Genomic DNA, 144,179 nt, shown 5'->3' with positions numbered 1-144,179 from the left:
TGTTATATGAGATAGGATTGAAGTTATAATCAGAGGTTTACTTGATTCTATGATCAGTATGCATTTTCTACTTGATCCCAATAATAAGACATTATCTGTTTCTTGAAACTGGAGGAAAAGAGCAGGGCCTGTCTCCAAAACTCTGGAAGTCTGCTTGGTGATGCTCTTACTGAGGCTTTACAATGGCTATATTTAACATTCTATTTGTCAAGGACACATAAATTACATTTGAATCTGTTTCATCATGAGAGAAAAACTGTGGAATAGCTTTCTTAGCAGCCGGAAATTGCTGCAGAGCCTTCTCTTGCCCTGAGCTCTGCTCAAAGTGGCAACTTTATGGTTTGCTCATTAATGAGCCATAGAAACACATTCAGATATGATTATGACCTCTAAAAATTTTTAAAAAGTATCCATTAAGAGTTTTTCCTCTTTTTTAGTCACGATCACTGCAATATGTAAAAACTGTCTTTCATTTGGAGGGTCTATCCTGCACAAATATTTCACCAAGCTCATGGATTAATGAATATAAATGGATTTGTCTCCCATTAACTGACATTCATGTGTTATACCAATGCATGGCATAGTCTTGCTTTTTTAAATAATTAGGTCCAATCAGCATGATATCATGAATTTAATTAACCATTGTGATTGTTCGGCAGTTACAATTAAGATCCGGTGAACTTATCAATGGTACTCAAAGTAAGGTCTGTGGTCTAATACTGATTTGGAAACTGTTACTGGCCCACAATGAGATGAATACACACATTGAAAATAAACTTTTACATATCATTACAGACTGACATAATTCACAGGTCATACATCAAAATGGCACTGGAGAGATTGTGAATAAAAATAGGCAAGTTGGCATGGGCCTGAGGCAAGACCATGAAATATTACTGTCATCCCAGCCAGGTGATACCAAACAACTTATGGTGATGCATGCAAATTGGTATAGAGAAGAAATATTTGCCAGGTCAATAGATGCAAACCAAGTGCCGGGTATAATTTGTTCCAGGTGAGATAACATTTGGAACAGTGTTTGCAATTGAACCTACCATCCATCTTTTGCATAAGAAATAGAGCCAAGTTAAATGGAAATGTGATAAGAATTTTCATCTCTGCATCTTCCAAGTATTTAACTGTGGTACTAATTTGTGCATTTCCCTAATATATATGCTATTAATTTCATTCATTATCCTGATAAGAGTAATTTATAGTAATATTAAAACTTTAATAGCTTTGAACATTCAATGTATTATGCACACTTGGGAACTTTTCTGAGTTAAAGGGATGCAAAAATTTAATCTGGACAATAGGGGTAAACTGAGTTTGGCCAGATTGTATGATAAACAACAATGTCCCTTGACCAATAGGTTTAGGAATCAATGTTGGGATTCTGTCAGCCATAGATAATGCGTATTCTAACTATGCACTTAATAACTGAAAAATGATTACAGAGTAGATCTACAAGCCTACTATACCACATTGAGATGGTTTTGTATGAAAACTACTTTTACCTCCTTACTACCATAGACAGAATGCTATTTTTGGTCCTTAGAAAATAGCACTATATTAAAGTTAATGACTATATATCCTCAAAAGTTCTTAATAATTCCAATTTGCTAGTATTCTGTCACCTTTATAAATTGTCTCAATTCCTTTAGAGATAGCCTTGGAATCATAACTACAGTCTGTATTTATCGAAGTTGTTGGGATTTTCCCATGAGGAAATCTGGCCTCTTGCTAAAAGAAGAGATCACACAATTTTGAATAAGGTATAGAAATTTCTTAGGACTTTATTACTCTTTGTTGTGAAAATACAAATAAAGTTTCTCTCAACCTAAAGATATTTTCTACATTATATTAAGTAATATTTGAATATATTTACTTCATATTTTATAGTTAGTAATGTATCATTTGCCACTGCAAAGATTATGTCAAAGTATTTGATCACTATTTAATTCATGCTACCTATTATATTTATGTTTAGTTTTTCTCTTATTATTAAGTACTTAGTGTCTGCTGGGCTGAATGTAATTATATGTGTGGAAGTCACATTACCTGTCCAAATAATGCCACTTCTCATCATCACTTATGATCTCCACACCATCTACTAGTACAGCAGAGTTCATGAGGATGGTGCTGCAGGCCTAATTAATGAATCTTAAGCTTTACTCACACGGATATACTCTTGTGCTGTTGGAAGATATATCAGGCAGGTGGATGTGGCCAGTAGCACATGATAAATACACTCTAGCATTTCTATTTTCCTAAACCTTTGGGATTTTTCTTCTTTATTATTCTAATACATTTTTAATATCTCACCTAATTGGATCTTAGACAATACAATTTAAGATCAATTTGCAGTCAGTGTTTTGAATTGAGTTGCCTCCAACTATACAAATTAGCCTTTTAAATAAAAAATCATTAAGTATACCCGAATGAATAACTTTAACCTATTTTAATGTTATATTTACATTATTCTTGGACTAACGTTCTTAGAATCCATTCATGAAATACACCCATGTTTCTCCTAATATGAATTAACTAAATGTTTCAGTCTTTTTGTAGCATAAGCTCTCTCTACTGGTTTGGAAATTTGGGCTCGTTTCTCTGGACCACAAAGTAATTAACTCTAGTTATATGTCTAGTGGCAACAAGCTAATGAGAAGGTAGGTCTTACCAAAAAAGGTAGGTCTTTAAAAAAATTCTGAAGTTTTGAGCCTTTTTAAATTATTCTTTTGCCCCTTTCTCTTTTTCTACTATCCCCACAGGTCTCTGAGGTTCTGATCATTTTCATTATTTTTTCTTTCTGGTCTTCAGAATTGGTATTTCTATTAACAATATTTAGGTTGGCGATTATTACTTCTGCAAGTTTATATGTTTTGTTGAATGCCTTTAGTGATTTTTAAATTTCTGTTATTATAATTTCAATACCATAATTTCTATTTGGTGCTTTTAAAAAATTTCTATATCCTTATTGATATTCTATAGTTGTCAAGTCTTTATTGTCATATTTTAATTGGATTTTCTAAGCACAATTTTCTTTCAATCTATGAACATATTTTTAATAGCTTCTTCGAAGTCTTTGCTTGATAAGCTAGACCTTAGCAAAGACCCCAGCAGAGGCAGTTCTATTGGTTGCTGCTATTCCCTCTGTGTAGATCACATTCCTGTCTCTTAGCCTGTTTTATTATTTTGCTTTTGGTGGAGGTGTAAAAACTGGACACTTTAGATAATATGTTGAAACAATTCGGAATTATGATGCTGCTGGGAGTTGTTGTTGGTATGTGTGTTGGTTAATTTATTCAGTGACTTGCATGGACTAATTCAATAGAATCTCTCTCCTGCACTCTGAGGCCAAAGATGTGGCTACCTGTCATTTTTTGATTTTAATTCTTGTTTATATATTTTTAAAATATATTTTATTGATTTTTTTACAGACAGGAAGGGAGAGGGAGAGAGAGTTAGAAACATTGATGAGAGAGAAACATCAATCAGCTGCCTCCTGCACACCCCCTACTGGGGATGTGCCCGCAACCAAGGTACATGCCCTTGACCGGAATCGAACCTGGGACCCTTGAGTCCGCAGGCCGATGCTCTGTCTACCCACTGAGCCAAACCAGTCAGGGCTCTTGTTTGTATTTTTAATTCTTGCTTTCTAAGAGTAACTCCTGGGACAGACTAACTTAGTGACTGGCTAATGATTGGTCAGAGGTTGTGTTATGCTTGAGAACCCTGAGCCAGGAAAACCTCATTCTTTGTGATGGCTCTGTTGTGGTTTGGAGAAGACATGTAAGGTTTAGGGGGCTTAGAAGTCTGACCCTTTTAATTTCTGCTTCTGTAAGGCTTCTTGCTCACCCATTGATTTTGGAGCCCTCTCCAGTCTCTTCTGGGCCCGCTACTTCATACATGTGTGCAGACTTCCAGAGCGCAAGGGGTATCTCAGAGTTTATCAGGGCCTTCTGTGTCTGTCTCATCCAGATTTTCCTGTTTCATTTTTGACTTGCCTAAGTGAATGCTTGACCTAAAGAGTATCCCAATTTTAGACAGCAGGATGTTGGCCTTCCCTGATTGTTTGTACTAGGATTGCCATTGTTTTTGACATTTCCTATGGGTACGGTGACTTTCCTGTTCTTCTCTCAATCAGTCCAGCCCCTTATACAGGAGAACTGCAGGGACTCATGGCCTGCACAGCCCTGGTATAACTAGTGCCATTATGTTCAGGGGGTAAAAGGCAGCAGACTCAGGCTAACAGACCATGGGATCCCGCTGTTCTCACCAGGGTTCAGTAGTTGTCCTTTCCCCGGATCTTGCCCAAAGCATGAGGGGACTTTTCTCCATATTCCGTGGGATCCTGGTGGTGCTCCTGGGGATAAATCTCACAATATTGTAGGGGACTGGGTCTCTGGAGTTAATAACTCTCACACGTGTCCATGCTGAGCCTCCAGCAATTTGTCAATTGCAGTTCCCAGCACTGGTTCCCCAGGTGAATCTGTGCTCTAGTAGTGAGCTGTGACTCCCTGTATTCACCTGTCTTTCCATCTTGGGAGCAACGTTTGCCCTGTGTCCTTCCCTTCCTTGTGGATCCACTGAAGCTATGAAATATATTTTTTAATGGAGGAAGGGGATCATGAAGACAAAAATGCTCAGGTTTTATGAAAGCCATCGTGCTGACCACTACTAACTTGACTACTAACTTATTGTTCATTGTTTATTGTATAACTTTGCACTTGATACAGTCTTCCTTCTACTCAGAGACAATTTATTATTTACATTGATTTTAATGGTCAAATGGATAAACTATTTAACATTCTGATCTCTTATTTACTTGAAATTTTCAAGTGGTATTCAATGTCAGTGTACCTCTGGAAATCATTCTCATAATCATAACTTATTCTTTGGCATTATTCAGAAATGTTCCACAAGGAAAAATTAATTCAATGTTTCATCATTAGACTATCATTTCTGTTAACTCCAATCATCTACTTTTGTTACTTACACTGTTCTTCAATCTCTAGTCCCTTGACTTCAGTCATTAATCTCAATTTAATCATTCAATGTTTTAATTTCTTTCCTTTATTAGACTATTTTCTATATCTTCAACTATTTTTCTACAAATATGCTCAATTGTTATATATACATCCCAACTCCGAACCACTGCAATTTTTTGCCTACTTTTATCTTATGCCAAGACTTTTTAAGTGCTGTAAGAGAAAATAAATCATATAGTACATTGGTGCCACTACACATTTCTGGTGTCCAATTTTAACTGATCCCTCAAAACTGTCTTAAAATCATGTTTCCCTAGTCTCTTCTCACATTTACTTCATCAAGCATTAGAAAGTTTTCCCGCTGTAGATACTACAACTCTGCCACATCTTTATACACATTCAGCAAATGATGGAGGTGATTAAAATGATCAAGAAGGGAACTTTTCAACTTCTTGATTCACTCTGCATTTGTAGTATAATTTGTACCTGTGTCTCTTTTTCTAGTATATATAGAAGTTGCAACCTTTCTCCTATTTAAGACCAATGTGTCTATGAGTAAACTTAACCAGGTTTTGAAGAACAACTTAAAGAATTGCTTATGAAACTTTAGTGCCCAAATTTCTGGGGATGTTGCTGAGAATGAAGATTTTGGGTGAAACCTCAGATTCTGTATATCTAATGAGCTTCAGGATGATGCCAATGCTGGTCCACAGCACACACTGTATGTAAAAATAATCTACTACATTTTACCCTACTAATTACCTTTTTTTCTTATCTTTAACATTTCTTTCTCCTTTATTTTTGCATGTGAATTTAAACATAAATTGTCATATTATACCTAAGAAAAATCCTTAGCCTCGCGACAATTCTACTTATTGTTACCTATTTCCTCTCTTTTCCAGTAACCTTCATATAAGTGGAATCTATACTTTCTCTTCATATTTCTTGCTTCTCAGTTATTTCTCATTATATTGCAGTCTGGATTATATCTGAATGATTCTATTGAACCTGATATTGACATACCAGAGAACTTAAAAATTCTAACTCAATGGATAATTTTCATCCATTTTTTAATGTTTATTATTATTTTTGCTGTTTATAGTATGGTCACTCTTCCTTTCTGCATATTTTCTATGTTTCCTCTAGTTCTGTTTGACCATGCTACAATCTTCTTTCTCTTTTGGACACTTCTCTTCTGCTAATTTTTCAATTTTTAGCCTTTTATTTTTTAAAACCATCTTCTCACTTTGAACATCATTTTTTATGTATGGTCATATGCATTTCTTCAGTTACTATCTGTATGTTTGATTTTTCGTATATCTTTATCTGTAGTTAATATTTATTTTCCTTACTCTAAAGCCATAAATTAAACTGCCTACTAAATAAATACACTTGAGCAGTTCCCAAGAAACTACAACGTAACAACCACCAAACTGATCTTATCCTCTCCCCACCAAAGTAAAAAAAATTTTTTTTGTGCTTTTTATTTCAGAGAATTCACAGTTACACAATGGCGAATGTAAGCCTCCCTGTTCATAACTCCCTCTATCATTACATAGACAGCCCATCAATTAATAAATCCCATTGATTCAATCTCCTAATTATTTGTTAAATACATTCACTTTTGTATATCCCACCTGCCATTTATTAATTTGCATCACCATTACTATTTTTCACTTGGCTTCCCACAACCAATTCAAACTCTACTTACTGCTGCTTTTTTTGGTCCCATAATATGTATATACTTGTTAGTGAAGACATAAAAATGGTCCTAAAATGCAAATATCTCCATTTCACTTGTCTATATAATAGTATTTAAGAGCTTCTGTTACCGTCTGGGGAAGGGCCAAACATGTTTATCTTTCCAGTCTTTTGTAGACTACTATTACTTTGTGTTAAGTTTGCAGTGACTTTCATGCTATTCTGAAAATGTGGCACTCCTTATCTTTCTTTCTGTTGACCACATGTGCTACTCTATCCACCCACAACCCTGTTCATTTTTTTGTTTTTAACACAAATTCCTCTCATCCTCAATAGCCTCTGAGATACCAACAGACGCATTGTTTTGTCTCTTTCTCCTCTATTTCCCCATATTCCCAAGAATACACTCTTATAGGCTTTTTTACATAGTGATGCTATTGCATTTTACTTGTTTATAGCTCTTCTCTAACCTTTTTGAGGGCAGGGAATATTAGGTATCATTCTAATCACGCCTAGCATAGAGTGAAACCCATAATAAGCATGAGTTAAATGCCTTTTATAAAAACAAGATGAAAAAAGGAAAGAAGTTCTTCAACAAAATATCATCTCTAATGAATATTCAAAGAGTTTTGTAATATCCACTGGATCTGGAGCTGAATAGAAAATATTTAGCTAGTGTACCTAAGGGACAATTTTGGCGAAACTTAGAATGCTTTACACCTACTATATATTTTGAAATGCTTTTCTTGCCAAGAAATGACTTCAGCTTATGCAAGCTACATTTTAACACTTTGACCGTATTCCCCAAGAAACTGTAAGTATTCAGTATAAAGATTAATACATTTTTAGATCAATCAGAGCTTTATAAAAATATCTAAACTGTATGAATGATTTTTTATATTTTTATTTTCAATTAATCACATAATATAATGAATTAAACATAAATATGGAATTTTTATATAAAATATATAATATATAAAATGAAAAATATATGCATATTTAGAATTTTATAATAAAATAATACAGCAAATAGAATGTTTGGTCAGAAAGAATCAATAATAATATTTTATTTATCAAGCAAAATATTAGATACCTGTAACATAAATAATCTAAACTGAGCATAATTTCACTATGAGGCAAAAATAAATCTTTGTCAGCATACACTTAAGTATCTCTCTAGAAGCTCCAAGTTAACATTCTAAAATTAAATTTGGCTTTTCCTTAACTTCATTTTCCAAGCCTTTTTTCTTCCTGTATTTATTCAGTGAAAACATCTGCAATTTATACAAACTGGACCTTCACAGATGGTTTCTACTTTACCTTTACACTGGCAACTTAATAATTAACAAGGCATTTTGATTCCATTTCCTAATATCTCCTTAATGAATCTACAACATGGAGTATTCTCTGACATCACTCTCTCACTTCCATCTTTATATGTTTGATTTGTATGCGTTTTAAAATAAATAAGTATTATGGACTACTGTTAGATCTGTTTTAGGTTTGATGGTGAAGGAAAAAGCCAAACACACAAGTTTGGAGGTAGGTACCACTGGACCAGTAACAAGTAAATACTCAGTGAGGATTTTCTGTAGGCCTGATGGTAGATAGCATAGCTTGCTAGTTTATCTAGATTTCTCCCCATGGGAACCTGAAATGACCAACAAACTTGGGACCTTTCTTTTAAAAAAAATATGTATTTATATTGATTTCAGAGAGAAAGGGAGAGGCAAAGAGAGATAGCAAAAATGATGAGAGAGTCTTTGATTGCTGCCTCCTGCATGCCCCCTGTTGGGGATTGAGCCTGCAATCCTGACATGTGCCCTGACCAGGAATCGTGACCTCTCGGTTCATAGGTCGATGCTCAACCACTGAACACACTGGCCAGGATGGGGCCTTTCTTTTTGAGCGGTTAAGGAGTATTTGAGAACTGCATCAACTCACCTGTATTCAAATCCAATTTTTGCATTACTTGTTTGCTGTTCAGGGGAAATCAGTCTCAACCCTAGTCATTGTTTTGGATGACACTTTTGCATTCTTCCCTACTCACCAACTCAATATTGGAATATATAAATCTAAATTATTATTTAAAGTTTTGAATTGATTCTTTGTATATCACTTGCATAATTATTTTCCATTCAGCAAAAATTGGGTTAGGAAATTCTTAAAATAATAGTATAGAATTAAGATTAAAATTAAATATTTTTGAAATAAAAGAAAAATACAAAAAGAAATGTCAGCTTTATTAATAACTAGAGGCCCGGTGCATGAAATTTGTGCACGGGGGTGTGTGTGTCCCTCAGCCCAGCCTGCACCCTCTTCAATCTGGGACCCCTTGAGGGATGTCCGACTGCCCGTTTAGGCCCAATCCAGGTAGGATCGGGCCTAAGCGGGCAGTCAGACATCCCTCTCACAATCCAGGACTGCTGGCTCCCAACTGCTTGCCTGCTTGCCTTCCTGATTGCCCCTAACTGCTTCTGCCTGCCAGTCTGATCACCCCCTAACCACTCCCCTGCCAGCCTGATTGATGCCTAAATGCTCCCCTGCCAGCCTTATTGCTCCTAACTGCAGGCCTGGTCCCCCCCACCTGCTCTCCCCTGCAGGCCTGGGTCCCCCACAACTGCCCTTCCCTGCAGGCCTGGTCGTCCCCAACTTCCCTCCTCTGCCAGCCTGGTCACCCCTAACTGCCCTCCCCTGCAGGCTTGATTGCCCCCAACTGCCCTCCCTTGCAGGCCTGGTCCCTCCCAACTGCCATCTACTGCTTGCCATCTTGTGGTGGCCATCTTGTGTCCACATGGGGGCAGCCATCTTTGAACACATGGGGCAGCCATCTTGTGTTGGAGTGATGGTCAATTTGCATATTACTCTTTTATTAGATAGGATAGAGGCCTGGTGCACTGGTGGGGCCGGCTGGTTTGCCCTGAAGGGTGTCCTGGGTCAGGGTGAGGGTTCTTTTGGGGCCTGGGGAGGCCTGGGAAAGGGGCCTGTGGTGGTTTGCAGGCCAGCCACACCCCCCGGTGACCCAAGCAGAGACCCTGGAATCTGGGGTTTATTTATCTTCTATTATTGAAACTTTGTAGCCTTGAGCGGAGCCACGCCTTCTGCTTGCTCTGTGGCTGCAGCCATTTTTGTTGGGATTTATTTATCTTCTATAATTGAAACTTTGTAGCAGAGGCCAAGGCAGGCCAGGGCTGTGGGAGCTTGGCTTCCTTCATCGCCGGGGGCAACTCAAGCCTCCTGCTCTCTCCAGCTCCATGCTGCCGTGGATGCCGCCATTTTTGTTGGGATTTATTTATCTTCTATAATTGAAACTTTGTAGCCTTGAGTGTAGGCCTGGGCTGGCCAGGGTGGCAGGGAAGCTTGGCTTCCTCCATTGCTGGGGAAACCCAAGCCTCCTGCTTGCTGCAGCTTCATGGCCGTAGCCATCTTGGTTGGGTTAATTTGCATACTCGCTCCTAATGGGCTGGTGGGTGTGGCTTGTGGGTGTAGCAGAGGTACAGTCAATTTGCATATTACTCTTTTATTAGATAGGATTAAGCATTTTACTAGCATTTTGATGTCACAATTTACTAGTGACTCTTCTTAAACTTTATATGAATGGAAACATACAGAATGTGCTTCTTTATGACTCAGCATTCTGTTCATGAATTTACCCATTACATGTATATGGCAATTTTTAGTTTCATTTCTTACTATATATTCTTATAAAGAACTAGAGGCCCGGTGCACAAAATTCGTGCATGGGGTGGTGTCCCTCAGCCCAGCCTGCATCCTCTCCAATCTGGGACCCCTTGAGGGATGTCCACTGGGATCGGGCCTAAACAGGCAGTTGGACATCCCTCTCACAATCCAGGAGTACTGGCTTCCAACTGCCCTCCCCTGCAGGCCTGGGTCCCCCCCCAACTGCCCTCCCCTGCAGGCCTGGGTCCCCCTCAACTGCCCTCCCTTGCTGGCCTTGTCTCCCCCAACTGCTCTCCTCTGCTGGCCTGGTCACCCCTAACTTCCCACAACTGCCCTCCTCTGCAGGCCATCTTGTGGCGGCCATCTTGTGGCGGGCATCTTGTGGCGGCCATCTTGTGTCCACATGGGGGCAACCATCTTTGACCACTTGGGGGCGGCCATCTTGTGTCTTGGTGTGATGGTCAACTTGCATATTACTCTTTAATTAGATAGGATTATCTTCTATGAACAAAGCACATTTTATTTAGCCATTCTACTATTGCTGAACATTTCGCTTATTAATTTAATCATTTTTTCCTAGATAACTATAAAAAATAATGCTATTATGAATATACTGGCATATACAGTATATGCCTTTTGGCACATAATGTATACATTTTTGGAGGAGTATAAATAGGAAATAAAACTTTTGGTCAGAGAGCATGGTATGTTCAGCCTTGATAAATAATATCATGATATTTCACACTCATAGTCTATAGAGTCACCACTGCTCCACATTCTCCTTGTAGTGATGTTTTTAGTCTTTATAATTTTAACCTTCTTGTAAGTATGAAAAAAGATGAAATACTGCCATTTGTAACAACGTGGATGTAGCTTAAGAATATCATGCTAAGCCAAGTAAGTCAGACTGAAAAAGGCAAGAACTACATGATTTCACTCCTATGTGGGATATAAAATCATTAACATTTTTGCTAAAACTATAGTTTTGCTCTTTCCAGAATACCATGTAATTGCAATCATACATTATATATTCTTTTCTGAATGGCACTTTTCATTTAACAATATGGATTTAAGGTTCAGCCATATCTTTTCATGTTGGATAGCTTCTTTTTTTCCCCATAATATAAATTTGCTATCTATAGAAGAGCATTTTGGTTGCTTCAAGTTTTGGGTGATTATAAATAAAACTATTTTAAATATTCATATTAAGGATATTTTGTGGACATAAGTTTTGAAGTGATTTGGGTAAATATCAAGGAGTATGATTTTTAGGTTATGTTAGAAGACAGTTTAGCTTTTCAAGAAACTGCCAAATATTTTGCCAAAGTGGTCTCTATTTTGCATTCCCACCAGAGATGAATGTGAGTTCCTATTGCTCCATATCTGAACCAGCAATTGGTATTTTCAGTTTTTTATTTTATTTTAACCATTCTAATAAGTATGTAGAAATAGTGTTAGAAATGCAGTTTTTAATATTTTCTTGTATACAGAAAACTTGCTAAATCCGATTATGACTTAATGTTTCTATTAGATGTGTTCTTAATATCTGCTTTTTAAAAAATTATTATCCTGAAACAAACATGAAATTTCTGAATATAGTGTCAGACTTGTAGTAATATCTCTTTAAGTCCCTAAACTCTATTCTCTCCCTTTAGGGCAACCTAATGAGATTGAGATGGTTAATACTGGACATGCAAAAAGGGGTTTCTGAAAATAGGAATCTGGGAGTTTATATGGAAATTCCTCTACGTATGCTTACCTCTCCTCCTGATAGAGGAAGAGAAAACTAATTTCCCTAATTTAAAGGAATCTCCTCTAAGAAGAAAAAGGGAAGGTCCCCAGATAATGACTCTCACTTTCGAGGTTTGTCTCTTAAACCAGTTACCAGATTTTTTTTTTTTTTCATAGAAGACAGCATCCGAATTGTGCAGACACATGGAATTATTCACATTGCATTTTTACTTTATCTTTATACAATTATATTATTTGAAAATATTTATAGTTTATCTAGTTCATTAACATATCTATTTCTTTTGTATCTTTTTTCTGCCTTAGAAACTAGATAGGACAGTTAATATAATGTGGGATATAATGGGTGGTAGTAGTCCATCTTGGTTCATTCTATATTCAGAAGAAAATATTTCAGCTTTTTACTCTTAGGTAGTATAGTGTTAGAGGTGATTCTATTTATAGAAACCATTAATCAGAAATTTCCTGCTACTCCTAGTTTGCTATGAGTTTTTAACATATAAAGATGTTAAATATTATCAAATCCTTTTCTGCATGTATTAAATGACCTTACATTTTTCATTTTTATTGAGGTGAATTATATCGGTTAATTTTTCAAATGTAAAATTAATTCTAGACTAAACAACCATTGTCATGACTCTGTTTGAATAATGTCACATATCATTTGCTATATTTTATTTAGGAATATTTATCTATGTTCATGAAAATAATTGTCTGACAATTTTTCATTTTTTTCATAAAGTCCTTATCAGTGTTTAGAAACAAGGTTATACTGAATTCATAGAATACTGTTGGAAATGGCCTCTCCTTTCATGTTCCTGGAAATATTAAGTAACATTTTAAGAATAGTACAAATCTTCAGCAAAATGACATGGCTTGGGGGATTTCTGTGGATAAATATTAATTGAATTTATAAATACTTAAATAGACATAGGGATATTATGATTTATTATTTCTTCATGTCCGTTTTTCAATTAATTTTTCTAGAAATCTGTACCTTTCATCTAAATTATAAAAATTTTTAGCATAATTTAAAAAATTATAATTAGCCCTGACTGGTTTGGCTCAGTGGATAGAGCGACGGCCTGTGGACTCAAGGGTCCCAGGTTCGATTCCGGTCAAGGGCGTGTGCCTTGGTTGCGGGCACATCCCCAGTGGGGGGTGTGTGGGAGGCAGCTGATCGATGTTTCTCTCTCATCGATGTTTCTAACTCTCCCTCTCCCTTCCTCTCTGTAAAAAATCAATAAAATATATATTAAAAAATATATAATTATGTATAGATTTAATATATGTAAAATTTATAGTGGTGTGCAATTTATTACTTTCTTGTAACTATGTATGTTTGTTTTCCCTCGTTATTTATTTTTTATTTGTTGTTGAAAGTATTACAGATGTCCCCCAGCTCCCCCTTTGCTCCCTCTCCACCCAAAGCCCACTCCACCTCACCCCAGGCCTTCATCACATTATTGTCTGTCCATGGGCTATGCATGCATGCCTGTATGTTCTTTGGTCAATCTCTTCATGTTCCCCCCACTCCTTCCCCTCATTATAACTTCTATATTTTTATATATCTTTGGTTGGTATTGTCTTAGAAATGTCATTCTCATTAGTCATTCAAAGAGCCAAATTTATAATGTATTTATTTATTTTATTAATGTCTGCTATTATGGCATTTATTAAATTCTTTAAAATGTTAAATTTGTTTTCATTTTGCTTATTTTTAATAATTGTTTTTATTTATTTATTTAAATTTCTTTATTGATTAAGGTGTTACATATGTGTCCTTATTCCCCCATTACTCCCCCACTCATGCCCTCACCCCCCTGTTGTCTGTGTCCATTGGTTAGGCTTATATGCATGCATACAAGTCCTTTGGTATCTCTCCCCCTTAGCCACACCCTCCCCTACCTTCCCTCTGAGGTTTGATGGTCTGATCGATGTTTCTCTGTCTCTGGATCTGTTTTTGTTCATCAGTTTATGATGTTCATTATATTCTATAAATGAGTGAGATCATGTGATATCTATCTTTCTCTGAATGGCTTATTTCACTTAGCACAATGGTCTCCAGTTCCATCCATGTTGTTGCAAATGGTAAGAACTCCTTTTTTACTGCAGCATAGTATTCCATTGTGTAGATGTACCACAGCTTTTTAATCCACTCATCTGCTGATGGGCACTTAGGCTGTTTCCAAATCTTAACTATTGTAAATTGTGCTGCTATGAACACAGGGGTGCATATATCCTTTCTAATTGGTGTTTCTAGTTTCTTGGGATATATTCCTAGAAGTGGGATCACTGGGTCAAATGGGAGTTCCATTTTTAGTTTTTTGAAGAAACTCCATACTGTTCTCCTCAGTGGCTGCACCAGTCTGCATTCCCACCAGCAGTGCACGAGGTCTTTTTTTTCTCTGCATCCTCACCAGCACTTGTCGTTTGTTGATTTGTTGATGATAGCCATTCTGACAGGTGTAAGATGGTACCTCATTGTCTTTTTCATTTGCATCTCTTGAATGATTAGTGACTTTGAACAGGTTTTCATATGCCTCTTGGCCTTCCTTCTGTCTTCTTTCAAAAAGTATCTATTTAGGTCCATTGCCCATTTTTTGATTGGGTTGTTTATCTTCCTTTTGTTAAGTTTTATGAGTTCCCAGTAAATGTTAGAGATTAAACCCTTACTGGTGATAACATTGGCAAATATGTTCTCCCATGCAGTGGGCTTTCTTGTTGTTTTGTTGATGGTTTCTTTTGCTCTGCAAAAACTTTTTATTTTGATGTAGTCCCATTTGTTTATTTTCTCTTTATTTTCCATTGCCCTAGGAGCAGTATCGGTGAAGAAATTGCTTCGGCATATGTCTGAGATTTCTCTGCCTGTGGATTCCTCTAGTATTTTTATGGTTTCCCGTCTTATGTTTAAGTCCTGTATCCATTTTGAGTTTATTTTTGTGTATGGTGTAAGTTGGTGGTCTAGTTTCATTATTTTTGCATGTATCTGTCCAATTTTCCCAACACCATTTATTGAAGAGACTGTCTTGACTCCATTGTATGTTCATGCCTCCTTTGTCAAATATTAATTGAGCATAGTGGTTTGGGTCGATATCTGGATTCTCTATTCTATTCCACTGATCTATATGTCTGTTCTTGTGCCAGTATCAGGCTGTTTTGAGAATGGTGGCTTTGTAATACAGCTTGATATCTGGTATTGAGATCCCACCTACTTTGTTCTTCTTTCTCAGGATTGCTGCAGCTATTTGGGGTCTTTTTTTTAATTCCAGATGAATTTTTGGAAAGTTCATTCTAGGTCTGTGAAATATGCCATTGGTATTTTAATGGGGAGTGCATTGAACCTATAGGTTGCTTTGGGTAATATGGACATTTTAATGATGTTGATTCTACCAATCCATGAACACTGTATGTTCTTCCATCTGTTTATATCTTCTTCTATCTCTTTTTTCAGTGTCCTGTAGTTTTCCGCGTATAAGTCTTTTACCTCCTTAGTTAAGTTTATTCCTAGGTATCTTAATTTTTTTGATGTGATGGTAAATGGGATTGCTTTTTTGTCTCTCTTTCTGTAAGTTCACTATTGGTGTATAGAAATGCATATATATATTTCTTGGTGTTAATTTTGTATCCTGCTACATTACCAAATTCATTTATTAAGTCTAATAATTTTTTGATGGAGTCTTTTGGGTTTTCTATGTACAGTATCATGTCATCTGCAAATAAGGACAGGTTTACTTCTTCTTTTCCAATTTGGATGCTTTTTATTTCTTCTTCTTATGTAATTGCAAAGGCTAGTACTTCTAGTACTATGTCGAACAGGAGTGGTGAGAGTGGGCATCCCTGTCTTGTTCCTGTTCTTAGGAGAAATGGTTTTAGTTTTTGCCCATTGAGTATGATGTTGGCTATGGGTTTGTCATATATGGCTTTTATTATGTTGAGGTATGATCCTTCTATTCCCACCTTGCTGAGAGTTTTTGTCAAGAAAGGATGTTGGATTTTGTCAAATGCTTTTTCTGCATCAATTGATATGACTATGTGATTTTTATCTCTCAATTTGTTTATGTGATGTATCACGTTTATTGATTTGCGGATATTGTACCATCCTAGCATCCCTGGGATAAATCCCACTTGACCATGGTATATGATCTTTCTGATTTGCTAGAATTTTGTTGAGGATTTTGGCATCTCTGTTCATGAGGGATAATGGCCTGTAATTCTCTTTCACTGTGTTGTCTTTATCTGGTTTTAGTATTAGGGTGATGCTGGCTTCATAGAATGAGCTTCGAAGTGTTCCTTCCTCTTGAATTTTTTGGAATAGTCTGAGGGGGATAGGTTTTAGTTCTTCCTTGAATGTTTGGTAGAACTCCCCTGTGAAGCCGTCTGGCCCTGGGCTTTTGTTTGCTGGAAGCTTTTTGCTGACTGCTTCAATTTCTTCCATAGTATTGGCCTATTGAGATTTTTAGAATCTTCCTGATTGAGTTTTGGAAGGTTCTATTTTTCTAGGAATATGTCCATTTCCTCCAAGTTGTCTAGTTTGTTAGAATAGAGTTGTCCATAGTATTTTTTAACAATCCTTTGTATTTCTGTGGGTTCTGTTGTTATTTCTCCTCTTTCATTTCTGATTTTGTTTATTTGTGTACTCTCTCTTTGTTTCTTGGTGAGCCTGGCTAGAGGTTCATCAATCTTGTTTATCCTTTCAAAGAACCAGCTCTTGGTTTTGTTGATCTTTTGTATTGTTTTTTTTGTGTGTTTTTTTTTTGTCTCTATGTCATTTATTTCTGTTCTGATCTTTATTATCTCCTTTCTTCTGCCCACTCTGGGCTTTTCTTGTTGCTCTCTTTCTAATTCTTTGAGTTGTAGCATTAGATGGTTTATTACCATTTTTTGAGGTAGGTCTGTAGAGCTATAAACTTCCCTCTCAGGATTGCTTTCATTGTGTCCCATAGATTTTGGATTGTTGTGTTTTTATTGTCATTAGTTTTCAGGATGTTTTAAATTTCTTCTTTGATCTTTTTGGTAACCCAATCATTGTTTAATAGCATGCTATTCAGCTTTCAAGTGTTTGAATTTTTTTGGATTGTTTTTATTGTAGTTTATTTCTAATATTATGCCATTGTGGTCTGAGAAGATGCTTGATATGATTTCAATCTTCTTGAATTTGGGGAGACTTTGCTTGTGACCCAACATGTGGTCTATTTTTGAAAATGTCCCATGTGCACTTGAGAAGAACGTATATTCTGTGGCTTTGGGGTGAAATGTTCTGAAGATGTCAATAAGTCCATCTGATCTAGTGAGTCATTTAGGATTGCTGTTTCTTTGCTGATTTTTTGTCTAGAGGATTTATCCAGTGATGTCAGTGGTGTATTAAAGTCCCCTACTGTCTGGGAACTGGGCTCTGTGGGCATCAGAGCATCATCTCACTGCTGGGAACCTGGCTCGGGGACAGGGAGGCCTGGCCTGCTGGCTCCTGTGGCCTTTTCCATCCCTGGGCCTCACTAGCTCCCTGGTGAGAGGCAGGCTTGTTCTTTTCTCATGCATGCATTGCTGTTGGGTATATTACTTTAGTTCAGCAATAAATCACAAGGCCAGTAGGTTGCTGGGACATTCACAGTCCCTAAAATCCAGGGGAGTTCAACTGTTGTGCTTGTATTGTGCGGTGTTAAACACAGGGCTTTGACACTAGGCAGACCTGGGCTCAAAGCTGCTGTCACTGCCTGGCTGTGGGGCTTGGCCAAGTTCCCCAGCCCCTGAGCCCAGGCTGTTCTCATCCACAAAGTGTGCTGCTGGAGGCCCCGTGGCACGCGGGTGGTTCCAGCCAGAGCAGGAGTGGGGCCATCCTGGTGCGGAGAGTGTGGGTGCCTCCTGCTCAGCCGCTGAGTGGCTCTGGGCCATAGGTGAGCTGGGCGGGCCGGTGCCTCCAGCCATGTGCTGACACAGGAGGCCTGCGCCCCTTGTCCACTCGCAAGGGGGCTTCAAATATTTTCTTATTATATCATCGAATCCCCTTTTTAACCAAATTATAAATGCTTAAAAAAAGTAACTTTAAAAATAATGATAATATAATGACCTTGATTTTGCTGTTGTGCAATGAACTAATTTTATATGTAGTATATAAAGTGATGTTTGTGCAACAAATGAAGTCAGTAGATTTTGCATTTAGAGATTGTTAGCTAAATAAGTTAATAGACATGCTAAATTCAATTCAGAACAAATCTAAAACCAATAAAATAGATCTGCAGTCCTTTCCAGGTAAGTCCTGTTGACTTGTGAATAAAGTGAAAACAAATGTCCCTCATTAAAGACATAGATAAACAATGGCTTAAACAATCTTAACACACATTAAAGCTCCTATTGAAGGGCACAAAGTGTTGGACATATTGAATTTTAATTGATTAGGCATCAGTTATTTTCGTAAGGAGTTATACCTTTAAATCTTCAACTGTAGAACATTCTGACTCCACTGAATGTTCTTTTCTATTTTGCCAAAGAACTTATCTTTCACACATTTCTGTTCCTTCCAGCAAATGTGATACAATAGCTTATTTTTGATAAAATTTTTATTATCTTATAAAGATTTTGTGTTACTTTTCTACAGCAGCAAATATGCCAGTTATATATTTACTGATTTCTGTTATGTACTCTTGGAAAATGTTAATATTTGTGCCAGTCATATGTAAGAATGTAATTTATTTTCAAGAGAAATATTCTAAATATCCATGACATAATTATTCTCTTCATATTTCTTTTATATTTAAAGTATTATTTAACTATAAATGTCATATAAATAAATAAATTAATGCAATCACATATTGTAAAGATCAATAGAGTGAGAAGTAGTCAATTCCCCAGATTTCTTTTAAGAGCAGTCACAAATATTAAAAATGTGAAGAGCTTTGACTTCCAGTGAAACTGCATGAATTACTGGTCTAACTTTAGTTTTAGACACCTCAGATGCAACATTTTCAAATTGAACAATAAATAGGCATATACCTTTAAAATTCACCTTAATTAGATTTCCTTTATCCTTAGAGATAACTCATTTTAAAATGGCATTATTATTCTAAATTTGAAAAATTTCATTCCCATTCTTGTGACATTGTTAATGAAATAGATTGCCAGAAATGTTTAGTGTTAAACTAAGAATACTCAGCTTCAGAGTTAAGAGTACCCCTCAGTTCTTAGCATATTGTCTCTGTTAGACCATCACATATTTCACCTATTCATTTTTCTTTGACGACACTCATTGGTTACACTCCTCTCCTCTTTAAGAATAACACATAATGGACATTCTTGAATGTTTGTGATAACTTGTTTGAAATGCAGATTCAGGAGTGGGCTATTTGGTTAAAGGAACCTGCACATATTTATTTCCAGTAAGTACTATTTTCCAAAAAAAATAAAGAAACCATATAATTTACAATACTACTTTCAGTAATAAGTACTTGTTTACTCCCATTCTCCAGAAATTGTTTTATTACATTCTTAATAACACATTTTAATATGTACTTTTCTTAGTTTTGTAATTTTATTGACATAACTATATTCCAATTTTTAAATAGTAGGCACAATTGCTATTTGAAAATGTCTCAGTTTAATTTGCTGGTACATATATATTCCCATGTGAATTATAGAATGAATTTGATGAGTTCCTCAAAAAATAAAACAAAATTTTTATTGGGACTTTATTGCGCTGCTAGATTTTGGGGGATAATTTAAATATTTTTAATGTTATATATTTCTGTTGATAAGACTGAATATTTATTTATTCAAATGTTAATTACTAGTAATGTCATTATACACATTCCAAATTTTTCTACATAAAGATGAAATGCATTCTTTTAGTTTGATTTCCTCATAATGTATAGATTAAATCACTTCATTCAATAGTAGTTTTTTTCAATAGTCTTTTGATATTTTTGCTGTTGATTTGTTAACATATATTTTTATATCTGGCCATCATGTTGAATTCAGTTAATTCTGATAACTTGTCTATTTTTCATGGCATTTTGATGTATGGTCAAATTATCTGCAGATACTGGCATTTTGATTTCTCCTCTTCCAATTCCTCTGTCTTACCACTTGTGGCACTGTCTGGGCGATTCAATCATGTGTTTTCCAAGACTTTTCTCCTGAATTGACCTTTTTCAGAGCAAGATTATGCAGTCTTCTGTTTAGAAAAACAAAGACATAAACAAACACATGTGCACATGAACTGACAGTATTATAAAATTTTAGTATATGCACTTTTAATCATTCCTTTATCTTCAATAAGTAATGGCACCTCATGCATTACTGTTTATCTTTCTCTCTTTGTCTACCCACTTTTCCCTTATCAGCAGTATCTGTATTCATTCAATACCAAAGACAGTTTGAAGTGTTTTCAAGTGGATCAATTTATTTCTGGGTTTCCTCCTTTGAGAGTTAAAATTTTAGGTTTAATGGAAACACTTGGATATTTTCCACTTGCCTCTCTACTTGTAATTTAAGAATATATGTACTGTCTTCTATCTCATTGTTTTTCACCTTGATGGTGAATACAAATAAGGGATTTCATTGTTATTTAATTATTCATAATATAATAGACATAACTAATTTTCAATCCATAATTTAGAATATTTACTAGACCTCTTGGGTCTGGGTTTTCCTACATGACCAGAATCATTAATTAAGCAGAAAAATGATGGAAGAGACCCCAAATATCACCTCTGGAAATCATAATACAGTCCTTAAAATGAGGGTTACATATAATAAGTACAGGGTAGTAATTTCAAGTACATAAACAGATGCAAGCTAGGTGTTCATAAATTTGCTTACTTGTGGATTATCAAGTCTCTACATTCTTAGCCTGGAGCTTTAATGGAAACCTCAAAATATCCCTCCAAATTCTGATGAAAATACTCTTAAATTATTAATTTTATAAACAATGTCAGAAGTGGGCAAATAATAACCATATTAACCATAATACAATTGAATCTTTATTGTAGTTGGTATGCCAAAATATAGCTCCTGCTTCAATGTTTATTCATGAAACATTATTTTTAATTATAAAAGTAATGTATTTTCATTTTAACAAATAAAAAATTCTTCGTGCCACCTACTCCTTTTAATGTGCAGATTTTGCTGTGCATTTTCACACTTTCCTATCATTTGGACATATACAAATATGTGATATGAGCAAATATGTAGGTATATATAAGCATATGTAAAAATTCAAAATAAAATATAATGTAAATATAGTTATATGTACATACTATATATGTACTTAAATATAAATATATTACAAATAGAGACGAAAGAAATATGAATGAGCATGTGATATAGAGCCTAGATTAAAGAATATCATATAATTTACATGTGCCATTTGTTTTTTTCTAAAAATATTTGATATGTAAAGTGGCTTCCTCAATGCCTTTATTTATTTATTTATTTTAAAATATATTTTATTGATTTTTTACAGAGAGGAAGGGAGAGGGATAGAGAATTAGAAACATCGATGAGAGAGAAACATCAATCAGCTGCCTCCTGCACTCCTCCTACTGGGGATGTGTCCACAACCAAGGTTTGACTGGAATCGAACTCGGGACCCTTCAGTCTGCAGGCAGATGCTCTATCCACTGAGCCAAACCGGTTTCAGCCTCAATGCTTTTAATAACCATATTTTAATTCTGGGTTTAAATGTAATGTAATATTCTTAAGCAATAAAGGCATGCTCTTGTAGACTTCTGTTTTTGAAAGAAAAAAAAAAGGAATGAACATCATTTCATAACCACTAAATTTTTATTTCTTTGAGAACTCTTTTTAAATCTTAATTTTCCACCTTGTATATCAACTGAGATTTATTTTCTTATGTTTCCATTTAGTAGTGCCTTTATACCACATTTCTTTTCAATTGAGGAATTCATTGTTTAGTTCATATATTTGAGATTGAATCATGTGCTATAGTTGCTTATTACAAACTAGAAGCCCGGTGCATGAAATTCGTGCACGGCGGGGGGTTGTCCCTCAGCCCAGCCTGTACCCTCTCCAATCTGGGACTCCTGGAGGGATGTCCGACTGCCCGTTTAGGCCCAATCCTGGTGATCGGGCCTAAACGGGCAGTCGGACATCCCTCTCACAATCCAGGACTGCTGGCTCCCAACTGCTTGCATGCCTGCCTTCCTGATTGCCCCTAACCACTCTGCTGCCAGCCTGGTTGATGCTTAACTGCTCCCCTGCCAACCTGTTTGCCCCCAACTTCCCTCCTCTGCCAGCCTGGTCACCCCTAACTGCCCTCTCCTGCAGGGTTGATCACCTCCAACTTCCCTCCCTTGCAAACCTGGTCCCTCTCAACTGCCCTCCCTTGCAGGCCTGGTCCCTCACAACTGCCCTCCCTTGCAGGCCGGGTGCCTCCCAACTGCCCTCTCCTGCTGGCCATCTTGTAGTGGCCATCTTGTGTCCACATGGGGTCAGGATCTTTGACCACATGGGGGCAGCTATATTGTGTGTTGCAGTGATGATCAATCTGCATAGTATTCTTTTATTAGATAGGATAGAGGCCTGGTGCACGGGTGGGGGCCAGCTGGTTTGCCCTGAAGGATGTCCCGGATCAGGGTGGGGGTTCCCTTTGGGTGTGGGGCGGCCTGAGCGAGGGGCCTGTGGTAGTTTGCAGGCCGGCCACGCCCCCTGGCAACCCAAGGGGAGGCCCTGGTATCTGGAATTTATTTTCCTTCTACAATTGAAACTTTGTAGCCTGGGGCGGAACCAAGCCTGCTGGTCCCTCCGGGGTGGCAGCCATTTCTGTGGCAGTTAATTCACCTTCTACAATTGAAACTTTGTAGCCTTAAGCGGGTGAGCCCGGCCAGGGTGTGCGGAAAGCTTTGCTTCCCCTGTTGCCGCTGGCAACCCTGGCCTGCTCTCTCAAGCTCCATTCTGCCGCCATTTGTTTGAATTTGTTTACCTTCTATAATTGAAACTTTGTAGCTTGAGTGGAGGCTTAGGCCTGCAATGGTTATGGAAAGCTTGGCTTCCTCTGTTACCTGGGAAACCTTGCTCTCTGTGGCTGTAGCGATCTTGGATTGGGGTTCATTTGCATACTTGCCCTGATTGGCTGGTGGGCGTGGGTTGGCTGGTGGGCGTGGCTTATGTAGCGGAGTGATGGTTAATTTGCATATTACCATTTTATTAGAGAGGATGCCAGTCTTGCCTGAAATTTATTTAAATTGAAATTATCTAATCTTTGGGGAATAGCCATGGTTTTTACTTTTTCCTGTTCTGTTTGAAAATTTTAATTTACGTAATTTTCCTTGTGACTTTCCATATATGTTACTGGAAAAATAATGCACAAAAACAGAGAAAGTTCTCTGTGGTTTGTTTAAAGACTGAACCTACTTTACAACACTTTTATCAGTGATTGAACATAAAAAAATACAATAGCAGTAGCACTGTGTATTTTTACAATAGCATATAGCTCTTTAACATGGAGCACATACTTTGTTTATTCTCAAGGAGAAGCACAGTATGTTTTCATCAAAGGTAACGCAACATATTATTGGCAACTCATGGCATTAGTAAGTATTGGTTTCCGAAACAAACAACTTTTATATTGTCTTCAATGCAGAGTAGCATAGATAAGTGCTATCATTAATAGAAATTTAGACATTGAAAGTATTATCACAAAGAACAGCATTCTCAATTATATTTCTATTATGTATTTAATGGAGATCTACTTCCTAAAATGGAAGTAGGTTTATTTAATTCATTCTCTACATATAATAAGATAGTTCTCTTTGAAAATCTGATTAAAGTTTGTTCCCAGAATATAGTGGTCATGGTTTAGATTTGGCATTAAAGTGACTGAATCAAAGTTGACTTTATAAGCAAAATATAATGATTTTAATGTTTCCATTGGAGACAAACTTAGTGTTTGAATGTCACTAATATTTCCTGTCATATACTGTTACATCAGAGAAGAAAAATACTTACTTGAAATGATACTTATATGGAAGCTTTTGGAAAAATGGCTTTCCCTCCTAAAACTGAATTCTGAAAATGATGCAGAAAAATATGCTTATTGGAAAATAATAGGAATTTGCTATTTAATTATTATATCCTGACTCTTTAATTTATTTAGTTTAGCTTTTGCCCATATGAGTATAATAAGAATTTGTTAATAATTCAAGAATATTTGATTTTGATTTAACAGTGAAATTTTGTGATGTGCTATCATACATTTTAAGACATTTTACTATACTATAGCCTACCTATCCAGAACTAATGAGCACATGTTTACTTGAAAAATTATCCTAACAATTCATTTATGATCATATGTATATGTGTATGTATAATAAGCATTATTTTCTTCTTCAAACCTACCCAGGAAAGGGAATGCTGATGAAAAGGCTTACAGGCAGAATTAATTCCATGCTTATGTGTCTATTTAGAGATGGTTAGAAGAAATATGACTAAAATAATGGAAGCAAATGCTCCAGAATATAGAACTCATTTAACTAGTGATAAAATTTATTTTCTTTGTGTTCACCACCCAAGTCAAGTCTCCTTCTATCACTATATATTTGACCCCCTGTACACACAATGTGTCATATAGATGATGTGTTATATAATTATACACTTGAAACAAATGTCACCTCAATAAATTTACTAAAATGAAAAAAGAAATAACACAATTTTTAAAAATCCCAAAAGTTATTTTCTTTGAGAATATTACTGTCTCTGGTCATAGGTATTTAGTTAATCACATATTATTTTTCTATGAGTCTGGTATAATGGAGTGATGAAATTTCCTCTGACTCCTCAAATTCAAGACACACAGACTACCTTCTGGAATCCCACCTCCCACCCAAAAACACTCTTTGGGTTGTGTAATTTTTTGAGGCAACAGCTGTTTGCCAAAAACTCTCTTCCATTGGAGGACTTGCAAGACTTGGATCATTGTGGCTAACTAAAACCACACCACACACATCCCAGTCCAATACATTTATAGTTACTACTCAAAACATGTCTACTGTGTTTCACTGTCTTGAGTTCCTATCTGATTCTCTTCCTTGCTCTCCCCAGTCTTTCCATTTGATGTATGAAAGTTCTGCTACAATGTTAACAAACTTTATTGCATTCACATTTTCACTCACATACTAATTGAAACTCTGTTCCACTCTTAAGATGATACTTTCTCTACAGTCTTCTTAGTGTTCAGACTTCTTTCCCTTGATGCTATGAGTTCAGGAAGGTCCCTTCCCACTGCACTTCTAAATCACTACTCTTCCACCTTTATATAAACCCATTATTCTTTTGAGTGAGATATAATTTCACTTTATCACTCTCTGTGTAGATGTTATCATCTAGAAACCCCTTTTATCAAAATCTTTTTCTTTTTTTACTGATAGTACTCCCTTCATTTATTCAATGCAGTGGTGGGTCTACAGGTGCTCATCTATACTAATAAAAGCCTAGGTGGCCCTCATGCCCTCGCGCAACACCCTCAAGTCATCACAACATGGCTGCCCCCACGTTGTCACAAGATGGCTGCCCCCATGCCATCACAAGGTGGCCGCCACAAGATGACCACCACAGATGGCCGGCAGGGGAGGGCAGTTGGGGTCAACCAGGCTGGCAGGGGAGGGCAGTTGGGGGCAACCAGGCCGGCAGGGAAGGGCAGTTGGGGGCAAAATCAGGCCTGCAGGGGAGGGCAGTTGGGGGAGAGATCAGGCTGGCAAAGGAGGGCAGTTGGGGGTGACCAGGCTGGCAGTGGAGGGCAGTTGGGGGCAATTGGGCTGGCAGGGGAGGGCAGTTGGGGGCATTCGGGCCAGCAGGGGAGCAGTTAGGGGCAATCAGGCAGGCAGGCAGGTGAGCGGTTAGGAGCCAGCAGTCCTAGATTGTGAGAGGGATGTCCGACTGTGGGATCGGGCCTAAACCGGCAGTCAGACATCCCCTGAGGGGTCCCAGATTGGAGAGGATGCAGGCTGGGCTGAGGGATACCCCCTCCCCATGCACGAATTTCTTGCACCAGGCCTCTAGTTTTATAAAATTCTTTAAACTTTACATGTGTGCTATGTGTCTTTTATTCTATGACAACATAGTCCACAATGAAAAAAATCATTAAAAAAATTACTGAATGAATGAACAAAAAACTTTAACAACTAAAAGTGTTATTTTCAAAATCCTAATCATGTCATTAACATAAAAAAATTAACATCATCGGAGATTCCAAGATGGCTACACTCCCCTCCTCCTGGTGCCAAACTGGATTATAGCTAAATTGTACAGTAATCAACCTGAATAACCAACTGAAGGCTAGTTGAGCAAAACTATTATAACCAAAGATTTACAGAAGAAGCCACACAGAGACTGGTAGGAAGGGCAGAGACACGGAAAAGGCTGGCCCTTGCACATGGGGGTTGAAGATCTAGAAGGATATCTTGGCTGAAAAGTCCCCCCTGAGGAGCATGGGGGTCTCAACCCCATGCCAGAACCCCCAACCCAGAGCACCAGAGACAGGAAGAGGAGCCTGTATAGCATCTGGTGGTGAAAAGCAACAGAGATTTTGTCCGCCTGGGAGAGAATCTAGTCAGCTAGAAACCCAGGTGCTCTGTTAAAGGGCCAGCACACAGGATCTTCTTCTCGGATACTCATCCAGGGCTTCGGTAGAGGGAAGGTGACGTAGGGCATACGGGAGTCATAGAGAGAAGATCTAGGTGGCATGGCTCCGAGGAGAGATGTGGAGGGTTAGCAACCGGGGTACTTGTGCTGAGTTCCTACCCCATACCGCCCTCATCTGCCATCTTCCCAGGGTTGAGCACTCTTTTTCTTACAGCAGCGGCCGGGGGTGCACAAGCCTGGTCCTCCAACTACCCTGCCAAGCTCAAGTCCTGCAGAGGGGTCTGCTGGTTGCACCCAAGAGGAACTTTTGGTGTGCTCTCTTGGTGGAGACTTAGACAGACACTGAGCTTTGGAGTGGGGTCCATTCTTCCTCATTTTGTGCACACAGCTGATGCCCTCCCTCCCCCCATATGGTGATTCACTTGGTCTGTCCTTCTGACTCCTGTAGGTCCTTACGCGCTGAGCTCAATCCTGTAGGGCAGGGGTGGGAACGTCTGGCCTACGGGCCATAGGAGGCCCATGAAATCATTTGGTCTGGCCTTGCCAAGGTATTAGGGGTGAATTAATTAAATGCTTGACCAAATATAACAGGTTAATTTTTAAGTTGATAATTTTGTACGGCCCGCAAATGATGTTATAAATATCCAAATGGCCCTTGGCAGAAAAAAAGTTTCCCCACCCCTGCTGTAGGGGATGAGTGCTATGCAGCGCTTGGACCTGTGGAGCAATTCTCTCCAGGAGGCTCTTGTGCAGGCCTTAGACAGGCTCTGGGTTATGCAGCTCCAGTGTGGGGGTGCCATTCTTATTTGCTCTGCAATTGCAGCCATTGCCACTCCCCTTCAAACTCCTGGGGGCCCTGCCCTACTGAGCTTGCTCCTGCAGAGGGACCATCTGGCTGTACCCAACCTAAAACCTGTGGTGCACTCTTTCTGGCAAAGCTAGGGTTGGGAACTTGGACAGAGACAGTGCCGGACCATACTGCCCACAAGCATGAGGCCCACTGGCACCATCCCTCCAACCCTGGTCACACTGCCCTAGTGAACTCTTGTCTTGTGGAAAGGTCTGTGGTTGCAGCCAGTCTCCACCCACTCTTCAGTCTTTCTTCAGAAGGCTCTCAAAGAAGACCAGGGAACCTCAGGGTGAGGCAGAGCAGCTGACAGGTAGAAGGGGACTTCAGGGTGCCTTGCACCTGTGAACGAAAGAAGCCACCTGCTAACCTGACAAGCTCAGGGGAGGCCTGTGTGGCAGTCTTGAAAACTCAGAGACCTAAAATAACCACAAAAGATGGTCTGAAAATTAAATATTTAACTACAAACAGGTTATAGTGGGCAGTCATTCCTAAACTGCTATCTTCCCTGACAAAGATCAACTTAGATCTTCTTTACTGAGCCCATTTGCCTTTTTGCCTCTAAGATAACATATCTGTGAGATGTCTGGGTAACTTGTAACTTCCTTTTGACCCCGACCCCTCAGGGCACAACAAATGGCACCGGGACATTCCCTCATTGTTATTGTTATCAAGTTAAGTGTCAACTGTTAATTACGTTAAAGTATCCTGTATCCATCTCTGTAAGAGAAGCACATGTCCATCATTTCGCTTTTCACCCTATCCCAGAGGTTTCCCCGCTTTGCTTTGTCCCACCTCCCTAATCTATCACCAATGGATTTCATGTAACTCACCTACGTCCCTTTCCTTTGATTTCAATGTATAAAAATAGATGTAACCCTGCATTCTCCGGAGCATTATCTCAATTCATTGAGGTTCTGCTTCCCGGCATATGTAGACAGTTTGGCTCAAATAAACTCACTAAAATAGGAGACTTTCGGAGCACCTGACTCTAGTGATCTGGAATATTGTGCCACTGAGCCCCACAAGTAATCTATCACATAAAACCACCATAACAAGTTTGGGAGTCATAGCAGATCTTGCTAATACACAAACACAAAAAGGCAGACAAAGCGGGGAAACAAAGAAATGTGCCTTAAATGAAACAATAGAAATCTCCAGAAAATGAATAAAATGAAAGGGAAGCAACCGAGATACTAGATGCAGAGTTCAAAAACAATGGTTACAAGAATGCTCACGGGCCTTAGAGGAAGAATGGATGATCTCAGTGAGAATTTAAACAAAGAGATAGTAAGCATTAAAAAGGACATAGAAATAGACCCTTACATATAGAGAACAGACTGACAGCTGTCAGAGGGCGTGTTTGGGAGGCTGAGTGAAAAGAATGAAGGGATTAAGCAAAAAACAAAAAACTCAGAGATACAGACATCAATACGGTAATTATCAGAGGGAAGGGTAGTTAGGGGTAGGAAGAAGAGAATAAAGGGGGTGTATATAGTGATAAAAAGAGGCTAGACTTTGGGTGTTAAACACACAATACAATATACGTATAGTTTCTGTACTATAGAATTATACACTTGAACCTATATATAATTTTATTAACTAACGTAACCCCAATAAATTAAATAAAATATTTTAAAAATTTACACAATCAAAGATGAGATAGCCCCAAATCTCAATCTTTAATTATTTAATTACCTTAACAGCAAGATTGTTTTTCACATTATTTCATGATCCCTCTAGTGTCTTGTCAGCAGAAGTAATAATTGCTTTATTTCTGAGACCACTTATTCAGTCATTCCACTCTTTGACTACACTAGTCATTACAGGTTTCTGTACTTCAGTTCATTTCCACAAGTTGTCTCATCAATAACAACACAACAAACACAAACCATTTTCTTAGGTCCTAGCCATCATTCTAAGTGCTTTACAATACTGATTTATTCAATTGTTAATTACCATAATGAGATAGGTACTATTTTTATGGCCTCTTTAAACCTGAGGAAACTGAGTCACAGAAAAATTAAATCACTTTCCCAAGGATACCTTGTTAATAAGGGGCAGGGCTGACATTCACACCATTGCAGCATGTCTTAGTGTTTGTGACCTCTAGCAGTGCAATTCATTGACCTTATGTATGCACTATCAAGTCTATAGGGCTCTGCACATTTATGTTTGTCTTCCTCCTCAATATTTAACCATTGTTTAGGAAGTATCTTTATACTTACAGTAGAGGCCCGGTGCACAAAATTCGTGCATGCGGGGGGAGGGTGCAGGCTGGGCTGATCCCCTCAGCCCAGCCTGCACCCTGTCCAATCTGGGACCCCTTGGGGGATGTTCGACTGCCTGTTTCAGCCCGAAACCAGCAGTCGAACATACCTCTCACAATCTGGGACCACTGGCTCCTAACTGCTCACCTGCCTACCTGCCTGGTCACCCCTAACTGTCCCCTATGCCGGCCTGGTTGCCCCTTACTGCTGCCTCTGCTGGCCTGGTTGCCCCCAACTGCCCCCCCCCTCCCCACTGGCCTGGTTGCCCCTTACTGCCCCCCCTCCCCCGCTGGCCTGGTTGCCCCTAACTGCCTCCCCCGCTGTCCTGGTCACCTCTTACTGCCCCCCCCAGATGACCTGGTCGCCCCCAACTGCCCCTCCCCCCCCCCGCCAGCCTGGTCGTCCCTCACTGTCCCCCTCTGCCGGCCTGGTCGCACCACGCAGCATGCTGCTCAGTTGTTTGGTCGCCCCTCACTAACCCCCCTGCCGGTCTGGTCGCCCCACACACCTGCTTGTTCAGTTGTTTGGTCATCCCTCACTAACCCCCCTGCCGGCCTGGTTGCCCCATGCAGCCTGCTGTTTGGTCTTTTGGTCACCCCTCACTAACCCCCCCTGATGGCCTGGTCGCCCCATGCAGCCTGCTGTTTGGTCGTCTGGTCGCCCTTCACTAACCCCCCTGCTGGCCTGGTTGCCCCATGCAGCCTGCTGTTTAGTCGTTTGGTCGCCCCTCACTAACCCCCCTGCCGGCCTGGTCGCCCCACGCAGCCTGCTGTTTGGTCGTTTGGTCGCCCCTCACTAACCCCCCTGCCGGCCTGGTCGCCCCACGCAGCCTGCTGTTTGGTCACCCCTCACTAACCCCCCTGCCGGCCTAGTTGCCCCACACAGCCTGTTTTGTTGTCCGTTCGGTTGCGATGGTCACTTAGGCTTTTATAAATATATAGATATGTACTAATACGTTTCTATTGCAAAGCTGGAAAAACTTGAACCCAAATTTTGACTATACATTCCTATTTTGTATTTATTAATAATACAGTTTAAATAATCTGATAAATATGCTTGAGCTCTTTTTTTTTTTTTTAAACAAAGAAGTGATGTGGTCATTTCTATCGCTCTTGAATGATCCTGTTTGGTCAAATTTCCAACCAAACAATTGGTTTTATTTTTGAGCTGCATTCTTCTGCCTATTATGAACTTGAAGGTAAAATGTGTAAAACATCTTATCTATCTATCTATCTATCTATCTATCTATCTATCTATCTATCTACCTTTCTTTCTATCTATCTATTATCTATCATCTATCTATCTATCTATCTATCTATCTATCTATCTATCTATTTATCTATCATCTATCTACCAATATATCTCTGTAGTACTCCTCTTTATAAACATAAAATATTCGCTAGAATTTTAGCTTGTTCCCCTTTCTTATCAGCTTCCTTAAAATCCAATATTAAGTTTGACACTGTGTAACATCCTGCCTGTAAACTTAGGTATCAGCTCAATTATACAATGGACAATATCTTTCACTGTTGTAGAGATTGTTGTGAAGCATAAGACACTGGAAACATCATCCTTAAAATCAGTGAATTGATTTTTTTTTTTTGCTTGTGATGTCTATCCAGCCACTATTTGTTCTACTGGGGCTAAGGAAAAACACTGGAAAAATGAAACGTACATCTGACCCCAAATTTAATTTTAGGAAATAGTTTAAGCTTCCAGTCCCTCAAAACTCTATTCAACATTAAAACAAAATTACCTGGTTTGAGCAGTCATTTTCTTCTTTAAGGCAAAAATACAAATGAAAATAAAGTGTTTTAATAACAAATAAATGACTGTACCTCCAAAAAAGACACAAACACTGAGCTTTCAGCCTCCAGGAAGAAACACAATGAAACAGGGTGTGTTAATAATTGCTTCTCTTATGTATACGCAGAGTAAAGTATTTTCTTATTAAGTATTTGGGGAGAGACATCCTATGATATATTACCTGCCAGTTCTCTCTTGATGCTCCCTGGCCCTGGAACAAAAGTTAACAAATTGAGAGATCAAACATGTCAACTGTGTTGTGACACTAGGTACCTTGTCAAAGACATAATTAAAAGGCACCAAGTGGAAATATATTTCTTACATTTGACTTATTAAATAATAGTTGTTTCATATGTCATGATTTAAACTTATAATTACCCATACTAAGTCTAGATTACTCCAGATTGTCTTTTGAAAAGAAAAGATTTATGTTAGTGAATGTATTTTGTTTGATTTTAAAAAAGTGGCATTAATCACTTAGGAAGGCTAGGTTTTTTATCAAAATGTATAGATTTGGGGGCAACCATTCTTTGTCTTTTAATGTATACCTGTAGTAATAAGAATAATAATAAATAAAATTGGGGATGAATTATCTTCAACATTTTCCTGCAATGAAGATTCAGTAAGCACTTTCTGAAAAGAAAAGTTAAATGTTTTGAAATATGAAAGTTGTAAATTTTAAAACCGTTAATCTGAAAATATTATGAATTTCTAGGAATTATATATTGCAAATTTGTCAAGTGTGAGTATGTGGATACATTAAATTAAAAATACATTATATTTACTAGAAAGTGAATCCCAATATTTTTGTCTTTTATTCTTTTGGGCCATGTACATTTTTCTCATATCTAGTTATTGTATAAAATAAGAAAGCTAAAATCAAAGTAAAAATATATTAAAGAACACATGAAGTATTATAATTTTTTAATTTCACAGTTAAATCAGGATGGACTTAAATTATATATTTTGGCTTGTGGTAAACAGAAAGCAGCTGCTATAACTTAATTAGCTTGCCCTTCTCACTGGCAGCCTTAATTAGGACACACTAATTGACATAGTATTCTTCCAGAGGGCTTAATAGAATTAACTTCTTTGAATTTGACCTGAAAGAATATGCCATGAACTCTACAACTTTGAGAACTGAAGAGGCTCAAATGATAAAATTCAGCATTTTTAAAACATTCTGAAAAAAACATAAAATGCAAATTTCCCAGTTTACAAAATACGATGCATTTTCTTCAATGTCTTCTTTAATGAATTTCCTTAATTGCCTTCTTTAACTATGTTTTGTAGTACTTGCAAGCTTCAGTGTATGTAAATATGTTGATATAAGGTAATATGGACTATAACATCTGTTTGCATTAAATTATATAAACCTGCTAATTAAATAAATTCTAGTACAAGGTAAGTCACACTTAAATTTAGAAAGAGAAAGTTCAAAATTATATTTTAAGTATTATTTATTAAGTAGAAACCTCATTTTGATATCCTACAATGAAACATCCAAAGGGGAAGAAAATAGTTTTAGACTAATAAAACCAAGTAAGCATCAGATTTCATAATGCCTGAAATTCCATTCTCTGTCTTTCATAAGATGAGGTTGTAGTTGGTAGAAGATAAACTTTACATGTTCATAAGTGACATCTAATCTTAATCAGTCATCTAGTTATTGAAAATTATTCAAGCCTATAAAAAATACTTGGATCACAGAACAAACCTCATTAATGTTTTTTTAAAATTAATAAACATTATAAATGTATTTTAAAGTTGCCTCAGAATATAATCATCCTATATAATAAATAGGTAATATGCAAATTAACCCCCCACGCCCTCAAGAGATGGCTGCCTAAGACCAGACTGGCAGGGGTTAATGAGGGACAACCAAACGACTGAACAGCAGACTGTGTGGGGTGAGCAGAGGGGGGCAGTGAGGGGTAACCAGGCTGGTGGGGGGTGGGGAGCCATGAGGGGCAACCAGGCCGACAGGGGGTGCATTTGGGGGTGACCAGGTCGGCAGGGGGGGCAGTAAGAGGCGACCAGGCCAGTGGGGGGTGCATTTGGGGGTGACCAGACTGGCAGGGGGTGCAGTTGGGGGCAATTAGGCTGGCGGGGGGCAGTGAGGGGTGACTAGACTAGCAGACGGGGGCAGTTGGGGGTGAACCAGGCCAGCAGGGGGGGCAGTTAGGGGTGACCAGGCTGATGGGGGGGGCAGTTAGGAGTGACCAGGCAGGCAGGTAGGTGAGTGATTAGGAGCCAGCAGTCCAGGATTGTGAAAGGGATGTCTGACTGCCGGTTTAGGCCCGATCCCAGGGATCGGGCCTAAACCGGCAGTCGGACAAACCCCAAAGGGGTCCTGGATTGGAGAGGGTGCAGGCTGGGCTGAGGGGCCCCTCCCACATGAATTTTGTGCACTGGGCCTCACACACACACATATATACACAATACATGTAATATACAGTATATTATACTATATAGTACATGAACATTTATCTGCCAATTTATCATATTCTTAATCAAACTGCTGATTATATGGTCATTCTCTCAAAGTGAAGGGTGGCTTCTAGAAACAATGGAGTATCTTGACCAATTACTGTCACAATGAACAGCTTAACACCAACTTTTACTGTATCAGAATTGTTGATATTTGCAGGTTCTTTTTTGCATCCAGATAGATAATACTAAACCAGTCTATCAGATTAATTCATTTCATGATTTGAGGTAACATTTTATGGTTTTTAGTTCTGACAAATACATCAAAATGCAGCTTGACTGAAACATACTTTTCAAGTCATTTTTTCTTGTGTGTTTGTATGTGTTTTTGTCTTTATGTTTACTAATGCCTGATCTCTACCATCTTCAGGCCTTTTCATTGGAATGTGATTTGCATAGATTTATGGTGATAAGACTCTGGAGTTTGAATTTGGAACTGGTGTCAACATTTTAACAGCAAGCCTGAATATTCATGGCCTGACGTGGCCTCGTTTGGCATATGCAGACCATTTCTGCACAATTGAGGTGATTTATAACTCTATTTCTATTTTTAACTGTGTATTATCATAATATTTCCTGCCTATCTCATTCATCGCTACTTCCATCATCATAATTTATTACTTGACATTTATTTCCATGTCTTTAATTATTTAATTGTATCTGTATATATTATTGGAAATTTACTATAAGCCTTACTTTTGATGTAGCTTAGTAATTTATCAGGGTTCACATTTTCAAATATCATGAATGAAGGGCAAAGGTAAGAAAATTAACAGGAGAAACATGAGGATATAAAAATATATGGGGTATTTTCTTTGAGAAATGAATCTATTATTTATACAACACAATACTGACACTAAATGAGTTAAATACATGGAACAGCCTTAGGGAAACTGATTCAATATTTTCAGAGCACCATGGGTACATTAATTGAATTATGGACACATTTTACTAAATGGACCAATAAAACTCAAAACAATTTGATTTTCCCCTTAGTCTAAGTCATTTGTATGGGAATATTTACTCCCAGAGTGTAAGCTCCTTTAAGGTGGAAGCTGATTCTAATTCATCTACTTATCCACTTTAACATCTAGCACATCAAATGATAAATCATTCAAACCAGTGTTTTAAGAATGATCATTATTAGCAATAATGCAAATAAGTGATATTTATTAAGCTATATAATATGTCAGACAGTTTTGCATGTCTTAATTAATTTAAAATTTATATTAATTTTATTCAGTAGGTACTATTATCAATCCAATAATAATACTATTTATTATTATACTAAGGATGTTATGTAAAATGTTGAAGTCATAATAAAAATCTCAGCAAATGGATTGCATGTGCATTAAAAGGTAAAAAATAAAAATAAAAAAAGGAAGTCTTTTAATGTGAATTTCCAAAAAAGGGTTAGAGGAGTTTTTGAGCAGAACTGAGTTGACGGGCAAAAAATGGTCAGGAATCAGCTATCATTATTCCTTCATTAAATTGGGTCTATGGGACCTTGGCCAAAGTCAGCATAATGAGGTAGTAATAAAAAATTTGTTCTGACCTTTTTCTTGCTTGTACTTTGCTCTGAAAGTTTGATATTATCCTTTCTGTTTGTAAGTGGGTAGCTTTTTTCCCCAAAAAGAATGCAAGTAATTATTTTTTGTTTTTGTGTGTGTATGATGAACTATAATTTTACTTAAATGAATAGGTGCTTCATCAAGTATATTTATTTCTTCAGTACATAAAGGAACACAGAAAATTAGATTTTGAAAGAAGGATAACAGTCTTAGAAACGTGATAACAATTAATAGTCAGAAACTCTTTACTACCATGAAAATATTAGAAATTAAGATACAATTTTGAATAAAAACATTGAAAAAATAAGATATTACCTTTCACATTACTTCATATGTAGGTTAACAAAAATAGTTTATGTAATTCCTGAATATGCATATTAAATACTTGATTTCCTATTTAGCAATGGGAGACTTAATCCAAAACACAGGTATTCTTTTTCTTCAAATGAAGATCAACTTTTGAGTCATGTCTTTGTCCTTATATAACTGAAGAAAAACTTACCTATTTTTATCTGTGATAACATTTATGCATTTTGCTCAGCTTATTGCAAACAGCTATTTAGTTAAGTTTACCCCAAATCACCCTTACCCAGGAGCCTAGTGAACTGTAAAGCACATATACCTGGTAATATTTACTGAGATGCTAAACCCTATCTGTCATTAACCATTTGGCCTTTATTAAATTATTTACCATATTTGGGTTTTTACATATATAATTCAGGGATGATATTTTAAGTGTTGAATAAAATGTTTGATTATCAATTCCACAAATTATTGGAAATACCTATTTTCCTCAAATTAATTAATCACTCATACATACAATACACACTTCCCACAGGTAAATCATGGTTTTATAATTTATTGAGTGTACACATCTCTGATATCATTGACAGAAGCCTTAATAAGTCTTTCTGACTTCATTATATTCTCCATTAGCATCCATCATGTCGTGACATTGTTTGATCTTAGGGTATAGATTTATTTAGCAGTGGTTTAATTAGGCCAGGTTGATTGTGGAAAAAAAGAAAAACCTGCTCCCTTAGCTCTGCTGGGAGCTAGAGGATGCTAGGTCCTATGTAGTAGTGTAGTAGAATTCTAGCTTTTTTCCTCCTTTCTCTGTATATTGGGCTCAGAGATTACACTGGGTCTCTATGTAAATATGGACAGTTAGCATTTACCAACATGTATCTGTCTAACAAAATAGACAAAACAGCCTTTCTCTTGTTAAAAACAAACCTGAAAAAAAGGGGGTTATAGAAGGTCAGCAAAGGCTGGATTTGAGATGTTTGGGTGGGTAAAGTGGGCATTTTGACCACATGGCTTCTTCTTTGGCATGTTTAATTGTGATGTTTAACATACACCCTTGCGGTTTAAGATGACACTTAAAAAATAAAATTCTCTCTTAATTGGAAAACCGAAACAACCTTTTCCAAGTGGAAACAATGTTAGTATTCAGTGAAGCAAAGCAATCATGTAAACATTATTTGAATGTTTACTGGGTAAGCTTGTTTTACTGTTTTTAAAAGGGACATACAATTATTGAATAAACTATCGAAAGTATCTTTATTGTTAAGACTCATAATTACTGAGAATTTTGCTATATAACCTTGAGGTCTTTAGTAGAACACTTACTAGTACATCAATTATAAATATATGTTTGAAATAATCTATATATTATGTTATAGAGGCCATACTCATCTTTCAAAACAACGATTTAACTCCATACAGTCACGTCTCATTTTATTGTGCTTCACTTTATTGAACTTTGCAGATATTGTGTCTTTTTACAAATTCAAGGTTTGTGGCAACCTTATGTTGAGCAAGTCTATCGGCACCAATTTTCCAACAGCATTTGCTCACTTCATGTCTTTGGATCACATTTTGGAAATTCTTTCAATATTTAAAATTCTTTCATTATTTTTATATTGCTATGGTGATCCATGCTCATTGATTTCTGTTGTTACTATTGCAATTTTTGGAAGGGTGCCACGAATCAGGCCCCTGTAAGATAGTAAACTTTATAAATGCTGTATGTGTTCTACCTGTCCCCTTGCCTCCTCCCTCTCCTTGGGCTTTCCTACTCCCTGAGACACAGAAACATTGACAACCAACTAATAATCCTAGAATGGCCTCTAAGTGTTCAAGTAAAATAAAGAGTTTCAAGATTCTCAATTTTTATCGAAAGCTAGAAATAATTAAATTTAGTGAGGAAGGCGTTTCTGAAACTTAGGTCAAAAGCTAGGCCTCTTGAGCCCCACAGTTAGCCAAGTTGTGGACAACCAAAGAAAAAGCTTTTGAAGGATATTAAAAATGCTACTTTAGTGAATACTTGAATGATAAGAAAGTGAAACAGCTTTACTGCTGATATGGAGAAGGTTTTAGTGGGTCAAACCAGCCACAATATTCCCTTAAGCCAAAGCCTGATCCAGAACAAGTCCCTAACTCTCTTCAATTCTATAAAATCTGAGAAAGGTGAGGAAGCTGCAAAAGAAAAAAAAAAATTGTAGCTGGCAGATGTTGGTTCATGAGGCTTAAGGAAAGAAGCTTCTCCAAACATAAAAGTGCAGGATGAAGCAGCAAGTGCTGATGTAGAAGCTGCAGGAACTTATCCAGAAGATCTAGCCAAGATAATTAATAAAGATGACTACACTAAATAATAGATTAGTGAACAAATTAGTAGACAAATAAAATAGACAAAACAGCCTTATATTGGAATAAGAAGTCATCTAGGGCTTTCATAGTTAAATAGGAGAAGTCAATGTCCAGCTTCAAAGGACAGGTTGACTCTCTTGTTAGAAGCTAATGCAGCTGGTAACTTTAAGTTGAAGTCAATACTCATTTATCATTTGAAAAATCCTAAGGGCCTTAAAAATTATGCTAAAACTACTCTCTTAGTATTCTATAAACGGAACAACAAAGTTTGGATGAAAGCATATCTTTTCCAGCATGGTACACGGAATATTTTTAAGCCCACTCTTGAGACCTACTAATGAAAAGAATAATTCCCCCCACCCCAAATATTATTGCTCACGAGGAATGCACCTGGTAACCAAGAGCTCTGATGGAGATATTAAATGTGATTAATGTTATGTTTTTATGCCTACTAACATCTTATTTATTCTGCTGCCCATGGATCAAGGAGTAATTTTAACTTTCAATTCATAAAAATACATTTTGTAAGGCTATAGCAGCCATTGATAGTGATTCCATCTGACCAAACAAATTTAAAACCTCTAGAAAGAATTCACTATTCTAGGTGCCATCAAGAATATTGGTGATTCATGGAACGAGCTCAAAATGCCAAATGAACAGGAATTCGGAAGTTTATTCCAGCCTCATGGATGAGGGGTTCAAGACTTCAGTGGAAAAAGTAACTGCAGATGTGGTGGAAGTAGCAAGAGAATTAGAATTAGATGTGGAGCATGAATATAGGAACAAATTACTGCAATCCCATGATAAAACTCTAACAGATGAGGAGTTGCTTCTTATGGATGAGTGAAGAAAGTGGTTTGTTGGGATGAAATCTACTTCTGGTGAAGATGAGAAGATTGTTGCAATGACAGAAAATTACTTAGTATGTCACATAAACTTAATTCATAAAGCAGGAGCAGGCTTTGAGAGGATTGACTCCAATTTTAAAAGTGTGAGAGTAGGTGGTTAGTTAGATATTAACAAGAGAGAAGGGAACAAACTGAGTATCTGATGAAGCAGGTAAACAGCTTTGTGGTCACTCTGGGGGCGGGGGAGAGTAACTGACATTGTTCCCCCCCCTACCTCACCCCGAACAATTTGGGAAGAAAAAAACCACTGACAACCTGCGATGGAAGCAGAGGAAATTCCTTTACTAGTGCATGTGTAGCAGAAGCCAAGATGGCCAACCGTAAAAGAAGGAACACACAAGCCCAGGAAAACCCAGGAAAGATTTGGATGGTTTGAAAAAAAGCTGCTCCTTCCCAATCCAGGGAAATGTAAGAAAGCTCAAACAAAGACCTCAGTGCAGCCGCTTTCTCTAGCCTGTCCTTTCTCTCTCACTCTCTTTGAGAGTGTACATTTTTTTTTTTCTTTAGTAAACCTTGTCACTCCCCTCAAATTTCTCCTATGTGCCTGTTCCTGTGACAAAATGCTATCAAATAGCATCTCAAGCTACAGAGAAATCATTAATGAAAGGAAAAGGCAACTGATATGGAAAACTTCATTACTGTCTTATTTAAGAAATTGCTGCAACCACCCCAACCTTTAGCAACCATCACCCTTATGAGTCAGCAGCCATCAACATTGAGGCAAGACTCTCCAGAAAAAAAAAAAAGACTTTATTGAAGACTCTGATGATGGTTAATATATTTGTTAGTAATAAAGTATTTTAAATTAAGGTATGTACATTTTTTAGACATAATACCATTTCACACTTAATAGACTATAGTGTAGTGCAACTATAACTTTTATATATATTGGGAAAGCAAAAATTTTGTGTAACTTGCTTCATTGCAATATTTACTTTTTTGTGATTGTCTGGAACTGAACCCAATATCTTGTAGGTCTGCTTATATTTGGATCTGATAATGACAGAAAATGGCAGAAAGTTGTGATTAAAGCATGGATATCTATATCTATATCTATATCTATATCTATATCATCTATATCTATATCTATATCTATATCTATATCTATATCTATATCTATATCTATATCTATATCTATATCTATCTATCCCTAATATGCAAATAGAGCAAACGGCGTAACAAACAACCGGTCCGCTATGACGTGCGCTGACCACCTGGAGGCATGTGCATGGAACATGGCGGGCATTGGTAGCAGGCGGCCAAGCACCCAACATGGCAGGTGTCAGCCTCGGCAGGATGGTGGAGCAGGTGAGCAGGGGCACCAGATCAAGGTGGGGTTGCCGGTTGCTGTCATCAGGGTGAGCCTCTGGTGGTTGCTGAAAATTCTTTGCTCCCATGTGCCATGGTCCCGCCTGGTGCTCGCATCTGCTGCTGGTGCTGGCACCATCAGTGGGTGCAAGTGGTGGCTGCTGGCCCCGATTGCCCCTCAGGGCTTCTCCACCTCACCCTGCTCCTGAGGGGCAATCGGGGCAGCAGCCACTGCTTGCACCTGCTGATGGCGCCAGTGCCAATTGCTCTGCACTGTCAGCTGGTGGGAGCGGGGCTGACGCCGTCAGCATGTGGGAGTGGCAGTGGTGAGAGAGGGGCTGCCTGCAGACAGGGGACTGGGGCTGCAGTGGGAGGGGCCAGATGGGGGTGCGAAGGATGGGCTGAGACCTGCCCCTGTGCCCACCTCAGCCTCGTGGCCCACAGTTCCTTTCAAGGTGCACAAATTTGTGCACTGGGCCCCTAGTTTTCATATAAAAACTGGCTCCAGCCCTGACCGGTTTGGCTCAGTGGATAGAGCATCAGCCTGCAGACTGAAGGGTCCCAGGTTTGATTCCGGTCAAGGGCATGTACCTTGGTTGTGGGCATATCCCCAGTGGGGGGCATATGGGGGGCACCTGAGGCTCCAAAGCACTCCTACACTTTAGGGACACTTACATTTAATAAAGGACTGATTACCGCCTCCCCTTGTATTCTGAATGGATCCAAACAATGGAGGGAGAAAATACAGACTGCTTTCAGTTAACATGGCTGTGTTTGGCTTGCTAATTATAATTTAGTTGATACTTAAGCCATATTAAATAATATTTTCAAAGTCTTTCCTAAATTTTTCAATAACCTATTTTAAATTATTAAATAGATATTTAATATCAGTCTATAAAATTTTATCAAAGAAATAGGTTATAATAATGTTACTTAAAAATAATAGACGTTATGGTTATGAAACAATATGTATATACATATGCATATAATTTGTATTTATTTATCTATTTAATATATGTGTAAATGATTGGATATCTTGCCTTACAGACTGATTATAAACTACAAAGCTGAGACAAATAAAATAAATGTTAGAGAATTGCAATGTTGATGAATTTCAATCATGTCTTACATGAAGAAAACAATCAGCATTTTTGTTCATTTAATTTAAATGGAGAGCATAATTCTGCTATCGCTAAACCATAATTAAATTATAATTATAAATTATAATTGAAGCAATTAAATGAGGTCAATTTTAATTTTTCACTATTTGTTTCAATTTATTTCTCTTTGTAACTGAATTGCTATCTCAATTGCTTTTAATTTTTCATCAAGTGAATTCAATATAGTATTAGGTCTTATGCAGCATACTTTATTATGAAGTGTCATATGAATAAGTTTTGAGCTTGCTTAGTTACTTTTCTTCTACTATAATCTTAATTTGTATTTTTAAAATAAACATTGGAATATGTTATTGATAACAATAAATCTGGAATTTCCAAAAATATTGAAAACCTTAAAATAATAAAATTTATCATTCTAGATTCATGTATTCATTCATGTTCTTTTTGTATGTGTATTCATTTATGTGAATGAATGATTGTGGCAACTGGCACTATGCTGTACAGAAAAATGAAAGTAGAGTCTATGATTTCAATGACCCACATCAAGTGACAGATAGAAAAATACTCTCTATTACACTCTGGGTGATTATATTATAAGGTGCTTTGCTAAAATATAGATTGAAAGAGCACAAAACCAGACTACACTGAGAACATAAAAACAAATAATGGGAGAATGTAAAAGGAGGAGATAAGTTGTCCACTTAACACTATGCAAGATTAGAAAGAGTTATGTTCCAAGATCCAAGTAAAGCTAAAATCCTAGACTCTCTACAGTCATATAATGTATAAAATGCTAAAGTCAACTGGGTAAATGTGGTAAATTCATTTGTACTTTAGGACATTGATGAAAAATTGGAAGAGGTTCTACTGGAAAATAAATGGGAGTTAATGATTTAGATTAACTGAGGATATCTATTTTATTTCAAACCATGTCCTCAATCCCATGATATTGCTCAATTCCTTTACTCCAGACTTCTTATGCAAAACCAGGATGTCAAATCTTAAAAAAAAAAAGCAGAAAGGATAAGTTAATATTCTTTAATTAATATCCTGTTCTTGCTAAAACCTACCCAGTCTAAGTAATATGTCCATTGAGACCTGGTTTATAGTGTGCAAGTGTTGAGATGTTCAAAGTTACATCTTAAATTGCAAAAGGATAAGCTCTCTGCCCATGCAGGCCCCACTCTAAAAATTGCTCCATATTTTTGCCTAGTTTCTATATTAGACCTCACCAGTTTGTTCAGTTTGTTTCCCTGTCTCATAAGCACCTAGGCATGTAAGGATGTGACTATTCACATATTTAAAAAAGTGTAGTGTGCCTGATCATAGAGGGAAGGCTCTCAGTTTTTATCGTTGAGTATGATATTAGCTGAGGGTTTGTCATCTATGGACTGTATTATGTGTAGGTATTTTCCTTCTATACTTATTTTATTGAGTATTTCAATTACACGTGACTATTGTATTTTGTCAAGTGCTTTTTTTTTGGCATCGTTTGATATGGTCATATGATTTTTTTAATCCTTTAATTTGTCATTATGGTTTATCACATAGCTAATCTTGTATCCCTGGAATAAACCCCACTTGATTGTGATGTATTCCCTTTTTAATGTATTATTGTATTAGATTTGCTAGTATTTTGTATAGGAATTTTGCATATATGTTTATCAGAGGTATTGGGTCTGTAAGTGGGTATCCTTTTTTATGAATGGCTCACTTTGGTCTCAAGGCACAATGCCTGTGGTGGGATGTGCTAGGCGACAGGGCTCCTGGCCTGTGTGTTCTCTGCGCTGCTTTCCTGCAACCAGGACCTATCAGCCATGCCTTACTCTCTCTGTTATCCCAGCTGCCTCTGCCAGGTCCTTCCATGATGGAGGGGGAGGGGGGTGCATGGGGGCTTGGGGAAAGTGGGTTTTGTGTGTCTGTGCCTTTGTTTTTTATTTTATTTTTCCTGCTGGGTTTAACTGCAAGGAGTACAGACCACTTAGGTTGAAATGCTGCTTCTGCCCATCCGAAGTGAAGAATGTAGGGCCTGGTGGGATAAGGGAGGGTTACGGGTGGGGCGGGGGTTGGAGGGGGGGGGAGGATCCCCACATCAGTGGGTTTGTTCTCGCGGTGATGATGGTTCCTCCACCCCTGCCACCCTTCGGACCACTTCTCTCCTTTCCCCTAACCTTGGGCTCAGCCTTAATGTGTACTGGCCACCCAGGCCGGATTGCTGCCTCTGCGCTGCCTGGTCTGCCCAGTGGGAGTTGTACTCCAGCCCCTCCCTACTACTTTGTCACTGGGGCCGTGGCAGGTGCTGGACTGCATCTGTGGCTCTCATCTTTGTCCTACTTTCTCCCCTGATCGCTCAGATACACCTACCTTCAGATGTCTCTATGCACAGCTCTCTCAGCTGTGTTTGTGTACTGATCCTTTGTTGCATTATATTTGTTCAACTTGTTGTAACTTTAAGGGAGGTGACCAGGAGGTCTCTCAGGTCACCATGAGTCTGACATCACTGTCCCTTTAGATGACACACATTTATTTTATTTTTTAAAGTATATTTTTATTGATTTTTAGAGAGGGAGAGAGAGAGAGAGAAATATCAATGATGAGAGAGAATCATTGATCGACTGCCTCCTGCATGCCCCACACTGGGGATCGAGCCCACAACCGGGGCATATGCCCTAACTGGGAAACAAACGTGTCATAAGTTCATGCTCAACCACTGAGTAACACCGGCTGGGCTATTTTTTTGAGAAAGACAAGGATGTCCATTTTCAATAATTATTATAATCATAATCCTGAGCAATAAGAATAAAGGGTAATTAAAGCATAATTTCAAAGAAAAATTAAAACTATCTTAATTTGAAGATGGCATAATTAAATAGAAAACCTAAAAATTGACCAAAAACTATATAAAGGATGAGTGTAGCAAAATCTCAGAATGCAGCATCATTAAGCAAAAATCAAATGTATCTCTATAAGCAAAGAGCAATTAATTGAAAATATTTGAAATAGTATTACAAACATTTTCTATAGTGTCATAAACCATAAAATAGTTATGGATAATTTAAATCAAATATCTGCAAGGCCTGTATATTGAAAAGTTCAAATCAATTTTGAGAGAAATTAAGCAACATTTAAATAAATGGAGAGATATTTGTATTTATGGATTGGAAGATTCAATCATTTTAAGTTACTGCATCTCACATTAATTTAATGACTCAATACAATATGAGTTATAATCACAGGAGACATTTTTGCTAGAAATTGATGAGAATTTTTATAATTTTAATAAAATACAAAGGATCCAGAGTAATCAAAAACAATCCTGTAAATAAAGTGCTTATTTGGAGAACATACATTATCTGATTTGACATTTACTTTAACAAGGAGGAGATAGACAGAGACTAGGCAGTTGGGGATGGGACCCAGAGAAGAAAAGCCGAATGGAGAAGTCTAGGAGCAATATGAGGCAGCTTGATAACTAAATGCTGCCTGGCCTGGTTCCAGAAAATCACTGAAACAAACAGGATGACCTAGGGATGAACCCGGTGGGGAGGGGAGGACTGAGCCCAGCTCGGGGGTGGGCAGTAATGGCGTCCTGACCTGAAATGACAGTCCCAAATCAGGTCCGACCAGCCAGCAGGAACACAAGTTCTGAAATGATTGGATATTACACGGACTAGCCTGAAAAGACCAATCAAAAGCTAGAAGGGTATCCTATATAATAAAAGGCTAATATGCAAATCGACCAAATGATGGAACTATTGGTCACTATGACATGCACTGACCACCAGGGGGCAGATGCTCAATGTAGGAGCTGCCCCCTGGTTGTCAGTGTGCTCCCATAGGGGGAGTGCCGCTCAGCCAGAAGCTGGACTCACAGCCGGTGAGCACAGGGGCAGTGGCGGGAGCCTCTCTCCCATCTGCCACCTCCGCGGCAGCACTAAGGACATCCCCCGAGGGCTTCCAGACTGCAAAAAGGCGCAGTCTGGGCTGAGGGATGCCCCTTATGGCACAAATTTTGTGCACCAGACCTCGAGTACATCTGTATATATAAAAGCCTAAGTGACTGGTTGCTATGATGAGCACTGACCACCAGGGGGCAGTCAACTTGGACAGAAGGAAAGAGAAACAGGCGATTGAGTCTATGAACAATTGCAAACAGGTGGGTCTGAGCTGCAGTTTGCACTGGGAGGCTGGGCCATTGGCCCAAATTCCACCACTCCCCAGGCACTGCTCCAGAGGCACAGAGCCCCCGACCCCCATCAACCCCTCTGGCCGTGTCTTCCCCAGGCAGCCGGGACCGAGGGACAGTGGGAGGAAAAAAAGAGACCACGAACTCTGTCCCTAGTGCCTGCCTCCTCCTATCAGACTGGAGCTGCCCCAGGACTTGCAGGATGGCACGTGAAGTGGGTGGCCTTGCCGAGCAGCTACTGAGACTCCCCGGTCTTCCCTGGGCACCCCTCGGGCACCCATCCCACTTCTCTGAGCCTCAGTCTGCAACCCTAGTGAGGCCTTGGGAGCCCCGCCCTAGGGACCCACTTCTCCATAGCTGGGGGCAGCAGAGCAGGAGATGCGAGGGGCGGCGGTGGAAGATGGGGGCAGACGCTCAGCTGACCAGGATGAGCGGACAGAGATGAGTGGGAGCGGCTCCTTCCCAGCCGCCTGCCGCTTCACGCACTGCTACCTCCCTCAGGGGATGATGGATGCTGGTTTCAGCCCAATCCCTGCAGGCCATGCTGTGGGACCCCACCGGTGCGCGAATCTGTGCACTGGGCCTCTAGTATATCCACAAACAAAGAGCGTCAGCAGTAACCAGCTTTGGGCCCCCTTCCTGTTGCCTCTTGCTGCAGGGGGTCTGTCTGTCTCTCAGTAAACTTTGTTTTCCACTTGCCGCCTTTGTCCATGAATTCATTATTTGATTTTGCGAGACAAAGAACTCCAACCCGACCGCCACATTCAGGTTTCGATAGTAGTTAAGGCAATGTGGTAATTGCATAAGGATAAATATGGATAAAACAAAATGAAGAATTCAGAAATAGACTCACACTTATATGATAAGTTGATTTGAGACAAAGGCAAAAAAGGAAATGAAATGGCAAAAGAGACTCTTTTCAACAAATGACATTGGAACAACGTGATAGTTATTCACTTCTTTTTTAACTGTGACGTATACTCTGATGCTTTCTGCGACTTTCAGCTTTTTCTGTGTTAGGCCTTCCACCCCCTACCCCCCCCCCCCCCCACCAACAGTTTCTGTCACATTCACTTCGATACTTAGAAATTCCATCATTCCTGATAACCACAAGTGACATAAAATCAAAACAAAACAATAAACACAACAAAATGGTTAATCACAATGGAATCATTTTAAAGGGTATGGCTGGGGTTAAAGGGTCCAAAAGAAGCAGGACTTATAAACGTAACCACGGCGTGTGTAAGTGACAAAGGGTAACTTCAAAACCCTTGGAAACAAAAATACACATTTAGTGGTTCTTGTTTCTATTGTCATTGCTCCTATTTTGTTTTGTTTTGGGATCTATTGTTTCTTTGAAATTGTACATATAAGACATAACAGCAGAGTGTCTGATGTTGAGGTGAACGGCAGCTGTTCCGTGGGCTCTAGGAAACACTTACTGAGAATAATGCTTCTACTTATATACACCTTCATGCATCCCAAGTCAAGCCCTGAGCCAGCAAGAAGAAATAAAGAGACAAAGAAGAATTTTCTTTATCTTCCAGGAAGACTCCTATACATCTACGTACAGGAAAATAAAATAACAGTTCATATCTAGTGGACGAGGGGAATAATACGATAGATTAGGACTCAGGAATTATAGCAGCCCAGAGAAAGAATAACTAATTCATGGGAGTTGATTGTAAAGATTATAATATACTATATTAAAAGGTGTGCAGTAAAAATAAGACTTCTAAATGTAAATGCTCCTGGATTGATCCTTTAAGAAAAGTGGCCTGTGGCCAGGTCTTGAAAGAATTAAGGAGTACTACCATCTTTCAGGCAGTGGACAATTATGTATAAATTGTATATTGTCCTTTAAAAATATATATATTTTCATTGATTTCAGAGAGGAAGGGAGAGGGAGAGAGAAATAGAAACATCAATGATGAGAGAGAATCACTGATTGGCTGCCTCCTGCACGCCCCACACTGGGAATTGAGCCCGCAACCCCGGGCATGTGTCCTGACCGGAAATCAAACCATGACCTTCTGGTTCTTAAGTGGACACTCAAACACTGAGCTGTGCTGGCCGGGCAAATCTTATATTGTCTTTTAACCCTTGCAGCAAATACATGAAGTATTTGTTATTAACTGAAGCCTAGAGAAGTTAAGTAATTTGCCCAATTACTTCTGTATCAATAGCAGAATAAGGACTTAAATCCAGTTGTAACAAATACCAAGGGCTGGCTTCTTTTTATTACAACAGTGATTCATAACTGGATGATTTGTCCCCAAGAGTATATTTTACCCTGTCTGGAGACCTTTTTTATTTTCACCCTGGGAAGGGGTGCTACTAGCATTTTGGGAATAGAGGCCAGGAATGCTACTAAACATCCTACAATGTACAGGCCAGTCCCCACAACAGAATTATTCATCCCAATAGGCCAATAATGTCAAAGTTGAGAAACTCTGCATTATATTATACCAAGTTGAGACGACTAGAAGTGTTTTTCCCTGCCGAAGTGATAGTATGTTCTAAAGAGATGTGAGAGAATATCAGTTTGAATAGCTATCGTCGAGGGCCATGAAAAAGGATCTGAAATGTATTCTAATACCAATATGCCACTAGAGAAAGTGTTAAAGTACCTTACATTTTTCTTCTAAATTCTGTTCTTCTACAAACTAGAAGGTATGTCCATACTGCTGCTATTAAATTGTTCTCACATTCTCTGCAAGAAAAAATTAGAAGTTAAAGACATACACACAGAGACATACCCAGATATCACATTAACATAAAAATAAATGTCAATATAATCAAGAAATGCATTTTGATCATGAGATTGTTTATAATTCCTAACAGTTAATAGAATGAAATGTTTTGTAAAAATTTTAAGAATACATGGGAGTGTTTGTTTTCATAAGAGACGTTTAAACATGTAGAGACTTTTTTGTGAGTTTATTTGAGCCAAACTGACAATTGCCAGGAAGCGAAACCTCAACAGATTGAGAAAGTACTCTGGTAAAATGGGTAGCCTTGCACCCCATTATTATTATTTAAAAAATATTTATCTTTATTCATGCAAGTATTACAGGTGTCCCCCTCCGCCCCCCCCCCCCCCATTAGCCCCCTCTACCCTGCACCTGCCCCTTGCAGGCCTTCACCACACTATTGTCTGTGTCCAAAACCCTAACCCAAGGATATGTTTTATTGATTTTAGAGAGAGAAGAAGGGGGGAGATAGAGATAGAGAATAGAGAAAAGAGAGAGAGAGAGAGAGAGAGAGAGAGAGAGAGACATTGATTAGTTGCCTCCTGTACCTACCCCAACCAGGGATATTACCCACAACCTAGGTATGTGCCCTGACTGGTAATCTAACCTGCAAACTTTTGGTGTACAGAACAATGCTCCAATCAACTGAGCCACCTGGCTGGGGGCTTGTCTCCTATTTTATACATTACAATCAAAAGAGAAGGCCTAAATGGCTTACATGAAACCCTTTGGTGATAGATTAAGGAGATGGGAGAAAGCAAAGCAGGAAAACCCCTGAAACCGCAAAAAAGTTTTTTTTTTTTTTTGACATCGTTTATATAGGTGGGTGCAGGATAGGTAAGGGTCAACAATGATCGTGATATCAATAACAAAGAGGGGATTTGTGGTCTTCTCTCTGGTCTGGTGCCTGTACTTGGAATTGCTTTCCCATTCCACCCGTGTATTATCCTGGATGCAAAAAGAAAATAGACAGGCTCAGTGAAGGTAAAGACAGACTTTTGTCAGGGAAGATTCTAGCCTAGGACATGACTACCCGGCTTAAAGTGCTTTTAGTTAAAAAGTTTTAATTTCATCTTGTGTGGTTACTTTAGGTCTCTGGGTTTATAAGTCTGCCATGCAGGCCTACCCTGAAATTTCCAGATTTAGTATGTAGCCCCTTTTCATTCACATGTTCAGGCTCAGAGCATAGAATGCCAAGTCCTATTTCTCTAATGCAAAATTCTGGAAGCACTTCCATTAACAGGAAACATTTTGTATTTCTACACCAGGTGGAATTTACAGAAGGAGCAGTGATCTGAGAAGAAGCTTACCAACTCATTTCAGTGCCGCCAGTACACACAGAGGAGATGGGAAAAGGAGGGGGTAGGAATCTACAAAGACAGGACAAAGAGTGAGGTTTCATGGCACAGACAGACATCTAATCAGCCGTCAACTGCAAGTAGGAGGCGAAGGCAGTTTAGGCTTTGGTGACAAAAAATAAGTAGGTAAATGTAAATATAGTTAGCAATCATCATTTTTCAGACAACTACTAGAGGTCCCATTAAGATTATTATAATTTTGACTCTTATATCATGTGATAATGATGGCCATTATGATATACAGTTATCTGCATTACAGTCTTAGTTTTCCCCTTAAGAGTATACTGCTTGGCTTAAAGCAAAAGTTTGAAATTACAAAGTATCCAATGCTTTAAGACATCTTAAGTCAAAAGTGGGCTAATTACTCAATTACCCAGCAAGATATGTGAAACAAAAACCATAAGACAAAAGAGAAATAGACAGGTTGGCCGGTATTGCTCAGTGGTTGAGCCACAACCTATCAGCCAGGAGGTCATGGCTTGATTCCTGGTCAGGGCACATGCCCAAGTTGTTGCTCGATCCCCACTGTGGGGTGTCTAGGAGGCAGCCAATCAGTGATTCTCTTTCATCATTGATGTTTCTATCTCTCTTTCCCTCTCTCTCCCTCTTTGAAATCAATAAAAAAATTTTTTTTAAAGAAGAGAAATAGACAAATCTACAATCATTAAAGACTTACATTCCTTTTTCCCAACAATTTATAGAACTACCAAGAAAATCAGAAATGATATAGAAAAAATCAACAATATCAAACATGCTCTAATTGAAATTTATAGAATACTCCTCTTAACAAGAACAGAATATACATATTTTGCAAAGGTCAAGGAACATTCACCAACAGATCAAATACAGAGTCATGAATAAAATCTCCACAAATTTATAAGAATTGAAATTATACAGAATGCATTCTCCATCCACAATGAAATCAAATTAGCAATAAATAGATAACAAGGAACATCTCCCAATACTTGGAAACAAAAAGAACACATTTCTAACCTAGGAAAAAGAGAGAAGCTTCAAAAGAAATTCAATACTAATAAATAAATAAGTAAATAAATATAATAAATAATACATTGAACTGAATAAAAATGGCATACAACATTTCAAAATTTGCAGGATACAACCAATGCAGTGCTGAGACCGAAATTCACAACATGCTTAAAGAAAAGAATCAAATTAATAATCTAAATTTTTACTCAAAAACAAAAAAAACATGAACAAGGGCTTGTGCATATAAGATTTTTGTCATATATGTTATTTTAAAATATATTCTCTCCAATTTTTCATTTTTAATACTCCTTAGTGTCTTTTTAATGAATTTTTAATTTCAAAATACTCCATTTGCAATGAAAAAAAATTCTGACTATAATCTTTCACACACACACACACACACACACACACACACACACACACACACAAAATGTCCAGGAATTCCACCACAGGTGAAATTTACAGGAGTAATAAATAATCTAAGAAGGTCAGTTCCATTTCAGTGTTTTTAATACACATTAAGGAGAAGAGAGAAAAATAAGGAAAATGAAGGCAGTCAAGAGCTCTTCTGATTAGGATTGAATCATAAAGGTAAGCTTGTGAGTGAGCTTCTCATGGCACACAGATTGATATCTAGTCAGCTGTCAACTGCAGAAGGTTACCATACAGAAAGTTGAAACAGTTTGAGATTTGGTGACAAAAAAGAAAGTAAATATAATGCATTCCTAGGAATTGATCAGATTGCTACAAAAAAGATCACAGGCGCACCACTTTATGTTTTAAAACTCAGTAGCGTTTGTTTTTACTTTCTTTGCCCTCAGTGTACAAGAGGATTCAAATCCCTCCAGCATTACATTGTGTTTCGAGTAAAGCTGGTTTATAAAAATACTAGAGGCCTGGTGCATGAAATTCGTGCATGGGGGGGGGGAAGGGGTTGTCCCTCAGCCCAGCCTGCACCCTCTTCAATCTGCTATCTCTCTCACAATCTGGGACTGCTGGCTCCCAACTGCTTGCCTGCCTGCCTGCCTGAGTGCCCCTAACCACTTCTGCCTGCCAGCCTGATCACCCCCTAACCACTCCCTTGCCAGCCTGATCGACACCTAACTGCTCCCCTGCTGGCCTGATGACCCCCAACTGGCCTCCCCTGCCAGCCTGATTGCCCCCAACTGGCCTCCCCTGCCAACCCGATTGCCCCCAACTGCCCTCCCCTGCTGGCCCGGTCATCCCCAAGTGCCCTCCCTGCCGGCCATCTTGTGGTGGCCATTTTCTGACCACATGGGGGTGGCCATCTTTTGTGAGGGCGTGAGGGTCAATTTGCATATTACCTCTTTATTATATAGGATATTTTTTACCTTCTGCTTGCTCTCCTTTTTTGTGTTAGACCTTCTCTTTGCATGAGTTTCAGTGAGCGTTTCTCTCTACCCTTCTTATCACTCACAGCTGTCTCCACTGTGAAAGGTGATAGAGTTACTTCTCTGATTAAGCCTACTCTTAGGCTCACACTTAACCCTGGACATTTGGTGTGTAGCCTTCTCCGTGCTCTTCACCCCACTAGCTCCAATTGTAATTCTGTGTTCAGAAGGTAGTCTACCCTTTCCTTTTCTAATACTGTGACATTGGGGATTAGGTTTCAACATGTGACTTTTGGGGAGACACAAATTTTAAGTCCATTGCACTGTCCCCCTCTTAATATCTCAATAGAGATTTTATTTCTTCTCACCTATATAAAAATACATTCCATTATTTTGTCTCACAAATTCCTGATCATTTCCTTCATATGACTTGTCATAATCTGCAGTGATTTATGCACATGTGTTAAGGCTGTTTTTCTTTTATATCATGCTTGCATTATTTGTGTCTGAGTACATTGCTTTGTGCCCAATACATATCCATTGATTAAATGAACACTTACTTCCAATAACATAAATATTCATAGCTTGCCTTATTATAGATATTTTATATTCTAAAACTTTCTAAAATAAAATTTAATAAAAACATGAAGGTTATGGATATGAAAGAGAGAGTTTATATTGCTTGTAAATGCAAGTAGCAGATCATTTCATCACACAAAAATTCTCCAAAACTGTTCATAATTAATTAATATCCATGATTTTTCAAGATGCACCTGTGGACTCATATAACAACATACAATATTACTTTCCTCTAGTACTAAATGAATCACAGTTCATTTAAGGAATCATAATAGTAAGCTAATAGCGAAATGGATTATAGCATTTATTTTATCTAGTGTTGAATACGTTCTACCTCTCTGAAGTGCTGGAAAAAATACTATTCAATATAAACTTACTTTTTAACTCTCAGTTGGATTGTATTGGCCTTTTAGTGTTAGCACCTTTCTCAACTATATAATAGTTACCATAACGATGAACTGAAGGATAAACAGATGTGAAAGTGTGGAGGAAGAAGTGCTATATCTCTAAATGTCAATCTTCCTAGCTAAGAGTCTGCAAAAGTAGGTTTATTAAATATTATGTTTAACTGAATTCACAAAAATTAAGGGAGGATACAGTAAATGTAGTGTGAGGAAGAACCCTGGCAAGGTAGATGGAGGGGGAATGAAAACTGAAAATAATTGTTGATGAAAAAAAAAAAAGAATGAAAAATATAACACCAATGAAGAAATGAACTATGTACATTTTTTCTTTGTAGTTTTATGAAACAACCCCCTCCACACACTGATTTTAATTTTAATTTTTTTGTAATTTTTTCCTTTACATGATAAATCCCTCAAAGAAATTTATACTATCCTCAGGATATCTTAATATAATGAAATTATATCTATACTAATAAAAGGGTAATATGCTAATTAGGCTGGAAGACCAGACATCTTCCTGCCATCCAACTTCCTTCCAGACAATGCCACGGTGGTGGGGGCCGAGGAAGAGGCAGTTAGGGGCAATCAGGCCAGCAGGGGACGGCAGTTGTGGGCCATGAGGCTGGCAGGGGAGGGCAGTTGGGGGGAATGAGCCTGGCCAGGGAGGGCAGTTGGGAGCCATGAGGCTGGCAGGGGAGTGCATTTGGGGGCCATGAGGCTGGCAGGGGAGTGGTTAGGCAGCGATCAAGCCAGTAGGCAGGCAAGGGGTTAGGAGCCAGCGGTCCCAGATTGTGAGAAGGATGTCCGACTAAATGGGCAGTCGGACATCCCCCGAGGGGTCCCAGATTGGAGTGCTTGCAGGCTGGGCTGAGGGGCTCCCCCATGCATAAATTTCATGCACCGGGCCTTTAGTTTTTTTATAAAAACAATTTGGTCAAAGTCTTTAAGCAACAGGAATGTTTCTATATAATTTTTAATTATATAAAACTAGAGGCCGGGTGCACAAATTCGTGCACGGGTGGGGTCCGGCTGGCCCGCCCTGATTGGGGCTGATTGGGCCGGTGGGGAGGAGGGGCCTAGGGTGGTTGGTGGGCCGGCCCTACCCCCTGTCCAATTTCAGGTCAAACTCCCGGTCGAGGGGACAATTTGCATATTAACCTTTTATTATATAGGATAGCTATAGGAGAGTAGCTTTATTCCTTTATTGGAAGATAGAGAGACATAATTTAATTTATCGTTATATGTTTATGTGATTTTGATATCTATTACTATAAAACAACTTAAACACTTCTTGCACATTTTCCTATATAGCTTACTTTGAGTAAGTGAAATTAGTGTTTTTAATCTACATTCACTAAAATATTTCTAGATTTGTGTCTTTTATTTTCCCTGCCTTGTGAGGATGAGTCAATAAAAGAGCTATTATACCTGCACAAGTTGGAACAATTTCAGTACAAGGTATTTTTTACCCTATTCTCACTATTGCCGCTGTGATAGAAGTTACTGGTGACAGTAGAAAAAACACAATTTCAGCATTCTGATGCTCAAATTGAAAAAGAGAAAATGTATCAGCAAAATACCTCTCAGTCTTAACTCCAAGCAGTTAAACAGGTGCAACAGTTATTTATTCTTAGAAATAAAGATGCTACCAGCCACCACTCTTAATGTGATTATAAATTCATTCCTCCCCTAAATGTGTAGATTTTCTTAAATCCCCATGGAGCCCCCCAGCTTGATCTGTGAAAAGCAGTTGAAATGGTTTTAGTATTAGTTTGGAGACTTCTGCTCAATGTTAATATTTCTTACATTTGCAATTATAGTAGAATTGTAATACATGTACACGCACATATACACCCAAGTTGATCTTTTCTAAAATCTTGCTCAACAACAAGTGTATTTTTCACAAATTAAAAAAACCCACACAAAACACTGGAAGATTACCCCACCTGTGATTAGAGATGACTTAAGCATTTAATTTCCAGAGCTAAAATATTAATTAAATATGGAGAGTCATGGAGATATATTAAACAGTCAAAATGAAATAGAATTATGGACATTCATTGCATTCAGTCATCTATCACCATAGATACCAAGGCTAAATCTAGTTTTATATATAAATAGCTTTATTATAGTGTTCTACAGTGTTCCTAAAATCATCAATACTTTATGGAAAAGTTTATGAAATTTGAAAAACTTCTGAAATTTTATGCAAAACTTGTTTTCAGGGAAATATGTACAATATGTTTATAATGTTAATCAGATTCTCTTTGTGTCCATAAAACTCTAATCGCACTGTTAAAGAATCCAGAGCTAAAGTAAATATTTGGGATTCAGAAACATCATAGTTATGAAAAATTAAAGGGAAGAGATTGTAGATTGACAGGAAGAATTTAAATTAGAAACATCAGTACTCGAAATGATAAACCCATCATTTGTAAAATTAAATGTCACCCAGAAAACCTACATAGTTCTTGTGCAATATAAGAGGAAGAAAAAAAGAGAAAATTAACAAAATTGACATTAAAATTAACAAAATTCATAAATAGTTATTCCTTTTGTTAGAATACTTGACATTACTTGTATTATAAAGTCATGTGATAAATGTATTTATAAACAAATCCATGACATATTTTTAACATGAGATTTATTTAGACTTGATTTCCTAAGTAGAAGTATTATAGAAAACTGGAGAAGAACCAAGCAATGCTTAGAGAGATGGAGTTACATTTATTATTATTATTATCATTGTGCGCGGGCCCAGAGGAAAATGTCTCTCAAATTCTGGGCCCCATCACACAGGAAGTTTCCTGTATTTATATCTTTTACCTTCTTTGTCTCCCAAATATGGGGTTTTCTGGTCCTCTTTGCAAGTTCTTAAAGAGCCCCTATGTGCTGGGGCTTTGAGACCTCAACCAAAGGCTTGGCCTGGTGCCAGCACTGATAACTTCATCTGGGGAAGGTTTAATGGCCTCTCTGAAATTGGAGTAGTCTTATTTTCCTTATTATTTAAGCAAACGAGCATTTATAGAAGCCAAAATAGCAGGGTTAAAATTTTAAACAGCAGTTTTTATATAAGATGGATGCTTTATTAGCATGACTATCTGCCCACTATACAGTCTATATAGAGTAAGAACTTGACCAGCATTCTCCTAATATACACATATGTGCTCATGACACATTCATGCACACACACACATTTGCATTATGCACTTTAGCATTGCTGGCATTTAGCACGCAAGAGGTTGCATATTAGTCATTTATTAAATTTGTTTTAAAAATTATCTTCATTGTTGAAAGTATTACAGGTGTTTCATTTTTTCCCCATTGACCCCTCCACCCTGCACCGCTCCACCCCTGCCTTCACTGAACAATTGTCTGTGTCCATGGGATATGCATATATGCATATAAGTTCTTTGGTTAATCTCTCCTTCCCTATCCCCCTTCCCTCTGAGATTCACCAGTCTGTTCCATGCTTCCATGTCTCTGGATCTATTTTGTTCATGTATTAAATTCTGATGAATTAAATTGATAAAGGAAAGCGTAAGACACATAATGTTATTCCAGATATAGATAGATAGTGATTCCTTGGGAGTGTTGCCACAATTAGTATACTCCAAACACCTGTAAAATTTAGAGTTAATGCTTATAATAACATTAGTGATGCTTGTATCTTTCAAAAATAAGCACAGAATACATCTAATAATATATTCAGGTGCATATTCTATGATGAAAATTATGCCAAAATATTTTATGAGATAGTAATGCTTCTGTTCTTGTTTATAAATTAAATGGATAAAGCATACCTATGTGTTCTGTTTCTAAACAAAAGAGATGGGGTTATACAGGTTAAACATTAACTAAAGAGCATTTATTCCAACCATCAAATTGAATCTAAGTAAAATATTAAAATGAGTCTAGATGCGTTTTATTATGCATATGCAGATGCTCCTTGACTTACAACGGGTTTACATCCTGATAAACCCATCATACTTTGAAAATATTATAAGTCAAAAATGCATTTAAGAACAGACCGGCATACCTTGAACTTATATACTTATATGCATAGCCCATGGACATGGGCAATAGGGTAGTGAAGACCTGGGGGGGACGTGGGGATGGGGGGAGGAGGAGGAAGAGGGGGAGTGGGAGATATTTGTAATACTATCAACAATAAATATATATATATTAAAAATGTGGAAGAATAGCTTAAGGACCTCTCAGTGGTTGGTTGTTCCTACCCATATAGTGGACCAGTCTTCAAAGGCTGGCTCATGCTTCCGTCTTCAATAGGAAACTGCTAGATACACACAAGGCACCTGCGTCCCTTCAGAAAAAAACAACATTTAATACACAACTTACCAAACATCATTGCTTAGTCTAGTCTACCTGAAACATGTTTGGACCCGAATGGTACATCAAGGAAGCATCTGAACTGCCCTCCTAGTCTCACCAGAAGCAGGGGACACAGATGGACAATTTGTAGACATGATGGGATGCCAAAACACAAAACACCATATCCAAGAATGCCAGCAACACAGGACACTGCAGTGTATTGGTTGTTTACGCTCAGGATCACCTGGTTGAGTGGGAGCTGCACCTGGCCACTGCTGCCCAGCACTGTAAAGAGAGTATTTCACCTCCTGTCACTACCCTGGGAAATGATAAAAATTCAAAATGAGTGCATATTGCTTTCACACCATCATAAAGTAGACCCGTAGGAAGCAGACCTTCCTAAGGAGGAGACCCCCCAAAAATTTATTCAACCTTCTCAGTGCACACTTTCTACTAGGAAGGTTATTGAACATGCAAAACCTTATCTAATTCAGTCACAAACTAGAGCCAATGCAAGAATCCCGAGAAGAAAAAACAAAACAAAACAGAAAACAGTTTACTATAGGAATTACATTTACAGATACTAAAATCCTCAGAATAATAAAAGGAAGGGTCCTGTTCGGTTTGGCTCAGTGGATAAAGTGTCAGCCTGGGTTGGATTCTGGTCAAGGGCATGTACCCTGATTGCAAGCTCCTCCCCAGCCGGGCCCTGGTCTGGGCTCTTGCAGGAGGCAGCCAATTGATGTGTTTCTCACACATTGATATTTCTCTCTGTCTTTCCCTCTCTCTAAAAATCAATGGAAAATATCCTCATGTGAGGATTAAAAAAAATAAAATAAAAAATAAGAAAGGGAAGGTAAAGGGCTGCCCACATCAGGGGTGCTGCAGCTGGAAAGACAGGCAGCAGATATTGAATGCCTCACTAGAAAAAGGGAACCATTTCTCAAAATCAAACCCAGAAACTTCTGCAATTCTCCAGAATCCCTGACAAAGGAAACATGCATAGTGAAGTTAATTTTGGTTTGGTTTCATTTCTTTTTATGCTCACCTGCTTAAATATATGTAATTATGATGATCTCTGTATAAAATCTGGTTTCTAAACGTTGCTGTTTCTCTCTAGTTATGGTGATATTTATTGGTTAGGATTTATGAGTGTAAAGGTAGTCAGATGTTCTAATGCATGAAAAATAACTCTTCATACATGCTTTTTACTTAGTATCTGTGACTTCCTTTTGTTCATACTGCAGAATACTAGTACATTCATTGCTTGAATTTGGGTTCCCACCACACATGTGAGCATTTGATCTGCTTTCTATGTGTAGTTCCACATTTCATATGATTATATTTGATATATGGATAATAAGTTGTGATTTTTTAGTAATATGTTTACATTTACCTAAGTTTCAGGTAAACTTTCCTAATGTTAATGAAAATGCAACGTATTTTATGTTTATATAGACACTAGAGACCTGGTGCACGAAATTAGTGCACAGGGGTGTGTGTCCCTCAGCCCAGCTTGCACCCTCTCTAATCTGGGACCCCTTGAGGGATGCCCGACTGCCCGTTTAGGCCTGATCCTAAACGGGCAGCCGGACATCCCTCTCAGAAACCAGGACTGCTGGCTCCCAACTGCTCGCCTGCCTGCCTTCCTGATTGCCCTTAACTGCTTCTGCCTGCCAGCCTGATCACCCCCTAACCACTCCCCTGCCAGCCTGATTGATGCCTAACTGCTCCCCTGCCAGCCTGATTGCCCCTAACTTCCCTCCCCTGTAGGCCTGGTCACCCCTAACTGCCCTCCCCTGCAGGCCTGGTCCCCCAACTGCCCTCCCCTGCAGGCCTGGGTCCCCCCCAACTGCCCTTCTCTGCAGGCCCGGTCGCCCCCAACTTCCCTCCTCTGCCTGCTTGGTCACCCCTAACTGTCCTCCCCTGCAGGCTTGATCACCCCCAACTGCCTTCCCTTGCAGGCCTGGTCCCTCCCAACTGCCCTCTCCTGCTGGCCTGATCGCCCACAACTTCCCTCCCCTGCAGGCCTGATCCCTCCCAACTGCCCTCCCTTGCAGGCCATCTAGTGGTGGCCATCTTGTGTCCACATGGGGGCAGCCATCTTTGAATACATAGGGGCAGCCATCGTGTGTTGGAGTGACAGTCAATTTGCATATTACTCTTTTATTAGATAGGATAGAGGCCTGGTGCACAGGTGGGGCCTAGCTGGTTTGCCCTGAAGGGTGTCCTGGATTGGGGTGGGGGTTCCGTTGGGACATGGGGTGGCCTGGGCAAGCAGCCTGTGGTGGTTTGCAGGCCGGCCACACTCCCTGGCAACCCAAGCAGAGGTCCTGGTATCTGGGATTTATTTATCTTCTATAATTGAAACTTTGTAGCCTTGAGCGTAAGCCAGGGCCAGCCAGGAAGTTTGGCTTCCTCCATCGCTGGGGAAACCCAAGCCTCCTGCTTGCTTTGTGGCCACAGCCATTTTTGTTGGGATTTATTTATCTTCTATAATTGAAACTTTGTAGCCTTGAGCAGAGGCCTGGGCCAACCAGGGTGTGCAGGAAGCTTGGCTTCCTCCATTGCTGGGGAAACCCAAGCCTCCTGTTCGTTCCGTGGCCACAGCCATCTTGGTTGGGTTAATTTGCATACTCGCTCCTGATTGGCTGGTGGGCATGGCTTGTGGGTGTATCAGAATTTAAATTATTTCTACAGTGGCAGAGTAAGCTATGAAGCTGGGACTTACATAAGGTGTTTGATTCATATTTACTTATGAGTTTGGCACTGTGCTAGACACTAAGGATAGTGAATACAAAAACCCATAATGTCTGGATCTATTACAGTTTTCTAATGCATATTCCTTGCACTTTAACCTTTTGCACTCGGATGTCGAGTGTGACTCGACACGGTTAGCATCGGTAGCAGGAATTGAGAAAAAAGCAAGGGAGTGCAAAGGGTTAATGGCAACATATAGCTTCTCCTAAACACAAAAGAATTTTAAACTATGAGATGATATAGTCAATATATACAATGCCATGTTGGGCTAAGAAAGACATAGATGAACAGAGAGGTAAGACACTATTCAGCGCATTGGGAAACTGCAGGTAATTCTATATCACTAGAGCAAAAGTTGACATAGTGGAAGTCAAACTAAAGAGGTAGATAAAAGAAATTATGACACAGATTTTGTCTCACAGACAAATTTGCACATGATTCTATATGCAATTTATTTTTAAATTTATCTTTATTGTTGAAAGTATTACAGATGTCCCCTTTTTTCACCCATGGACCCCCTCCTCCCGATTTCCACCTTATGCAATTTATAGCTATAAAAAAATTTAAAGGAATGACTATACAAATAATTGTATTGTAGAAAAACAGAGAGAAATTTAAGAGTTTGGTACCAAAGCAGAGAAAATATTTAAGACCCCATTGCTGTCATCTAGGTAAGCCATACTGAGCCTGGGGCAATGCAGCTGGAGAATTGGAGATGGATGTGGTTTGTTGAGGAGAAAATAAAGTCAGTTGGAATTGCTCACAGATAAGGGAGAACCAGTATTTGGCTTAGGAACTGGGTGGATGGTAGAGTTATGACTACTGATGTAACTTACAGGGACATAGCAGGTTTTGGAGAGGAGAAGATGATTTAATGTTTAATTGTTGTATTTCTAGAGCATGTGGTTCTATAAACATGTATAGTAAGTACTCAGCTCAACAGAGCCCACTAGTTTAGAAATACAGATTTTGAGGATTCTTTATAGAGACTAATAAAGTTTATATAAATAGATTAAATGTCACATCAACAATGAATAACCTGAGAAGCAAAGGGGTTCAGGGAGAACCAATTTTTAAGCCATAAATAGTAGAAGTGGAAGAAGAGGTAACAAATGACAAAAAAGAATCACATCCACTATCTCTGTAGGAAATTGCAAGCAGAAATGAGAAAATTTCCAGGAGTATCAAATAACAAGATTAGGAGGGATATGATGATACTGAAATAACCCATTGCAACTACCAATTAGAAGATTATTGGTGATTCTTGCTAAAGAAGTTTTTTTTTTTAAAATATATTTTTTATTGATTTTTTACAGAGAGGAAGGGAGAGGAATAGAGAGTTAGAAACATCGATCAGCTGCCTCCTGCACACCCCCTACTGGGGATGTGCCCACAACCAAGGTACATGCCCTTGACCGGAATTGAACCTGGGACCTTTCAGTCCGAAGGCCGACGCTCTATCCACTGAGCCAAACTGGTTTCGACGCTAAAGAAGTTTTGGTGGAGTAAAGAATGAATACCAGACTAAAGTAGGTTAAGGAGAGATTAAGAAGCATTAAGGATGTGCAGATATATTTTACAGCTATTATCCTACTAGAGGCCCAGTGCATGACGTTTGTGCATTGGAGGGGGGGTCCCTCAGCCCAGCCTGCGCCCTCTCGGTCTGGGACCCCTCAGGGGATGTCCAACTGCCGGCTTAGGCATGCTAGGGTTTTATTATATAAGATATAATAAAAGGCTAATATGCAAATCAACCGAACGGCAGAACGACCAGTTGCTATGACATGCACTGACCACCAGGGAGCAGATGCTCAACGCAGGAGCTTCCCCCTGGTGGTCAGTGTGCTCCCACAGGGGGAGCGCTGCTCGGCCAGAAGCCGGGCTCACAGCTGGTGAGTGGCAGCACTAAGGAGCAGCAAGCAGGTGGGCGGTAAGGAGGGAGGGGTCCTGGACTGTGAGAGGGATGTCTGACTGCCGGTTTAGGGAGTGGGTCTAAGCTGGCAAGTGAACATCCCTCGAGGGGTCCTGGACTGCGAGAGGGCACAGGCCAAGCTGAGGGACCCCCCTCTCCCTGAGTGCATGATTTTGTGCACCGGGCCTTTAGTTTTGAATATATAATGACAGAGAGATTGGAACTCAACTTAAAAGGGTGTTTTCTTGCTGTTATTACTTTTATAAAATAGAAAGATTTGGGATTGTTTATGTGCTTTGAAAAACAAGAGACAGCATCCCTCCAAATATTTACAGGTTCCACAGATTATACAAATTAAATGTCTCCCATTTCCCCACTTTATTTTCTATTTCCACTATCAAATATCACACTTACTGCTCTGCCTTATCAATGAACTCACTACCCCTATATTTTATACCCTGAAGCCTGTTATCTGATGTATTAATTTTCTTTTGTTGGTGGCAAACATCCTCTTTTTTCATTGTGTGTGTGTGTTGGGGGGAAGAGAAAGAGGGAGGGAGCGGGGGGAGGGGAGATGATAGATAGATAGAAGTGGGTGGATGTACTGGAGGATGAAGAGGGATGTTTTCTTGTGAATGTGTGTTTACCAGCTTGTGTGATTCAATATGAGGAGGAAGGGGTTAGAGAAAAGATGAAAAAAAGTATGATGCTAAAGGTATTAGGAGTGGATTTTTAATGGAGAGCAAGAGAAAGTGTCAGTCAGAGACTAAGAGAGGAATGGGGATCAAAGATGCAAGGTAGAGGAGGTAAACCAAAATATGAGGGTTTGAGTGTGACTGAATGTGTGCAAGAAAGAGTAAGGGTGATAAATATATGGTGACAGATGGAGATCTGATTTGGGAGGTAAAGATACAATGCATTATACAGATAATGTATCATAGAAATGAACACCCATATATTATTAAGCAATGTCACCCCAATAAATTTATTTAAAAACAAAGAGTATGGGAATGTGAGTAACAATATATAATATGAATTTCTGTCTCTGTGACTGTGTGAAGTGTGTGAGGTCTGAGGGTCCCAGTGTTGGAACCTGTGAGGGATTGTGATGAAGTGTCAGTGGGTGATTGTCTATGAATATAACTCTGAGTGTGAATGTGAGTGAGAGAAAGTGACTGCATGGGGAGGTAGATGGCTAGAGGTAGGCAGGCAAGAAGGGATTCCCTAATGACTACCTCTGGGATTGACATGAAATACTCTTTTGAATTGCAGCTCTATTTTAGAAAAGTTTAAAACGTATTTTCTAACTGGAATTTTAGGGGAAAAATTCTCTGAAGTAATTTGAGAAACTCATAATGAGAAAGGAGGAAAAATAAAGTAACATTAAATACAAAAAAGATATACAGACTGAAAGTAACCATTTACAAATTATCTTCCTCTTCTGTTTTTCTAAATCAGATTGATTAACTATACAACTATTACTGAGTGCCTGCTCAGTGTCTCGTTCTGAGGTTACAGTGATAATAAACTAGGTTGACAGGATGTCTGTCCTCATGGAGTATATATTCTTGTTGTGGGAAAGAAATGACCAAAACAGACAAACAAGGTCTTACAATTTTTGAAAAGATTAATAATGAAGGAAATTTCAATGATAGGGAATGAATAAGTAAAGGGGGGCTATTTATCTGAGGAACTAGCAAGGTTCTTTGAGGTGATGATTCTTAGATTGAGATTGAAAAACACAATGTTTCTTCTGTCTTTTAGTGTTTTTTTTTTGTTTGTTAATGTTTTTTTTTCATACTGGCTTACCTCCTGGAGTTGCTCAGAAAAAATAAACAGTACATTCCTGCTGAATTGTATTTTATAAATTTATTAAATTTTGCCATACTAAAATTCATCAAATCGTCAAACAGTCTCTGTATTTTAAAGCATCTCCCTTTTCTGTGCATGTAATAAATAGCATGATCACCACTGCTGGGACCTTGTTACCAAAGGAGACCCTCAGGCCCTTCGCTAGAGCTAAGGAATCAGGAAACTGCATTTTAACAAGGTCACTGAGATGCTGAGTTGCCTTATTGTAAGCACATTGAAGTTTGAGAAGTACTGTTAGGAAATATGTGAGAAATCATCATTTGTTTTCTGTTTCTAAAACAACTTAATACACATGAAACAACGGTGTACAATAGAAATTCAACTTGACGCGTAGGTAAATTTACCTTTTCGAGTGGCCACATTAAAAAAGTTAAAAAGAGGTAAATTCATTTTAGTATAATATTTGTATTTAACCTATGTAATCAATATAAATTATTTATAAAATACTCTACATTTTTAACAGTGCTAAGTCTTTGAACTCCAGTGTGTATTTAATTTTCATGAAATATTTGAACTCTGTTATATATACACCAGTTCAGTTTTTAAACTTGTTATTTCACATTAAAGAAAATTAAAAATTTAGTCCCACAGTTTCACTAACAATATTTCAAGTGTTCAATGGCAACATGTGGCTGGAGTCTACCATCTTGGAGATGCACCCCAATTCAATATTTCTCTACAAGCCTCGTATAGCATGTAGGCTCAGTCAGTCTACAAGATTACTGCCATTTGTTTTTTTTAAAAATTATGATCCAAAGTGTAAATCCCATATTTATGTAAACCCCATATTAGCTATATTTTAAGTTATGGAAGTGTACCTTCCAAATTTCTTTTAAAGTCTCTCCAGCTATTTAGGTTGAAAAACTGAAACCTTGTATAGATAGATTTTTCAGATATAGGTATTTCAACTCTCTGAAATTACACAGTTTAGAAAGTAATTTGTTAAATTATTATATTTTAGTAAAGTTCAGCCAAAAAACATAATTTTTATCAGTTATATGTGATTAATTTAAAAGAATAAAAGTGCCCATTTATTGAGCATATACTTTATACAGAGGGTATATATAGTTATATGCACATGGTTATATTAAACCTTTATGGTACTAAACCTTTATGGTATATGCACATAGTTATATTAAACCTTCATGGTAGTTTAGAAAATAATTTGTTAAATTATTATATTTTAGTAAAGTTTAAGCCAAGAAACACAATTTTTATCAGTTAATATGAGATTAATTTAAAAGAATAAAAGTGCCAAATTATTTAAGCATATATATATATATATGCATACATACAGAGGGTATATATAATTATATGCACATGGTTATATTAAGTGTAGTGTTTCATATGACCATTTTGGTTGTAATTCAATTTTGGTAACTTTCTTTAAGTTTTCTTGTCAGTGCAAAGTCTTAACTTTCTCTGTTAACTTCAACCTTAAAACATTCATGAAATTCAAGAATATAAACTTAAATGTGTAATAGTGTTCTCTTTAATTATAATAGCTCTAAGAGAAAAAAATGTGGACATACATGAAATAATCAAATTTTCAAGATGTACTTTGCTTATTTGGCAAATATTTTGTTTTAAAGAGTTTAAACTTTCTTACTAGATTAACACTGCCACAATTACTGTTGCCATTTTAAGTATCAAAAATAGCTAAGATAGAGTGATATAATTGAGAAATGCATTAAGGCAAAATTTAGCTGGAGTTTTGTACATTGAATATAGTAAAAATATATTTTTGGATAATTTAGAGTTAGTTCAGAATCATTTATTTAAATACTAGAGGCCCAGTGCACGAATTCATGCATGGGTGGGGTCCAGCCGGCCAGGCAACAATTGGGGTGGATCGGGCCGGGCATGACAGAAGGAGGAGATGGTTGGAGGTTGGTTGGATGGCCCGTCCTGATCAGGGCCCTATCAGGGCTGGGCTGGCTGAGGGGAAGGGTAGAGGACGATTGGCCTGCAGGCCCTGCCCCAATTAGGGTGGGGGGCCAATCGGGGGTCATCAGCTGTGGGAGGAACTGTGGGAGGTTGGCTGGCCAGCTCCACTCCCAATTGATGTGGGGGGTGCTGATCGGGGGACAGAGCTGGCTGGGGGAAGGGGTCGTGGACCAATTGGGATGGTGGGGGCTGATTGGGGGTGGGACTGGGTGGAGGGAGGGGCTATGGGTGGTGGACCAGCTGGCCCCACCCCCTATTGGGATAGCGGGGGCAACCAGGGGCAGGGCCAGCCAGGGGGAAGGGCTGCGAGGGGGTTGGCTAGCCGCCCTCTATTAAGTGGGAAAGTCTGATCAGGGCGGGGCTGGCTGGTGGGAGGGTCTGCAGGAAGTTGGCCAGATGCCCGCCCCCCCTCCCCCCCCCCCCCCCCCCGCCCGATTGAGCCAGTTTGCTGGCCACAGTGGGCGTCATAGCGACTGCTGGCTTTTTATATATCTAGAATATTTAAGAATTTATTCTAGTGGGAAGATAAACCATAGCTTGATTTATTATTTATTGTTTGTATTTTAGTCTCAATAAAATAAAGAGAATTTATGTCATGCCAAAATATTTTTGCTGAATTTGGGAAGGGAAGTTTAGCTTAAATATAGCAGTATGAAAATTAAAATATTGTAAACATTTTAATTGTGGAACTTTTTCAGAGTAGTTCGCAACATCATTTTTGAAAATGAACAATAATAAAGGCTTTTTAAAAATTCTCACCTGATAAGTTTTCATGATTTTCAGAGTGTGAAGAAGGGGGAGAAAGAGAAAAGAAACATTGATGTGAGAGTGAAACACTGATTGGTTGTTTCCTATATGCCCCTGACCAGGGATTGAACCCGAAACCTAGGAAATGTGCCCTGCCTAGGAATTGAACATGAAACCTTTTGGTGTATGGGAGGATGCTCCAACTGAGCCACACCAGCCAGGGCCCTTTGCCCGTTTTTAAATTAGATTGTATTGTGTGTGTGTGTGTGTGTGTGTGTGTGTGTGTATGTGTGTGTGTATTTTTGTGTGTGTTGAGTTTTATAAGTACTTTAAAAATTTTGGATATTAACTCCTTATCAGATGTATTATTAGCGAATATGTTCTCCTATTCACTGGGTTGCCTTTTCATTTTGTTAATGGTTTCTTTTGCTTTGCAAAAACTTTTTAGTTTTATGTGGTCCCATTTGTTTAATTTTTCTTTTGTTCATCTTGCCTGAGGAAATACATCAGAAAAAACATTATGAGAAATGTCCAAGATGTTACTGCCTATATTTTCTTCTAGGACTTTGACCACCCAATGTGAAAGTCATTTCTCTTTATCCAGAATCATACAGAATGAAAAACAGGTAGTTCATTTTTTTCGCACTTTTTACAACATTTAAGTAGAACATATTAAACAAAGGCTGCTTATCTCACTGTTCAATCTATCCTCTGTAATAGAAGATGAAATATCAGGTAGATTTAGTGTCTCTCTGAATTATAAAACAACTGCACATCCCATTCAGAGTGAATTAGACCTAGGTATACAGGCTCCTGGAGAGACTAAGATATGGCAAACAGTTAAACCAATAATCCTCAAGTAATTATTTTAATGAAGGCAGAGAAAAGTTTGTCTATAAAAATATTAATTTTTTCCCTTTTATATGTAAATTAGCCATTTTAAGTGCATTTTTAAGTGATTTTCTGAAACAAGGTATTGGGTCTTTCAAAGTAAAAATTAAATATTAATTTGTTATAGTCGATGACTTACATTTGATATTTTGAAAAGGCAATATAAAATAGTAAAAAAAATGCAGGAAATACTCTACACATATATTTTTTGCTGTATTTCCATTAAATAGAATCTATAAGGTGCATTTAATCTCCTGAAATAGAGTACAAGCAACCTGAGAGTAGAACTGCAGTAGGAACTATCAGTGAGTCACTTTTTTTTTATACAAACTTTGTACATAGGACAGCAATAAATCAGAACTTTCCTAGGTTCACTTAAGCATAGAGTAATTTACTTACTTAAAAGTTGTATCAAAGACCTAGAACAAATTATCCAAAAATTCATCTGGAATAAAAAAAGACCCCGAATAGCCGCAGCAATCCTGAGAAAGAAGAACAAAGTAGGTGGGATCTCAATACCAGATATCAAGCTGTATTACAAAGCCACTGTTCGCAAAACAGCCTGATACTGGCACAAGAACAGACATATAGATCAATGGAATAGAATAGAGAACCCAGAAATTGACCCAAACCACTATGCTCAATTAATATTTGACAAAGGAAGCATGAACATACAATGGAGTCAAGACAGTCTCTTCAATAAATGGTGTTGGGAAAATTGGACAGATACATGCAAAAAAAAAAAAAAAAAAAGAAACTAGACCACCAGCTTACACCATACACAAATATAAACTCAAAATGGATAAAGGATTTAAACATAAGACAGGAAACCATAAAAATACTAGAGGAATCCACAGGCAGCAAAATCTCAGACATATGCTGAAGCAATTTCTTCACCCATACTGCTACTAGGGCAATGGAAACTAAAGAGAAAATAAACAAATGGGACTACATCAAAATAAAAAGCTTCTGCACAGCAAAAGAAACCAACAACAAAACAACAAGAAAGCTCACTGCATGGGAGAACATATTTGCCAATGTTATCACCAATAAGGGTTTAATCTCCAACATTTACAGGAAACTCATACAACTTAACAAAAGGAAGATAAACAACCCAATCAAGAAATGGGCAAGGGACCTAAAAAATAGTTTTCGAAAGAAGACAGAAGGAAGGCCAAGAGACATATGAAAACATGCTCAAAGTCACTAATCATCCAAGAGATGCAAATCAAAATGACAATGCGGTACCATCTCACACCTGTCAGAATGGCTATCATCAACAAATCAACAAATGACAAGTGCTGGCGAAGATGTGGAGAAAAAGGAACCCTCCTGCACTGGTGGGAATGCAGACTGGTGCAGCCACTGTGGAGAACAGTATGGAGTTTCCTCAAAAAAACTAAAAATGGGACTCCCATTTGACCCAGTGATCCTACTTCTGGGAATATATCCCACGAAACTAGAAACACCAATCAGAAAGGATATATGCACCCCATAGCAGCACAATTTACCATAGCTAAGATTTGGAAGCAGCCTAAGTGCCCATCAGCAGATAAGTGAATTGAAAAACTGTGGTACATCTACACAATGGAATACTAAGCTGCGGTAAAAAAGAAGGAACTTCTACCATTTGCAACAGCATGGATGGAACTGGAGTGCATTATGCTAAGTGAAATAAGCCAGTCAGAGAAAGATAAATATCACATGATCTCACTCATTTATGGAACATAATGAACAACATAAACTGATGAACAAAACCAGATCCAGAGACAGAGAAGCATTGATCAGACTGTCAAGCCTCAGAGGGAAGGTGGGGAGGGTGGGGGTAAGGGGGAGAAATCAATTAAAGGACTTATATGCATGCATATAAGCCTAACCAATGGACACAGACAGCAGGGGGGTTAGGGCATGAGTTGGGGGGGTCAATGGGGGATAGGGACACATATGTAATACCTTTATCAATAAAGAAATTTAAAAAAAGTTGTGTCCATTGCTCTTTTCACAACTATATGTTTAACATTAATTCAGAACAGGAACACCTTTTCTCTTATTCCTTTCCTTTCTTTTTTTTTTTTTAAATTTCTTTATTGATTAAGGTGTCACATATTTGTCCTCATCCCCCCATTCCCATCCCACCCCCCTCCCCACGGATGCCCCCACCCCCCTGTTGTCCTTAACCATTGGTTAGGCTCGTATGCATGCACACAAGATCCTTGGTTGATCTCTCCCCCATACCCCCACCCTCCCCTATCCTCCCTCTGAGGCCCGATAGTCCGATCGATGCCTCCTTGTTTCTGGTTCTGTTCTTGTTCATCAGTCTATGTTGTTCATCATTTCCCCTAGATGAGCGAGATCATGTGTCACTAGAGATATACTTATAAGAACTGAATGTGAGACGAGCAATAATAGTTATGCTGACAGGCAAATGAATCAGTCTGTAGTGAGTTTCTTTCTGGACCAACAGTTCTTTTGAGACCCAATTTCAATGTCCACCAGTTCCTTATGTGTACATGTCGGCACTGACTTTTCAGCTCTGGATGGTGGACAAATGGTGGTAATGCAGGTTCAATTCCCTCTGGTTTGGTCTTGCCCGGACCCAGGGGCATGGCTTCACCCGGACCCAGGGGTGCGTGGCCTCACCCGGACCGAGGTGCGCGCGGCCTCACCCGGACCCGGGACCCAGCCTCACCCGGATCCAGGGGCACACAGCCTCACCCGGACCCGGGATCCAGCTTCACCCGGACCCAGTGGCAAGTGGCCTCACCCGGACCCAGGGGCGCGCGGCCTCTCCCAGACCCAGGGTCGCGTGGCCTCACCCGGATCCAGGGGCGCACGGCCTCACCCGGACCCGGGATACAGCTTCACCCGGACCCAGTGGCGAGTGGCCTCACCCGGACCCAGGGGCGCGCGGCCTCTCCCAGACCCAGGGTCGCGTGGCCTCACCCGGACCCGGGACCCAGCCTCACCCGGATCCAGGGGCACACGGCCTCACCCGGACCCGGGATCCAGCTTCACCCGGACCCAGTGGCAAGTGGCCTCACCCGGACCCAGGGGCGCGCGGCCTCTCCCAGACCCAGGGTCGCGTGGCCTCACCCGGATCCAGGGGCGCACGGCCTCACCCGGACCCGGGATACAGCTTCACCCGGACCCAGTGGCGAGTGGCCTCACCCGGACCCAGGGGCGCGCGGCCTCTCCCAGACCCAGGGTCGCGTGGCCTCACCCGGATCCAGGGGCGCACGGCCTCACCCGGACCTGGGATACAGCTTCACCCGGACCCAGGGGCGCGCGGCCTCACCCGGACCCAGGTGTGCGCGGCCTTACCCAGACCCAGGATCCAGCTTCACCCGGACCCAGGGGTGCGTAGCCTCACCCAGACCCAGCGGCATGGGGCCTCCCCCGGACCCAGGGGGGCGGCCTCACCCGGACCCGGGATCCAGCTTCACCTGGACCCGGGGGCGCGCGGCCTCGCCCGGACCCGGGATACCTTTCATTTCTTTTAAGTGCCATGTATGCTAGCCTACATTTTGCCAAAGTTATATGGATATAGTTATTAAGATGAGTTTTAGATCAGTGTACTATAAAATACATAATAATTTGACAGAATTTTATGTCTATTAAATCTATTAACACCTAAAGTGGGGTTTTTGGCTTGTATATTATTGTTATTTTTAATTTTATTTTTCTAGAAATTAATTTTTATATTTTAAAAAATGTGTGTGTGTGTGTGTGTGTGTGTGTGTGTGTGTGTAGTGAATTTGTGAAAAAATACAAAAAATGTTATTTTATCAAACATAATTTGAATAACATTGTTCTAGAATTTTTTAGCTAGGAACACTAATCTGGGTCTCATATACATACCCAATCCACAAATATTTCCAATCCTTTCTATTTTATATGCAGTCCCACCATCTATACATTTTTCATACAAATATCATGACACTTAGCTAAGAAAATACTGTATTTGTTTCTTGGCAACAAGTAATAAGGGGAGTTTACTTTCAGCCATTTCCCTGTGCTCTCTCTACTTGGGCTAGTTTAGGCCTCCTCAGCACATGATGGCTTCAGGGCATGGATTTATATGCAAGTTCCAAAAGAAAGTGTCCCGGTGACCTGGAAAGATGCTCACCTGTCAGTCACACCTGGGAACAAGTCAGTGGCCAGAATAGGCATGGCAACTGCAAGGGTCTGGACTCTGAGATACTTAACTCTGGAACAAAGAAAATTCCCTCTCTTGGCCCTCTTGCTCTCTTGGGAATTTGAGGAGGCATTCTCCTCTACGTTAGCCCACACAATGAACTAATTAATGGATGGTAATTAGCCTGAAACTACATCGGACTCAGTTCCACCATGGAACATAAACTCTGGACACTGGCCTTCCTTTGGCTCTGCTGGAACCCCAGCTGCACTTTTTCCAGGACTGGGTTAAAGGCCATGGGACTTTGCAAACCGAGGGATATAATTTCATGCAAAGTAAAACCACTCATTTTCCCATGTGAGCCTTAGAAAATTCCTTTTCTCAAGATATCTCAAGAACCCCACTCCCACTAGTGACAGAGAAATACCACCCATTCCATCCTCTGGCAACACTATCATATTTGGAAAGATAAAGATGATTTAAAAAATGCTATTTTTTATGCATAGTTTTACTGACTTGATAATTGTTAAAGTTGCCCTAGATCAATCTCTTTCCCATAGGCTTTTATATCCCAACACATTAAAGGATTTATAGAGTTTTTATCGTTTTGAATTTTCAGTTTTGATTCCAAAAAATTATTCAGATGGTTACAAAGGAAAGAAATTAGGTGGATTTAAGACATTCAGATTTCATACATGTTCTGTTCACCAAAAGAAAGGCTACATTTCACTGGGATGTGAGAAACCCTTCAAAACAAATTAAGTGCCAAAAATATGTGGAACAAAATTGTTCCCTTTAGACTTTCTGTATAGAGAAATATTTTAACTACTGTATCTAAGTTTTGCTATAACTGAGCTGGAGAAGTCCTATAGGATTTCAGTGCTAAAAACATGCAGTCACATGTTATTTCCAAATACAATATATACCACTGATATTTCAGGGACTAGAATAAAGCATTTTGCATCAAGATGAAAGCTATATATTTAATAAATGCATTAACCTATTTCTCAATAATTTCTTTTTTATTTTTAATTTGGTACTATAAATTAATACCATTAAAGACTTTGCTCTGCTTTGCTGCTTAATACATACATATCCCAAATTATCTGTTTCTCATTTGGAGCATAGCATTTTCAATTTAAGTTTGAAATGTAATTCTGAACTCATTTAATTGCCCTAATAAAAAGTAATGAAAAAAGTGATGTGTGAGAGCATATGACATCCACTATTTTATTTTAATAATTATAAAGCATTGTCTACTTTTTAATTTTTAAAAATTTTGATTTTTGGTTTGCCAACTCTATTTCTAGGAAATTTCCTCAAAGAAATTGTGATATATAATTATATTTATGACAAAAGTCATGAGGTTTGATTTTTTCCACATTTTTGGCATCATCTTTAAAAATCACCAGTTGAATAGAATGTACTAATCCACTAATTAGTCTTCCTTTCTGTTCCAATGATGTTGAATAAAAGATTAAGTTAATTTAAATTAGTTATAACAATGATTTTCAGACTCTGGCACATTTTACTTTCCTATATAAAATGCATTTTATTTTCCATGGGTAAATTCAATAATATAATTAACATTAATTGGGTTACATATTGTTTTTCTTAGATTCTGGTTTGGAAAACAAATATATTATTTAATTTTTATTTATAAATAATTAATACATTGGCCTATCAGTATTACAGTTAAAAAAGAGCAATGGCCTGTGTTATTTTAAAAAATTTTACTTATTTTATTTTCTCCATAACATCCTATATAATAAAGAGGTAATATGCAAATTAACCCTCACCCCCTCGTCACAAGATGACTGCCCCCACATCATCACAAGATGGCCACCCCTACATCATCACAAGATATCCACCACAAGATACCACCCCCACGTCATCACAAGATGGCCACCCCCACGCCGTCACAAGATGGCTGCCCCCACATTGTCACAAAATGGCTGGCAAGGGAGGACAGTTGGGGGAGACCAGGCCTGCAGGGGAGGGCAGTTGGGGGAGATCGGGCCAGCAGGGAAGCAGTTAGGTGTCAATCAGGCCAGCAGGGGAGCGGTTAGGGGGCTATCAGGCTGGCAGGCAGAGTGGTTAGGGGCAATCAGGCAGGCAGGCAAGCAGTTAGGAGCCAGCAGTCCCAGGTTGTGAGAAGGATGTCCAACTGCCGGTTTAGGCCCGATCCCACCAAGATCGGGCCTAAACCGGCAGTTGGACATCCCCTGAGGGGTCCCAGATTGGAGACGGTGCAGGCTGGGCTGAGGGACACCCCCCACCCCCCCAGTGTACGAATTTCATGCACTCTAGTTGTCATATAATTCTATTTACTTGTCTTTGAAACTGGCCTAAATGATCCTCAAGTACTTTTGCCAGCTGCTGTGAAGCCAAACACACTGACACAGGTGCTGATGGAAGGAAAGTGGTTTATTCAGTTGCTGACTACCTGAGAAGATGGCAGGCTCATCTTAACCATCTTAACATACCAGGGTAGGCAAAGGGCTTTTATAGGGCGATAGTGGGAAGAGGAGGACTGGACATTTTGATGACAAACATTTTCACCTTCCAGCTCTCCATGTTCTCTTTTATGTGTGTCAGCTCCTGGCATTTTTTTTCTCTCTATGTTTTTTTTCTGGGACAGAATGTTGCAGGCTTGGCCAGCCATTGGCATCTCCTACACTCCTGTGGGTGAGGCTGGGGAAAAGGGGAACTCGAAGTGCTGTTGCTTGTAAAATGCTTAACTGTGAAACTACTAATATTTTAAACTACAAGTTTTGTTAGTATATGCTTATGTTTATATGGTTAATTATTTAATTAAATATGAGGGTGTTTTTTATACACTAAACCCTATTACATCCCCAACACCCTCTACCCTGCCAGAGCTGTCTGTCTACTTTCTATCTATGAGTCTCTATTTGAGTATGCTAATATATAAAAACCCAGGGTCTGTGACATCCACAACGACCAGAGGCTCGACCAACCGAAGTCAGTGCTGGGTTGCCATGGCGACCCAGCACTGACTGCTTCGGCTGTGGGAGCCTGGACCCAGCACTGACTGCTGAGGGGGCTGCGGATCAGGCCTGGAGAGAGGCCTGGGGAGAGAGAAGCAGGGTCTGATCCCTAGCCTCCATGGCAGCTGTTGATCAGCCCTTGCCTCTCTCTTTCTCTAAGGGCCTGGCCAGCAGCCTTGCCTCTCTTTCTCTCTGGCCTCCACTGGGGCTGCTGATCAGCCCCGCCTCTCTGATCAGGCCCGTTGATAGGCCTGAGACCCTGACTGGCATAGAAACCGACCAATCAGAACCAAATCTGGGTGAAGTGTGGCAAGCAAATGGCTGTCTAGGAGGCCGAGCTTTTGAGGCTGACTGGCATAGAAACCGACCAATCAGAACCTGTTCTGGGTGAACTGAGAAGGCAGAACCTAAGGTGGGGGCTCAGGAGAGGTATTAAGGGTAATAGCTGTTTGGTGTAAAGTGTAAGAAAGTGGTTCAATTTTTTAATGACTGGTTTGGCAGCATAGTGCATATGGCTGTCTATTAGTCCAGATATAGGGATTATGTATTTTTGTCTGCCAAGAGCATCTCCTCCTGCTGAAAAAGGCTTTCCCCCCATTTAAGCAATCCTATCCTATATATTCTATCAATACTACTAAAAGGGTAATATGCTAATTAGACCAGGTTGACCAGCCATCTTCTGGACGTCTGACTTCCTTCCGGACAAAGCCATGGTGGTGGGAGCTGAGGCAGAGGCCGTTAGGAGTGATCAGGCTGGCAGGAGAAGGCCATAGGGGGCAACCAGGCTGGCAGAGGAGGGCAGTTGGGGGCGAGATCAGGCTGACAGGGGAGGGAAGTTAGGGGCAATCAGGCAGGCAGAGGCAGTTAGGGGCTATCTGGCCGGCAGGGGACAGCAGTTAGATGCGAGGTCAGGCTGGCAGGGGAGGGCCGTTTTGGGCAAGATCAGGCCAGCAGGGGAGGGCAGTTGGGGGCAACCAGGCCAGCAGGGGAGGGCAGTTAGGGGCTATCAGGTAAGCAGGTAGAGAGGTTAGGGGAGATCAGGCAGGCAGGCAGAGGGGTTAGGAGCAATCAGGCAGGCAGGCAGAGGCAGTTAGGGGTGATCAGGCAAGCAGGCAGGTGAACAGTTAGGAGCCAGCAGTCCCAGATTGCTAGCGGGATGACTGACTGCTGCTTTAGGCCTGATCCCCCTAAATCGGTGGTTGGACATTCCCCAAGGGGTCCCCGATTGGAGACAGTGCAGGCTGGGCTGAGGGAACCCCCACATGCACGAATTTTGTGCACCTGGCCACTAGTATTTTAAAAATACAATTTGACAGATATTTAAATCTAAGAAATATATTGTTAATAAAAATTATTGTAAGTTCAATAATCATTTAAAATTAGGTATAATGAATTAATTTTATGGTTGGAAGATAAATAAGTAAATATTTTCAAATATTTTTTAGCATGATATTACTATCTTTCAATAATGGATAATAAATATAATTAGACTAGAGGCCCAGTACATGGATTTGTGCACTGGTTGGGTCCCTCAGCCTGGCTTGCACCCTCTCACAATCCGGGGCCCCTTGGGGGTGTTAGTCTACTGGTTTTGGCCTGATCCCCACCAGTTGACCAGTTGCTTAGGGTTTTATATATATAGATAATATCAATGAGCTGATAGCTTTTAAAATTTTGAATATTTTCTTTTCAATATTGAGACTTGTATTAACAATATTTAGTTACAAGTAATAAATACAGCAAAATAAAAAATAAAATAGGAACATAGTGTTGCATTTAAGGATTGAGGAAATACTGCAAACTCATTTTCTTGAGACATTTATAGAAAAATATAAAGGCACTATCATAGATAGCACAAGAATTTTCTTAATTCAACTACAGTATTCCACAGTTTTATCATCTTTAGATTAATAGAATGAGTTATGGTCCTTTCAACAATGGATGACCAAGTTTTTCTAAATAATGAATATGAAGCTAAAATGTCTACAAAAATGATGACGAATTATTTTATATCACAGAATGATTTATCAAGATAGTTTGCCCTTGTAACAGGAACATTGAACCTAAACAGCAAGATATTTGAAGTTAAAAATGTTCTCAATATTTTAACACCAGATCCTATTCTACTTGAATATTGTGAGAGGTAAAATAAAAATACTGTTCCAACAAATCCCCATCTGTGTAAAAGAAATTTAAATTACAGAAATTTAATCCCAACATGAATATTGCTTTTATAGCAATAATAACTAACAGTGTTCCCAGGTCTTGAAGCATAGATAGGTATATATTCAAAAATATCATAAATTAAATTAGACCAATATATGTTCAAGAACAAAAGTATTCTCTAAAGATCTTGAGAACATACTAATCCAACAATAAAATTACCTATACCTAAGTATGTTTACTGGCATATCTTTAAATTAAAATGGGAGAGAAATCTTTTGATAATGAAGCACATACAAAACAATTTGCTGTCTTAGAATGCTCTTTTGCTTTTATTTCTTTTTCTTTATATTACACTAGAGGCCCAGTGCACAAAATCATGCATGGGTAGGGTCCCTAGGCCTAGCCTGCGATCAAGGCCATCTTCTGCCCACTTGCCAGTCCCCAGTCCCACCCTGCTGCCGCCCACCCTGGTTCCCCGTGGTTCCCCATTTGCCATCCAGCAATTGGAGCCTGCAGGCTGGGGGGAAGGGTCAAGAGGTCTGCCGTTCGGCCTGCTTGCTAGTCCCCAGTCCCGCCCCACCGCTGACACCCACCCTAGTTCCCAGTGGTTCCCATTAGCCATCCAGTGATCAGAGCCTGCAGTCTGGGGGGAGGTACCAAGAGGTCTGCCTTCCGCCCACTGGCCAGTCCCCAGTCCCGCTCCACCCACCCCAGTTCCTCATGGTTCCCCATTAGACATCTAGTGATGGGAGCCTGCGGGCTGGGGAGAGGGACCAAGAGGTGGTCAATGCACCACATAGCAGCTGGTTGATTGGTCATTCTGGTCATTACGCCATTATGGTCACTGGCCTTTTATTATATAGGAGTGTAAAAGTGTAATCAGAGACTTGCTACTATGGGATTTATTAACAAACATGTCCTATTTCCAATATTTATGAAAGATCTATTTCTAAATGTTTTATTAAAACATGTTTTTTAAAATTTATTTTTTATTGACTTCAGAGAGGAAGGGAGAGGGAGACAGAGATAGAAACATCAATGATGGGAGCATCATTGATTAGCTGTCTTCTGCACAGCTCACATTGTTGGATTGAGCCTACAACCTGGGTATGTGCCCTCAAAGGGAATAAAACCATGACCTGCTGGTTCATAGGTTGACTTTCAAACACGAAGCCACATAAGCTGGGCTATTTCTAAATATTTCAATGTTTAGAAAAATAATTAGCATTTTTTACTTTGATTAAAATTAGTCTTTGGAAAAAAATGAGGTTGATTCTTCAATAAATTTTTGATTCTAGATGACAAAAAGACTCTTAGTGTCCTAGTGTCTTCTTCCTTTATAATAATTCATTGCTTAAGGGAGGCTTGAATGGATGTTTTATGCTTACCACCTTCCTTTTTTAACTAGTTTCCTTCATTTTTAATAGAATAACTTTTTATTATACATGAAAAAACAAAACTCATTATTTTTAAGCAGTAGCAAGGTAAATAAAAAAAAGTTTTTTTGTTTTCTAATAAATTTTAAAAGAAAAATCCACTTAGATAACATTTTATCCGAAAGGTTCATATCATTCTTGGAGTTTCAGGAGATAACCATTCTGAGTAACAAAGTTTTTTTTCAATCTAAACACTTCTTGTATCTATTGATTAAAATATATCCCTTAGGCATCCAGTGTGCTCAGTGGTTGAGCAATGACCCATGAACCAGGAGGTCATGGTGCGATTCCTGGTCAGGGCACATGCCCTGTAAAGGGCATGCAGGAGGCAGCCAATCCATGGTTCTCTTTCATAATTGATGTTTCTATCTCTCCCTCTCCCTTCCTCTCTGAAATCAATAAAAACATATTAAAAATGTATATATTCTTTAAAAAAATTGTGTTTACTCTTTAACCTGGTCATTACTAGAGACCTGTAGTGGAATAACAAATGTAGTTATTTTAGTCATAAATATGTTATAAATTTTTATATATATATAACCTACACTAATAAAAGAGAAACATGCAAATTGACTATCACTCTGCTATGCTACCAGCCAATCAGGAGTGAGTATGCAAATTAACCAACAAAGATGGTGATGCCCATAGTGGCCAGGCGATGCTGGAGCTGCTGGGGGCTGGATCAGAGACACAAACCCACAGAGGAGCCTGGCACCCAGCAGCCCCAAGGCCCGCCATTGTGGTGCTGGAGCTTCTGGGGCCTGATTGGAGACACAAACCTGCAGGCCTGGCACCCAGCAGCCCCATGGCCTGCCACTGCTGTGCTGGTGCTGCTGGGGGCTGGATCAGAGACACAAACTTGCAGGCCTGGCACCCAGCAGCAGCAAGCCCCACCTCCGAGGTGCTGGGGCTGCTGGGGGCTGGATCCGAGACACAAACACGCAGGGGGCCCTACCACCCAGTAGCCCCAAGGCCTGCCACCATGGCGCTGGGGCTGCTGGGGGCTGGATCCGAGACACAAACCCACAGTCCTGGCACCCAGCAGCTGTAAGCTCTGTGGCCGAGGCGCTGGGGCTGCTGGGGGTGGGGGGCGGGCAGCGGAGACACAAACCTGCAAGAAACCTGTGGAAAGGGATATAAACTATCATAACTTTAGCTCCCTTTCCACAAGATGAGAAAACTGCCCCTGGTTTATTTAGTGATGTGGCCCACACCTTTCTACAAGCACAGGGTATGTTGTGACCACTCCCAGGAAGGTCTGGTCAGAATACCATCTCCAGGGAATAACACTACTGTGGCAAACCATCTAAGAGAGGAAACAAGCTTTTGTTGGGTTTATATCGAAGGTCAGAGAACATGCCACCCCAACATATGCTGTGATCTTGAGCTGCAGATGCTTGAAAAACAGCAAATGCATGCAGAGGCTTTCACTAAAGTCTCCTGATCTGCCTAAAATCAGACCCCCCAAAAGGAGCTTAAATGTCATAGGTCCCCCTGATGGGAGAAGTGTCATCAGGCAGAGAAGACTGACTCCTGTCACAGGAAAGGAGAGTAGAAGTTGACATCACACTCAAACTTTGTTACAAACTATTTCCCCCCACCCCCATTCATCTTTCCTAAATATCATTTACTCTCCTTTAAGAGGCCTACATCTCCTGTCCCCTTTCCCTAGGAAGAAGGTATTTAAATCTGCATTGTAAGCCACCTTGGGGAGTTACTCATTTTTCCCTGGGATCTCCCACATATACATGAAGTACACATGTTAATGAACTTTTGTTTTTCTCTTGGTGATCTGTCTTTCATTACAAGGGCCTCCACTAAGAACTCAGAAAGGTAGAGGAAAACTATTTTTCCATCTCCATAATTCTATCTCAGGAAATCAAGTCCCCAGCTGAACAATGAGGTTGGCTCAAGTACCAAGCGGTCCTGGCTGATGGGAGGGAAGCTTCTAGGGAGAAATCAATGATATTGGCATCAAAGTGGGATGGAGGGCACACACATGGTTGCTGTTGGGAGTTTAAATTGGTTCACCATTTTTGGAGGATGATTTGGCAAATTTGATAGAAATGTTCAAGGTACCTCCAAGAGTCTTCTTCTAGGAATTGTATCTGCTGAGATAAAGCACAAGCGCATAAGCCCTGGTCAGAACCCAGGATGCTATTGTGGGCTCCCCTTCCACAAGAGGAAAACCTGGGAACAATCTGCATTTTTAGGACAAGGTGGCATCTATACTAATAAAAGGGTAATATGCTAATTAGACTGAACATCTTCCGGATGACCTTCCGGATGTCCTTCTGGACAAAGACATGTTGGCGGGGTCAAGGCAGAGGAGGTTAGAGGCGATCAGGCAGGCAGAGGAGAGCAATTAGGGGGACCAGGCCAGCAGGGGAAAGCAGTTAGGGGGATCAGGCTGGCAGGCAGGTGAACGGTTAGGAGCCAGAGGTCCTGAGGGGTCCCAGATTGGAAAGAGTGCAGGCTGAGCTGAGGGGACCCCCTTCCCGTGCATCGTGCATGAATTTTGTGCACTGGGCTTATAATATAATATAATATAATATAATATAATATAATATAATATAATATAATATAATATAATATAATTGATATAATATGTAACAAGATTTTTGTGTACAAGTTTAAGGAATCATTCAGAATTGGTAATATAAAATGTAAATAAATGTGCTTCTCTGTATTCTAACTGATCAACTTATTTGCTCTTGCATAATTTACTATATAATAGTAAAAGGAATTTTAGAGACAGGAAAGGCAGTTTTAGGGAATAAGGGGGGTCCATGGGAGAGGAATGCATACATGAAGGGTAGAAATAGCTCCAAGCCACCAAAATGCTTGTCTTAATTCCACAAAGGATAGAGGAAAATTGCAAGAGGGAAACATATTTTCACAGAGGATAGAGGAATGTTGCAAGAAAAAGGGGAGAGATAGACAGGGGCACCATGTGGGCTTTGATCTTTGAAACTGATACCATGCAGCCATGTAACCAATGAGGAAAGCACAGGGGTCCTAAATTAAGGATCCAATTAGAAAGGGTCATGTTCAGACAAAGAGCTGCAGCCTTTATAACCCCGGAGACAAGAGACTCAGATTTTTTTTAGATTGATTTTCCCCATTAGAGAGAGAGAGAGAGAGAGAGAGAGAGAGAGAGAGAGAGAGTACAAGCAATGGGGGGTCCGCTTTGGGACCCCTGCCCAGGGGGAATTTGTATATGTTTCCAATAAACTTCCATATTTTTATTAAAGAAGCCTTTTAATCCTCGAGTTTATTCTTCAAACTTCGTGAGGCAAGAACACACAAGGGGGAGATTCGACTCACCTTAAACCCCACGTATCAATAGGATTGTTAAATTTTATTCATAGCTCTTGCTAATGTGGGAAGTACATTGTTTTTGGGCATGCAGTGCTTGAAATATGTTTTAGGTATAAACACAATAATGTAAAAATGTATATTGATTTAAAAATTCACGTATCTAATAATTCACGTTCTCTATCAATTTTTACTTTGTAAATGATCACTTCATTTTGTATTTCTCCTCCTCTTCCAACACTTCCTCTTACTCCTTCTACTTTGCTTTATGTTCTAGGATAGCAAATAGAAAAATATGTTACACTTTGTTCATTTGGAAATATTCAGAGTGTTACTGATATGAAAAACATATCTCTATTGGATGCAAAACAATACACTGATCTTTCTCAAGTAACACTAATACTAGTAAACATTCTCTCTGCTCTAGTACCTGAAGCTTTTAAAATACTTTTTACCATTAACATGCTGGTAATTTATGGACAATTTTGTATTACTTGAAAAAGTTTACCCCCTAATGCAATTTATATACATTGCTTTCCCGTTAATAAACACTTATATTCTCTCCTGTGGAAGTAGTTGTTTTTAAATATTACATGAATTTCATAGGAGAAAAATTGTAATAAACTTGTGCAAATAAAAGATTATCCTTGTTGAATATTAATATTTTAAATAACCTCTTCTTTTTTATTAATTGTTGAATATTAATATTTTAAATCACTTATTTTTTATTAATATATAATTTATTATATATTTCTGGTGACATCTTATACAAAAAGAAGGTGCATTGTTACTGAAAGTAGTGAAACTTCCTAAATATTCAGACTATTTTCTTTAAGAACCATATTTGAAAGATTTTTATATTTGATTGTGACTACCAGGCAGTTGGCTACATTTGGAAGTTAAAAAAATAATGCAGGTTAAAAAGCCAGGTGTTAATTTTGTTGAGTTTCACTAATTAGTAGTGGCTTGCTTCCAACTACAAGTAGCCATTAAACCTAAATTAAAGAAGACAAAGCTGGAAAGAATTATGCTTACAGCATGCTAAATTAAAACACAAAATGACCATTAGTTCACTGCTGATGACAACATATCTCAGTACAGCTATTAGGAGTGCTAAAGATTTTGCACATTCTTGTACCTCTTTGCTACTTTGGGATGTGATACCTTGATAAAGAGCTCATAACATCTGCTCTGTTATTAGTTTTAACTCAATCAATGTGGTTGGGTCAATGATCACTATTTCCCCCCCTAAATGTATATGTTATATCATATAGTTATGGTAAAATTTACATAGTTGTTCCATCTTTGATATTTATTAATGTAAAAAAAGTTCAGATACAGGTTTACAGTTCTTCATATGGAAAATAACACAATAATTAATAAGTAATAATATAAGAATGAACTTTGTATTTCACATACTCACAAATGTAAACCTAGTTTTGCCCACCCCTGTATATAAGAATACCTTCATAAATTTTAAAGCACTAGTAACAAGTAGCTTTGTATAGTGCCAGTGACATTTTTTCACTTTTCCTCTTTTCAAATTGGATTTCAAGGTACATCTTCCTTAAACTTTCTATATTAGAACTTTATTTAAGGAGGTAGACAAATCCACGGTGTCTCAGTTTCCTCGCTTTCTCTCTTCATCATTCAAAACTATTCTCTGAGTATTTCCTAGTCTTTAAAATAATTCACTTTGCCTTTCTTCCTTTGTAATAAGTAAAAACTTATTTCTAGATCTTTAGGCCTAAGTTTACCCTAATATTGAAAATACATAAATTTATACTGATAAATTGAAATTTTCAGCAGCGACTTTTATGTGACTTTGCATTCACAAAGTCAATGACATTTTCCTCTTAAATAGAATTAATCTGTAAGATACACATATAATTTTAAATGATAATACCTAAGGTACTATTGTGGTTTCAGGCATCCACTGTGAGTCTGGGAACCATCCCTCATTGATAAAGAAGGACTACTGTATGATGATTTTATGAATGAGAATGAAATATGGATGGAATGGAAATGATTGATTCTAGCTGGATTATATTTAATCCCTTTTGCTTACTATCCAAAAAATAAATTAATAAATAAAAGCTTTTAGGTATAGGGTTTAAACAAAATTTTTTATTTATTTTTCTCACATAATATACACTGAGTGGCCAGATTATTATGATCTCTGATCGCATAACAATCTGGCCACTTAGTGTATATCCTATGTAATAAAAGGCTAATATGCAAATTGTCTCCTTGACCAGGAGTTCGACCAGCAGGCAGGCCGGCCAACTGCCCATGTCCCCTCCCCCTGGCCAAGCTGGCTGGACCCCACCAATGCATGAATTCATGCACTAGGCCTCTAATTATATATATTAATTATATATATACTGAGTGGCCAGATTATTATGCATTCAGAGGTCATAATAATCTGGCCACTCAGTGTACATGGTGATACACCCAGGACCAACTAACTCTGGATGACCAGAAAAACTTTATGTGCCAACAGTACATACTTTGTCTTGGGCTCTCATTCAAATCACAGTGTGACTTTTAAAGTGATAAAGTTTGGTCATATATACTAGTGTAATAAAGAGAAATATCATCTCATAAACTCCTTGCCCTAAAGTTCCCTAGTTTACTAGTAACATTTTGAGAAAATTGTTACTTCTTTGTCTATTTTCAAAAGGAATGAATAAGTCAGATAATTAACTCATATAAAAATACAACAACAAACAAATGAAAAAAATCCTGTTCTGATTGCTTATGGAATTTAATAAGCATTAATAAGAAAAATAAAAATTCCCAAGGAAATTAAATCTCTAATACTGGTAAGTAAATTGCCATATAAAAGTAACTTAATCTGATTAAAATGCCAGCTCAATTAAAAAAAAGAAAAGAAAAAATGTAGTTTAATTGTGTTAATGAATAATTGGAAGATAAATAACAAAGGAATTAAAAAAGTAAATGATAAGCTAGCAACTAATAATTTTTTATTCATCATAACACCTTATGACAAACTAATATATTGTAATCAAAAGCATGAATGGTTGTCTGTGAATAAAGAGGATGGGAAGGGACATGAAAGAGCAATTCAAAGAGACACAAAGACATTTGGGATGATACAAATTTATTATTTTGATTAAATAATAATTTCATGGATATGTATTACATCAAAACTTATCAAACTGTACATTTTATGTATGTGTAATTGATTGTATCATGATGGTTAGGCTTAAAAAGGAAAGTAAATAAAAAGTCAAACACAAGAAATAATTATTAAAGATGAAATTAAAAATGTAACAAACCAGACAACCTGGAAGAAAAATATGGTAGAAATAATAAATAATTCTAAGTATTACTTTTTTGGAAAAAAAGGTAAAATAATACAAATATAATATAACAGGTATTACTCTTAAGGAGAAAAAAAGCTCAAAGAAACATTCTATATATATAAAAGCCTAAGTGACTGGACAACCGGACAACTGGATGACCGGCCGGTAGCTATGACATGCACTGACCACCAGGGGCAGACACTCAATGCAGGAGCTTCCCCCTGATGGTCAGTGCGCTCCCACAGTGTGAGCACCGCTCAGCTGACAGATGGGCACCAGACACTGGGCTGACAGCAGCTGGTGAGTGCCGTTGCAGTGGCGTGAGCCTCTCCTGTGGACACTCCCCCTGCAAGCCTGAATGGCAGCAGCGGCAGGCGCAGTGGGGACAGGATGAGTGGGAGTGGTGTGCGCCCAGCCCAGGAGTGGGGTCCTCCCCAACTGCCTGCTGCTTCCTGCACTACTTCATGCTGTGCGGGATCGATGGGGACAACGGGCTGGAGCCTGATGAGCTGGTGGGTAAGACCAGGCTGTGGTGGTGCAGAGGTCCACTGATCCCCGCAGGCCAGGCAGAGGGACCCCCACCAATGCATGGATTCGTGCACCAGGCTTCTAATATATAAATGAAATTGCAAGAGTAAAATACAGTATTTTGCTTAATTTTTGCAAATACATTTGAGAATCCTATATAATAAAAGGCTAATATGCAAATTGTCCCCTTGGGAGTTTGACTGACTGGGAGTTCGACCGCTTGCTATGACATGTGCTGACCACCAGGGGTCAGCATGGAACGAAAGGAGGCCCCGGCCAGCAGCTGGCAGCTGGGGGAAGGAAGGCCCTGATTGGTCCTAATAAGGCCTAGGGATCCTACCCATGCACAAATTTTGTGCACCGGGCCTCTAGTAGAGAAATAATGCTTTTCTTTAAAAATAAACATTAACAAATCTAATCATATGAAGATATGAAACAGATAACGCATCATAGGCAAAACAGATAAAGTTGAGAATTAACTTGATTTCCAAAATTGAAAATTGTAACAATGTCAAATAAAATATAATTTGAAATGCCCTCAATTCTCCTGCTTATATACAAATATAACTTGGTTACACTAAAAACCATTAGCAGGATTCTTTATCCTATATAATAAGAGAGGAATATGCTAATTGTCTGTTATGCCATGAGGTGTAACGACTGACCTCGTAACGACTAGATCATGGGTCTGCAGGAGGGTGGGGCAGTGAACTACAAGTGGGTGGCGGAGAGCTACAGGAGGGGGCAGGGCAGCAAGCTATGAGGGGGGAAGGGACAGGGGGAGCTACAGGAGGGCGGCAGTGAGCTACTGGCGAACATAAGACTGATATTAATAACCTATGTGCTTTTACTGAACTTTCTTATCCTAGCACATACTTTCATAGTTCAAGGAACATTAAAGATACTTTTTTTCCTTTCCCTTACTCCATCCCTGTCTTTACTCCCCTCACTTACTGTAAAACATTAATAAAATAAGAATTAAAAGTCTCATGAATCCCACACACACAAAAAAATAACCTATTGCATAAGATATAGGCAACTATAACCAGATACATTTTTAAAGGGAGCTATAAGGAACTAGCCTTAACAGAAATTAGAAATAATTAAGAAGGAGAAAAGATGAATGATTTTTAGTGTAGATCTGAATTTTAAATAGAGCAAAGTTACTGTTAGTCAATATCGATCTTTACTTATCACTACTAGAGGCCCAGTGCATGAAATTCATGCATGGGTAGGGTTCCTAGGCCTGGCCTGAGAACAGGGCCAATCAGGGCCTTCCAGCTGCTGGCTGGGGCCTCCCTTCCCTAGCTGCCAGATGGGCCTTCCTTTGTTCTGTGCTGCCCCCTGGTAGTCAGTGCACGTCATAGCAAGCGATTGGTCTCCCGGTCGAACTCCCGTGGGGACAATTTGCATATTAGGCTTTTATATATATAGATTGAATGTTCACGCTCTAATCTTAGTAATGCAATTTTAGAAATGTTTCCTGTATATAAACATAAGCAAAACCTTCTATATCTATATCTATATCTATATCTATATCTATATCTATATCTATATCTATATCTATCTATCTATCTATCTATCTATCTGCAGGTAGATGAATTGATAGTAACAGATATGATTATTTCAGCAGTGTTTCTAGGAACAAAGATGAACAAAAGCTAACTTGTCCATCAAAAGGAAGTAGTTAAAAAATGCATTGTACTATGTAATAAAATAAAAGAATCAGTACATAGCTATTAAATATATGAGGAAATTAATAACTTATCAAAATTATACTTATACATTTTAATAAGAAAATTATGCCCATAAAATATGGTTATAAATTTAAGTTATAACAAAATGCAGAGATATTTTTTGTTTTGAATAGTAGGCTTTAATGTATGACTAGGATATCTTTGAAATTGATACAGATTGTGCCTATGAACAAGGGTAGCTCAGAGTAATGAACTGTATGATTTTGGGACTAGGATAAAAGAGTTTTATTTTAAATACTTTTGAAAGTATGAAGTTTTTCAAACTTACAGAAGATAAAATGTATGGTTAAAATTATAAAATAATACCATGCACCCATATAAAAAAATCTAATGAACAAAATAAACTGATGAATAAAATAGATCCAGAGACATCAAAGCATGCAACAGACTGAGGAATTTCAGAGGGAAGAGGTGGGAGGTGCGCAGAAAGAGATTAACCAAAGAACTTATATGCATATATGCATAACTCATGGACAGACAATAGTGTGGTGAAAGCCTGGGAAAGGGGTGAAGGGGGCCAATGGAGAAGAAAAAGGAGATATCTGTAATACTTTCAACAATGAAGATAAAAAAAAGAAGTTATTTTTGTCTTTTGTATAATCCTCCCAAATTACATCCCCTCCTTTCTTCCTAGATGTAGTACTTACATCTAGTTTGTATTTAACACATATTTGCCTTGCTTTCTAGTTTTAACACATTTATAAGGATGCCTATAAATTATAATGTGCAATATTGCATTGTTGCTGGAAGATTGGATTGGTGGGATTCCTCCATTGCTAGTGGGAGTAGAGTTCTTACGATATCTTTAGAAAGTGAATTTTCTAAGACTCTCATGGGAGATAGTGGTTTTTATTGGCATGGAAAAGGTGCAACTGGGGGTTCAGTAGAGCCAAAAGTAGGGCAACTGTTCAGCGTTTTGGTTCCATGGTGGAGCTGGGTCTGATGTAGCACCAGGCTAATCACCATCCATTAGTCCATTGTGTGGGTCCCACGTGGCCATGAGCCAAGTCAGTGACTGCAGGGGAGCATGCCCCCTGCAACACCAGTCCCAAGAAAGTAAGAGGGCTAAGAGCGCAAGAGAGCAAGAGAGAGAACTCCCTTTGTTCAGGAGTTTAAATATCAAATCTTCCCTCACTGCAATGGCCACATTTATTTTGGCCACTGACTTGTTCCCAAGTGTGACTGACAGATAAGCACCTTCCCACATCACCCAGACCTTACTGGACATGCATCTAAACTTCTTTTGTCCAGTTCTTCTCCCCATTGATCTGCGGAGAACAAACTTGGAAAATGTTAATGCAGCTTTCTGGCACAGCTGTATAAATGGCATGCCTATATTATCTAGTCTTCCTTTTACTCCTTTCCTGTTAATAATAACCAAATTATTAATGGTATTAGCATGTTGTTAAAATTAAATGAAAAGATACTACATGAATTAATTAGCAAATTGCTTTGTATCCTCAGTATTATTATTATTATTATTATTATTATTATTATTATTTTTACTTTAATCAAATCACTGTGTGCACCTAAATTTTGTCTAAAGACATTGAATTTTCTTTTAGGACTTTTAGCTATTGCTTTGGTCATCTTTGTATATGTCTTTTAGGGAACATATGCAAAATGAATATTTGTAGTAGATTTGCAGGGTCCTAATTTATAAACAGTGACATGTACCAATAAATTAAAGGGGTTCCCAATGTAGTTGTATTATTTATGCCCCATCTGCCATTTATAAATTACCATTTGCTAGACAACCTAACAAAATGTATAGTTGACAGATTTAAAAAATATTGTCAACGTGGTGACTCTAAAATAGAGTGATTTAATTTTTTATATCATTGATTATTTAGAGGTTGAACTGATTTTCATATGCATAATGGCCACTTATCTTCTGTGAAGTAACTGGTGATGTATATTTTGCCCATCTTATCAATTAAGTTGCTCTCCCTTCTTATTGAATTTTTCATCACTGCTTAAAGATTAAATATTTTATAAATGTCATTTGAAGTTTTTGATTTACCTTTTGAATTTATGGTGTACTTCGATAAGCAAAACTTCTAGTAATATTTTCTAGAGTGATTTATGTTATTTTTATTAAAACTTAATTGTAAACTAGAATGTTGCACCCAGAAAACACAGGGCCTAAAAAGAGCCATTTTCAGAAAAACAAAGCCTGAGATCATTTAGTAGTAACAAGAGCTTCATTAAAGGGCTTTTGAAAGATGTACTTCAGAAATAAGGAATAAAGTTCCGAAAGCTAGAAAAACAGTGGAATAAGAAAGTATGAAACCCATCAATAAATCCAAATAATTAGTGACTATATAATCCCGGTGGGAATATTATAGATCTAGGTGTATACTAGTAGATGTTTATATATTGTGTAAATTGAGAGATGATTTGAGTTAAAGCACTTTCAGTTTATGGCATTATACAAGTAGAGGTAAAACTTCATAAGGCATCTTATGTTTTCATACTTTAAATATAAAAACTAAAATTTATAGTGTAATGATTGAGGTATAAAAACATTCTGAATTTGTAGAAGTGAGAAAAAAAAAAAAGAATAATTAGGAAAACTTTCCTGTCCTAAGAAAGAACCATAAAAGGAGGTAAGAATGCACTATAAATAGAACAAATAGTTAATCGAAAGTAGCATAAATAAATCCAAAAACATTTTATATATAAAGATCTTCATTTTAATTTCATGATTTAAATATTAATCTCTCAGGAACTCATTTTTTTGACAATTAAGCTCTAAGAAAGCAGTCACTGGAACTAGTTCTGTGGCAAGTCATTGGATAATTCTAAACATAATAATAAAACCCCATTTCACAATGTTTAGTGACTACTTCACATCCTCCGCAGAGTGATCAAGGACTGAAGGAGCATTAAAACGGAATAACACAGTTACTCCTCAGATTGGTCCCTCAGGTGTAGGGTTGACTGAGCTTTAAATTGCCTGCATTCTATTGACTGTTCAATTCTCTCAGTCAATTGGTAAGTAAAATACTTTAGTCATCAGAGTTGTTAATCTACTTTCATGACACTTGCTTTTCTTGAAACATTGGATTAGCTCTTTTGTTTTCTGAATTTAAGATTCAGGCCAAGTTAAATGGAATTTATGTCATTACAAATTGTCAGACATAACTCCTCCTGGGAAATGTGAGGGTTTTTGTGAAATAAACAGCAGAGAAAATCATAAAGAGAGCAATATGATTTATGTCAGCCAGCTGAAATAGTTATTTTTTTAATGGAAAGTAATTAAATCAAAATACAATATTTGAAGGTTCCTATTTCATAAATATTAGAATGTAGCATGGCTGGACCATTTATTTCTAGTAACTAAAATATATGTACCTATGTCATATTTACATGTAATATAGGTTGCTTTGCTTTTCTAAAGATATATATATATATATATATATATATATATATGTATTTTTTGTTTGTATCTTTCTTTTTTCCCTGCAGTAATTAAATCTGGAAAAAATATATATTATTTTGTTTTGATAATTTCCTTAAAAGTCAGTATTTTAAATTGCTTTAGTTTTCTTTGACATGTGAATGTGTTTATTTCCTCTTCATTCCTGAAATATATTTTCACCCAATATAGGATTCTGGATTGACAGGTTTTTTGTTGTTGTTGTTTGTTCATTTTTTGTTATTTTCCCTCAGAACTTGAAAAATGTTTGCCACACACTCTAGTTGGATTTCTTATGAGAAATCCATTGTCATTTCATTTTTCTCCTCTATAGATATAATGTCTTTTTCTCTCTCACTGCTTTCCAGATATTTTCTTTGTGTTCAGTTTTCTTATGTTTGAACATTCTTCACCCCTGGGTTAGGCATTCACTGGAATTCTTGGGCAGTAGATTTATGGTGTTTTTATTTTTTTCCAAATTTGGGAAGTTTATTCTATTACTAGAGGCCCAGTGCATGAAATTAATGCACTCAGGGGGAGGATCTCCCCCCGCCCCCAGCCTGGCCTGTACCCTCTTGCAGTCCAGGAGCCCTCGGGGGATATCCAACTGACGGCTTAGGCCCAATCTGTCAGTTGGACATCCTTAGCACTGCTGTGGAGGTAGGAGAGGCTCCCACTACCTCCACTGTGCTCACCAGCTGTGAGCCTGGCTTCTGGCTGAGTGGCGCTCCCCCTGTGGGAGCACATTGACTACCAGGGGGAAGCTCTTGCATTGAATGGGATCAGGCCAAAACCAGTTCTCTGACATCCCCCAAGGAGTCCCAGATTGTGAGAGGGTGCAGGCCAGGCCGAGGGACCCAACAGGAGAGGAACGCGGGAGGTTGGCCAGCCAGGAAGGGACTGTGGGAGGGCTCCAGGGCGTGTCCAGCCTGTCTTGCTCACTCCCAATTGGCTGGACCACAGGAGCAAGCTAACCTACCAGTTGGAGTGTCTGCCTCCTGGTGGTCAGTGCACATCATAGCGAGCAGTTGAGCAGTTTTAGCATATCATTAGCATATTACACTTTGATTGGTTGAACAGATGACTGGACAACCGGAAACTTAGCATATTAGGCTTTTATTAGATAGGATTTTTCTGAGGGCTTTAAGCCAACCCTACTTCTCTTTTTCAATGTGATATTAAATATTTTATCATAAACATGTTCATGGATAGGAAGAATTAACATCATTCAAATATCCATACTACCCAAAGCAATTTATAGATTCAACGCAGTTCATACCAAGATACAATGGTATATTTCACAGAACTAGAAAAAGTATTCCAAAAATTTATATGGAACCACAAAAGACCCTGAATAGCCATTGCAATCTTGAGAAAAAAGAACAAAGTTGGAAGAATCTTGTTATCTGATAACAAATTATACCACAAGGCCATAGTAATCAAAACAGCATGGTACTGGCATAAATACAGACACATAAATCAATGGAACCATATAAGGATCCCAGAATTACACCCACGCCTTTATGGTCAATTAATATTTGACAAAGGAGGTAAGAATATACAATGGGGTAAAGATAGTCTATTCAATAAATGTTGTTGGGAACACTGGGCAGATACGTCCAAAAATTGAAATTAGACCACCTTATTATACCATACACAAGAATAAATTCAAAATGGATTAAAGACATAAATGTGAGACTCAAAACCATAAAAACTCTAAAAGAAAACATAGGCAGTAAAATCTTAGACATTGCTGGTAGCAGTATTTTTTCTGACATATCTCCTTGGACTAGAGAAACAAAGGAGAAAATAAACAAATGGGAATACATCAAACTAAAATGTTTTTGCATAGCAAAGAAAACCATCAATAATATGAAAGGACAATCCACTGAATGAGAACACATTTGCCACTAATACATCTGATAAGGGGTTAATATTCAAAATTTAGAAAGAACTTGAACAACTCAACACCAAAACCAAGCAATCCAATTACAAAATGGACAAAGGACCTGAATAGACACTTCTCCAAAAGAGGACATACAGATGGCCAATAGACATGAAGAAAAAATGCTCAGTATCACTAATCATCAGAGAGATGCAAATTAACCCAAAATGAGATATCACCTCACACTTGTCAGAATGGCTACCATCAATAAAACAACAAATAACAAGTGTTAGTGAGGATGTAAAGAAAAGGTAACACTTGTGCACTGTTGGTGGGAATGAAGATTGGTACAGTCACTGTGGAAAACTATAAGTTTCCTAAAAAAATGGAAAATGGAACTGCATTATGAACTAGCAATTCCACTTCTGGGATATATCCGAGGAAACCTGAAACACAATTCAAAAGAACATATGCACTCCTATGTTCACTGCAGCCCTATTTAAAATAGCCAAGATTTGGTAGCAGCCCAAGCGCCCATGAGTAAATGATTACATATAAAAGCTGTGGTACTTTTACACAATGGAATATTGCTCAGTTATAGAAAAGAAGGAAATCTTACCTTTTGTGACAGCATGGATGGACCTGGAGAGTATTATGCTAAGTGAACTAAGCCAGTCAGAAATAGACAAGTATCATATAATTTCACTTATCTGCGGAATCTAATGTACAAAATAAACAAGCAAACATTATAGAAACAGACTCTAAGATAGAGAAAACAATGTAAATTTTATAACTAAAAATTATAACCATTTAAAAATGTTAATTGATGAGCACAGCAAAAAAGAGAAAATAGAATTTTTAAATGACTAAAACTTAAGAAATGGTGGGAACATAAAAATATTTTTATTGAATTTATTGGGGTGACATTGGTTAATAAAATTATATAAATTTCAGAGGTACAATTCTATAATACATCATCTCTATATTGAATTGTGGGTTCACCATGCCAAGTAAAGTCTCCTTTCATCCACATTTATCAACCATCACCACCACCATCCTTCCCTCTGGTAATCACCACACTATATTTTTTCTGAAAGTCTTTTAAAATTTATTTCTAGCATGATCATTGGAGCAGGTTTATAATGACTGCTCTAAAATATGTGTTGATAATTTTAACATTTCTGTGACCATTTGTTGGTATCTCTTAATTGTCTTTTTTCATTCAGTTTGATATCACAAGTGATTTTTATTAAAAATGCTGGGTCACTCTTGCAATAAGTTGCTTAGAGAGAAGAGATGACTGACCCAGACTCCTGATAAGTGGCATGTGCTTACCCAGAGATGCCACTGTGCTGAGGTTAAATAGGAGTGTCTGCTCTACCTGGACAGTAAATTGCAAGAGATTCTGATACTCAATCAATAAAGAACTGGAATGGGAAGAAATACAGCAATATTTTTGTTGCAATTTACAAGTTTATTAACATTAAAAGTACTCTTGAAGAGAAAGAAAAATTGGGAGGTTTACACTACTGGATTTTGGGGATTATTATGAAGTTATAGTTGTTAAAGTTAATTAAAGCTAATGTAATATTGAATCCAAAAGAAACAAAGAGAACAATGGAATAAAAAAGAGTCTAGTAGACCTATGCATATGAAGACATTGGATGTATAATAGAAATTGATAGCCAAACAAAAAGAATAAATTAAAAATTTATTTATTAAATTGATTGGGGTGACATTGGTAAACATGAACATATAGGTTTCAGGTGTGGACTTCTATGTTACAAGATCTGTATATTGCACCATGTACCCACCACCCAAAGTCAAATCTCCTGTCACCGTATATTAGAACCCTCCTTCTCCCCCACCCTCTTCCCTCTGGTAATCACCACAATGCTGGTTGTGTTCGTGAGTTTCAGTTTTATATCCCACATATGAGTGAAATCATATAGTTCTAAAAAGAATAATTTTTTTCAGTGAATGTTGCTATATTAGTTGGATATCAATATGAGTGGAAACAAACAAAAACAACATTAACTCCAACATTACACCATATGCAATATATACGCAAGACTGAGAAACAAATAAGAAAAGTAAAACAATGCACCTTTTTATAAATGATTTTGGATATTATGTTCATTACCTCGGAGTAGAGAAAGATTACTAATAACAAGACACAAAAGACCAACCACTGGAAGATGGTAAATTCAATTCTCTTAAAAATTATGAATGCTGTTCTTCATAGCAAAACTTAAGAGGATAAAAAAATAGGCACAAAACTACAGGGACATAATACATTTATGGCATATATAATAGTAAAGGTCCATGAACAGATGGACAGTGGAATGGATGCATCAGTTGGTTACAGTCAGAAAGTGAATATTCTACAGCAATGAAAATGAATGGTGTAAGGAGACAAAATTATATAATGGAGAGGAAAAAAAAGCCCCTTTAATAAAATGGTGCTGGAAAACAGGAAAGCCACATGAAAAAGAATGGAAGCCATATACAAAAGTTAACTCAAAATAGATCAAAGACCTAAATATGAGTTGAAACAATAGATTACATAGAAGAAAACATAGGTACTAAATGTGTGGACCTTGGTCTTACAGAATATTTTATGAATCTGACTCCAAAGGCAAGGGAAGTAAAGGCAAAAATAAATGAATGGGACCATATCAAACTAAAAAGCTTCTGCACAGCAAAAGAAAGCACCAAGAAATAAAAAGGCAACCAACTGAATGGGAGAGAATATTTGCAAACAGTAGCTTCGACAAGGGGTTAATATCCAAAATATGTAAATAATTTATACAACTGAACAACAACAAAAAACCAAACAATCCAATTTAAAAATGGGCAGAGAACCTGAACAGATACTTCTTCCATGAAGACATGCAAGTAGCCAACAGATATATACAAACATGTTCAACTTCACTACCTGCTAGGGATATGCAAATCAAAACTACAACGAGATACCACCTCACTCTTGTTGGAATGGCTATTTTCAACAAGACAAGTAATAACAAATGTTGGAGAGGTTGTGGAGATAAAGGAACCCTCACTCACTGCTGTGGGACTATAAACTGGTATAGCCACTATGGGAAACAGTATGGAGGTTCCTCAAAAAATTCAGAATAGAGTTACCATATGATCCAGCAAGGCTTCTTCTGGGTATTGACTAAAAAATTTGAAAACATTTATTCGCAAAATATATGGACCCTTATGTTCATGGCAGCATTATTCATGGTGGCCAAGACATAAAAACAACAAAAATGTCTTTTGATAAATGATTGGGTAAAGATATGTGGTACATATATACAATGGAATACTACTCAGCCATAGGAAAAGATGAAATACTATCATTGAGGCAATATAGATGGACCTTGAGAATATCATGCTAAGCAAAATATCTCAGACAATATGATTTCACTCATATGTGGGATATAAAACTGAAAGTAACAAATGAAAAAAATGAAAAACAAAAACTCATAGAAACAGACACCAGTATGGTGGTTATAAGAGGGGAAGGGGGATGAGAAGTTAGTACAGGGTAAAGGGGATCAAATATATGGTGATGCAAGAACATTTGACTTTGGGTGTTGGACACACAATGCAAGATACACATCATGTATCATAGGATTGTACATTTCAAACCTATATAGTCTTATTAACCAATGTCATCCTAATAAATTTAATTTAAAAATAACAAGAGAAATATATGTTTGTATCCCAAAACAAAACAATACACTAATTTGAAAGAATATATACACCCCCATGTTTATTGTAGCATTATTGCAATAGCCAAGGTATAGAAAAGAGAAAATGAAGGAATTACTGCTACTTATGGATAACTCTTCTAAGCATAATTTTAACAGAAAGAATCTAAACACAAATGAATGTAGAGTGTCTGTGTTTAAGCAATTACTTTTAAAAAACAGGCAAAAACAATCACTCTTATGGAGTGATTATTATGTTTCTTGACCTGGATAGTGTTTCCATAGGTGATAATTCACTGTGCTACACGCTTTTGTTTTACATACTTTTATATATGTGTAGCTTACCTAATAAAATACGGTTGACTTGGTTTATGCAATTGAAAATTATAGAGGTAAAGTCTTACTGCAGGCAACTTTCAATTACTAAACCAATAGTGCTATGAGGGATTATTTTTTCCTTTTTCTAATCTCCACATACTGCTGCATCCTAAGAATTTATGATTTCAATATTTCTGTTAGTAGTTCACAGAACTACATACTTTATTCTTCATGTTTGAGAGATTGAGAATATATTTTCCTAGCATACACAGAACAAAACCTGAGATAGAATAATTGCCCACCACTGAACCAAAAGATGTGGTAAAAGAGGAACATGAAAGGATTGGTTTCACTTAGTTTTAGGTTGGGTTGTGCAATCAGCTTTAGTACAATTGTTTGATGCCTTGATAGGACTAGAGAGCTGCTGAGAAGAGGTGAGGGGGGATGAAAGTTACTAGAATTCAATTCAGAATGATAAGAAAATAAAAAAAATTAGGCCTTGATTACACCAATTACATTCTCAAAGCCAGGGTGGGCCAAATAATGATTATTTTAATATATTGACTATTATAATCTAACTTAAAAAATGAGATTGTAAGTACAAATGAAAAATAGAGTACACTGAACTGACACTTGCTAGACATGATTCTATTCTGCTCCCAAAATGACTCTTAGCAAATACATTAGTGTTTATCCATGCACAATGCCATTAAATGGAAACTATTGCCTTGGAAAAATTAAATGTGAGGTTAACAAAGTTAATTCACACAGGGAGCATTTAAACTATACCAAATTAATGCAAGATTCAACATTTGGTGGAAAAAGTAACCACATTAGTGGCATTAATGAACTGTGTGTAACTAAGCTCTCCTTTCACACCAGAAAGTGCTTCTAATTTATTGAGGTCTTTAGAAATTAACCAGGAGTCACTTTCTAAGTCAATATGCAAAAGAAGCTGGTGGTGCTATTAGACTTCAGATGCCGGTCATGTTAAGTCATCATAATTAGTTTCTACCGTATGAGAATACTTATCACACATACTAAGATCAAAAGGTCTTTTAATGGAATGTATGAAATGCATGTTTAAATACATTTGTGACTTTAAAAACGTTTTAAAGTAGTAATAGAAAATAGAGTCAACCTGCAACTTCCATATAATTGTAGATTCTATGTACTTCTTAGGACAATGCATCTTGAGCCAGAATGTGCCATTTTTTCTTACTTTTGATGTTAAGAGAAGTTAACTTATTATAGCTGGTAGCTATTAAGAATGTTAATAATAAATTAAATTATCAGCCAGTATATTGAGAATAAACTTAAAATTTTAAACAAGGTGGAAAATTATGACTAATCTAAAAAATGTTTTTATTAATTTTAGAGAGAGGAAGAGAGAGAACTAGAGAGATAGAAACGTAAATCAGCTGCCTTCTGCATGCCCCTTACTGGGGATCGAGCCCGAAACACAACCCGGACACGTGACCTGACCAGAATCGAATGGGTGACCTCCTTGTTTATGGGTCGACACTCAACTACTGTGCAGCCTGTGAGGCATGACTAATTTTCTAATAGCTTTTGGAACAAACCTTTAGGTGTGAGAGAGATGAAGAAAGCAAACTCACTATAATTAAATTCTGCTGTAAAATGAGGTAAGAAGAGGAAAAGTACAAACTTGTTTTTCAGATAATTCAGGTCATTATGGAGAGTTAATCTGTTGTCTTAGCATTTGATACTTTCATCATATATTTTGCTTTTGTTCTTTCCATTTTAAATAGTATCTGTGTCTGTGTTACAGACCTAACATAATTCCCCTATCCACCAATATTATACTACTACCATCCTCTTAAATGTCATCAGGATTGTAGTATTATTTATATTTACTCAATTAGACACCTGTTGGTAAATGTCTTTATAATTATGCCAAAGAAAATAAATAATATATTTTTATTGTTTAAAGTATCACATATGTCTCCTTTTTCCCTGATTGACCTTTCCGCCATCCCACCCCCCGACAAGCCCCCACCGCCCCAGTGTCTGTGCCCATTGGTTATGCTAATATACATGCATACAAGTCCTTTGGTTGATCTCTTACCCCCCAAACCTTCCCCTGCCTTCTCTCTGAGGTTGGACGGTCTGTTCAGTGTTACCTTGTCTCTGGATCTATTTTTGTTCATCAGTTTATGTTGTTTATTATATCCCACATACAAGTGAGATCATGTGATTTTATCTTTCTCTGACTGGCTTATTTTGCTTAGCTTAATGCTCTCTATTTCCATCCATGCTGTTGAAGATGGTAAAAGTTCCTTCTTTTTTATAACAGCATAGTATTCCATTGTGTAGATGTACCACAATATTTTTCTTTTTTTTTCCTTTTTGATTAAGGTATTACATATATGTCCTTATCCTCCCCATTGCCCTCACACCCCACTCCCGTTCATGCCCTCACCCCCCTGGTGTGTGTGTCCATTGGTTAGGCTTATATGCATGCATACAAGTCCTTTGGTTGATCTCTCCCCCTTATCCCCACCCTCCCGTACCTTCCCTATGAGGTTTGAGCATCTGATCAATGCTTCTCTGTATCTGGATCTGTTTTTGTTCATCAGATTATGTTGTTCATTATAATCTAGAAATGAGTGAGATCATGTGATATTTATTTTTCTTTGACTGACTTATTTCGCTTAGCATAATGCTTTCCAGCTCCATCCACACTGTTGCAAATGGTAGCAGTTCCTTCATTTTTATAGCATCATAGTATTCCATTGTGTAGATGTACCACAGTTTTTTAATCTACTCATCTGCTGATGGGCACTTAGGCTGTTTCCAAATCTTAGCTATGGTAAATTGTGCTGCTATGAACATAGGGATGCATATGTCCTTTCTGCTTCATGTTTCTGTTTTCTTGGGATATATTCCTAGAAGTGGGATCACTGGGTCAAATGAGAGTTCCATTTTTAACTTTTTGAGGAAACTCCATACTGTTTTCCATAGTGGCTGCACCAGTCTGCATTCCCACCAGCAGTGCAGGAGGGTTCCTTTTTCTCACATCCTCACCAGCACTTGTCATTTGTTGATTTGTTGATGATAGCCATTCTGACAGGTGTGAGATGGTACCTAATTGTTGTTTTGATTTGCATCTCTCGGATGATTAGTGACTTTGAGCATGTTTTCATATGTCTCTTGGCCTACTGTACATCCTCTTTTGAAGTGTTTATTTAGGTCCTTTGCCCATTTTTTGATTGGATTGTTTATTTTCTTTTTGTTAAGTTGTATGAGTTCCTGTAAATTTTGGAGATTAAACCCTTATCTAAGATAGCATTGGCAAATATGTTCTCCCATGCAGTGGGCTTTCTTGTTTTGTGGTAAATAATATTCTTATAAAATTATATTTCTAGTAATGTAAGCAAAATCATTTGGACCAATCCTCAAACAGAAAATAAATATGCTATATTAAACAATTGAAGAACTGAGATAATATTAAGAATGTATTAGTACAGAATATAAAAAGGCACAATTTCAGATAAGTAAATTGAGTTCCTGGGGATATATATATATATATATATATATATATATATATATATATATATGCGTGCGCGCACGTGCAGACACACGTATGGAAGAAAGAGAAAAATAGAGCAATTGGACAAAAGGTGAACAATTATTTAATCTTGATAAAAAAGTATGAGTTTCTTGAACTATTCTTCCAACTTTTTTTTCTAAGTACATTATAACTTTATTTCTTTTCTTTTTTTTATTAAGGTATTATATGTGTACATATCTTACCATTGCTCCCCCCACACCACTCCCATACATACCCTCACCCCCCCCCCCCAGAGTTTTGTGTCCATTAGTTATGCTTATATGCATGCATACAAGTCCTTCGGTTGATCTCTTATCTCCCCCACCTCTCCCTAACCTTCCCGCTGTAATTTGACATTCTGGTTGATGCTTTACTGTCTCTGTATCTCTCTTTTTGTTCAACAGTTTATAATTTTCTTTATTATCCATAAATGAGTGCGATCATGTGGTATTTTTCTTTCATTGACTGGCTTATTTCACTTAGCATGATGTTCTCCAATTCCATCCAGGTTGCTGCAAATGATAAGAATTCCTTCTTTTTTATGGCAGCATATTCTTCCAACTTTTTGAAAAGATTATATATAATAAATATATTTTAAAAGTTATATTTCTAATAAAATCTAAACAAAACAACAACAAAAAAACTACTACTTTTAACATGGTCTTTGTGTTGAAGAAAATTCTTTTGACCTTAATATATGCTTAGGAAAGATTATATTTTAGGTATTATTTAAACTACTTGGTTGAATAGCAAAAATAATTAGAAAGTGATTTTAGAATATACAAAAATATATGAAAAACAATATAGTAATGCCTAGAAATAATATGTGAAATGTTTAAAATTTTTAGCTACAACAATAGTGTGTAATCTGGTAGGAGATACATGGAATTCAAATATTTTAAAGCCCATTATTATATGAGAGTGCAGGATCAAACTCTCTATGAAGACAACATGGAAACTTCTCCTATAGTATATTCTATTAGATGTCAACTCCAAAGTCGGTCTCTCTGCTTGCAAGATGATCTGTAAAAATCACCTTGATTTTTTTACTTCCTTATGTCGTGCAATTTTATTCTGTCAAGATGCCTTCCATGTGCCAACCATACTCCTTATATTTGTGTTTCTAATAATGTCATCTAGAATATGAGAAGTCTACTGTCGTATCTTAACTATAAACTATTGGAGATGTTCTGGTGTGTAGGAGAGCACGAGACTCCTATGATTCCAAAGGTATTGTGCCTCTCCTGGAAGTATTTGTCCTGATTAATATCCCGCCTTCCTCCACCCACCCCATGCTGCTTCTTGATGTTTCACTTTAGTGCTAACCTGCCTGGCTGGACCTCCCTGATTTTGAGGGTCTCAGAGCAGCAAGTGAAGCAGAGAATCAGCCAATAATCAGCAACACCACTTAATGGTATAAGTGTTACCAGTGTAGACTTTAGATCCAGTTCTAGGAGAAAAGTAGAAAAAGTGGCCCACCTACTCACACTGTCAAGTGCCCTCCTGAGAAATATTTAATCAGAGGTTATGTTCTCACTTCTAGTCTTTAAACCATGCTGCTGCCTCTAAGTGTAGCTGCCCTGGGCAGGTTTTGAGTAAAACTCAGAGGACTTGCATATGCTGAGGTGAGATAAAAGAACACATTCCACAGCTAGCAGCTGCACAATACAGTAGTCACCTCTCTTCCCTGTGTGTGTAAAGGTGGGGTGAGGAGGAGTGTCTGGGCAGAGGGGTGGGAGGTAGGGCACTTAAATAAGTAAGGTGATAAGTAACTCATTTTTTATCATGAAAGATGCTGTTGGATAGTAACAATTCTTGAGTAAATTTAGTTTTAACCCCTAACCTCTCTGTTTTGCCAAGGACTATGATTAAAGCTAGTCAAATAGAAGTGTGTGTGTGTGTGTGTGTGTGTGTGTGTGTGTGTGTGTGCATACACATGCTCATGTGGTGTGTATTGAAGCTTAGGTTTAATGCGTGTAGTAAACATAGTGCACACTATCACCAGCTCTCTTTAAAATACTTTATTTTTATGATTTCTTTTTATCTTTTATCCCTAACATTAATTTTGACTTCCTAGTAACATAAGAATTCATAAAGTGTATCTGGTATATAGAATTACAGTGCATAATTGTGAAATCCTGTGGTTTGAACCTAGGTGTTTTTAATTTACATGATTGGAATATGCTATAGACTGTTAAAAATTCTACCTTTTAAATATATTCTTATACTCCTAAATTCATGAAAAATGATTTTATAAGAAGTAGCTTTCTAATAACTGATTTCTATAACTACAGGTTTTCAAGGAATAAAGTAAAAAAAAGTTAAAATAGTTAATATGTGAATATATACCTAGTGTCTATGTCTCTTACAACCATGCTGCTGCCTCTACATTTTCATGAAAGTCATCAATGACTGTGTGATTTTAAAAAAATATTTTATTGATTTTTCTTTTACAGAGAGGAAGGGAGAGGGATAGAGAGTTAGAAACATCGATGAGAGAGAAACATTGATCAGCTGCCTCCTGCACACCTCCTACTGGGGATGTGCCCGCAACCATGGTACATGCCCTTGACCAGATTTGAACCTGGGACCTCTCGGTCCGCAGGCCGACGCTCTATGTGTGATTTTTAAAAAATGTACGGCGACCTTTTCTTTATTTCTAAAAAATCTTTATTGTTAAAAGTATTACATATGTTCTCTTTTTTTCTACATTGCCCTCTTCTGCTTGCCCCTGCCTCCCACCCCAGGCCTCCACCACCCTTTTGTCTGTGTCCATGGGTCATGCATGTATGCATTCAAGTTTGTTGCTTGATCTCTCCCCACCACCCAGTGACCTTTATTTTTATACTTCACAACATGATTTTGGTATTTGACAATGTTTTCAGTTACTGAAGAAAATATTAAATTTGAGTTTATTGTTGATTAAATGATTGATACAAATGTATGTTGTCAGATGTTTAAATCTATATCAAATCAAAATCATTGGTTTTGGGGCTTTTATGACTGTACTTATGACATTTGCATAAAAAGAGTTGGGTTGTTGTAATGAGAAAGAGAGAGAGAGAGAGAAAGGCTGAGGAGATTTCTTTAGAATAAGTTTGGCTATAAGTCCTACTCATACCTATCCCATGGGAGAGCTGGGGGTTCTCTGGTCCTATTTCTCAAGCCTAAATTTTGGGTGAGTTGGTTTTATCAGGATCATTTAAAGAATATATTTGGATTTTAGAGTTTGGGATCTGACCACTACCCTGAGAAGTCTGTTAAACACCACTCACTGGACTATGAGGTTCTTGGGGATAGAATCATGGTGGGTTGCTATTTGTGTTTGACTGTCAATCAAATAATGCAATGAGTGTTTCATTTGAACAAGAAGTGAATCATAACAAGAGCAAGCTCATGAGAGTCACTAAATTCTGCTCAAGAAGACCACCTGGAAAGAAAGAGAACTCAAACATTTAGTAGTCTGCAGATTGACAGGCTGGAGATCCAGGTGTCAGGGAAGAGTAACAGGCTAAATAAGTCATTGCCCACATCATTTGTAGCTGTAAGAACTCGGCCCAGAAAGAGTGATGTTCCCACAAAAATGCCAAAGAAAGTCAATAGTGTACACAGCCCCAACATTGTATGACAGCTACACCCTTCTTGTAAGACTAAGCTTTCTTCTTAATTAGTTGTCACATTGGACCCCACTCTACAGGGGCTAGCAACAATAAATAGCAAATAATGGAGATTTGAGGAAAAACGAGACAATAAAGATAATGATTCTTCTTTTGGTGCAGATGCTAAGACTAGGAAAAACAGTTATCTACCAAATTTAGGATTTTCATTATAGTTAGCTAAATGGGCATTTAAATTGAGATTATACTGTATATATTTGAGATCTAAAATAGGAGTAGCACTTTGGATAGATGAACAGAAAAGTCATTGACTTGCTTTTTTTTCTGGTAGAATAGAAGAAAGAATCAATGTCAAAATAAAGAGTGAGAAACAAAATTAAAGTTGTAATCATGAAAGAGCATTGCTTTAACATAATGATTACATCTATTATTTATAGATTTTAGTTTTTTGATTCATCAACTTGTCTATCTTATTTCTCTGTGTGATATTACTTTTTAAATAGCTTCTTAGTCTCTAATTTATTATGTAGCTTGTTAAGTATAAGTATTCAAAACTTCCTTACACCAATTTTTTAAGTCTCCCATTTATGATCTCTGTCAGTAACATTTCTTCAATTATTACAATTATGTAAAGTATTTACGTACTAAAAATGCTCTTTCTATTCCTTAATATGACCTTGAGACTTCCCATTTCAATGCTAAGTAGAGATCTACTTCTCTGGGGTGAGGGCATGGTTCTTCAGTGCAACAATATAATATACTTCATCCAGTTTTTTATCCTTTATTTCTAGTTGACTTCAAAGCATTAGTCAAATTCGATTATTTATACTTTATCCATTGCCTCCTAATTTCTTTTTCACTTGTCTCCCTGTGCCACCCAATTATTGTCATCCTATATACTACTGATTTACCACTTAAGCATTATCAATATGTTTCTTGTGTCTCTATTCAAATATACTCATATAATATGTTCCTAAGCCCTTCTGCTGATTACACACTAAGCTGTCTCAGAGTTCTCTTTGTTCCTAACCCACTAGCATAATTTTGCATTTTAGCCTGCAGCAGTTTGAAAATAGAGAAAACACCATGACATTGACTGTTAGTTGGGAAAATCCAAGTAGCTGAAGTGACAACACATTAAGAAAGTGACCTTAACTACAGATTACTGCTCTCAGACCAGGAAGCCAAGGCAATCTCAAAAGCCATTTATGAAGCCATCTCTCCTAGAGATTTTTAATGAATCCAAGATCTATTATATTTATACTAGTGGCCTGGTACACGAAATTCGTGCACATTAAAAGGGGATTAATTAGAGGAAATAATTTAATATTGCTATTTGCCCTTTCTCTATAATAGAAGTGTCAGAGATGAAAGAAAATTGGTAAAATGTATATGAAAACCTTCTTCCTATCAGAGTCTGGGGCTCACCAGGGGACCCAGAGTCAAGTCCCTGCCCACCCACATGCACCTCAAAATAACGTGAGACCCAGATCCGGCCCTCATCCCCATTGGGCTAGATCCAGACCCGGCCAGTCCCACCCTTGTCAAGCCCTGCCAGGCAGGGGGCATAGCCTCAGGTCCCCTGGCCTGGGGCCAGTATAGGGGGAGTGGCCTGAGGTCCCCCAGCCCACACTGGGGGGATATGCCTTGAGGTCCTCTGTCAAGCCCCGCCAGGTGAGGGACACAGCCTGCGATCCCCTGTCAAGCCCCGCTTAGTGGGGGGCATGGCCTGAGGTCTCCTGTCAAGCCCTGCCAGGCGGAGAGGCGCCGCCTCAGGTCCCTCGGCCCAGGACTGGGAGGGGGACACAGCCTCAGGTCCCCTGTCAAGCCCCACCGGCAAGGGGGTGCAGCCTCAGGTCCCTCGTCAAGCTCTAATTGGCTGGTGGGTGTAGCAAAGTGATGGTCAGTTTGCATGTTTCTCTTTTATTAGTGTAGATAATAAAGGAATAAATAAAAATAAAAGGGAAGAAGGTATATATGGAAACTGTTTATTTAAATATTTTTTATGATAATATATTTATATCGCATGTATACATGATTTCCAGGGAAAATATCAGTGTTTCTTAGTTCCAAAAATTATATAGGATGCCCAGACAGAGTGACTCGGTTGAATGTCACCCTGTGCACAGAAAGGTTGCTGGCTTGATCCCAGGTCAGGGCTCATATGGACAACAACCAATCAATGTTTCTTTCTACAATCTCTCTCTCTCTCTCTCTCTCTCTCTCTCTCTCTCTCTCTCTCTCTCTCTCAGCAAGTCAGTCCTTGGGTGAGTATTAAAAAAAGTACATAGGAGTAAGAAATGGGGAAATAGGGACACAGAGACAGGAGAGAAAGCCCTGCATGGAGGCTCATTCATAGGGAGATAAAAAGCATCATGCTAATGGGCCAGCTGTTGGATTACAGATTAACAGCTGTTTGGAGATGGTGCTTTTCCTTCCTTTGCATGGTGCTTCAGAAAAATGTGGCTGACTACTCCCTAGATTTGTACAGAGCAAAAACTAAGCCATCCTCAGTTCTCCCACTGATTTGACAGCTGAACAAATCAGCAGAGTTCTGATTACCTGGCCCATATTCTTGATTCAGTCCCAAAAATGAATGTAAGAGATGCTCTCCACATTGTCTCTCATAAATTCTTCCTCCAGCTCAGAGCCAGATTGGGAAACCACACAGGAGTATTGCTCAATACGTGCTATGTGCAACTGTCAGGTCTTGAACCACTTCCACGCTCAGATCCTTAAGTGGGTGCACTGCATGCCTAAGCCTGGAACTCCTACATGTGTGTTGCTGAACCCTATTAGTTCCTTCCTACAAAAACAACACTTTACTTAAATCAAGGTCCTCACTTTTTGTGGTATGGATAAATTATTTTAAATTAAAGGGAATGTAAGAAAAATTTTAAAGAAATACTTTTTGGTGGGCAATGGTGAGGAAGATAATCATGCATGCCAAGGCAACACGATTCCTCCACAGGCCCCAAGGTGAGAGATCAATGCCCCGATTTATTAAAATTCTTCACCAGTGTACATTGCAGGCGTTGCATTAAATCCTTGGCAGTAGTTTGCTGTTGCGTTAAATCTGGACAGTAGTTTTGCCCTCCAAATTTATTATATTGCGAAGCCGCATAGCAATATCAAGGAATGCTTAAGTTATGAAGCCATGAATGTCAAGGCATAATGGTTCTGAGATTTATCAACAGCCCTGAAACATCATCATAAGCACAAAAGACATGGTCGTGAGAAGTGTTGCTATGGATACCACACTGTGACCTGCTGCTATGGACAGTGCCATATCACCACATGTGGAGCAATTCCTACACATGAAATAGTTTAGGTCATAAAGTGATATTTGGAAAAAATATAACCAGGAAGAATAAATCCTAAAAAGAAATTAAATTAAAACTTATAGACTATCATTTTTTAACTTTATTTTTATTGTTGACACTATTACAGATGTCCCACTTCCCACCCTCTCACTGTCTCACCTCCACCTATCTTACCCCCTTCCCCCTGCCTTCCCTCTGGCCATCACCACACTGCTGCCTATGTCCATGGGTTATGCACATGTGCTCTTTGGCTAATTCCTTCAGCTTCTTTCATCCAGTGCCCTCCTTCCCCATCGCCTCAGACAACTGTCAGTCTGTTCCATGCATCGATGCCCCTGTTTCTATTTCATTCATCATTAGAATGTTAACTAATCTTTACCTAAAATAAACATGGAATTTTAATGTGAACATTGTTTTGCTATGTGATCCAATTAAAGTGGATTTTAAATATACCCTGATACAACTAACAAAACTAATTTAATATTGAAATATTTGCCAAACATAATAATTTGAATAGGGCTCTATTGCTTTGGTGTAATATGCTAGTGTCACTTTAATCACACTGTTTTAACTGTGGAGGTCTTTAACATTACTTGTTTCCCCTGATTTTATTGAGAAATAATTGACATAAATCACTATGTAAGTTTAAGGTTTACAGCATAATGGTTTGATATATATATATCAAATTTTTAAGACTAAGCTTTCTTCTTAATTAGTTGTCACATTGTTACTAATTTTTTTCATATATATATATATATATATATATATATATATATATATATATACACACACTAGACGCCCGGTGCATGAAATTCGTGCACGGGGTGTGTGTGGGGGTGTCCCTCAACCCAGCCTGCACCCTCTCCAATCTGGGACCCCTCTCACAATCCAGGACTGCTGGCTCCCAACTGCTCACCTGCCTGCCTTCCTGATTGCCCCTAACTGCTTCTGCCTGCCAGCCTGATAACCCCCTAAACACTCTGCTGCCAGCCTGTTTGCCCCCAACTTCCCTCCTCTGCCGGCCTGGTTACCCCTAACTGCCCTCTCCTGCAGGGTTGATCACCTCCAACTGCCCTCCCTTGCAGACCTGGTCCCTCACAACTGCCCTCCCCTGCTGGCCATCTTGTGGTGGCCATCTTGTGTCCACATGGGGGCAGGATCTTTGACCACATGGGGGCAGCCATCTTGTGTGTTGGAGTGATGATCAATCTGCACATTACTCTTTTATTATTTAGGATAGAGGCCTGGTGCACGGGTGGGGGCCAGCTGGTTTGCCCTGAAGGGTGTCCCGGATCAGAGTGGGGGTTCCCTTGGGGCATGGGGTGGCCTGAGCGAGGGGCCTGTGGTGGTTTGCAGGCCAGCCACGCCCCCTGGCAACCCAAGTGGAGGCCCTGGTATCTGGAATTTATTTACCTTCTACAATTGAAACTTTGTAGCCTTGAGTGGAGCCAAGCCCCCTGCTTGCTCCGTGGCTGGCTGCCGCCATTTCTGTTTGGATTTGTTTACCTTCTATAATTGAAACTTTGTAGCCTGGAGTGGAGGCCTAGGCCGGCCAGGGTTGCAGAAGCTTGGCTTCCTCTATTGCCTGGGAAGGGAAACCCAAGCCTCTCCCCTGCTCTCTGTGGCTGCAGCCATCTTGGTTGAGGTTAATTTGAATACTCACTCTGATTGGCTTGTGGGCATGGCTTGTGGGCATGGCTTGTGGGTATAGCGGAGTGATGGTTAATTTGCATATTACTCTTTTATTAGGTAGGTGATCTCTGAACGCATAATAATGTGGCCAGATTATTATGATCTCTGAATGCATAATAATCTGGCCACTCAGTGTATATCCTATATAATAAAAGGCTAATATGCAAATTGTCCCCTTGACCAGGAGTTCGACCAGCAGGCAGGCCGGCCAACCGCCCATGTCCTCTCCCCCTGTCCAGGCTGGCCGGACCCCACCCATGCATGAATTCATGCACCGGGCCTCTAATATATATATATTACAAGTATATATATATATATATATATATATATATATATATATATATATTGTGATGTGTCTTAATATAATATACATTAAGTATATATATATATATACAAGTAATATATATTAGAGGCCCGGTGCATGAATTCATGCATGGGTGGGGTCCGGCCAGCCTGGACAGGGGGAGAGCACATGGGCGGTATATATATTGAGTGGCCAGATTATATATAGCCAATTGGCCTGTATATACTGAGTGGCCAGTGTATATACATATTCACAATAGGATTAGTTAATATCCATCATCTCATATAGATATAATAAAAAGAAAAGAAAAAAGCAACTTCCATGTGATAAGAACTCTTAGGATTCAGAGGTGTTTAACATTAGTTTAGTTTAATTAAGTTTTTTTTTTTTTTTTAATTGTTGTGACAAACCCCTGTGTGAGAAATACTTGTCAGGGCTAGGAGTGATTGTCATATAATTGGACTTGAATCAAATGTGAATTTTTATCCCAGTTCCTCTAATAACAGGATCTATGTATGCCTCTTTATTTCCTTCCTTTTATAAAAATGTTGCTATCAGCTGAAAATGTGCATTGAGACATCACACCAAAAATATTTTTTGGAAGAATGCTACAAACAGAAATGCAGCCAATCTTTTTATCCGGTCCTTGAGTTGAATGAAAGTTAGGCAATTTGGAAAGCAGCATTAAATGTTTTCAGATAAGGGTCCCACACTTACTGCTGTAATGTGCCAAACAGCACTTCAATGACCTGGAATAATTGGTTTGACTATCCAAATTGGGATAGATTCCTCACAGGCCTGGCAGAAACTATTTTCTTAATTTGATTTTTTGAACCATATGAAATTTTTCTGGATAGTTTTATATTTTGGGTAGAGACAGATATGAAGATGGTTTAGTAGAAGTACTGGTAGTAATAGTAGTGGTTGGTAAAGTGAAGCAGAGTTTAGTTTCAAAGTACTACATTTTTAAAAATTAATCTTTGTTGTTGAGATTATTACAGATGTCCCTCTTTTTTCCTCCCATAGCTCCCCTCCACCAGGTTCCCACCCCACCCCAGGCCCTCGCCACTCAATTGTCTGTGTCCATAGGCGACGCATACATGCATATAAGATCTTTGTCTAATCTCTTACTGCACCCCCCCGCCACATCCCCCACATCCCTTTCCCTCTGAGAATTGTCAGTCTGTTCCATTTCCATGCCCCTGATTCTATTCCATTCACCAATTTATTCTGTTCATCAGATTTTTTATTCATTTGATTTTTAGATTCAGTTGGTGATAGGTATGTATTTGTTGTCACTTTGTTGTTCATATTTTTTATCTTTACCTTTTTCTTCTTCTTCCTCTTCCTGAAGAATACCCTTCAGCATTTCATATAATACTGGTTTGGTGGTGATGAACTCATTTAGCTTTTTCTTATCTGTGAAGCTCTTTATCTGACCTTCAATTCTAAATGATAGCTTTGCTGGGTAGAGTATTCTTCATTGTAGGTTCCTGCTATTCATCACTTTGAATATTTCTTGCCACTCCCTTCTGGCCTGCATAGTTTCTGTTGAGAAATCAGCTGACAGTCATATGGGTGCTCCCTTGTAGTTAACTAACTGTTTTTCTCTTGCTGCTTTTAAGATTCTTTCTTTGTCTTTTACCTTTGGCATTTTAATTATGATGTATCTTGATGTGGTCCTCTTTGGATTCCTCTTGTTTGGGGTTCTCTGTACTTCCTGGACTTGAAAGTCTATTTCTTTCACCAGGTAGGGGAAGGTTTCTGTCATTATTCTTCAAATTAGATTTTCAGTATCTTGCTTTCTCTCTTTTTCTGGCACCCCCATAATTCGGATGTTGGTATGCTTGAAGTTGTCCCATAGGCTCCTTACACTATCTTCATATTTTTGGATTCTTTTTTCTTTTTGGGTGTTTTTTGCTTCTTCGTATTTCAAATCATTGATTTGATTCTCAGGATCCTCTAATCTCCTGTTGAATCCCTGTATGTTATTCTTTATTTCAGTGAGTGTATGCTTAATTTCTGACTGGTCCTTTTCCATTTTTTTGGCATTCTCACTAAGATCCTTGAAAGTCTCACTAAGTTCGTCAGAGGTTTTTAGAAGATTCTTGAGTAACCTTATAACCGTGGTTTTGAACTCTATATACAGTAGTTTGCTTTCTTCCATTTCTTTCATTTGTGACATGTTCTTTGTCTCCACATTTTGGCTGCTTCCCTGTGTTTGTTTCTATGTATTGGGTAGCTGCTAAGTCTCCTTAAGTTGATAGAGTGGTCTGTGTAGTAGGTGTCCTATAGTGCCCAGTGGCTCAGCCTCCCTGATCACCTGAGGTGGACACTGTTGGTGCACCCCTTTGTGGGCTGTGTGCACAGTTTTGTTATAGTTGAGCCTTGATTGCTGTTGCTGTAACTGAGAGGAATTGACCTCCAGGCCAATTGGCTGTGGGGACCAGCTGCAACTACAATGGGAGAGCTGCTGTGCAGGAGACACCCTTATAGAGCAGGACTTGCTTAAGTGGGGTTTTGGTGCTCACTGAGTCTGCCCCTTGAGTGTGTCACTTATGGATGTGTAGAGTTGTAATCTGATAGGGTCTCACACTGACCACTGGGTACACTGGCTCTTTGGTCTCCAGGGAGGTGCAAAGTCAACCTCTGCCTGGGGCCATCCAACAGGAGCTACAGAGATATGCAGATTCCTCCTCTTTGTATTGGGTTTGGAAGTGCCCAGACAAGGCCCAGCTGTGAAGCAAGGCAGGCTGGTGCTTGTGCCAGTTTTGGGGCCTTTTATTGACAGGTTTGGGGCTCTCTGACCCAGCTATAGCTTGTTTGACAGAATTTTAGACTCTCTAGTTGTAGTACTTCCACTCAGCCAGCTTTCCCACAATTGTGGGTGACAGTTGTTCTATATTTTAGTTGTAATTTTCATGTGGTTGTGGGAGGCAGCAAGTACAGGCGTTTAGCTGTGCCACCATCTTGGTTCTCCCAAAGTACTACATTTTTGACTTAGCAATATATTTTCTCCTTTTCTTACAGATGTCACTTGTAAATGATATTATTGTACATATAGTTTATTCTTAGTATTCTTTCTAGATATCAATAATACATTCAGCAAGGTATAAAAATTCTTATTCTGATTTATATTGATTCTACTTAATATATAGTCATGTTTTATATATAAGATTTCAAAGAATATATGTTACATATGGATTTGAGAATCAAACTTAGTAATTAAGATATACTGTTTTAAAATTTTAATTATTTATATCTATAGTTATGTACCTATTTAAACAGTGATAAACTGGGTTATTAAATTTTAAATTTGTTACACTGTTGTTATGTACATCAATATCATTTTTGCACCTAGTAATATAATTGAATAAATACTAAATGGATAGGTAACATATAATTTTATTTGTCCATTATATGTTTCAGAAACACCTATTTTTATATTTACATTACCACCAGACATCATTACTCAATACATTAAGTTGAAGGTAGACTAGGTGATATAAAATATAAAGTACATAGGTTGTATTATTGAAAATTATCTTTCTGAAAATCACCCTAGCATATTTAAGTTTCTTAAAAACACTAATGTCAGGGCATTAACATCCATAAATGTGATGGTGTATGCATTATTCATTATGTTATATGTGAATAAATTAATAATATTGCTGTTAAACAGTGAGGTATGTAAGTAGTAAATGAGCAAGTGTGAAGTACCCTGTGTATTGAAAGCTGATGGGATCAATTAAACAAAATTTGCAGCGAGAACAGCCCAAGTAATTCACAGTAGAAAACCGTCAGCTTCTAGTGAACCTTGTCCATTGACATGCTACTCAAGTTATTGACAGCTGTCACTCAGCCTTCCCAAGAAGGCACTTTTTTTTGGATCTACACATTACAACAAACACTTAGAGCTAATATTATGAATCAATTTAGTCTTTCATTCACTTATAAAAGAAAATTAATAAAAGAAAATCCAAATTCACATCACAGTGCCACCTTAAAAGGGGAAGTAATTAATGTTTTCTTTTTTTATGCATGTGAGTCAAAGCATCTAGAGCATTACTTAGGTAAATAATATTTGATGCATAAATGAACCAACAACATAAGTGAGAATTAAACCAAACTGAACAACTAATGTAGATGTAATAATTCAGAAATTAGATGAAAGCATTTAAATCACACCTAGTATATTTGACAACATTAAGAAAATGCACACATAATACAGAAAAGCTCTTTGAAATAAAAAATATGGCTGAAATAAAAATGGAAGTGTTGAGAAGTAGAATTAAAATGACTAGAAAATTAATTAGCTATTATAGAGGTAAAGTTTAGAACTCTTCCAGATATAGAAAATAAATGCTTGTAGAATATGAGAATAAAATTAAAGCTGGAAGACATCCAGCTCCAGCATGTTAAAGGTCATCTGAACCTCTTATCATCAGCAATGAGATGTTCATGGCCATGGAGCCATAAAGAGAGCCCCATCTCCTTATTCTCAGTTTAGGTTCTGATACCAAAAATATTGGTTTCTTGGCAAACAGACACTTGGACTTTCATGCAGAAAATATATCGGAGCATGTTCTCAAGAGATATACCAGTAAGGAAGTGAGGAGGCAAGATTGGGCTGATGGAAAAGCTGACCTGAAAGTTGGTGGTAAATGAGTTGTTGGCTGATCCAATGGTAGTGTACTGAGCTAGAATGGTCATTCAAATTTGTACCAAAAGATAGTATCTCACTGCCTTACTCAAGGTTTATTCCTAGTGGTATGCTGTTAAAACAGCTCTTCAGAAGAATGAAAACAGTAAATGAGATCGGAATTTGATGGCTCATTTAAAGCTACCATGCATTTACCAACAGAGCAGCAACATTCCTCAATATTTCAGAATTTAGTCTTCTAAATTTAGACTTCTTAGCAGAAGCTGGTTCCTGGACACCTTTGGACTAAACATCAGGCCCAGTGAACTGGGGCCAATCCCAATGAGAGATGCAGCTTGGAGGAGCCATCTGCCCGCAATAGTCCCACAAGCTGGGGCATGGATGTGTCACACTGAGAAGGGCTTCAGATTTTGTCGCCACAGTCCCTGCTATACCTCTCTTACTTACTTTTTTCTCTGTGCTCCCACATTATTGCCCATGTCACTCATTCTGCCAAAAAGAAAAAAAAGTACCAACATAAAATGTCAGAAGTTATATATGGCTTACATGCTGTCAAATATAATTTAATATGAAACATAATTGTTTTGTCGGAAAATAAATATGAACTTAAATGCCAAAAATAATAATCATACATAAATATTAGCCCTGTTTTTAAAAAAATAATTTTGAAAATAAAAATAATCTGGAATGTATACAGTTAGTTATATACTATTATATTAGTTATTGGGTAGTTATATGCTATTAATTTATTGGTAACAGGCATATAAAACAAAATAGAACATCATAAATGATGGTAAGAACAAAGCAACTAAGCAAAATCAATTTGTCATTGTTTGAAAAATTCTAGGTATTAAAAAAATAAAAATAAGCTTATTGATAAGTAAACAAATGGTTCAGAGAAAAAATTGTAATAAAATAGCACCAAATTAACAATGCTTAAGCTTACCAATAATCAGTGAAAAAAATAGCAAAATAAACAAATTAGCATAGTATTATCTGTGTGATTTATTTTACTTATTTTATATTCATATTATAAAATATGAATTAATGAAGTACAAATAAATGTTTTAAAAATTATTATTGTAATTAAAATTCAGTCATGTAGTTTATAACGGTTTAAGAAATAATTTTCAGTAACAAAATAGAAATACTATCTAATTCAAAGAAAATGAAAAATAACACAGTAAATAACAAAATTGCATAAAATTATTTACTTAAGTATAGTGTATCTAGTAGCTAAGTAAATCTAATGAATTAATTGCCATTTGTTATACTTTAAATTTTGGGAGAAGTCTCCAGGTGCAAACTAAAATTCAGTCATGATAAATGTTCTCTTATGGAACAGAATCTGGATAATTCTCAGACTTTGCAATTATTCACTTGCTCTTTTAGAAATGAATATATTTCTGACTAGTTTATTTATCTTTTATTTCTAAAATTTTTATAGTTTAGTAATAAGTTTTATGAGAATAAAATCCTTTATTTTATTTTTTTAACTTTTATACTAAATTCCTTTTTATTATTGCCCTGAAGCCATAGAGCCAATTTTTTTTCCTTCATAAGCAATTTACCTTGGAGAATTGTAAAAATGAAGCTTCTACACATTTTTCTTTCTTTTTTTAAAATTCTTTATTGTTGAAAGTATTATATATATCTTCTTTTTCCCCCATTGACCTCTCCCAGCCCACTCCCACCCCCCATATTCTACACATTTTTCTAAGTAAAAAAGCAACATTTGGACTGGATTCATATATGTATTTTAAAGTTTAATTAAAGTTTTGGTTGAAAGTATATGGCTAATAAGTATATATTGATTTCTTTTTGTAACTGAAGATTACTAACTCTATATTCTATCGAAAAAGAAAGCAAGTAAGTACACATAATTTTTTCTTATTTTTTTCTATTACACGAAAGTCTGTTCTGGAAAAACTTTATGCCTCACCTCAGAAGTCATGATTTACAATTGATAAATAAATATATATTTTAGTCACTTATTTATGGTAAGCATATTAGCTATATATAAGAAATATAACAACAAATAATAAGTACATTTTATGGTTTTCTGTTTTATATGTAATCATAGTAGAGTTAAAACACTTAAAAATTATTTTTTAGCCAATTTTCTGGATAGCAAACAACAAAAAAACAGGTTATAGATTTGGGTAAATGAAAGAAAATGATATGGTTACTCTCTCTTCAGTGAAGACATTTTGCATGTGCAAACAGGAGTAAAAAGCAGAAGAATCAAATACCAAATGTGATCAATAAAGACAATACATTTATGTAATGTAGCACAATCTATAATAATAAAAGTCTAATATATTAATTAGACTGAACAGCAGAACAACCTTCTGGATGTCATTCTGGATGTCCTTCTGGATGAAGCCGTGGTGGCGGGGGCTGAGGCAGAGGCGGTTAGGGGTAATCAGCAGGCAAGCAGTTAGGGGTGATCAGGCAGGCAGGTAGAGTGGTTAGGGGCAATCAGGCAGGCAGGCAAGTGGTTAGGGGCAATCAGGCAGGCAAGAGAGTGGTTAGGGTGATCAGGCAGGCAGGCAAGTGGTTAGGGGCAATCAGGCAGGCAGAGGCAGTTAGGGGTGGTCAGGTAGTCAGGTAGGCAAGCAGTTAGGAGCCAGTGGTCCCGGATTGTGAAAGGGATGTCCAACTGCCAGTTGGACATCCCCTGAGGGGTCCCGGATTGCAAGAGGGTGCAGGACGGGCTGAGGGACCCCCCACCCCATGCACGAATTTCGTGCACTGGACCTCTAGTATCTAATATTTAGCAAATGATGGGTGTATTCACTTTTCCGTTGATTTGTCTAAATAATTGCTTCAACTCTTCCATTTAATCAGAAACTCCATGTGTACTCTCCAATGCACTCATCTACCACCAATCCATATAAAGAAATTGCTCCTCATAGTTAAAAACTATAATTAGACACACCCAAATATATAAATATTGAATTTTTTACCTTAGATAATGTCAGAGACATACTCTTTCCAGTAACCATCTGCAGAACTTTAAGTCTTTACTCATCTAAACTACTATACTTATGTTATACATATTTTATGCTGAATATTAAATATAGTGGAATCATTTCAAAAAATATAAAAATGCATATTAAGAGCTTTATAAATACTCAGATTTCTAAATCCAATAATCATTTTTGCAGGTTACATCTTATTGGTGAAAGTGAGGCATCTCTTCCCCAACTGAGTGCTTAGGTGGTGTCCTTATAATATCTCGAGAAAAAATAATTTTCTGAAACTTGCACAGGAAGAAGAATGATTTTTATTTGCATGGAATTATATCCCTGGGTTTCCAAAGTCCCATTTCCCTTAATCCAGTTCTGGAAGAAGTATAGCTGGGGATTCAGTAGAGCTAGAAGCAAGTGTCCAGAGTTTCCCTTCCATGTTGCAGCTGCGTCCAGTTTAGCATCGAGCTAGGTACTGTCTATTAGTCCATTGTGTGTGTGTGGTCCATATAGCCATGGGCCATGTGGGCAAATGCAGAGGAGTCAAGAGAGTGCACCCCCTGCAACAAGAGTCTCAAGGGGGCCAAGAGCGCAAGAGCCCAGAGAAACCAAGAGAGACCAAGAGCAACAAGAGAGGAAACTCCTTTGTTTAGGGGATTAAATACCTCACATCTTCCCGTGCTTGTAGTAGCCATGCCCATCTGGCCAATGACCTGTTCCCAGGTGTGCTGGCAAACAAGTACCTTCCTGACATCATCCCAACCTCCTACACATGTCTGTTCTCACTGTCCAGTCCCTTCTCCCAGGGATCTGTGGGGAATAGATTTGAGGCTCCCCCAGGAGTGTAAAGCTGCAACTTACTGGCAAAGCTGCTCAAGGACATGCCTGTAATATCCAGCCTCCCTGTTTGCTCTTTTTCTGTTATTAATAACTAGGTTAATTACAATAGTATCAAAGGGGAATATGTCAAAAGAATTGCATTACTTTACATTGAAGATGTCGCACTGTTGTTTATAATAGAGAAAAATATAATCAAATTATTTTTCTAATATGTTATATACAATACTAGAGGTCCTGGTCTGCAATCAGGGCCATCTTCCCTGGCTGCCCGCAGCTGGCCCCACCCCCTGCTGCCACCCACCTCTGGTTCCCCTTTTGCCATTGGGTAATTGGTGCCTGACAGCCAGGGGAAGGGACCGAGAGGTTGGCTGTTCCTGCCTGCTCGCTGGCTCCACCCTGGGGGCCTTGGCCTGGTGACACTCCTGGTTTCCCATTCGCCGTTAGGCGATCAGAGTCTGCCGCCCGGGGAAAGAGACCGTGAGGTGGTCAGTGCGCCTTAGAGGGACTGGCCCAGCGGTCGTTCTGGTTGTTCCGCCTTTGGGGTCAATTTGCATATTACCCTTTTATTATATAGGATAGAGGCCTGGTACATGGGTGGGGGCTAACTGGCCTGCCCTGATGGGGGTCCCCGATCGGGGTGGGGGTTCCCGTTGGGGGGCGGTGCCAGCCTGAGCAAGGGGCTGTGGTGTTTTTGTCTCTGGTTGTTCTGGTCATTCTGCCATTTTGCACGCTGGGCTTTTATTATCTAGGATAAATTGAAGTACAAGATAATAGTATAAGCAAGAGCAGAGATTTAAAAAAAATTCTTTATTGTTTAAAGTATTACATATATCTCCTTTTTCCCCCAGTGACCTCTCCCTGGCCACTCACATGCCCCCGGCACCTGCCCTCACACCCCTACTGTCTGTGTCCATTGGTTAAAGAGCAGAGATAAAAGGAAGGAAATCGAGATAAAAGAAATCCTCTATCATTGTCTTTCTGGTTGATAAGACACTATGTAGATGTTTGTACCACTCAATTGTGTGAACTATTTAGACATACTCAACATGCATTTATTTTCTGTAATGTGAATATATACCAGGTGTACTGGTTAATAATACAGATTTTGTGATCAAAGAAAACACAATAATTTCAAGAGAAACATCAAAAGTGCTTTATTCAAAGTAACGTCCATTGCTAGCTATACATTTCCCCCATCTTTCAGGTAATTTGTGGATACTGTCCCAATAGAACTTTTCTTGTTTTGAGGCAAACCATTCAGATACCCAATTTTCCACTTCCTATGTTTTGAAGTGCTGCTCAGAAAGTACAAGTGCCATTGATCGGAACAAGTGGTAATCTGAAGGAACAAGGTCTGGTGAACACGGTGGGTGGGTTAATACTTTCCAGGCAAGATCTTCTGACATGTCTTTAACTGATTTTGAAGTGTGTGATGGTGTGTTATCATGAAGCAAAATTACTTTGCCGTGTCTTCTGGCCCATTCTGGTCATTTTACAATCAAAGAGTGGTTCAAATTGATTATTTGTTGTCAGTAGTGATCAGTATTAACGGTTTCACCTGGTTTTAGAAGCTCATAATACACCACATCTTCCTGATTTCCACCAAACGCAGATCATTGTCTTCTTTTCAAAGTGATTTGGCCTTGCAGTCCATGTTGATGGTTGAACTGGATCAACCCATGATTTTGTGCACTTGGGATTCTCTAAATAAATCCACTTTTCATTGCTAGTCACAATTCGATGCAAAAAAAGTCTTTCTTTTGTGATGTTGAAACAACATTTTACTGATGACTTTTTGGTTTTCCATTTGTCTTTCATTCAGTTGATGTGGCACCCATTTTCCTTCCTTTAAAATATTTCCAATTGCTTGAAAACAATTGGAGATTGTTTGCTGAGCAACGTTTAATCTTTCTGCAAGTTGTTTTTGAGTTTGACATGCATCTTCATCCAATAATGCTTGTAATTGTTGGTCTTCAAACTTTTTCAGTTGACCCGAATGTTCTTTGTCTTTCACATAGAAATCATCACTTTTAAAGCATTTAAACCAGCGTTCACAAGTATCTTGAGATGGAGCATGTTCACCATAAGCTTCCTGAAATATATGATAACTTTCAGCAGCACTTTTCTTCAAAATAAAGTAATGAATGAAAACTTCCCGCAAATGCTGTTTTTTTTGGCATGAAATTCGACAGTTTTAAGCGTAAAATAGCTATGATGTTAGCACCTTCACAAAATTTGACATGTGAAGTTTTGAAACTTGTTGTCAATACAACAAAATAGCATATATATCAAATCGCATGTACATCAACATATGTGTAACTCCATCTATTGAAAAAATCCACATTATTAACCAGTACACCTGGTAAATTGTATTAACATTTACTTCAGTTTCAGTTTCTTTTTAATTCTACAGGCATTATCACAATGTAAAATGCTCATTTTTTAAGGAAAAGGATCTTTTAATGTATTTCCATTTTTTGAAACAGACTAATGAAAGGTTTATTTAAGTTTTGCAATCTATTACTTGTAATACTTTGGGGAAAAAAGAACATGCTCAAACAAATATCAATTTCCCAAAACTCAATAGCAAAAATAGTAAATATCCCAATTTTTATAAAAATGGCTTAAGACTTGAATAGGCATTTCTGCAAAGAAGAGATACAAATTGCCAAATAGGTATATGAAAAATGCTCACTGTCACTAATAATTATTTCCTAAATGAAAATAAAAAATAACAATGAGGTATTACCTCACAGACATCAGGATTGCTATTATAAAAAGAAAAAGACAGCAATTGTTGGCAAGTATGTGGAGAAATTAGAACCCCTGCATATTTTTAGTAGTTATGTAAAGTGGTGCGGCCTCAAAAAAATTAAAAATACATTTATCATACGACCTAGAAATCCCTATTTACTCAAAATAATTGCAACCAGGTCATTGAGGAGACAGCACTTGCATGTTCACTGCAGCACTATTCACAATTGCCAATTTGTAGAAACTTCTTAAATGGTCATTGACAGATGGATGGCTAAAAAAATATACATACAATATAAAACTATTCGGAATCAGAAAGAGAGTGAAAATTCTGCAGAATGTGACAACATAGATAAACTTTGAGTATGTTATGCAGTATAATAAGCCAGTTACTGAAAGATAAATACTATGATTCCACTTGTATGAAGGCTCTAAATAGTCAAGTTCATGGAACCAAGGAGTGAAATGGTGGTTGCCAGCAGCTGTGAGGAGGGGGAAATGTGGAATTACTAGTTAGTGGGCCTAATATTCCAGTTAAAGAAGATGAATAAGCTCTATAGTTCTGCTATACAACATTGTACCTATAGTCAGCAATTATGTACTATACATCTAAATTTTGGTTAAGAGGAGAGATCTTATGTTAAGTGTTCTTAATTTAAAAAAATAAATATTAAACTTTAGATTAAATTAGTTAAATAAGAACTAACTGTAAATCTTCATTGCCACTTATAGTATACTAGCGTTCCCGTTGCAGGAATAATCCTGCAATAGGGTTTCCTGCTGCACTCTACCCCACCCTGCCTGCTCTCCTCCCTTGTCCCCTGCCCTGCGATCTCCGCCAGCCCCCCTGCTTTTCTAACTTCTCCCCCAGCCCGCTCTCCTTCCTTCTTCCCTGGCCCCGCCTCCGCTCCTCCCTTCTCTCCCGGCCCGCCTTCTTTGCCAGCCCGACTGCTTTTCCCTTCTCCCCCGACCCCGCCTCCGCTCCTCCCTTCTCCCCTGGCCCCGCCTCCGCTCCTCCCTTCTCCCCGGCCCCGCCTCCGCTCCTCCCTTCTCCCCTGGATCCGCCTCCGCTCCTCCCTTCTCCCCCGGCCCCGCCCCTTCTCCCCCGGCCCCGCCTGCTCAACTTCCTTCTCCCCCGGCCCCGCCTCCGCTCCTCCCTTCTCCTCCCCCCGGCTTGCTTGCTTCTTTGCAGCTTTGCTCCCTTCTGCAGCTCTTGGCTTCTTTCTACGCTGTTGCAATATGCAAATTAGCCGCCATCTTTGTTTGGATAATTTGCATACTCACCCTGATTGGTTGGTGGGCGTGGCTTGGTTGGTGGGCGTGGCTTGGTTGGTGGGCGTGGCTTGGGTGTAGCGAAGGTGCGGTCAATTTGCATATTTGTCTATTATTAGATTAGATGGTGAAGAAAGGATGGGTTTTTCTAAGAAAGCTTAAATTAGTCTAAATGTTATATTTCTTTTAAGAACTTAGTCAATTAATTTATGGTAGGTCCTTAACCTATTCCAATATTGCAAGCTTTGATGCAGTCCAGAAACATTTCCAAACCCACATAACATTTACAGAACTCCCTCAGGATTTTAATGACTAGAGAGAAGCCAGCTTTTTTTTAACCTTCTCTCCTCAGTCTTTATTAAATATTAATATATTTTATATTAGTTTCATAGCCTAAAACTTAAATATGTGCAGGCTTTCCTTGACATATGGTCCTGGCCTCTAGGTAAATAAAGGATAACAAAAGATTTATTTTTTGAATCATAGTACCAATTACTTTATTTTCCTTGGGGAGGAATTTTTTGGAGTGAAGGTGAGAAGAAGCAATGTATTATTTTATAGAATGCTTGCATTTTCTTTCCTTCCTTCCTTCCTTCCTTCCTTCCTTCCTTCCTTCCTTCCTTCCTTCCCTCCTTCCTTCCTTCCTTCCTTCCTTCCTTCCTTCCTTCCTTCCTTCCTTCCTTCCTTCCTTCCTTCCTTCCTTCCTTCCTTCCTCTTCTGTACCTCTCTCTCATTTACCACATATTTCCATATTCTCTGATATACACTTTTCCAAATATTATGTTACAAAAATGTGTTCTACACACACATACAAAATATTCAAACACTGAATCCATAAATCTTGAACTGTCTGAAGCCTGATTCTCACTCCTCAAAGACATTAAATCTTAATTATTTTATCTGTTTCTGTTGCTGATACCCCAAATGGCAAGCTGGGACTCTCCTTACAGATTCTTGTCCTATGAAATTTGAAGAATAAAATTCACAAACTAAAAGATTTTAAGCAAAAATGTGGAAGTTTATTGCAAGCGTATACAAACTCCCCCTGGGGAGTGTTCCCCAAAGGGGAACACCTTGGGGAAGGGTTCCCAAAATAGGAGAGCCCTCTTTCTCTCTCTAAAATGGGAAAAAAACCCTAATCCAGTGAGTCTCTTTGTCTACAGGTTTACAAATGCTGGCAGCTTCTTTGTTCATGCTATTTTCTAAACGGACCCTGTGCTTTTCTAATTGGCCAATTTTCCCCTTTTCCCTGCATGGTATCAGTTTTAAAGTTTCAAAGCTCACCTACTGGCCCCTCTTCTTCCCCTTATCTTGTAACATTCTTATAAACAATCTAGTGGCTTGGAGCTGTCTCTTCCCATCAGGTATGCATTCCTCTTCCATGGACCCTTCCTTAAAACTGGCTCTACTGTCTCTAAAACCCTTTCATTGCTATTTGCTTCTGGGAATTCAGGAAACAGTCAGTCTTCTGGAATTCAGGAACCATTATCCTATCCTAATATATAGAAAGCCAGGGGCCTTCATGACCGAAACGACCAGATGGATGACCGAACAGCAGGCTGTGTGGGGCACCAAGGCTGGCAGGGGGGTTAGTGAGGGATGACCAAATGACTGTACATCAGGCTGCATGGGGTGACCAGGTCGGCAGGGGTGTTGGTGAGGGACAACCAAACGACTGAACAACAGGCTGCGTGGGGCGACCAGGCCGGCAGGGGGTTAGTGAGGGATGACCAAATGACTGAACAGCAGGCTGCATAGGGCAACCAGGCCAGCAGGGGGAGAACTTGGGAGTGACCAGGCTGGCGGGGGGGGGGGGCAGTTAGGGGTGATCAGGCCAGCAGGCAGGTGAGCAGGTAGGAGCCAGCAGTCCCATATTGTGAGAGGGATGTCTGACTGCCAGTTTAGCCCCGATCCCCGGGATCGGGCCTAAATTGGCAGTCAGACATCCCTTGATGGGTTCTGTATTAGAGAGGGTGCAGGCTGGGCTGAGGGGACCCCCCCTCCGTGCACAAATTTCATGCACCAGGCCTCTAGTATATAATAAAAGCCTAATATGCTAAGTCTCTGGCCATCTGTTCAACCAATCAAAGCGTAATATGCTAATGATATGCTAAGGTAGCTCAACCACTCACTATGATGTGCACTGACCACCATGGGGCAGAAGCTCCAACTGGTAGGTTAGCTTGCTGCTGGGATCCAGCCGATCGGGACTGAGCAAGATGGGCTGGGCACGCCCTGGAGCCCTCCCATGGTCCCTCCCCATCTGGCCAACCTCCAGAATCCCTCCCCAGCCCCAGTCATGCACCAGTGGGGTCCCTTGGCCTAGCCTGTGCCTTCTTGCAATCCAGGACCCCTCAGGGGATATCAGAGAGTTGGTTTTGGCCTGATCCCACAGGCCAGGCTGAGGGACCCCACAAATTCATGCACTGGGCCTCTATTATTATTATAACTGTTTTCTATGATTTTGTCTACCTTTGAAAATTTGCTTTTCTTCCTGTTAAGGAGGAAGTAGAGGTAAGGGGTGTATTACAGAGGAAGGTTGTTCAATGTAGTTTAAAAAAAACCATTTTTGCTCCATTATTAGAAAGGAAATTGGATCTGTGAGAATTTAAAACAAGAAACTAATTCTGTATTTGTTACTGTGTATTTCCTGGTTATGAATCTTGATCTATGGAAGTATGAATTTTCATATTCAGTACAGTGAAGGTCAGATTAGAAGAAACATGACTGAGACTAGAAATACTGTTTTATTATAGTGACTTTTAAAATTAAGTTTTATTTTAATAAGAATGTACTAGTATATCAGGTATATCAGAATGTTAATGGCAACTTGAGTACATCTAAATTAACTATTGATTGTTTAAAAAGTTCAAATATCTTCATTGTTTTAAGAATATATATTATACCTCATCTGAGTATTTTATATGACAGCTTCAAATTTTTTAATATTATTGCAAATATGTACAATCTAAGCAATATTCAAAGGAATGAAAATGGACATTGTGTTTATAATCTAAAAATACCTTATTAATATACATCAACACAAGTAGAGTTAATAAAACCTACCCAATATTAGTTCTGGTAACAGTGAAGATTTTTTTTCTATGTTGGCTTTTCAATTGGATCAAGAGTTGAGATTGTAAAGGATTATAACTTCCTGACAAATGATATATTATTATATTAAATTCTATATTTTGAAAGGAACTGAAATCCCAAAAGGCAAATTATGTTTTTAAATCCTTTCTATACTTTAATAATATATGCATTAAAACTAAGTCTTTAATCACTGATTAGGACAATCATTTATCTTCTACCAATACTTACATTTACACTAATAGTAGCCTAATTTCAGCTATAATTTACTAGATATACATTGTCAGTCTAGTATCTTTTTTCCACTGGAAACTTCAATTTGAAACAGAAAATTATAAATTGTCCCCAATTAGGGGTACTAATAATTATAAAATTTGAATTGCTTTCTGGAAAAATATACAACTTCTATTAAGTTACATTGATTTATGCTCTAAAAATTGAGAAGCAGTAGATAGTAGGATATTATACAAACTAATGGAACTCATAGTTCAGCATGTTATTCATATATATATATATATATATATATATATATATATATATATATTATTGATTTCAGAGAGGAAGGAAGAGGAAGAGAGGGATAGAAAATCAATGATGAGAATCATTGATTGGCTGTCTCCTGCATGCCCCCACTGGGGATCGAGCCCGCAACCTGGGCATGTGCCCTTGACTGGAATCAAACCTGGGACCCTTCAGTCCGCAGGCCAATGCTCTATCCACTGAGCCAAACCAGCCAGGGGAGCATGTCACTCTTTTTAACAATCTCCAAAATCTAGACATTTTTTTTCTTTCAAAGGTCTATATTAAAAGTATTCCAAAGAATTAAACAATAACTAAATTATATAAAACCTTAATTACATTAAATAATGATATTCTTAATTTGGCAATATATATATACATATATATTGTTTCATAGATAGAAATATTATACACTAATTAAATTCTGACACTTCCAAATATTGAAGAACAGGGAAAACAAGGGCTGTGAAATAAAATTAGTACATTTGTAAATAGGTATAACCTCATTTGAATAGCAATTCAAAAATCATAAATAAAATTTAAGTTGTATATATCTTATGACCCCTAAATTCCACTCTGGGTGTAAGCTAGATAAAGTTTTTCCACTTATGCTATAGAGACATGTTAAATAATACTCACTATAGCATCATTTGTAATAGTGGTCTGAATGTTTGAGAAACAACTTTTTTGTGGTCTGAATGTTTGAGAAACAACTTTCTCAGACAAAACCATAACTGTAAGAATTAATTTTCAACATACCTACTCTGTAAACAATAGTAAATGAAGTTTGTTAAGGTAGAAATACCATATCAGAATTTGGACATTTAATGAAATGAATAGCACTGCAAATGAGAAGATGATAGTATAATGAAATTATTATTATTTTTTTACTTATAACAAAAATGCTAAAAAAAATGTTAGTACTATATTGTGTGTTTATGCATTATTTAAAAGAGAGTATAACAATAATAGCACAAAAGGTAGAATGAAAGAATTAGGAATATACAGTTGTAATATTCTTATACTTCATATGAAGTAGTATATTATTTGGAGGTAGACTCTAATTAATAATGCATATTATAAACTTAGGGCAACATTAAGGAATTAGCAACAAGGGCAACAAAATGTATACATAAAAAAGGAAATAAGATGGAATCCTAAAAGAAAAGGTCTGTTAGCACAAATGAAGGCAGAGCAGAGGGGACAAAAAAGAAAATGAGAGAAATAGAGAAGACCTGGTAAGATGGTAGATTTTAATCAAACCATACCAATACTCACATTGAATGTGAATTGCCTAAGGAAACTGGTAATAACACAGATATTGCTACATTGATAAAAGGGCACAATTATAGGCTAAGAAAGAATTGAACTCCAGCATTATAAAACAAAAAGCCATGCAGTTTCTATGCATATTACTATTTTGATAAAACAAAGTGATGAGTACAAGTAAGACCAATTTTTTTCAAGTTACAATTTGGATTGTAGAAGCATTTAAAAAATATTTTTGTTTTTGTATTTTTTTGTTTATAAATGTGTTACTTTTATTAAAAAATATGAACATGTGTTACTCAGCATCGCTTTTCTTGGGTTGTGAAAAATTAACATGCAAAATAATATCTAATATGTTTTACCAGAATATTTAACCTTATCTGTGTTTTAAAACTTAAAATAGTAAGAAATAGAAATTTTTAGTAGGTATGTATGCACACAGGAAGCATCAGGGTATTTAGCTACACACAAAAACCTGGAAAAATTAGCCGATGGTCAGATATGTTATTTGGGAAAAGTCAGGTGAATTCACTAAAGCAATTTGTGGCTTAAATCTATTTCAGACCTTATAAATATAACTGTATTTTATAAAATTCAGATATTCATCCACCAATCTAAAACAACAACTGTTGTATACATGGACCAAAACTTAAGTATAAAAGTGCTTAATTCCATGGGAGTAAAGAATGTAAAAAGTACAAGAATTGCTCTAAAACAAGGCCTGGCACAACTGTGCATTGCTGTTTAGATTCCCTAATAAAGCCCTCACAGCATCTTCTCAAAATGCCCAAAGCTCAATATGAGCATCTGGAATATGTGTACACACATAAATGGTCATATATGAGTGTTTAATTCATCATTTGTTCAAATTATGGTATAAAACTCTCTAAATTGCATTACTGGTATTTCCTTCAGAAACATCCTGTGTAGAGAATGCTCTTTAACATTATGGGCTTTGCTGGTTCATTGACAGAACATTGTCTGGGAGCTTCCTTAGAATCAACCCATATTGTTTTATATTCCATTGAATCCTAAAATTGTATGAGAACAATTTTTTTTCACAAAATATGTTGATTATTTTCTAAAGTTGGTACTTTAAAAATATATTTTTTTTTTGGAAAATCTATAGAAAACTAGACAAACTGCCCTTATAACCAAAATCCTACTGTTTGGTTCATGTCATTTGAATTGTTTCACTATGGGAGAAGTGTTGGATTTACTAGCTGGCCATCAAGTAAAAGTAATATCAAAACTAAAAATAGTTCTCTGCTGAACACTCATTAAATATTTATAAACTCTCTAAAAAAGAAAAGAGCTTAAAACCCATAAAAAAACTGAAGCAAAGTACACAATAATGAATGTTATACATTGTGGTTTTATGAATTTCAAAATTTTACTTTCTAGTCTCATCTTCCTTCATAAAGGATATGATGTTAAAACGTATGTTATTGAGTCTTGATGAATATGTTCTCCCTTATCTAAGTTTATGCTACCTATAATTCTGTTACCAGTCATCAAGAAAAGAAATATAGAATGACCCATGCAAAGGGAGGAAACTAAACTGTGTCTCTATGGAGATCAACCATAATACAAAATTGGTGGCATTCTAGGATGCAGAGATGTGGAAAGGTAGAGAACATAGGTGGCCCAGTAGAAATGTTTCTGTTTTAGAAACTCTAGACTATTAACCATTAATTTGTGAATGATGTTCAAGAAGTTATAAATATATGTGTCTTTATTATTTGTGATAACAGATACTATAATTTGTGAACTATTGCAATTGATACCAACATGCTTTTATTTTCACAAATCATCCAGAACCCATTTAAAAGATGAAAAACAAAATGTTACTCCCTTTTAATCCCTTGTTCATCACCACAGACACACACACACACACACACACACACACACACACACACACACACACAGGAATGTGCATCACCCAAAATAAGTAAGAGTTCTCTTATTGGTACGATTTTTTTTTTATCACCATATCCCTAAAAGAATTTCTGGCTTCATCTTCTAAATGTTGCATGCTCATTTTGGCCCAGCGTCCATGGAACCCTTACTATTCCTAACCACACTACTCACCTGCGGCCTTTACATTGCTCTCTTCTCTACCGGGCAAGCTTGTGGCTTCATGCCCATGCACTCCTGTTTCTTTCAAGTCAGTGCTGAAAAATTGCTTTCCAGAGAGGTACTTCTGGTCCTTCTCTAAAATAACATCAAACCTATGCTTATCTACCAGTAATCACGTACACTGTTTCAGTTTTCTTCAAAGCTCTTTTTATTATCTGATTTCATGTCAAGTATAGATTTATCTTATACATTTACCTTATACCATGTAAAATAGGATGTAGACTGTGAATGCAGAAAGTTGATCCACTTTGTTCACTGCAGTACCTGCCACAAATGGAAACATACTTAACTTAGTAATTATTCTATAAAATTTTGTTGAATATGTGTATAGTTGATTGAATAAACAATTACTGCAGCAAAAGCCAATTTATTACCACTTGGGTCATTGTTGTAAGCCAGCAATTTTTTTAAAAATTTATTTTTATGACTTTCTTTCTTTCTTTCTTTCTTTCTTTCTTTCTTTCTTTCTTTCTTTCTTTCTTTCTTTCTTTCTCTTTCTTTCTTTCTTTCTTTTTTAATTTTTTAATTTCTTTATTGATTAAGGTGTCACATATTTGTCCTCATCCCCCCATTCCCATCCCCCACCCCTCCCCACGGATGCCCCCACCCCCCTGTTGTCCTTAACCATTGGTTAGGCTTGTATGCATGCACACAAGTCCTTCGGTTGATCTTTCCCCCCCACCCCCACCCCCACCCCCACCCTCCCCTACCCTCCCTCTGAGGCCCGACCGTCCGATCGATGCCTCCTTGTTTCTGGGTCTGTTCTTGTTCATCAGTCCATGTTGTTCATCATTTCCCCTAGATGAGTGAGATCATGTGTTACTAGAGATATACTTATAAGAACCGAATGTGAGACGAGCAATAATAGTTATGCTGACAGGCAAATGAATCAGTCTGTAGTAAGTTTCTTTCTGGACCAACAGTTCTTTTGAGACCCAATTTCAATGTCCACCAGTTCCTTATGAGTACATGTCGGCACTGACCCCTCAGCTCTGGATGGTGGACAAATGGTGGTAATGCAGGTCCGACTCCCTCTGGTTTGGTCTTGCCCGGACCCAGGGGCACGGCTTCACCCGGACTCAGGGGCACGCGGCCTCACCCGGACCCAGGTGTGCGCGGCCTCACCCAGTCCTGGGATCCAGCCTCACCCAGACCCAGGGGCGTGTGGCCTCACCCGGACCCAGGATCCAGCTTCACCCGGACCTGGGACCCAGCCTCACCCGGATCCAGGGGTGTACAGCCTCACCCGGACCCGGGACCCAGCCTCACCCGGATCCAGGGGCACACGGCCTCACCCGGACCTGGGATCCAGCTACACCCGGACCCAGGGGCGCGTGGTAAGCCAGCAATTTTCAACCTTTTTTAGCTCATGGCACACAAACTAATTACTAAAATTCTGCAGCACACCAAAAACTATATATATTTTTTGCTGATCTGACAAAAAATAAGTATAATTTTGATTCATTCACACTGGGTGGCTATTGTTGTGTTGGCTGCTGTCCTTTTTTGTCTGACAATCTACGGGAAAAGAGATCAGTGCCCCGGACTAAATAATCAGTTATTGCATGTTTTAAAAATTCTTGCAGCACACCGGTTGAAAATTGCTGTTGTAAGAAGTGATGATCCTTAATGGCCATGTCATTGTATATTATGCTCCCCTAGATTGTGGGTAGGACTTGTAAATTCCTTCTAGATAAAACATGGAAATAGAATATAGCAGAAGAAATGGGATATCACTGCTAAGATTACGCAAACAAAATTATATATATTGAATAAAACAAAAAATCAAGTCTATTCAGATATAAATAGGGGGAAATAAAAGTGGTTTTAAATGTCCCTATGATTTATAGAAGGAATAATAGCACAAAATATCATTAGTAAATGGTTAAGATAAAGCTCAATATGTAATGAAATATAGGGCTTTTACATAGTCTCAAAGTATTGCCAAACAAATTATTTATTAATTATAAAAATAATAATTTTAAACTGGAGAAACCTGGCAGAACATCACCTAAAGTAAATGATCAAAATTAATTATCACCAGCAAATGACATCAGTAGATATCTATATGCCACTAATATGATGCTGCCAGGTGGGTGGATATAGTTATCATATATTAATAGCTCTGTTAGTTTAGTTAATGGTTAAGTTTATTTCTTACCACTCTCTGTTATCTTACTAATAACATGCACACAAAATTAATCACAATATTTAAGGATATTACTTCCTATATAGCCTTCATATGGATCAATTACTCATTGACCCAATCAGCATAACTTGGTTAGGCCAACAATCTTTTTAAAAAATAAAAAAAAATTTCAATCACAGTTGGCATACAATAGGATATTCTTTTCAGGTGTACAACAAGGGATTACATATTTATATGACTTATTGAAGTGATCATCCTGATAAGTCTAGTACCCATCTGACACCATGCATGGTTATTACAATATTGTTGACTATATTTTCTATGCTGTACTTTACATCTCTTGACTATTTTGTAACTACCAATTTGTATTTCTTAATCTCTTCACCTTTTTCACCCAACCCTCCAAGTCCTCTCTCATTTGGCACCCATCAATTTGTTCTTTGTATCTATGAGTTAGTTTCTGTTTTGTTTGTTCATTTATTTTGTTTTTTAGATTTCGTGTATAAGTGAAATCATATGGTATTTGTCTTTTTCTGTCTGACTTTTTTCACTTAGCATAATATCCTCTCAGTCCCTATATGTTGTCACAAATGGAAGAATTTTCTTTCTTTATTATTAGGGGATTTCCACATAATTACCGTCTCCTTTATCCACTCCAGTACATTTCACCAACTAGGCCAGATTGAGACCCAGAATTATGAATATTATCACAATTCTAGCCAACAAAAGAATTTTTACCCTTAAAAAAAGGGTAAAAATGCTAAACATGGCCATGAGTCCTCACACATTTTTGATCTTTTGTGCTTCATATATCTTATCTCCTACAAATGCTACTAATATTATTTTCTTTAGGAATCATGACCTTCTCTTGAGTTAGCAAGTGTTCTTGTTGCTGTGAACTTTACTTGTGCTACTTTTTCCTTTACACACATATTTATATAGGTAATTTTAATTCAATGTTTAGAACTTGGTATAGTGTAATTTTTATTGAACTTGGTATAGTGTAATTTTTATTGTAGTCTTATTTGTCACAATCCCTTAAATTATTAAACCACTCTTTTCCCATCACACAAAATATGTTTAATGGGCTTATACTTAACTCCTTTCAAATTCCTTTTTGCCTTGTAGAATGTATGCCTTAGAAATAGACATTTTTTTCATGATCTTATTTTTAATTCTTTGCATAATGTACATGTTTTCTATATTTTTTGAATTGGTGTATGGACAATAAATTAATTAAATGAATCTCGTTAGAAAACAAAGGTGCCTTTTTTGACAAACTTTATAGTTTTAGACCTAAATTACCTTTAGCAGGGATTGTCAGATTTTCTGAAGAAACTTTCTCATTTAGTTTTAAAAGATAAGGCATGTGTTCATAGTTGCCCAAGGGGAAGGGTGTGAACAAAATCTATGTATTCTGCAAGTGTTCCTGTGCCCCAGTTGAGAGAATGTGGTTTATCTGTGGTTGTGTGTGTGTGTATGTACATGTGTGAGAGACACAGAGAGATAGAGAGATTTTATGAATATCTATGGGTGTGTGCATGTTGGCTTGGAAAAATCTGTCTATCAACATGTAAGGCATTCTGGTAAAGTAATATACCCAAGTGTACCTAGAATCCTCTGGTAGGGGATGAACAAAAAATTCTTACCCATTTTTCATGGTATTATTTGAAATTAGGGAAATCTGGTCCATGATGCTCTGATCATAGTCTGATGGCAAGATGCCAATGCTCCCAGTGGGATCTCAGTATGAGGGATATCTGATCTTTTAATAAGTGGTGGAAAATGTCTTTTGTTTTCATGGGTGATACCTAGTCCCTGCAAAACGCGCAGCTGAAATCGATAAACCTATCTGGATTCAGACATCTGGCATACCTTGGTGTGTGTGTGTGTGTGTGTGTGTGTGTATGTGGGTATGTGTGTGAGTGTGTGAAGGTAATGATAAATAGGCAAAGGAATATAAATTACCAAAAATAAAAACAAAAAAATAACCTTGGAGGTCAGCCTGAGAAACTGTTGTGGCTTTGGCTAGAGCATGACCTTTGACATGCTCTAGCCAAACTAACTGTGACCCATTGTGACAATAAAGTTATTGACAGTGCTAACAGATTGATTCGACTTCCTACATTGTTCTGTCTAGTGTACAGAAAGAGGAACTGGCTACTTACAGGGGAACTTTAAGATTTCTTAGAAATTTGGAGATACAAGGAAGAAATATTTGACTTCCCTTATAACAGCAGGTGACTATTTAGTAATTAGAGAAATTTGAATGATTATATCATAATATATACAAAATATATTTGAAGGTAATACGGTAGATTATCAAATGCTCTGTCAATCAGCTTGATAAAATTAAGGAATTGTGTTGAAGGTTTATTGATGCATAACAAATTGTAATAATCCTAGTGGCTTAAAACAGCATTCATTTTTTAACTCAGTATATAGATCAGAAATCAAAATGATGTGTTTGAGTTCTCTGCTCAGGTGAAATCAAGGCTGGGGGCTAGTTGCATGCTTATTTGCAGTTCATAATCCTCTTCCAAGCTTATTCCTGTTAATGGCAGAAACCATTTCCTTAGAGTTGAGGGCTGAATTCCTGTTTACTTCCTGACTATCAGCTGCAGAATGCTTTCAGCATCCAGAGGCCATGCTTAGATCCTTGTCCTGTGGCTTCCTCCATCTCAGACTAAGAGAACCTTCATCATGCTAAATCCCTCTCATTATTTGAATTTCTCAGCTATCTATCCTCGGTTACAACCAGCTAAAGAAAAGTCTCCATTGAAAGGGCACTCATGGTATGTTAGGTCCATTAAGAAAATCTATTTTATTTTTAATTTTTTAAAATGTATAATTCCCACCTGAGGATATGTTTTTACTTATTTGAGAGAGAGAGGAAGGGAGAGAGGAAGAGAGAGAGAAACTTCGACCAGTTGCCTCCCATACATGCCCTGACTGGGGAAACACACAACCTAGTTATACACCTTGACCGGGACTGGGAATTGAACTTGTGACCCTTCAGTGTCTGGACAATGCTCCAACCAACTGAGCAACACCAGCCAGGGCATCATCTCTCCATTTAAAAGTCAATTAAATAGTAACTGCAATTACAACTACAAAATTTCTGTTGCCATATTAGGTTAATAATGAGAGTAACACTAGTGGGCAAAAACATTTCATTTCTATAAGTTTATTATTAGTGACTAGAGGCCTAGTGCACGAATTTGTGGGGTCCCTTGGCCTGGCCTGCGGGATTGGGCTAAAACTGGCTCTCCAACATCCCCCAAGGGGTCCCAGATTGCGAGGGTGCAGGCCAGGTCGAGGGACCCCACTGGTGCATGATTGGGGCTGGGAGGGACACAGGAGGTTGGTCAGCCAGGAAGGGACCGTGGGAGGGCTGTAGGGCATGTCCGGCCCATCTCGCTCAGTCCCGATCGGCCGGACTCCAGCAGTAAGCTAACCTACCGGTCGTAGCATCTGCCCCCTGGTGGTCAGTGCATGTCATAACGAGCTCTTGAGCGGCCTTAGCATATCATTAGCATATTATGCTTTGATTGGTTGAACAGCCAACCGGTTGACCGGACACTTAGCATATTAGGCTTTTACTATATAGGATTTCTGAAAGTTGATCAGTAATATTATATTTAAGAACAGTAGTGTGTGCTTGAATATGTGACAATTAATAGTGATTTGAATAAATTGCAACTTGCAAAGAACTCAAAACCATCATAAAAGATTAAAAATGTAAAAATAGTTATGTCAACTTGTTGTCTAATAATCTTAATATTGTGTGTTTAACCTAGAATTCAAGTAATGAAAATTTGTACATGGCAGTTATGTTAATTCAGAAACCTATATGTTAGATTGGAACATTAGTTTATAACATATTAGTCAACTTGCATCCAGATAAAAATGGAGAATGACAAACCCTAAAAAGCTCTATAAACTTGCAGTAAAATTACCTACTGAGCTACAGTATTTATATTTGTGGAAGGCAACATTTCTAACTTACGAAAAGGGATTTTGGGAAATAAGTTTATTTGTGTATTTCAAAGTAAAATGTATTATTAATTCTATTACATACGTAGATTAATTTGCTTGGAGGATAAATTTCCTCTCTTTGAATTACATTATCTTTTAAGTTACCCTTAGGGGAAAACATTAAAAACAATTATACTTGTAAATATATATTAAAAGTTATTCAGAACACATTAAGTGTAGAAGTTAAGTATCTTTATATTTACTTAGTAACGAAAAAGTATTGCATTAAGAAGGAAATTTTCTTTTGACAAAATAAATCATGAATATGTTAATACTGAGTTTGTTTGAACTGGATTTTGATTCTATTTTTAAATGCCTTTACTAGGAAAAAATTTTTTTCACTGAGACACACTCATTAATATTATATTTGCTTTTCATGATTAATTTGAAGTTTAGTCATGTACAAGGTGTCCCAAAAATGTATACATACTTTAATAACTGTTAGCTCAATTTTGAAAATAAAATATATTTTAATAAACACTGCTTTTAAAATTATTCAAAGTGTGTGTATACAGTTTTTGGAACACCCTATATTTTATGATTTTTTTTCCATTTACCTTTATGTTCACTGATCCCTAGTTTTGGAGACAATTATTTGCAAATTAACATGTGTGCCTGTTCTAAGCACTCTGGATACTCCATGATGTAAGAAAGCTCTCATTTCTATTTTGCCTAATTGAGAATTCAGGCTGGAAGAATAGCAGGCATTGCTCAGAAATGTTACAGGGGAACTAACAATGCACATATGCCTGAGATAAAAGATTATGGTTACAGCATAAACAGTCAAGGGCCAAGAAAGTAAAGCTGGAGAAGATTATTCGGAAAATTAGGACATTCAAAAATGCCTATCTATACAGAGGAATTTAGAAACACATGTCATTTCCAAGGCAAAAACATGCTCAGAAAAAACTTCAGAAAACCCTTAGCTACCACCTCAGCTTGATCCTTAAGTTCTTCGCAAGACCAGATAAATTTTAGACTCCCTCAAGACTGAGCCAATCTGCACAAACAGGGAGAGGTATTAGTTTTTGTTATCGTTTTGTTTTTATTTTTGTTTTTAGTTCTATCTGTCCAAGGAAATCTCATGTCAAAACATGAGCAAAAGAAACAGAGACTTCAGTGACCATAGACAAGAAGAAAAATAATCTTTACAAAAATAGTTTGAAAAATATCACTGACCCTTTTATATATATATACTAGAGGCCAGATGCATGAAAATTCATGCAAGAGTAGGCCTTTCTTCCCCCGGCTACCGGCACTGGCACCGCTTCCCTCCCACACCCAGGACCCATGCTGCCGGCACTGCCTTTCCTCCAGCACCCGGGACCTGGGATGGCTTCCCTCCAGCTGCCCACAGGCATCCAGGACTCGGACTGGCTTCATCAGGAAGGATGTCTGGAATGATGTCCAGTCTAATTAGCATATTAACCTCTTATTATTATAGACTAGAGGCCTGGTGCATGAAAATTCGTGCACTCATTGAGGGGTGGGTCCCTCAGCCCGGCCTTCACCCTCTTGCAGTCCAGGAGCCCTCAGGGGATGTCTGACTGATGGCTTAGGCCCGCTTCCCACAGGGAGTGGGCCTAAGCTGCAGGCTGGCCTCCCTCTGTGGGAGCCGACTGGGCGGCCCAATCAGGGGATGCCCCCCTCCCCCCCCCCGATCGCTGTCCCCTCTCTCTGCCTGCTGAGATGCTCCTTGAAAGACATTACAGATGCATGTGTTTTCTCAAGGATGCTTACCCTGCTGATAGTCTCTAATAGTTAATTTTAGTTCAAGCTGTTGTTACAATAAAAGCCTGAGGAGGCAGGCAAACAGGGCTACTTGGTGGTGATAGCCAGGTAGTCCCTTAGTCTCTCTTTCATAGAAACATGTGTCAGAGTAATCACTCAACCGTTGTTCAGGGACTGTCGGTCAGTCCCAGCATAACAACACAGTACCAAAATATATAAAGTAAACACTGTAGAATATACGAAGCAAATATTGACAGAATTAAAGGGAGAAATAAACAGTTCTGCAATAGTAGTTGGAGACTTCAATATTCTACTTTCAATGAAGGATAAGACATCTCCTCAGGAGATAACATTTCTATTACTTATTATTCATGAAACATTTTATCAATAATGCAGGCTAACATGATGCTTATGAGGGATTACATAATGTCTCAAGTTTCTACAGTTTCTAAATTCCTGCTGAAATATACTTACTTTTTTCTTTGCCTTTAATTATTTTTACTTTGATTCTTTTCAGCATATTTATTGTCATCATTTGCAAAACTTTGTAAGCCATTTTAACTAAAAGTTTGCATGGCAACACAGAAGAATTTTTTAAGAAATAGAGGCCAGACAAATATGTTTGTTGTTTTGATTTTAATCATTGTCTAAATTATCTTAAGAAAACTAAAATTTCAGTTTCTAAATTAATTTTTTGATGTGTCATGGTGTTTACTTTCAGTTTCTTCCTTCAGTGATTATTTGTGTTTATTATTTCTTAATTTTTTATTTAAATATCATATACATTTGTGGTATTTCAGAATTTATATTTACTCCCAAAAGTTTTTATTTAACAAGGAAATTATTTATTCTTGTAATATATATTCACTGACTAGGTGTTACATTTCAGTAACTGTACTATTTACTGGCAACCTAGAGTGAATAAATTGCAAGCCTTTCCCTCAAAATTCTGAAAGTACACTAAGAAAGCTAGAAAAAAATTCATGCAATTATAGTTATTATGTAAGCACATTAATACAGAGCAAATTCTCAAAAGAATATTCACAGTAATGGGAAATAGAAAAGTCACAAATGGGAGAAGATATAGCTTCTTTATTTCTTGATTTTGATTTTTTGTTTAATACTTAAGATAGATAATATGAGAATGTACTTAGAAATGGAGAGTGAAGAAATTGAAAGAAGGTGGAAAGAGGTGAGATTGCACAAGTTTTTGAAGTGCTAATGTTTCTCTAGTTTAATAAAGGGATTGGTGTTTTTAATAGCAAAAAAAGAAAGATGTTAAAGCTGAAAATTTATCCTGAGTAAAAAAGTAGTCTATCATATGTTTAAAAAAATAATTTTCTGTTTTCATTACTTTGTAATTAATGTATGATTGAACTTTTGATTTTAATCCCATCATTTTTGAACAGGAGGTATATTTTTATTTTCTCCAGACCAGGATTCCAGTATATATGAACATGTGTAACAAACCCAAATGTTAGAAAATGAATTTAGGGTAGAACATATATCTTTAAGAATGGTATTGGGAAATTACTTTATTTGGGGATATGTTGAAGTAGAGATATCCGTGGGATATAAAATTGATAAGAGTGCAACCCCTAAAAATGTCATCTTATGTTTTTATCTAAGCTTTGCGTGCTAAATTACATAATTGATATGAGACATTTCAGTCATGGGTAGGGAATGTCTGGCCCCTGGGCCATATAAGGCCCATGAAATCATTTGGTCTGGCCTTGCCAAGGAATTAGGGATGAGTCAATTAAATATTTAACCAAATATAGCAGGCTAATTTTTAAGTTGATAATTTTGAATGGCCCAAGAATGATGTTATAAATATCCAAATGGCCTTTGGCAGAAAAAAGGTTCTCCAGCCCTCTTTATCTGTTGCTTCTTTGCGCACGTGTGTGTGTGTGTGTGTGTGTGTGTGTGTGTGTGTGTGTGCTTTTAAAAAATTCTTCATAGTACACTTTTATTTCCAAGCATATTTTTTTCTTACCTAAGTCACTTGTTTGCTGACTCATTTCACCTTCAGTTGTGGATGTCAAGGGAATGAAAACTAATTTAAATATCATCCTAAGCAAATTGTATTAGAATGACAATTCTGCTGTAGAATGCAATTTACATAATAAATTCTAAAATCAAGTATAAATGATTTATGGATTACCTACTGTTTGTGATTATTTGCACCAATTTTCTATTAACACAGAGAAAGATAGTCTTATTTAGCATTTTTATAAATAATCGTGAATAGGAAATGTCCATTGAATTTGTGGTGCATGAAGATTATAACAAGTTTCCCTGGATGGTGAAATGCCATGTCCATGGAGACAACCAGCCAAAGGTGTTTACAAATTTTGAGAGGCCACAAAGATAGAATTTTAGAAGATAAGTAATGAACTTTCTCAGTCTGGGACCATTTAAGACAGAGGTGAATTAATGACATCCCTATTTAATATATTTGTATTCTTTCTGATTGTTGACTTTAAAATTACTTGTTATTCTCAGATCCCTATGTCACTTTCCTTTCCTAATTCTAAGCAATTTTATATCATATACTAGAGGCCCGGTGCATGAAATTCATGCACGGTAGGGTCCCTAGTGGCTGCCAGCTGCTGGCCAGGGCCTCCCTTCTCCCAGCTGCCTGCCACCGCTGCCCCGTGGTGGTCAGCGCACATCTAACTCCCAGTTGGTTGAACTCCTGCCTGTGGGGACAATTTGCATATTAGCCTTTTATTATATAGGATAAAATTTCTACAATTCACACTGAAAGAAAAGCTGAGATATTATAGTTCTAATTTGTATGCACAATTAGTTTGTTGTTTCCTGTCTGTGAGCAGTTTTAAAATACTGGTCCATTAGATTTAGTCTTTGTGAATATTGGATTTTCTGGGAGACAACGTGCAAAACAATACACAGAATTAATATTACTGGAAGTAGAACATTAAATATAATAAATGATAAAGCTACTTTAACATAAATTAGGACCTAAGAATGTATGTATACAAAGAGATATGTAACTTAAAGGTCTATTGGTAGCAGTAAAAATTTATAAAGCCTACTGTTAAAATATTAAAGGAACAGAAATGTGAAAAATTATAAATTTTCTGTTTAATAAGTGCTATTATAATCTCCAGAGTGGGAAAGCAGTACTTAGTGAAATAGACATGCATGATTCTACCATGCTCTCAATTCTCTGAATTCTTAAATCACAGAATGAATAGAAAAACAAACATTCCTTTTAATTTTAAAAGATTTTCTATATAAACTATTAGGAAACATACAAAACATCCCTTCAGGTGTGATAATCATATACATGATAATTCTTTAATGTGCATTGTGAAAAAATTAAATCATAGTGAATTCCATAGCAATATATTTTATATCATTTTAAGAGCTCCACATCATATGTAAAGGTAATCTGAAGGATACTTTATCAAACTTCAGTAAAAGTTATTATGGAAAATATGTCAAAATTTTTGCTAATTAAATTTTTATTAAGTCCCCATATTTACAATGCAACATTTTATTTCTTCGGTAATTTATTCCATTCATTTTATACCAATAACATGAAAGTATTTTCAAAAGGATATAAATAATAAGCTCTATTTATAAAGATGTTTTGGTTTTAGAGAGTAATCTTGATAACTCTTCTGTTTATTTTCACATTATTTCTTATAGGATGGTCGCTAAACAAACTAAATAAAAATACATAGATGACTGCCATTTGGGACAACATAGATGGATCTTGAGAATATCATGGTGAAATAAGTCAGACAAAAGTTAAGAACCATATGATTTCACTCATATGTGGGATAAAAACAAACAAAACCTCATAGACACAGAAAACAGTACTGTGATTACCAGAGAGAAGGGGATGTGTAAATGAGGTCAAATATATGGTGACAGAAGGTGATTTGAGTTTGGGTGGTGGATGTCAAGGGAATGAATATACCTATGCTATATGTCTACGATGTATCATAAAATTTTACACTTGAAATCTATATAATCTTATTGACCAATGTCACCTCAATAAATTTAATTAAAATATATAGATGAAAATGGGACTACAAATAATTCACTTTTTTCATTTCTTCAGTTTCTTTACCTAATGCAGTATTTCCCTCATGTGAGAAACGGAAGTGGTAACTACAGGAGCTGGCTATTTTTTTCCCATCTCAGAGACCTCGGTGGTAAAATAATTTCTAGGGGCCCAAGAGTAAAATTATTAAAGGTTATTAAATATCCTTTATTTTAATGACTACTTAATTTTAATGCGCATGGGTGTTTGAGTCAGACTAAACATAGTTTAAGTCTCTGTACTTTCATTATGAACTGTAATCTAGGCAATTTGCCTAAACTCACAAAGCTTCTGTTTATTCATCAAATTGTAAGAAGAAATGTATTCTCTTCATATGATCATTAGCAATAACCAATTCAATTATAAGTCTCAAACACTTAGCTCTGTGCATTCCACACACTAAATGCTAAATTAAAAAAAATGGACATGTTCTTAATTCTTATATTAACAGGGAATGCAGAAGGAAAAACTGAAAATGATACACTCATGAAAGAAAAGTCAGACCAACTTAGTAGTGACTACAATAAAACAAAGGCAGTTATATAGTGCAATGCAATACCCTTTGACTAACATGTTCATGCTTCCCTTACCCACCAGCTACTATTAATGATGATTCTGTTCTCTGGTTCTATGAGTTTGGCTATTTTAGAGTTTATGTGTAAGTGACCTCATACAGTGTTTGTCTATCTCTGTCTGCCATATTTCATTTAGCAGAATGCCCCCGAGATCCATCCATGTTGTTGCAAATGGAAGGATTTCCTTTCTTTATTATGTCTAATAATAATCTCTCAGAGCAATATTTTTGGCCATATGTCTCCTAGGGCAAGGGAAATAAAGAAAAAAAATAAACAAATGGGAGTACACCAAACTAATTAGCTTCTGCATAGCAAAATAAACTATTAACAAAATTGAAGGGGAACCCATTATATGGGAGAACATATTCGTCTATGATATATCTAATAAGGGGTTAATTTCCAAACTATATAAATAATTATGTTGTTGAAGCGCCTTAAGTGGACTCCAGAGCCTTTCCAGAACATTTTTTTTGTTGATAATTCACTGTGGGATTGTGTAATTAACAGTTTTCCAGAAATATTATATACTTACAAAAAGTACAAAAATCTAAAGTATACATCTAAATCAATTCTAACAAAGTGCATACACCCAGGAAATCAGAAACAATGTCAATAAATGGAAAATAACAAGCTTCCAAAAGTTCTCTTACAGCTGCTTTTTCTTAGTACATTACTAGCCAGAAATCTATACTAATAAAAGAGAAACATGTAAATTGACTGTCACTTCATGACGCCCACAGCCAATCAGGAGTGAGAATGCAAATTAACCCAACAAAGAAGGCGGCGGCCTGGCCCCTTGGCTGCTCCGGGCCTCTGGGCAGCCAGCCTCCTCAGGGCCTCCCTGCTGCACTCCACACCTGTTAACCATACTTACAGCCTCCCTGTGGCCCAACCCCCGGCCTCAGGCAACCCTCTGGTGCCTGAGGTCGTAGCTCCCGGTTTCTGGTGTCTCCCTTTATCCCACCCCTGCCCCACTGCTCTGGTAAACAAAACCCTAGCGTTGGAGCAGCCACATGGGTGCAGACACATGTGGGAGCTCACTCGGTGCACAGTTAGCGCGCCCCAGGAGCCCTGGGCCAGCCAAGGGGCGTTGGTAGCTGCCTTGGTGGCAGTGGCAGGCAGCTCAGCTTTGTTTTGAATGGATGAAAGAGGGCACCTACACAGTAACCCAAATGATCAGATCTCCCTCCTCCCTATCTTGCCAAATCAAGAGGGGAGGGGTGATGGGCATGGAGGGAGGGCAGGCGGGCAGGAGGCGGAGGGCGAAGGAGGAAGAGGATGAGGAAGGGGGCCAGTTGCATCACACTTTCACAATGGGAAAGTGAAACGCAGTAGCGCACCCAACCTCTCCAGTCCTCTCTGCCTGCCTCGCTCCTCGCACCTCTTCCCCTCCACGCCTCCCTGAGAGCGCCAGCACAAATGCGAATTTAGATGTTTTACTTGTTTTGGCCAATGTTATAAAAGACAATTTCATATAAATAAAGGCTTTTGCTTCTACTTTTGAAGCTGTGTTACTGCCAGATAACATGCCTGGACCCACTGCTAGAAGATGAGAAATAAGTAAAATCATCCTGTCACCCAATCTGACAGCACACTGATTGCCTGATAGATAGATGTAAGAGTGAGCCAAGCTCAAAGTAAGGAGAACTGCACACCCACGCACAGGCAGAATTTTTACCCTACACCCTTTGAGGGTGAAATAAATGCTTTTTGTTTTAAGCCACTGATATTTGAAGCGGTTGGTTATGTAGCATAATCATGCTAATACAAATCTGATACAGAAATCAGAATTTAAAGTGGAGTGCTGCATATTAAAAATAAAACATAACAAAATATACTATGTTGGTTAGCAGAAGCTTACAAAATGACTGTGATGCCCTGAGGATCTAGGAAAACTCATGACCTGTTGTGATATTGGGATATATTAAGAAATATACTGTATATTTGATCTTCATCCCAGGATTCTGTCATAACAATGTCTAAAAACCTTGGAATTTCCTAAGTGATAGGTATGAGAGGTACATCTTCTGTTATTTACAATAAGCCCCTTTTAAGCATACCTGAGTTTATGCTAATGAGATGACACTTGGTGGGCCCCTAGAGAGCTTCAGGATGGAAGCTGGGTGCCCCAGGAATCAATCAGATGATCAGAGGATTGGAACTTGCAGCCTCACCTTCCAACCTAAAGAGTGGGAAGAGAGACTAGAAATTGAGTTGATCACCAGAGGACAATGATTTAATGGAACTTCCATAAAAACTGAATGTTGGGATTCAAAGAGTTTGGGGATGGTGAGCACATCAAGGTGCTGGGAGTGTGGCACAGCCGCAGAGGACCAGGGAGCGCCACACCCCTTCCACATCCCTTTCCCTATCAATCTGGCTGTTTGGGAGTTGTACCCTTTATAATAAGCCAGAAATATGAGTAAAGTGCTTTCTTGAGTTCTATGAGCAGTTCTAGCAAATTATCAAACCTGGGGATGGGGTTGTGGGAAACTTACAGCCAGTTGATCAGAAGTACAGGTGGCCCTGACTTGAGATTGTTGCTTGAAGTGGGCTGGGGGGCGGGGGCAGTTTTGTCAGGTTGAACCCTTAACCTGGCAGGTCTGCAGTAACTCCAGGTAGTTAGTAACAGAACTGAATTTACCTGTAGGAGACCCAGTTGGTGTCTGAAGAGTTGAATAATTGGTCGGTGTGTGAAAATAAACACACATACACACATTTGGTATCAGAAGTTTGGTGCTGTAAAAACACAAAGATAGAAGCAGCTGTAATATGTAGTGATGGACT

Source organism: Cnephaeus nilssonii (assembly GCF_951640355.1).
Source record: "Cnephaeus nilssonii genome assembly, chromosome: 8".
Lineage (NCBI taxonomy): Eukaryota > Metazoa > Chordata > Mammalia > Chiroptera > Vespertilionidae > Cnephaeus > Cnephaeus nilssonii.
This window is presented reverse-complemented; position numbering follows the sequence as displayed.